We start from the raw sequence: 141,307 nt of genomic DNA, 5'->3' as shown, positions 1-141,307 counted from the left end.
TGTAGTCTTTTGCTTGTTATGCAATATGTTTGCCTTCTGATCTTCCATTGAAGTTAGTCTCCAGCCCATCTTCTTGCATCTGCCGGAATGGATCATACAATCTGCATATGGAATGTATGGAGCAGAGATCAGAAGAAAGCACGGATATTGAACTATCACAATGCAGCAGTTAAAGATGTGAAGTGGTCGAAACAGGGACTGTCTATACTTTCTTGTGGATATGACAGCACATCCAGGTTAATTGATGTTGAAAGGGGTTCAGAGACTCAGGTTTTCAAGGAAGACCAAGTTGTCGGAGTTGTAAAGTTCCATCCAAATAACTCCAACCTCTTCCTTTCTGGGGGGTCCAAGGGCTTCCTTAGGTTATGGGATATTAGAGTTGGGAAGGTGGTAAAGGAGTATTTTCGAGGTCCAAGTCCAATCCTTGACGTTGAATTCACCATTGATGCCAACCAATTCATCTCTTCAAGCGATATATCCATAGGCAACGTCAGTGAAAATTCGATAATAATTTGGGATATCTCTCGCCAAGTTCCACTGTCAAATCAGGTAAGTGACTTTTCATGAAAACTCATTTCTTCTGATGATTTCTTGGCGTCATTAATTACAGGAATTGTTGCATAGTTCTGTAACGTTTGCTAATATTTGGGAGCAAACCTTTGCAATTCCCAGTTATATATACTATTTAGTTGAGTCAACTGCTAGTTGTTGGTGCTTAAATGCTTAAATTAGGGCTTCTATTTTAAGGCGCAAGCATAGGTTAGACGTTACTGCTACATCGAAGTAGTCTGAAAATAAATCCATACAACAGCATCTCCCCAAGTTCCCAACTTCAGTAGTGAAACTAATTGGCATTTTGATTCGAGTCTAAGCTGCATATTTCGGACACTATGGTTATAGTTCAATGCCATTTAAAGATCTGAATGTTCTCTTTCGAACCAGATGGAAGGATAGAAGCTGTAAGTTTCTCTGTAAGTGTGACTTTACATGGAAAGATGTCATATGCGGGGTATGAGACCCTGAAATTTGGTGCAAAGGGGAAAATTATATGTCTTTTCCCTTCGTGTTTTATTGGGTTTCTGTGATTAGAGATTTTGGGGAATGGGGGGAATGCACTGTGAAGCTTTGTGATGAATTTATTGTGGAAGTGCTTTCGTAGCCATGAGGAAACCATGCTTGTGGAGGTCCTAAGGGGCTAAGCCTGGAATTTATATGGCTGGGCGAACCTATTTCATCTAAGCAATTTTTCTGTCCAATTCACTTACCCAGTTGAATTCTATATATGAGTATTCTAGTCATTCATGTTTTGGAAATTTTGATGATTGTCGTTGACTAACCACTTCTTTTACCTCTTTCAGGTTTATGTCGAAGCCTATACTTGTCCTTGTATTAGGCACCACCCGTTTGATTCTTATTTTGTCGCACAGTCAAACGCGAATTATATCGCTATATTCTCTTCCAGACCCCCTTTCAAGCTCGACAAGTACAAGAGGTACGAAAGCCATGGTGTTTCTGGTTTCCCTATCAAGTGTAATTTCAGCTCGGATGGAGAGAAGCTTGTATCGGGCTCCTCGGATGGATGTATTTACTTTTACGACTCTCGATCCACCAACCTCATCAAGAAAGTCAAGGCGTATGAACACGCCTGCACAGATGCTGCTTTCCATCCAACAATGCCTAATGTAGTAGCTTCGTGCAGCTGGAGTGGAAATGTTTCAGTTTTTGAATGACATGACTCTGTTTCTGCAGATAGTTGAAGTGTAGTCTATATGCGCTGCTCCCCTGAAATGCTATGTAAAACCCGAAGGAAATCCTGAAGAAATCAATTTCTTGATTAGTAGGAACTCGTTTCTGGGTTGAATGTTTTTCCTTACGATGGGGGGTGTCACGTCCCATTAGTTTTTCTGGGAATGGTGCTTTCGGTTCAACTCGGTTTACAGTTTTGACTTGTATTGACCCATTTGCTATTCTCGAGTATCGTCTACCTGAGGCACGATGTCGGGTTTTACTCTGGAATCATTTGGTATTTGGGAGCTCTAAGTTTATCCACCAATATTACACCCGGTATAATCTCCGGTTTTGCCGTAAATTTGTTTCCATTTCCTCTTCTCCACAGTAAACAAATGTGATGTATTGTGAAAGAATGACCTATTTTGTAAAGTGAAAAATAAGTATTTAAAAAATAAGAACCTTAGTAGAATGAGGTCTTAGTCTTCATGACTGTCATATCAAATTACAAGGGGGGCAGTTCGTACCATTTCCAGTAGACCCGATACTCTTAACCAAAACCAACCATTGCCACAGGCTATGATTCACTTATGAAGAGGCTTGTGGGGGCACACCTTATCCACCTTCCTTCGATGAGAAAAGACAAAGAAAAGGAGGGGGCAAAAAGGATGGATGAAAGAGACCCAATAATGCAATATTCTTGCCATTCTTCATTTGGGTATCAATGTTGATTAGACATGACACACCTAGCTATCCCACTTTTTCCTGAGTAGGGCCAAGCCAACCTTCCCCTCTTGCCCCTACAATGTCTCTCAAACACTCCCTCCCACAACCAAACACAACTTTTGAGAAAAACATTCCACCAAACATTTCTGAAAAAGAAACCTGACGCGTAAAGAATTTTGTCGAACCTCTTCAGAATGATCGTCGATGGGCAGCTTCCCGACCGAAGAGGTTTTTGTGGTAAAAAGGAACCGATCGCCAAGATGACCTACGCACATGCAGCACTTCAACCGCACCATGATCTCTTATGATCATGCCGGGGTTGCGTTCATTTCTCGATGGAGCCCATCCACCGCGAGCCAAGATAATTTTCTCGCCCCCGGTGCACTATATTCTGGACGCTTTTTCTGTAAAATCTGCGCGGATAGTACAATTCTTGTATCTATCAAATCAGAAGCACTATCTAGACAAGATTGCCAAGTCCTTCAAATGTCAACTCTAAGTTCTTCAATTTCAACGATGTCCCACAATCCCTTCTTCACACTGTTGGTATTGGAGAATGCCGTAATGCTATGTTATCCCTTTTAAAGCAAGGAGGATCACAGCTATTTGCCTCTGTTTCTTGTTTCTTTTCTTCTTCTTTTTTCCAATTTCTGCATTAATGTGTTCCCCACATTACCTGGTCTCTGCTTCATAAGCTCTTATCTCTTTATTTTAAAAACCACTGCTCCATATAAAAATGGAAAGTATTGGGAAAAAAAAGTCAACCGAAAACACTTAGAAGAAGTAAGGCACAAGTGTGCCCCCCTCCCACTCTCTCCATATGACTTCAATCATTTTGTAAAAGAGATGCCACTTTTGGAGTACTCTGGGGAGAAGGGGGGTGTTTGCTTGTTAGGGTCCCATCGGTTATCCTTTCAGGTGACATGAAACGATGGGCTAAAAGCCTAAGCAAGATTCAACCCCAGCCGTTAGTTCGGTTTGTTCGTGGGTTTGATCCTCATATTATTGATTAGGGTTGGATTCTTGGGTCAGGCCGAGCAAGTAATTTTTTGTGAATTCCATCGTCTCGGCATGAATAGTCTGTCTTTTATCGGATTGGAGAAAGAATTAATTGAGTTAGTCGTAAGCTGACTCAGACAATCTTGTGAGCCAAAAAAAAGGGGGGGGTGGGGGGATGGGGTTTGCCTTTAAACTCTTGGTCTAAAGCTGATTAGACTTGTGCTTGATTATGGGATCTAAGACATATCCACGGAATCTATTCTTGGGTCAGGCCGATCAAGTAATTTCTTGTGAATTCCATCGTCTCGGCATGAATAGTCTGTCTTTTATCGGGTTGAAGAAAGAATTAATGGAGTTAGTCGTAAGCTGACTCACACAATCTTGTGAGCCAAAAAAAAGGAGGGGGGGGAGGGGATGGGGTTTGCCTTTAAACTCTTGGTCTAAAGCTGATTAGACTTGTGCTTGATTATGGGATCTAAGACATATCCACGGAATCTAACCTTGTGCTTAACGATGAACAGTCGTTACTTTGGTCAAGTTTGATTTCCAAATTATTAAACATGACCTTTACCAAAGAACCTTGACCCTAGCACGGTTTTCGTACTTCAATTGTTACTCTCATCTATCTATCTGACTATCTCTCCACTTATTATCTCAAAAATCTCTCTCAAAACCTTTACCAAACAACCTCAACCTTTCTTCTGATCAGATCGGAAATCGATCTAAGACAATCTATTGGCAATACCATGTGCTTTCCTTCGGGCTCATTTGGTTGGCCTCACTTTTTTTGCACCCAATTGCCTAAAAAATATTTGTATGAATTTGGCAAAAGAACCAACTATGATTCTGTTTAACTGCCTTTATTTCTTTCCAAATCAAGAAATACCTCTTTAGGGCTTCTGTGTAGGCCATGAAAGCAAATCATCTTAGTGCAGGCATAATTACACTTTATAAATTGGACATTTTATTTATGATTTGTGTAGTGTGAATCACCGACCAGACAAACGTGATTATAATATAAGCCTAACTCTAAGGAGGATTTTCAAGTGGTAATGATAGTGTTAAAAGCTACTAGCACCGTTGTTGGTTGATGCCAACTGCCTAGGTTTCAGGGGAAGTTCCATGAGAAAATTCCTTGCCTCCCTGTCTTTTTGGGTCGTCGGTGACTGACGCTTGTTATTTGTGCTTCTGGTCCATTTAATCTTTGTTATCATCTCTCAAAGATTAATAAATTTTCTCTTGCCGAGAATAACTATTTGCATATTAATTTGTCTTCCTTTCTTTACCAAATTACCATACTGTGTGTGCGTATACATCAAAAGAAAAGTTATGTATCTAACAAGTAACAAAGCTCAGTGAATTTGGGTTGACGAAATTTTGCTTCTGCTAGGTTTTGATAAGCCAATGGGCTGACTCATTGGCTTATCAAACATCGTCGTCTTGTGGTGGTTGGTGCACGGCCTATCTATTGTCGTTGGGGGTGGCAGTTGCTGTCTCCACAGAGGTGGAGGTGCCCAGGATAGCAATGGTTAGGATTTGGTTTTGGATCTTGGGCTTGACTTGGCACTTTTGGGTCTTGCCATTTCTAGTTGTTTATGCTCTTTATTGTTCTAATCTTGGCATTTTGAGGCCTATAGGTATTCAGGCTTTGTCCCTAAGGTGTTTGGATCTTGGCCCATTGGGTTTTTTCCTTTTCAGCCAACCCGTGGTTGAATTTCTCTCCCCTACTCCCAACTTGATGTGCCCTCTGTCAAATTTTTTTTATAAAACTTTTATTGCCTATAAAATAAAATAATAAAAAAAGGCCTGGCTCATGCTGCAGCGACCAGCGCGAATACAGGGCTTTTTCCTCCAAACTGGGTCTCCCGTCAGCTCAAGTTTTTTCTATTTAGCTAGAGATTCACTCTTTTTGTAGCCCTGTTGGGCACGTTTGGTGAATTTTTTTTTTTTTTTTGTCATTCGTTAAACCTAATCTACTCTATCCTAAAAGACTTGTGGAGTACATGTCTCCCTTGTACTCTCATACACAAAGAGTATGAGCAGTGTCCATAATGTTTGATTCAGTTGTTCCACTAGACCAGCAACAGTAAAAAGATAAAGATAAAGACCAATACCAACACACTGATGAATTAGGCACCCATGTCTTCCAAACTGAAGATCGCTATCCATGAAAGTGAAAAAACAAAGAGCAAAACTAAACATCTAAAAGCCAAAATTCTAGGGAAACCATGATTGGAAAATACCCACTCATGGGTTGTCACAATATGGTAAGGCGAACCTGCGCTTACAACATAGCAGGGTTCGATTCTCCATGGAGACAAACCATGATTTAAGTGGGGGGCCATGGCGGTGGATTGTTGTGCTAGTCTCCTTAGAGGGTTGAATTGCGCAATCGGATCTAATAGTGGCTCGTCTGCAGGGTTGTTCCTCGGTTAAAAAATTTTTTTTAAAAAAACACTGTTATCCTTAATTGCATGACCTAATTGTCCACACAGATCATAATGACTGAACCAGCTTCCTGCCCCTTCTTGCCTACCAAAGTACTCCATTATAATCTGATTGACCTTTGAATATATTGTAACACATGGCTTTCTGATCGTTTCAGTAGCTATGAGTTAGTGGGTTTGGGTAGTTCTGTTAGGGCTTGATGAATATGAAGAGAAAAGTGGGGATTTCAGCTCAAAAGATAAAAAGAGAAAAGTGGACTTTTTGGTTTTACAGTACAGGGTGCAGTACTGTGCTATCCACGTGCTGTTCCACGCATCCAGTCCGTCCATTTCAATTTTTGGATGGCTCGGATTTGGAGCTAGAAAGAGGAGAGAGAGTGTTGGGGTGACAGGAGGGAGAGTGTTTCAATCTGGACTGTCTAATACACTTTGGGACCGTCTGAATGTGTTGCTTAGGCACGTCGACGGGGTGACGTGGTACCGACACCCAAAAATTTCTCATGTAGCATATATATATGGAGTGGTATAGATCAATGAATCATGTCACTCATAAAGCTATCTAAAGTGGTTTAATTTCAACGGTAATGCAGGAACCCTTGAAAGCTTTCGAAATATGGAATATTACTTGTACACTCACAATGTGAAAGAAATAAAAGGTATGAGCTTACGCGCATGTCAATCCTTGAAAATGTTCTTCGCTAGCTTCCGCACTCAACCATCACTCTACGTTGGCGCAGCGGAATTCACGTGTATTAATCCAAACAAGATAAACACTCGAATTCACGAGTACACCTTGCGCACAAAAAAAAAGAAGAGATAATTCTGAATTTTATTAAATAATTGAATTATTTACAAGGAGGGTTGCCCCCTTTAGTTATATTTATACTAGTGGGAGTCTAAATAATAAGGTAACTATTTAGAGTGCAGACCAAGCAAAACAATACTTGGAAACCAACACTGACAGAAAGGAATTAGGATCTCCAAGAAAATAAGAAATCCTACCAAAATTAGAAATTTGAAAATGTGCAAAACAAGCAGCGCAAATAATATTCCCTAATAATATAATTGCAAATAAAATTCTAATTCTTTTAAACCAAGAATCCTAAAGAAATACGGAAATAGAATTAACTCAAATAAAGAAACATGATATTTCTAAAGCTAAAAATAAAATTCCTACTCAAACAGAGAATCCAGTGGCATCATCTCGTTGCATCAACCAAGGCTCCGTTCAGTTGCCAGAAAAGTACAAGAAATGATGGGAAAATCAACTTTTTCATGATTTTTGTAATGTTCAGTTGGCAGGAAAGTAATGGGAAACATGTTTTTAAGTTTTCCTGCAGGAATTACTTTCCTGCAAAAGTGATCCTGCAAAAAACACAGGATTTTGCGTCGCGGGAAAAGGAAAATGAGTGAACACTCACAAAATTTTCCCGAAAGTTTCTTTTTCCTGACAAATGAACAACTAAACCTTAATTATTCTTGCAAAATTCTTTTGTCAAATGAACACTCACAGGAAAATAATTTTCTTTTTTCTTTACTTCACTTTACTTGACTTTTCCTGAGAATAACTTTCCCGTACAATATTCCTGGCAACTGAACGGAGCCCAAGAGAGTAAGGGGCAAAAGTAACTTTGTTACTTTCTTTTTTTTTCCTTAACGGCAAAGAAATCTTATTAGTACGTACAATAGAAATAAGAGACATACAAAGGAAAGGGGCTAGAGAAAAAGGCTTCACAACGCAAAAGTAACACCCTAACAATGTTAGCACCTTATCTTGCGACATTCATCTGCCATTCAGCCCAGGGATGGAGGAAAGGGGGCACGTGCCCCCGCTCGAAACTAAAATAATTTAGTTATATTTTTGTATATTTTACATAATTATGAAATTAAATGTGCTACTACACATAAACAAGTGCATATATCTTGAAAATATACATATAAAACTAGTTTTTATGTTTCAATTTCGTCATATGGTGCATTTATACTTGTTGATTTTCGAATTATTTATCTACTTGGATTGATTCTTTCTTAATTGTACATATTTTTAACCGTCAAAGAGCAATATTTTAAAATAATATCATTAATAAAACTATATTGATCATTCTAAAACTTGTGAATGCTCATGTAAAACATACTCTCAAATTTTGTCTGAGATTTTGTGCTTATTTTTACATAATTTAAGTGAAAGTATGTGTTATATATTTTTGTAATTTGTATTGCATGCCTTAATTATGAAACGATCTTATTGTGGTTAACTAAAAAAATAAATTTTCGCCACTATAATTAACAAGGTGACTCCACTAAACGATATTTCTGAATCCGTCCCTGATTCAGCCCACAAGTTGATATCCTAATAGCTAGGTTTAGTCTCTTTTGCATGAGCTGAAATGACAAAGCATGGCCTATGATTACATGCAGGAGCTATGTTTTTTTCCCCCTTATTTTGGTACTCTTTCGGATGATCAAATGAACTATGGGTCTGAGTCTTCTTTTCTGTGTTTAGAATTATAATATTTTCATGAAGCCAATTAGCCACACCCCATGCAAAACTACTACCCATGATGGTCCTCATTCTCTTGTATCATGAAAAGATGAGCCCTTTGAATTGAAAAAACAAAAAGTTGACCATGTGGTTGAATAAATGGTTTACACTTTCCAGTACTGAGCTGAATCAAATTAACAAATTAATTACGCTTAGGGCTCCTTTGTTCAAGGGATTAATGTTAATCTCATAAGATATATATAATTCATTCGAGTTAACTATGTTCACTTGGTATTGTACATGCCACACTTTTTGGGATATTATAAATATATACACACACTTTATATCCAATGAGGGATCCCGCACGGGCTTACCGTGCGGGACTCCCCTTTCCCGATCGAATTGCGACGATCCGAGCCGCTCAATGTGTTCAAAACGTGATTTTAAGGGTACCCGGGAGAAATAATCAAAAAAAATGATCGGGAAGGGCTTGATCCGAGCAGTTTTTTACTGAACCGTTCAATAAAAAACTGTTCGGATCAAGCCCTTCCCGATCATTTTTTTTTGCTGATTTCTCACGAGTACCCTTAAAATCACGTTCTGATCACTTTGAGCGGCTCGGATCGTCACAATTTGATCGGGAAAGGGGAGTCCCGCACGGTAAGTCCGTGCGGGATCCCTTAGGGGAACCGGACTCATATATATATATATATATATATATATATATATATATATTCCAATTTTTTTTATTTTTTTATTTTTTGATCCGCTATCGTCGAATTCAATGCTCCTATTTAAACAGGCTGACCATTCGAGTCAAATCCAATTAGCGTACCGGACTAATTAATGTCAGAACTGATTAAGTAAAGCACGATCCTCGCAACAACGGCGGTGCTTCGGTTTCCAATTTTTCGGTGGAATGGCGGTTTGGGCAAGGGTTTGTTCAAGTGTGGTGACAGATCGGAAGACGGGCGACATTTCGGGTTAGGGGTGTTTTAGGGTTTTGTTGGTCTTTGACCTGCGCTCAAGTTTCGGGTACCTATGAGGATTAAGTAATTTTAATTTTTTTGTGCCATTGTCCTTTTAATCTCTATAATTTTCGAATTCGGTGATTAATAAAAAAAATTGCTGATTAAAAAAAAAAAAGTAAAGCAGGATCCTGACTTAACGATTCAGCCAAGATTTGCTTTACGGGTAAGATCAAATCTATCTCTCTGTGCCGCCTATGACTGGCATTGTGTCTGCCTAAGAAGGAAACAAGGGATTAAGGACCACATTATTGGTCTCTTAATTAAGTCAGTTTTAATTTATCTACTAATAAAACAGCTGTTTAGCCATAATGTCTTGCACTCCCCATGCAATTGGGCCACAGTTTTTCCAATTTAAAAATCACCAACTAGGCAGTTCTTGTTGCGACAAGGCCTCTTCTTTGATGAATGTGTTCTACTCCGCAATGGGAAATTTAATCATCACAAAGTCTAAAATATTTAATATCTTTTACCAACTTGTAACTCACATGCATGCCCTCGATGTTGTTTTCGATATTTACGACGTTAACAACGTCATAAATAAATTATATAAGATTACACGCTCGTTTGAGATCGATCTGCATCATGTAGATTAATAATTTTATTGGGAAGACGTATAAAGTATGCATCGGTGTGCGTGTAAAATATACTCATGTAAAATCTAGATCTTGTTCGAGTTCACATGTGCAAAGTGAAAGCAAGGGGGCTTTTGGAAAAAAAAAAATTTGGCGTAATATTTTCTCATTGGTGTGTCATGTGTGGAGCAATTAAGCTAGCTCCTGCTACCTTAACTAGTAGCAAGCAAACACACAAACATTACACGGATAAATATGCTGATTATTCAACGGTTTAATTACATTCTTAACTAGTAACTAGGAGTAATTAATTACTAATTATTTTTATATCATGTAGTACTAGGTTTGAACTTGCATTGGTTTCAGCAATATTGTTCCGCCGATTTAATTAAAATGAGTGAATAAATGAAATAATATCAAACAGTTTAGGCTAGCTCCGTACGTGGACCGTAAACCTTTCAGGCTTAACCACAGGGTTCAGAAATTTCATAAAACTAGACCCTCTTTAAAAAAGAAGAAGTATATATAACCTTTATATGACATCAAGAATAATCTTTGCATCGATCTACCGGGGAGAGAGGAAATTTTCAAAAATGTCATGATAACCCTACCGCTATACCATATTTTATTGCAAAGTTCACCTTCTTGTGGTCGAAAGGCAAACTAATCAACGAGAGAGAGGCCCCAAATTAATCCAAGGGCACATTTTACTTAATTCTAAGGCCCATGCATGCATGAGATCTTATAACTCGTCCTCTCTCGACAAACCAAATCAATAGTAATATCCATTGGCTCCCATTTGAACGAGCGAGGGATAAAGTGAGAGCTCCAAAACGACAAACGAACCTCTTGAAATGGCCTTCTTCTTTTCTTTTCTTTTTTTTTCCTACTATTAATTAAGCTTCTGTAACTATCACCACCAGCCGTTCATATGGTCCTTCACGGATCAATTCATGGATATCTTTTTAACACTTTCGAATAAACAACTCTCCTATGTCTCAGATGACAAGTCAACGGTCAAAGATTTGCATTGCTGTCTCTGTCTCCCACAAATCTCTCTCTCTCTCTCTCTCTCTCTCTCTCTCTCATACATACTACTGTTACATACGTAGGAATTCTAATTAAAATGGATGCCAGAAACCCTCATGCGAAACACGAAGCAGCAGAAGCACTGTGCGACCCACTTGGGCGCGGGCCTACCTGTCTTGGGGTGCACCCGCATTCCCCCCCAATTTCTTCCTCCGCTTCTCTCTCTCTCTCTCTCTCTCTCTCCCAAGCCTCTGTCGGCTTCCTGGCTGTCCGATCATCTTATCCGGTAATCAACTCGGAAAACCGGAGGTGTTTGAGGTGGTCACTTTCACGTGTTCACAAGTCAACGCATTTGGGCATGCTACACGTGACAGTTCTTGACTACGAGTGCGTGGGAGGCAAAAAGGGTGTGATGCGTGGTGACTTCATTAGAGGGCCCCTTTGTGGAGAAATGAGATGCACTTGGATAAGCTCTAAACGCAGGCATCCAAGTGTGGAGGAAAAGCTCTAATCCCTAAATGTGTTACGTCAATTTTGGATAAATGTTATCCTTTTAAATGGTAAATGTCCAAATGTTATGTTTTTAAACGGTAAATGTTATGTCTCTCAATCGATGATTGGTTTTGCGTACGATATGCACCGTTACGCCTATTTGGTTATAAGTGTTGCGCCTCTCAAGTGGTAAATGTTATGGGTGCATATCGCATGCCATGTGTGCACCGTAGTTGTTACCCCGGGTGTGTTGTGATTTGTTTGAAGTATTGCTCCCAGAGGGTGTACTGTGTTAATTTCATTTTGTGTCACCTTACCTAGGATAAACACAAAAACAAAAAAATTGAGCGGGATTATTGTCATATTTTTTTATTTTGCCATACGATAGAATATTAGGAGTTAATTGATAGTAGTTACAATAGGAGTCGAAGCACCTCTTTCACAAGGACTCAAACTCATGACCCAGTAAGAAACCAACCACAATACTAGGTGGTGTTCCTTGGATTATTGTCTGAAATAATCCTACAAGTTTAGCTTATTGGCTTCTTGGGAAGCCCATTTTTGATACTAACGAATCATAAGCCAAATCAATTTACTTGGGTAATTATTGGCTTACCTAAATAAGCCAATAAACTAATAATCCAACTTACACTTTTTAGCCAACCCATGCCTAACTAGTACGGAGTATCATACTTGGTGGGTTATATATATATTAATTAAAGAGAGAACGAAGGGATGGCTGAGAATTAATGTATGTGTTGCAGGGGATATGTAGCCCAAAATACCGTATAAATTCACATGATAAACTCATGCCCTGTTCTGTTAATATTATTATTTTTTAAGTACTTATTTGCCGCTTTACAAGACAGATTATTCTTTCACAATACATTATCTTTGATTAATAGAATAAGTACTTATTTGTACTTATTTGAATTCAAATAAGTACTTATTTTCTTAGCGGAACGGGGTTAATAATCTAGAATACCACGTAAATAATTCCCAATACTAGTTTAACATCTTCAGAGGCTTCCGAATTTTTTCGTATTTTCAAAATTGTACCAAACTATTCGGCACAGCCTTTTGTTTCGGGTTATAGCCTTATAGGCCAACAACTTTTTTCGAAAAATGAAATTCAGAAATCAATTTGTGCACGCAAATAGAGTAATTTCCATGTGGGTATTGACGCAATATTCATTTGCATCTTCAAATGTCAATTTTCATAGACAACAAATTAAAGGGATTCAACTTCATGCGATGATATGCGCATGGTGACTTGGACACGATCAGTTGCTTCACCACCTAAAATTGCCGCCAGTTACATATTCGGTTCATGCATTTGCTCTTTTAATTTTCAGCAATTGATTTCGTGAATGAAACAATTACTCCATGTACTCATCAACACGTTGGCGCAGACAGCTTTGTCAATTGCTTCACCAGATTGTATAGTATCTGGTTAACAACTATTTATCTTTTCTGATGATAACTCATTTATCCGGGCCAGCTTATACACACTGTTATTAATCCCGGGGGGGGGGGGAGGGGCAATCTTACTACTCATTGGTAGGTGTCTCAATTAAAGCCAAAGCAAAGCTATGTATGGACTGGCCCCAAAAGAGTTTTTTTTTTTGAACGGCGAAAAAAGATTTCATTAATCTTTGAATGTGAAATACAAAGACCAAAAGAAGCAAGGAGAAGGGCAACAAGTTTCCATCCGAGACCTAAACCTTTGATTGGCAAGATGCCAACCAGAGAAAACCCCTAGGCACAAAGCCCAACATCTAAAAAGCCTTAAAATCTAAATAAAACAATAAAACGCACATGAGACGCAGCCCAAACAGCTAAAAAAGGCCAAAATGCCCAAGTAAAGGGATAACCCCAGCAATAAAAACCCCACCAAAACCCTAAAGTGAAATCTGGAACCATATATCGCCGATCCCAAAAATGATCGGAACATCGCCAGCTACATAGGAAACTTCATCCGAATAATTGCCAAACCTCGCAACACCTGAAAAATACCAAAAACAACCCTAAAACTATTATCACAACCCAAACGGCTCAACAAACCAAACCTGCCGCCACCAACCACCACCAGAAAACCCAAACATGGCCAGAAAAAAGGCCGGATCCAAAAACAGAGCTGGCTCCGAAAGAGTTGATACTACAACACACGTGAGATTTCGAACCCGAGACCTTACGAGCAATCAAAACCCCTAAATCTCAGTACTGACCACTAAGGCAACCCCTTGGGTTGTTAAGAAGTGTTTATCGAATGGTACAATTGTTCTTTGTATTAGTATTTGAATACAGAGAAAAAAGCACGTGGGAAGGACGTGCATTTTTTTTTTCTGTTAACAGTCTATTTTAATATCCTTATTTGACCAAAGGTTAGGCTAAGTTCTGATTAATAATGAAATTCAACTGCATGCCATTCTTTTCTTAACTCTTATATACGTCACTAATTAAGATATACTCCATTTTGCCAACCTTAATTTGATACATACGTGAACCTTGAAAACATTTGCGCCCGGCGTACACTTGATACTTGCGAGAAAGCAATTCACGAATCACATGGAAAGAAGTACTCCTACTTAATTACGTATCATTGCTTTATCGAATACGAATATTACGCTAAATTCCACTAGAGCACGTACGAGCCAGGATTTATATATGCACAACAGAGATAACCATCTCAAACGTCACACATTTTGTGGCGTACAGCCAGCGTACGTGACATATAATTATATATATATATATATATATATATATATGAATCTATATATCATACGTCATTTGACTCCACTAAATAGTTAGGTGGCTAACATCCCAAGAGTTTTGCATTTCCTGTTCACCTAAAACCAGCAAGACTTTCTGTTTTATTAAGCACCGAAAGTCAAGCTAATTAAGATTGGCTATTTCCCTCATGGTTTTCTGTGAATTTAATTCCTCTATCTCTAGTGAGTGAAACGTCTAGTATACAACAATATTGTTGGCATATATATCCCATTTTAATAATAATGCAGGTGGTGGGTGGGAAATATAAATATCCAAAAGTAACTAATTAATTCAATGCTTAATCTGCTCAGTATTATTTTTTTTTAGTTATTTCAAGTATGAATTTAATAACTTAATTATAGTATATGGTTGTTAAGGAAGTACTTGTCCGTACTTAAAAACACCGAACAGATACGAACGCTATAATTTCATGACAGCCTATTTTAATTAATTACGTACCTAACCTGCAAAGTCCAAATTAATTAAAGTCAGCCAACCAACTCCTTTAATTTAACAATATGTGGCCAACAAATGTTAAAACTTTGGAAGGTAACTTTAACTAATAAGAACTCAAAACTGAGGAGAATTAATGATTTTTGCTCTTATTAGTTATTATGTACACTCCTTTTTTTTGTTGTTATTCATGTAAAATTATAAGATTACCCTATCGTAAGTGAGGAGCTTTTTTTTGGTAAATATCATGAGTGAGGAGCTTAGTCCGGTCACTTATTTTTTTGTTTTTTTGAAGAAATAAGTTAGAAGCAACTAAACTTGCTTGGAATTATTGAACTCTGAGTTGTTAGTTTTTATAAGCAAATAGTCCGATAGCATTATTACTAAAATAAAAATTGATCTCTTCTCAATAGTTTTACCAATATGGAATAGAATTAATTTTTTACATCGATAAATTGGACATGGATTTCGATCCTCTTCAGTCCAACATTTCGACTAGACAAGACAGTTCATATCGCGACCGTCATTTGCTTTAGTGAATGATTGAGATCTATTTAAAAACTATTCCATTGCACAGCAAATGAACAAATCTCAACCATTCACTGCAGCAGATAGATGGTCGCGATGTGGACTGTCTTAAAACCATTCACTGCAACAAATCTCAACCATTCACTTCCATGAAAGAGTCTTTGAACAACTCAAACCATTCACTGCAACAAATGGACGGTCGCGATATAGATTGTCTCGTCTAGTCTAAACCTTTGGACCGGAGATCGGAACCAAATCTATTGGACATTAGTCACATTATGAACCGATTTACTACTCCCTCCGTCCCAATTTACTTGTCCCAGTTCTATTTTACCTGGATTAAAAAAACTAGTTAATATCTTTAAACTGGTAATAAATTTTATATTCAATATGGATCTTATTTGATAGATCTTGATTTGTTCTGTAATTTAATATTTTTAAAATCACCTAAAATATTATAAATTACAAAATATAATTAATTAAAAAATGACGAACTCTTAAAAATGATAATTAAATTGGAACAATGGGAGTATCTTGTTTCTTCAATTGACGGGAAAGTAAAAAGCCTGGTTTTTGGGTTACCGTAAACCGAACCACTGTGGGGAAGCCAGCTGCCGGTTTTATTGAGGACACCCCGCGCCTACAAGCAAGCATTAATGTTGTTGTACGGAGTCACCGGAATTAATAACTCGCCGCAGGTTTACCGGCAATGCATCGCTTTCTCACGAGCAAAAAGAAATGTATTCAATGCTCCGTAGCGGATTAAAAAAAAAAAAATGCTCCGTATGTACTACTTACCCAGTTGTAGAGCTGGGCAACAGACACGATAACACGACACGAACCGAACACGAAGTTAGCGGGTTAGGGTTGAACATTTCTGACACGAAACACGAAAATGACACGACTCGAGAACACGAATTCTAAATGGGTCGGGGTCGGGTTGAACACGCGAGACACGAAATTGACACGACCAACACGGTTACGAATTTGTGTCACCCATTTTCACGAACATATATACATAATATATGGTATATCTGCAATTCTATATAGAGTTAGGCAACAGACACGATAACACGACACGAACCGGACACGAAATTAACGGGTTAGGGTTTAGCATTTCTGACACGAAACACGAAAATGACACGACTCGAGAAACACGAATTCTAAATGGGTTGGGTTAGGGTTGGGTGATTTGTGACACGAACCCGACTGACACGACACGAACCCGACCCGACACGACTTGTTACCCAGGTCTACCCAGTTGTGGCCTCGACCACTCGTAGCCGAAGGTGAGCACCGCGGGCGTACGGAAGATTAATGGCGCGTGTCTGAAGGGAAGTGCTACAATTGCCTTACCGCTAGGGATGACAATCTCATTCGAACCGCAGGTAAATACATCTACAAATATTCTACAATCACATCCAAAATCATACACCTAAATACACATCTTCTCGCAAAACATAAGGGTCCCATACACACTACACATACAAATATTCTACAATCACACCAAAATCACACACCCAAATACACACCCTCTCACAAAATACAAAGGTCCCACAATGTTTGTGGGACCTTTGTATTTTGTGAGAGGGTGTGTATTTGGGTGTGTATGTAGTGTGTGTGGTACCCTTTTGTTTTGTGAGATGGTGTATATTTGGGTGTGTAAATTTGGATGTGGTTGTAGCATCTCTTATTCTCTCATACATCTATTGGTGGTGGAATGGTTTTATTCGGTTTTTTAGTAGTGGCTCTGATTTTTAGTTTTTAATTTGAGAAAAACCGACGAGTTTGGCTTTATATCCGAATCGAAACCCGAGCCGAACCCAAAACCGAACCTTTATATACTAGCTTCTAGTGAGGGATCCTACACGTTGTTGCGTGCGGACTTCTAATCTTAGCCATCGGATCTCATCCAATTGCACCTCGGCTATCGGATGAGATAAGTCCACACGCATTTCACCTCGGTCATCGGATGAGATCCGACAGCTGAGATTAGAAGTCCGCATGCAAATCTGACGCCCGGATGCCTTGCCCCATTCCGCTAAGGTTCTTATTTTTAAGTAATTATTTTCTGTTTATAATACAAGTCATTTTCTCAAAATACATCACTTTTAATTCAAAAAATATTTGAAATATAAGTATTTATTTTAGTTAGTGGAACACATTAGGCCCCGTTCCGTTAAATTTTTTATTTTTTTCAACTACTTATTTTTCGCTTTACAAGACGATTTTCTGACAATACATTATCTTTAATTCAAAAAATAGAGTGGTATTAAAAAAATGTTGCTGATAGTAGCACCACCAAAAAGAAATTGCTTTGTCAAATGGGTTTTTCCCCATTTCCTGTAATAATCCTCAGTCAAGGAGAGAATCGAAATAGCAATTCGTCTTTAGATCATCTTAATTAATTAATTGCAGAGATCGAAAATTGCTTATATTACTCATAATAGAGTTGAAATACGTCGAACTAAAATTTTAAAAAAAATCAACAATTTATACTAATTACCAAATCAATCAAAAAGACAAAAACTTAACGATATCCACATTCATAAGTACGAGAAACTTTTGTATATTCCATGTATAGGAGGGGAATTGATATCCCCTCCGGTCCGTTTTTTATTTTTCGGCCATTTGTTGAGCACATTTTGTTGATCGGCTTGGTTCATTTTGTAGAGCTCGGCGAGAATATTAATTTTGAACAAAATAATGTTCATCGGAGTTTAGTAAATACATGATCAACACATGTGAAAATTGAAGAAAAATAAAAATTGGATCCAAAAATACACTGAATTGTAACCCAGTTTTTGTTTTCTTGCATTTTTCATGTGTGTCGATCATATATACACTAAAGTTCAATGATCATAATTTTTGACAAGATTCATGCTCTCGCCGAGGCCGAGCTCTACAAAATGAATGAAACCGATCATCAAAATGTGCTCGAAAAATGATCGAAAAATTAAAAACAAACCGGAAGGAGATATCAAGACCCCTTCTATACGGTTATACCTGGGATATATAAAAGTTCTCTCATAAGTACTTCTTCTTCTTTTTTTGATCCGCCTCTCATAAGTACTACTTAAGTAGCACATCATCTTGTGTGTCCTTTTTAAAAAGTCCTGTCATTTTTTTAAGAGGAAAAAAAAAGCACTTTCATGGTTAGTATTTTTTAAAAAAAATCGCACCAAATTTAAAGTTCTCAAATAATTCTATAATTTGGTGCGAAAATCACAGAAGTGCTTTATATTTTAACTAAAAAATGACCGAGTTTCAAAAAAAACAAACAACATAAAATGAATTATACTATTTAACTTACCAATATGTCATTTAATTTAGATCGTTATAGAGAGATCATCATTCAATTTGCGAAGTGTAGAATCATGATCCCTACAAAGCTCGTTATTAGCTCCGACAATAATGAGCTTTGTAAAGTAAGTGGTGAAAGTAATAAACACCATTGGGTTCTTGTAAACTTATTTTTCTTTTTCCTTTTTTTGTATTTTGTTAGTTTTTTTTATAATTTTTGTTAGATGTTAGGTTTGCGTTATATTTTTTGATTAATCGTCCATCTGGACAAGACGAGTCTAAAAAGTAAAAAAAAATTATGACCAAAAGCAAAAAAATATATATATCAAACCAAAAAAGTATCAAACAACTGTCTTTTATATTTAAAGTGTCGTCTTGTAAGAACTTTTTTTAACATCGGTCCATATTTTTATGCTTTTCCAATTTGACTCGTCAAGACAAACGATTAACTCAAAAAATTACAATAAAAAGTTACACAAAAAATATAAAAAAATACCAAAATAAGTTTTGGACAAATAAATTTACAAGAACACAGAGTAATGACGTAAACTTAATTTGCTCACATGTACAACACAATACTCGAACATATATATTCAATCCAAGCCAATCTTTCTCGACTATCAATCACCATCAAACCACACAATTGCGCGCGACCCACCGCAACACTCTCCCTCCCTTTTTCCCATCGTGTCCATTGCACTTCCATTATGAGGCTAGTACTTCGTATTTGCCTAGTTGGGTCAGGCTCTTATAGCGATTGTAGAATTGTTTCTAATTACATTTAATTCTCTTACTTGTAGTCTCCTACCGTTTGACGAAAATAATTGAAATTCTCTTGGTCTCCAAGTATTAGGGAAGCAAGTGTCATTTTGGGTTTCTTTCTTGTATAATACAAATTCGTTCACCCATGTGAAAAAGTTAGGTTAAGTACTGTGAACATTATATTCAATCTGAACCCATTTGTGAAACTACTAGATGCAGCTCTCATTTAATTATAACTGATGATCAAAACGTTACAGTTTTAACATTGGTACAATAGGTTTCACATGAAGTACCGTAAAATGCATAATAATTGTGAACACATCCAATTATATGGTCAAAGAAATATGATCACCATATATAACAGCAAATTAAACATTATTGGTATAGTGGATAGTGGTACGGAGAGTGATTTTGGCACTCCAATTTTTTTAAGGATTTCAACAAAAAAAAATTGTCAATGTTTTAAGGATTGACAATCCGAAATAAACAAAGTAAACCATCAGTAGTCAAATTGTCAATGTTTTAAGGATTTCAACAATCCGAATTAATTTTTCTACTCTCTCGTGAAACTACCACAAGTTTACTACATTTTTGAAACTAATGACGTACGAACAAACCCCCGTAGCCTAGTAAATGACTCTAGACGATGATCCGCGCGTATCCTAAACCCCAAATCGATAATCCAAAAAATTAATTAGTTTGGTAAATCCCGCCAAAGGAACATATCTCTACACAATTGATGCAATAGTAAATTGTGGGTGTTCTAGCTGAAAAGCAAATTAAATATTCTCAATTTTTTTTCTCTAAAAAATCCAATTAACGGCTACGGAGTATTATTCCTGAAGGGCCAAGAAGGGCTTTTCATTGAAACGACGCTGCAGCCTTTTATGGCAATGTTCAGTTTTAATTAGCTAGAGATGTACGTACAATAGTAGTAGTGCCCACAATAATAGGAAACCAGACAACCGGTCGGAGATTTGAAGCCTTTAAGCCGGATCCCCGGAGAGCACTACAGGGGTGTAATGAGCCATATATATGAGCCGTTCATATCTATAGTGAATGAACCAAATTTTAAAAATATTTTTGAACAGCTTGAATTATGCACTATCTCTATTAAAAAACAGAAGGGTGTGGGGACAAGTTGTTGAAACGGTTCAGATTCATTCGATCCAAAGGTTGTAGTGCATCCTCCTACTTCTTGGTTAAGTGCTCATGGTTTTCACCTAAATCACACAACTGTCATTCCCTTTCACCTTTCACGCTTATTTATAGGGGTTTCACATTTATTTCAAATTCCAAACCTCCATCTTCTTCGTTTTCTTCTGTTCCCATCGCCGTGCACGCTGGAACTTTGGATCGCCACCGTATCGCCACACCGGTCCATGTTTGAAACCCCACTCACTTTCTCTCTCAGCAAAAGGCAGTCCCAAGACTCAAATTTTGAAACCCCACTCATGTTTTTTGATTTGCCTAACATCTCTGATTCTCTGGTTTTGATAAGTATTATCAAATAGCAAGGTAAGTCATTTTTTTTAATGGGTACTTGGATATAAATTGATTGATGTGCTCCTTTCTCAACTATGCTCGATCGGTAATTTCTGTATTCTGCCAATATTTTTTTTTACTTTCCTGCTTTGATTTTATTTTGACATTCTGTTGTCTATCAATTGGGAAAGTAGTGTAGAACTCTAGAATGGTAAACGGTGAAGGGGGTTATTGTAAGGTTTTGACTTTGAAACGAGACATGCATATACAAGGGCCTTTGTGCAGGGCAGGGCTGGACTTTGCCTTTGCCCAATCGTTTTTTACAAAAATCTGAAACACCAGAGACATGGGTTTGCTTCTCTTCTCCTTTTTCATGAAGGGCATGAGCCTTAGTCCCTGTGGATTGCGCATGTTCTCTTTACAGGAGGACCTAACCATTTAAAAGGGGCTGTGATTCACAATTTTTGCAAGGTTTTGACTTTCAAAAAAATTTGCATCTACCTGTCCTAAAGAAATAAAAAACAAAGCAAGAATGCTACAACAAGAGGTCCAAATGTGAGCAGTGTAGCTTAGGGAGCAAAGGCCATTTTGCATTTCTTTCCCTTTAAACAACTTCTTTTTTTTTTTTCGTTTTTTGGTAACTTCTCTTTGAATAAGTTCTTGCTTCACTCCTTTATGTTTTTAGTTCGACAGTCAGGGATGTCCGGGCTAACTTTTTTATCCAAACAAAGGCAAACCATCTACGGCACCAAAACTATGGTATTCACAATGAATTACTTTCCTGTGGCTTGACTCCAAGAAATCGAACCTTGATCGATAGAAGGTCCTAAACTACCTTAGAGGTGCTAAAGAGGGACCACTAAATTTATATTTTGTTAGCATCATTATATCTGGTGGGTCCTTATCGATTTGCATTTTTTCTCTACATATGGAAAAGTAAGATGGCAGAATCTATGATCAGATTGACTGTATTAAAGAACCAATTTTAAAGAGATTGAATTTGTTACTTCACTATATAAAATGAGTAAATTTGTCAGGGTGCTGTGAAGATCTTTGATGTTGATGGTGTACATTTCTACTCTATATTGAGTGTTTTTCTACTACTAATTTGCTTTTCTATGATATGATGGTGTTTCTACTCATATTTGACGAAATCCCATCTCTCTATTGGAAATATTCTTATGTTTGTTGCTGCTTAGTTTTAACTTTTTACCTGGTATTTATTGGGATTCTATAAGCAAATTGATAATTCTTTGTAGCTAGCTTAAAGGTTTAGTTGGGGAAGTGCCATAAGCATGGGTAATTCTATTTCATGCCACTAAGAAGAGGATCACATACTACACACTAATGAATCGATTTAGTGTTTGAGCCACTAACTAGTAAATACCGTAGGCACGGGCAATTTCAATCGGGATGCGTAGTGCCGTAGGCACGGATAAACACTAGTATTCTTATAGTGTACTCATGCATTACAGGATCTCGGTTCCTAGGTTAGGCTCCGTTAAGTTTTTTTTTTTTTTATCTCTATTCAATTTTTTTTTGCGTGTCTTAGTTTTTTGCCTCACTTTTCTGGATTATTAATTTGTTTTGTCAAGACCAATCGGAAAAATAAAAAATTATGACTTTTACCCACATATATTTTGAAAATATCCAAGATAACAACCAAAAAATAAGATATTTTTGGATATTTTCAAAAATATTTAGGTAAAAGTCATAATTTTTTTATTTTTCTAGAGTGTGTTCCGCTTTCTCTCCTTAAAAAATAAGTACTTATTTGCAATTTTCAAGCTTAAAAATTATAAGCTTGCCAAAATAAAAAAATATGCAATATAGATTTTATTTTATCAAACCCTGCAAAAAATTGAAAAATTATTTTTGTAAGCCTATTATTTTTAAGCTTGAAAAAATAAGTTCTTATTTCTTAAGTACTCCCTCCGTCCCTAAATAAATGTCCATGTTACTATTCCAGACATTTTAAAAAAATCATTTATATCTTTGAAATTATATTATTTTTTATATGCAATATGGATCTTATTTGATAGATCTCAAATGGTTCTTTTAGACAAAAAAATTTAAAAATTATGAAAAACGGTATAAATTAACAGATATAACTGATTTTTAAAAATTTGGGAAAAATGAAACTGGGCATTTATTTAGGAACGGATAGAGTACTTATTTGAGAATCTGAAACAGGGCATAATTCATCTTGACGAAACGAATCAATAATCTACAAAGATTATGCACTAAACTCACAAACGCAAATTATTTTTGAATAAGAACCAATCAAGAAAAAACCCAAAAAAAAAAAAACAAGGCCGACTATTTGCAACCCCGTATTTTCTCCCTTAGCCCGTTAAAAATTTTCAATTATACTCGACAGTCAGTTACCGAAATTGAGATACATTTTCAGTATACAATTACTGAAATATAATATTTTGTTCAATAGCTATTTACCGAAAATGTATGTTCGGCAGTTGTTTACCGAAGGTTGACTACATTTTCGACATGTAGTTACCGAAATATAATCTTGTTTTCAACAGCTATTTACCGAAATGTTATTTATGATTTTCAACAATTATTTACCGAAATGTAATGGGCTTAAGAAAAAAATACGAAATTACGAATAGTCGCCCCAAAAAACCCAGTGTGCCCTAGTCAGCCATAAAAGCATGTTGCTAAATTGAAAACAAAAATACCATAAAACCCCCATTCCTAATTACAATCATACCCTTCTTTTGTCTCCTCATTTGTGATTTTTTTAAACCAACACTGCAAAAGGGTGGACCACAACCCCCCTTCCATTTCCCCTATATAAACCCCCCCACTCTCTTTTCCTCTCCCTCACACCCATTTCTGTCCTCTTCTCTAACAAACTCCCATTCTCTCTCCATACCTCCCTCCCTCTCTCTCTCTCTAGAAACCATGCCTGAGGCTCCAAACAAAAATGGCAGGGACTATAGTGTAAACAAAAAGACTCTTCAGTTCATTGAAGATGTCACGGCCAACGCAGATCAGGTCCAGAACAGAGTCCTGGCCGAAATCCTGTCCCGAAACGCCGGCGTAGAGTACTTGAACCGGCTCGGCGTTTCGGGCAAAAACATGGACCGAGAGACGTTCAAGAAACTTGTCCCCGTTATCAAATACGAGGATATTCAGCCAGAAATCAACCGTATTGCTAATGGGGACAAGTCGGCTATCCTCTGCTCCCAACCCATTTCGGAATTCTTAACAAGGTTTGTCCATTTAGTGAAGGTTTTCAAGGTTCTTGTCGAAATGTGGAGGGTCTTTTCTATTTTTAGGAATCCTTTAGAGGTGGATCTTTGAACTTACAAACGAGATTGTTTTTTTAGAGTTATTAGTAAAAAATTTGAATGTTCTAATGGGATTTGGAAATTTTTCCATTCATTTCTATCAGAGAAAGAGAAATCAAAACTTACCAAATATGGATCATTGTATTTCCAACAGTTCACTATTAATCAGTTTTTTTGTCCTTACTGATTTATTTATATGTGGTCGTTTTTCCACTTTTTCAAGATCAAACCATAGTATTTTGCGCAATGCTAAGGACTCAGATGTCTAGATACGGATGTGTTCGAACATGTTTGATGCTCATGGATCCCACAAGATGCACGTCGGATTCAATACATCGAAGGGCTTCAATCGTTCGAACATTTTTCGAAAAATTTCCCATAAAAAGTTAGACAAAAGTACAGAAATAAAGATTTCTAGGGAAAAAGCTGATTTGTTTTTTTGATAATAAAAGCTGATTTGTTAGCTAGCCCAAAAAAGGGCTATTGCAGATTGCTTGTTGATAGTTTTGCTAAATGGGTTCTTGTTTTTTTTTTCCTTTCTTGTTTTTGTTTGTATGTGCAGCTCTGGGACTTCTGGTGGAGAGAGGAAATTGATGCCAACAATTGAGGAAGAGCTAGGGAGGAGGTCATTGCTCTACAGCCTTTTAATGCCTGTGATGAACCAATTTGTTCCTGGCCTAGACAAAGGCAAAGGGATGTACTTTTTGTTCATAAAATCAGAGGCCAAAACCCCTGGAGGCCTTGTGGCTCGCCCTGTTTTAACCAGCTACTACAAAAGTACCCATTTCAAGAACAGGCCTTATGACCCATACACCAACTACACTAGCCCAAATGAGACCATTTTGTGCCCGGACTCTTACCAAAGCATGTACTCCCAGATGCTCTGTGGCCTTTTTCAAAACAAGGAAGTCCTCCGGGTCGGGGCGGTCTTCGCTTCCGGGTTCATCCGGGCGATCCGGTTCCTCGAGAAACACTGGCGGCTCCTGTGCAACGACATCCGAACCGGATCCATCGACCCGCAAATCACTGACCCCTCGGTGAGGGAGTCGGTGATGCGGATCGTCAAGCCCGACCCGGAGCTGGCAGATTTCATCGAGTCCGAATGCGGGAAGGAGTCATGGAAAGGGATCATCACCAGGCTGTGGCCAAATACCAAATATGTGGATGTGATTGTGACTGGAACCATGTCACAGTATATTCCAACCCTTGATTTCTATAGCAATGGGCTGCCTTTGGTGTGCACAATGTACGCCTCCTCTGAGTGCTACTTTGGTGTCAATCTCAACCCTCTTTGCAAGCCCAGTGATGTCTCTTACACCCTTATTCCTACCATGGCATATTTCGAGTTCTTGCCTGTTCAAAGGAACAATGATGTCAATACCAATTCCATTGCCGTGCCCAAAACTCTTGATGGGAAAGAACAGAAAGAACTGGTGGATCTTGTTGATGTCAAGCTGGGCCAAGAGTACGAGCTTGTTGTCACAACTTATGCAGGTAAATCTTTGATCTCCATAATCATGTCTATGTTCATAATACAAGCCATGTTATTCTCAAATCTTGATAAGTTAATGAATGAAAATGATATATAAGTCGAAAATTTCGAGAAAAACAAAATGTTGGCAGCACTGCTTTACAGTATTTAGTAAGTGCAGCATTTCATTGTTCATCTTCATTCTTGGAATTAGATGGAAAACAAATTAGCAGAACTACATTAGGACTTATAAGGAATTGGGTATTGCAGGGCTTTATCGGTACAGAGTTGGGGACGTGCTCCGAGTGGCCGGATTCAAGAACAAGGCCCCCCAGTTCACCTTCATTTGCAGGAAAAATGTCGCGCTGAGCATTGATTCGGACAAGACTGACGAAGTTGAGCTACAAACAGCCGTAAAAAATGCCGTGAACCATTTGATCCCATTCGACGCGACTCTAACAGAATATACCAGCTACGCCGACCTTTCAACAATCCCAGGCCACTATGTCCTTTTCTGGGAGCTTACTGTCAATGGCTCAACCCCAATCCCGCCTTCGGTCTTCGAAGACTGTTGTCTCACTATCGAAGAGTCATTCAACAGTGTCTACCGACAGGGCCGGGCCTCAGACAAGTCCATTGGGCCTCTTGAGATAAGGATTGTTGATGTTGGCACATTTGATAAGCTCATGGACTATGCTATAAGCTTAGGTGCGTCGATTAATCAGTACAAGGCGCCTCGGTGCGTGAAATACGAGCCGATTATTCAGCTGTTGAATGACAAGGTTGTGGCTAGCTACTTCAGTCCAAAGTGCCCCAAATGGGTTCCCGGACACAAGAAATGGAGCAATGCCTGATTGAGTGACTTATGGCAGTTAAATTTGAATGACTGAAGAAAGGAACTGATTTTGTGATCATGTGAGGAGGGGGGAAAAAAACTACCTCCTTTTAGGTTTAACCCATGTTTGTTCTGTTTCTTTTTTCTTTCTTTTTTTTATGTTCTGTTTCTGTCAATCTTTTTGTAGCCTTTTTTTAGCAAGAGTAGTGATTTCAAATTGCAGATGTACATCTCTCTCTCTCTCTCTCTCTCTCTCGGATGGTTTGCTTAAGGAATTCTGCCCACTGAACAACAATGGACGACATGTGCTATAACGGCAAAAGAAAGCTAAATCTCATATGGGAGTATTCTTTCCCTATAATCCTGAGGGAAAAGAAAACCAACTTTATGTCACCTTTAATTTAGTTTAGGATAAAGACTAATCTTCATAATCGCGTTAAACTAAACTTAGAGCTGTCATATTCGACGACTGCCCCATATGGGAATTCCTCGCCGCCCACTCCAGTCACCTGTCATCTATAAACTTTAATGGGCCCCTAAAACTAGACGATATTCGTCACTCGAATTAGTCGGTCTACTGAGGCATTAGTTCAATAGATGGATGCATCGATTTGACCCACATTGGCTTACTGGAGAAAAAGCACGTTTCATCGATTTCCATTTGTCCTGATTCACTCTTGATAGTGGAAGGTCTTCCTTGAGATTTTTACATACAAAACAGCAGCAGAGCCATGAGAGCTTGAAAAGGCCGGAATGAGCAAGTAAACAAGCCATACGAGTGTGGAAAACCATAATGAAAATGAACTGTTTTTCCGAAGATTAGCACTAATAATTCAGGTGAAAAGAGGAACACAACTCAGTCGAGGTTCGTTTAAACTGTTCCGGACACCCGAGTGCTGAAAGAAAGAACTAGTATGGCATAGTCCTGGGAGAAAGAGATGACGAATCCATTTTGATCTGGGATGAGGAATTAGCTAGTAGCACCATGGGATGGTTGCACTAATAAGCAATTAACTGGAAGCGTATTTCCCTTCCGAATCATGTTCCCCTCATCCGATGTAATTCTTGTTCGAAACGCTCGCAACCAGAAATTCTTGTTCGGATGCAAATCTGGGCCGCCCAGACACAGTCAACCTACAGTCACAGAAATTCTCAAGTCATTTTCATCCAGAGTCGCGGACGAACACTTGGGGACATGAGACATATTAAAAATTGTTCGGTCATTTTAGGGTTATTAGGAGAACAGAGAGGCACATCGGAAAGAGTGATCGTGATCGAAACGTTATTTCCGTTGTTCATCTTTATTTTTCGTTTGGGCAAATGATCGATTAGTGATGTTGTTTCTCTTGGCATAACAAATGATTCCATGTAAACTCATTACCCATTTTATCCATGAGACAAACTTATTCACGGTTCTGCGCAATTTCAATCGTTCATTTCGGCAATCAATGACTGAGGTACACTTTTCAATTTTAACGCGCGCGATTGAGCGCCGCAAACTCTTTTTTACGGCACATCCATAAAAAAAAGTTTTTCTCTTCTAGTAATAATTCCTGGTCCCAAACTTGAATTTGACTGGAGTAGTGAGTGAAAATTGAAAACTTACACGAAAAAAGTGAAATGGGCATATTTCCTTTTCCTTGCTCTGATGGGAACAGTCATAGCAGTGTTTTTAATTATGCCAGTAATAATAGTATGGCCACCTGCGAATCTCCTTAACTGTAGTGCAACTTTCACTCAACTGGCGTGTGACAATTGAGAGTCTTGAGTTATGGCCATGGCAGAAAATGGCCTGAAAATTGAGAGTCTTGATTGAGAGTTACGGCCATGGCAGAAAATGGCCTGGAAAATTTTTCATTTTCATATCTAGGCAGTGATGAAGACGACAAAGGACTGTACGGATAGAAGGACGGATAGGATCATAGGAGTAGCTCTGTGATTTTTCATCAGAAAATGTTCCCCCTCCTCCCTCCCAGCTCTCCCCTCTCTTTAATGTTCCTCTTTGTGTGGAAAAAAACAGAGAATCGCAGTTTTTGCAGCAGTGGTCCTGCACAATTATTTGAATACCCATCAAATTAAAGACGATCCCAGGAAAAAAAACAGAGAGACAACTGCAGAGACAGCTTCATTCAGCAGTGATTTTGGGGGGAGAGAGAGAGAGAGAGAGAGATGGATGATGTTGATAAAGGTGCATTCGTGTTTCATCGTGGAGGAGCAAGAAACTGGCACTATCAATAACTCCATCATCATCATACACATTTTAGCAGTGATTTTGTCCTCTCTTCTTCCTTGTTTTGGTGGGTTTTTCCTTGTTTCGGATCCTTTTCAGCGTGCAGCTAGCTGTGCGGCCTGGCCCCATCTCACCGTTCGTCTCGGCAATTAATAGTTCGAATTTTAAAAAAACTCTTCCACGTTTAAATTTTAGACCGTTGTTTTTTAGATTGCTGTGTTTTGCGCACAGAAGCCCACTTTGGAAATTTTTTTTGGGTTGGACTACTTTTCAGTTAACGAACTGTACAGTTTAATATAGTATTTTCTTACAATTCAGAAATATCGGTCTGTAAAAATATAGTGGGACTCATACTTATGAGACGATTTCAATAACGATTACGTGGGACTTATACCAAGAAACGATTTCAACAACTAATTAACCGGGAAGGTTATTGAAGAGGATCCTTTTTCCAAGTTTGTCTGAATCCTTAGTTATCATATGCGTAAACATTTCCTGAGAATTAGAAAACTTTTTTGTGGTATTTTGTTGAAAAATCTTGCTTCCAAAAACTCTAACCATGCAAACAACGAGCTGAAGAGATCTTTAGTGATTTGATTCACTAGTTTCAGGCTATGACACAGGATAATTAATAAGCACCCAAAGCCTTTAATGTGGGCAATAATTGATACCATTATTAATTTGGGAAAATTTCAAAAAGTAGCTCTTCGTAGTAATTTTTACTTTTGTTATAGCCATGTCAATGTCAAAAACATGTCCATGTATAGATATCGATATTAGTGATAATTCCTCCTCCTCCTCCTCCTTCCTCCGGCCATGTCCACGAGCAGATCTATTAGTTTTGACGGACTTTTATTTTGTTTTTTTGTTGTTCTTCTTCTTCTCGTTTTTTTTCTTCTCCTTGTTTGGACCTTTTGGGTCTTTTGTACTAAATGGTTATGAACATATGTTCCCGTTTCTTGGAAAAAATCATTCAAAATTTGTGTGATTAGGATTTCATTCAGAATAAATCTAATCCATTAATTACAGTTTATTGTAGAAAAAATCAAAGCCAAATTCTAAATATGCAGCATTACTATATCAAGATGCTCTAAATTCGGACCGTTGGAAGCTTTTTTGGACGATTGTGATTGTGTCCTACAGAATGCCCGGCAAGATTTCTGGCTCCGTGTACTTGAGTCTTTAAATAAGTCTGGTTCTAGCATTTTTGCACAACACGAAATCAATCCACTTGTCTTAAATTAAAAATGAGCAATCCAGTACTCTTTCCTTTGCGGCTTGCCTTTTGCCTTAGCCTGAGCTACATAGAGTGAGGGACAAACCATAACTAGTCGGATAAAAAAATAAATGCTTCTTTGCCATAATGGATTTCTAACCAAACAGGGAATAGCATTTTAGCCCCTTAAATTACCCACTTCAAAGGAATTTCCTGTGGCTAGGGTTGCCAATTTCCATAGCCAACCTAACAATCTGATCTCTTTTTGGAGGCCGCAGTTTTTGAGAGAGTACTATACGTACGGAGGAGCACAGATTTTTACCGAACAATCGCCATCAAAAATCGACAACCATGCCAGCTGGCTAGGGGATTGGGTATTGTGGGGTCCACACGGTCCCACCACACAAAGAAGAATTAGTACTCCTTCAATTGCCTTGTTATACGAGCATCTCCAATCCATACAAAATAGAGGATGGATGTAACACATTGAGGGGAGATTTTGTAATTTATTCCACTTTTTCTTCACTTTTTCTACTTTTTGGGAGAATCTTTGAGGGACCCACCGTCCTTTTTAGAGTTTGGTCCTCCAAAAGTAAATTTGGTCCTCTAAAAATGGAGGACCAAAAGTAAATTTGGAGTACAAATTTCCTCCAAACTCTAAAAAGGACGGTGGGTCCCTCAAAAATTCTCCCAAAAAAGTACAAAAAGTGAAGAAAAAGTGGAATAAATTACAAAATCTACCCTCAATGTGTTACATCCATCCTCTATTTTGTATGGATTGGAGATGCTCTACCACCACGTTGATGTTGCAAACCTCTTTTTTCGCCAGCAGTAAGTGTATGAGCTCCGTAGAAATGTGCAGTGAAAAAAAAGTTGAGGCATCACATGACGATGCCGCAAGACCACTTATAGAGCTTCGGAATAAGAAAAAATGCAAACCACGTCCGAGAGAGGAGGACAATGCGGAAAATGTGAATCGATATTTCGCATCATAAAAGTGTGTCGGCGTTCATAAAAGTATATTAGTATTCGTGATATGTATATTGGAAAACCGACTCGTTGGACATTATATTTACACTAGTGCTAACCCATGCCTCCGGCACTACGCATCCCGGTTGGAAGGGGATGACAGTTGTGTGATTTAGGTGAAAACCACGGGCACTTTACCGGAAAGTGGGAGAATGCACGACAGCCTTTGGATCAAATGAATCTAAGCCGTTCCAACAATTTGTCCACACACCCTTCTGTTTTATAATAAAGATTATACACTGCTTTAAGGAAAAAATTTCGGGTGGGGTCGCATTGAGGGTGTTATTGTGTGCGACAACGTTGGAATATTAAAACGTGTATCATTAGCTAGATGTATGGATTTACCTCTCCACTTATATGTTAGTGGGTTTATAACAAGATTCCAAGTCAACAGAAACAAGGATGGGTGACAAAGGATGATCAAGCTCGACGTGAAGGATGGGTGATAAAGAATGATCAAGCTCGATGTGACATTTCAAGTGGATGAATTAACATTTGAAATAACTTGCTGATAAAAAACAAAAAAAAAAAACATTCGAAACAACTTCAACTAGAACTATATACTACTATATTTAATTTTATGGTTTAGTTATACTAGGAAGCTAGCAAAGCAACCCAATTTTTGCAGCCAACCTGAGGAGCTCATGCCTTTGTTAGAGGAGAGAGAGAGAGAGAGAGAGAGAGAGAGAGAGAGATGGTAGCGGACATAAGACCCTAAAAAATGGGCACTTTGATCATGCATAATCTTGATCATATAAAAATGATTTTGGCACTCCATTTTTTTATGATAGCATTCTAAAATTTGTTTTTTAGTGTGTCTTGCTATGTACGTACAATTTTAACACTAAAAGACAAGTTTCAGAGTGTCATCATAAAAAAATGGAGTGCTAAAATCATTTTCCCCGTATAAAATACTACTACTCCTATTTTTAGAGACTTTGTGTTGGCATTGGATTTGGTCAAACTGAACTTGAACAAGATATATAAGGAACATTAAAGCAACCGGAGGCCGAGGTGCTCCTGACACGAGGTTTAGGGGTTTGTTTTCTTGTTAGGTCTCGGGTTCGATTGCCCTTTGCTAACAACTCTTGCCCACTTCACTCTCACACTCATGGCTCATGCTTTGGGAAAAAATTACAGCAGAGACTTTAGGGATTACACTGAGGTGCGCGCAAGCGCAAAGAACTCCGAAGTAGGAAATACATACAACCATCAGGTTATGGGCCTAATGGGCCAACAACGCCACCAACATGAGGAACCAGTTATGTCTACCTCACAGGTGTCCGTTGGCAGCGTCGACACCAGACCAGACAATACTAACAAGTATGGGCCCCCAAGGGAGAATGTTGACTTTGACTGCCATTCCCACAGTGCCACCCAATAATTTTCCCAACTCGTGAGGCTTACTGCTCTGTTTTCTTGCCGGGAGCTCAAAAAAATACCAGGCGGGGTGCTGCGTGTGGGGGTGCACGTGTAGTGCGGCATTTCAGCACGGTCTAGATTTTATCTCTATAATGAACGGTTTAGATTTACGAGAGTCAGGATGAAATCTAGACCATTAATTACCGAACAGATCGCTCGGATGCTGCACTACACATTGTAGTACTCTGCACTACACATTGTAGTACTCTGCACTACAGGATTTTCAATTAGTTCCACGTGACATGTACTCTTAAGGCTAGGACCAACCAGATTCCTCATCCCTTGGTTTTATTCAATTATGTGCACCAGTGATAAATAGTTAATGATATCCTGATGAAGCTGTGGAGGGCAGGAATTTTGGAAAAGGGAGGAAATGTAGAGATAAGGAGACCAAATTAGACAACAATTATTAAAGAAAACTTCTAATGTTACTTTATTTATCTTTAAACCAAAGCAAAATCTATGAATGAGCTAAGACCAGATTGTTTGTACAATTTTTTTTTAAGGGTAACTGAGGGTGTCCGAGCAAGCTTACGCACATCTCTACTAATTTTTGGAGACTCAATCCCGGTGTCGACTAGCGAAAAGTCTTATTAAAATTGGGACTAATCCCTATAAGAATTGATAACACATGAGAGGTTTCAAACTTGAGACAACATATCCTTAAACTCCATGTTTTGATTACCAAGCCAATACTTTGGAGTTTTCTATGCTGTACAATTGCTCACCACAGTTTTTTTTTTTTTTATAACCGAAGAACAGCCCTACAGCCGAGTCACAATTGAACTCGACTGTACAACCCAAATCTCGGGGGAACTAGCGTGGTTACACCAATCACGGCCCCCCACTTACTATCAGGGTACTCACCCGGTGAGGAATCGAACTCCTAACCAAGGGAAGTACTCTCAAAATCAGTCATTCGCCCTTACTACTGGGGCAATTCCTGGGTGTCCCTCACCACAGTTTTGTAGCATCAAGTGTCTGAAAAGAAGATAAACTTCAAAAAGAAATTAAAAAGAAAAAAAAGAGGAAAAAGCGAAATTCAAAATCACACCCCAAGAAATAAAACAATAAAATCGCAAATTCTAGTTTTTTGGGTCTGGAAACAGCCTATGTAGTAATGGGCTCATGAAATTCAGCCTGTGCAGTAGTAATGGGCAGTCTGTCTGGGCTAAGAATGTAGCCTGGAAATAGCATCCCCACTGTACATTGGCCGAAGTCCAAAATTCCCCAAACAACTGATGTTAAGGTCCAGCCCAGAATAGGAAAATTACAGTTCAGTCCATAAACAATTACTTCAAGGAAAGTGGGAAAATTGTCGAGCTTTAGAAGGAAAAAAATAAGTGTGCACCAAAATTGAAACTGAAACTAAGTCACATAATGTGTGAGCCTCACTGGGTGAGTGAAAGTGTTTTTCAAAAATTTCACAGACCTCTAAAACTTACAAGATCGAGAATCGATAGTGCAAGTGAAAGATTCTTGCGAAAGGATTACGTGATTAAGTGCTAAAAAACAATTAAGGCTGCAAATGAACCCGATCTGCTTACGAGCAGCTCGTGGCTCGGCTCAGCTCATTTAGTAAGCGAGCCAAGCTCAAGTTTTAGGTTCGTTTACTAAATGAGTTGAGCTTAACACTCAAAAGTTCGGCTCGACTTGTTTAACGAGGCTTGTTAAGGATTCGGCTCGTTTAATAAAAGAGCTGAGCTTGGACACTAGCTCGGCTCAGTTTGTTTGCAGCCCAACAACAATCAAAGAAAAATGCATTCTCAGTTGAAACACAACCACCAAAATCCACTATGGGGCCCAACCCAAAATACGGAGAAGAAACTCAGTCAGGGTCCAGCCCAAATACAGAGCAGAAAAATCATAATCTATCCTCAACGCCCCATCCTCTCCCTCTCTCTCTCTCTCTCCTCGCAATGGCTTCCACTTCCACGGTCGCTCCCACCTACCCCAAAACCCTAATCACGTCTCACCTTATCCACAACCCGAAACTTCTCACTCCGAAGCCCTCACTCGCCCCTACCCTCCACCTCGCCTCCTCATTCCGATTCAACTCACTGACTCACCGCCCCCATGCCTCCTCCAAACCCATGCCAATCCGGGCGGCCCTCAACGGTAACACGCCGTCGAAGAGGAGCAGCAGCAGCACTAGTAATGAGCCAAGGGAGACGATAATGTTACCCGGCTGTGACTTCAACCACTGGCTCATCGTCATGGAATTCCCAAAGGACCCCGCGCCTACCAGAGAGCAAATGATTAAGACTTATCTCGACACTCTCGCTACTGTCTTGGGAAGGTTCGCCCCTTTCTTTGTCGGTTTTGATAGCTGATTTGTTGTATACAATATTTGGGGAAAGAAATTTTGTTATGTGTTTGTGGGTTTTTGTTTTACTAGCAATTTGTAGCTTCTTAAGTTCAATACTTGGCAATCCTGGGGCACGAAATGGGATTCTGAGCTGCGTTGTGTAATTCTAAATTACTTTGAACTTATAGTTTAGCTCACTGGTGTATAGAGGGTTGCAAACAAGCCGGCCCCCCCGCTAGGTGAGGTGTGCACAAGCTGGCCTGGCCACCTGAGTAATGAAAAAAAAATAGGGTTGCAAACAAGCTGAGCTTTAAGAATGTTCAGGTTCGTTGGCTAAGTTTTTAGGGTACTCCAGCTGAGCAGATGAAAATTTGACAAGTGAAGCTCAAGCCGAACTGGTGTAAGCTTGAGTTGAGTTTGAGCTTGTTCACAAGCTGAGCCAATCATATTTATGCTTGCATACAAGTCTAGAAATGCAAAAAACAATTTAATTTTGTGCATAAACAAGGTCATATATGTAAATTATACATATATAAGTTTATAGTGCATATAAAAGTTTATATATGCAAGTTATAAAATTCCCATTATGTACATGTATTTATACATCTACAACTTATATAACTTTATTCATTTACAAGTTTTTTACATGAAATTTTGATTATTATATACATATACTCTTGTTTCGCTAGCCTAATCGAGCCTAAAATTATGGCTCATATTTGATTCGTTTAATAGACGAATCAAACTCGGACAAACCTTTACTAACACAAGCCTTGAACAGTTTGTAAATGACTCGGTTCATTTGCCGCCCTAATGATATTTTTTGTGGTGGGAAATGCACAGTAAACATTCTCACTTAAAGGAAGAGTTGTTAGATACCTAATATTGCAGGTTGATGGGTGCAATCACGCAAACTATTTAAGCCTACGCTCGGATGCTGGTAGTCTTAACTGGAAATGATAATCTAATAACTGGATACCAAATACCTATAATCTAATGCTTGAGGTAATCCTGTTTGAATGTTGGGATTAATTCAGGGTCCTGTCCACGAAATATTTCTTTTGGTAGATTATTAGAGTTCAACGTTCCTTTTGTCCATTGAATGAAAGATTTTCATGGTAGAGTTTGGGGATCCCTTTCCTACTCTATTATGTTCCAAGTTTGGTATTCATTGGGATCGGCAATCACATTCATTCAAGATTGCTGCCATCAAACTTGAGCCTTTGGAATTTGTTTTTATTTCACATTGGAAGAAGTGAACCTAAAGGATGACCAAATGGCAAGAGGCAAAAGAAAAAGGAAAGGTGCACAAAATAGTTTGGATTAAGATGTGCTCCGTATTTTAAAATGTAAGTGGAAATAAGGACCAATAATCTACAGCTTAGAGCATCTCCAGCCTTGACCCCCTTTTTTTTACCCAAATCTGGGTGAAAATATGGGTCAAAGCTCTATTTAGAGCATCTCCAATGCAATCCTCCAAAACCCTTTTTCCCCCTCCAAAACACCTTTTTGACATCAATTCCTCCATTTTTGAGGAAAATAGTGCTTCAACCCATCCTCCATTTGAGAGGATTGTACTTTCATCCTCTATTGTCTATATTTATAGAGGATGAAAAAGTTCATACTCCATATTTGAAGGAATTGAGACAAAAAAAGGTGGTTGGGAGGATGAGTTTTGAAGGAAATTGAAACAAAAAAGAAGAAGGTGTTTTGGAGAGGATTGGTCGGAAGTGTATGCCTTCTCCAATGCTAAACACTTATTTTTCCTCAAATGTATTGTTTTTCATGTTTTCCCTCAAATATTTAGGTCAAAATGACACATTTGTAATTAATAAGAAAGTGAAAAGAGGTGTTGAGAGAAAATGGTATGGATTTGGGTCTCCCCTCATTTGGGTAAGAAACAAGGTAAAACTCAAAAAGTGTAGGCAAATGGGTATGCCACTGGAGATGATAGTGTTTTTACTCGAATTTTGAGTTTGGGTTGCCAAAGGGCAAGGACTGAGATACTCTTACAAGCCAAAACAAAAAGTAGATATTTTCAACAGGGAAAAAACGGAGATAGCTCCATATTATGTAATAGCTTTATTTTTTTCGTGTTATGGATGCTAGCAGGCATCATTGTATCAGAACTCTGATTTTGAGGTCTTGGTTCAAATTGCATTAACTTTTTTTTCTGTAACTCCATATCTGGCCCAACGGTTCGGTTAACTCAGGGAGACCAGTCTTACTGTCCACAAGCAGGGGCTTATTTAAAGCCAAGCCCCGTTAAGATCTGGTGGAAGACCGGAGTTGAACCCCAGACCAAAGGCTTAGCAAGGCCCATTCCTATCGCATCATCTACGCATTTTTTCCCCTGAATATGCATATGCACTCTTTTATCTATGTGTTTTGAATACTGTTTACTTCAATGCGTGTGTTTATTTGTATGCCTCTTCACGGGTGAGGCAAGATTGAAGATAAAAGAAGCTGTTAGACAGACACATGGATACATATTGTTGTGTCCATTTCCTATCAACTTTTGCTTTAGGACTTTCAGTGACTTGCAAGAAAGCATGTCGAAGATAAATATAAAGATGTCAAAGATAGAACTCACGTTTGCTTCCACTGACATTGGTGTTCTATGTTGGCAGCATGGAAGAAGCGAAGAAAAATATGTATGCATTTAGTACGACTACTTACACTGGATTCCAGTGCACTGTTTCTGAGGAAACCTCTGAGAAATTCAAAGGTTTATGGATATAGCTGCTGGACCTTGTTTGTTCAATATTCATTTCAAGCTGATTCCTGAATTTAACTCGACAACATATACGACTCCTTGTAGGATTGCCTGGAGTTCTATGGGTGTTGCCCGACTCCTACATAGATGTTAAGAATAAAGATTATGGAGGTTAGTTTTCTTGACTTTAATTATCCTAAATTTGATTTTCCATTTGTACTTGATAGCTTTATTTTGCAATTTCAGGAGATAAGTACATAAACGGGGAGATAATTCCTTGCACATACCCAACTTACCAACCAAAGCAACGCTCTCAATCCAAATTTGAGAGCAGAAGATATGAAAGGCGGAAAAGTGGCCCTGCTGGAGGGGCAAAAGCCGCAAAACCAACACAAGCTGCTGAGTCAGAATCAAACTCCAAATGAGGTACACTATTCTTCATTACCTGTCATGGGTAGGTTAGTTACTATATTTTATTGTTTTTATCCTTGTGATTGTGGCTATTTTAAATCATTTTGCTTTGGCAGCTTAAATGCTCAACTGCTAAGGCCGTTGCTGGTCTGTTAACTGCAATAAGTAACTGTTATTACGTTTGAAACACACATCTTATGGTACTTAAACTTTGTTCTTTGTTTATGAAGGTGCAGTGTTGTTTTTATGTGAAACTGGTTTTGGAGTACCGAGAAGGTACTATTCCTCTAACTCTCTCACTCCCTCCTTGGTGTTTGGCATTTCTGTTTGAAACATCTTTAAAGCTGTTGCACCCAGGCGGTGCTGCATTCTTTGTGATTTTAGCAACTTTTTTTTCTTCCGGCAAAGTACAAGTTGAGAACTGGGATTTGTATTTTTAAGTCAAGAATACTTCATAGCTTTTCAGACTCAAAAATAGAAGAGTCAATAATGAAGGTTGTTGCTCTACATGTTTTTTCAACAGACCAGATCATCCCAGACATTATAAATTAGAAAAACACAGTACAATAAAAACGGACACTATCAGTCCAAAAATACTGAAAACAACAAACAAAAACAAAATACACCAATTGCTCTACATGTTTTGATTCAAAGTATCTCTGGACTATGTTTTGCTTATTTATACTCTCACACAAGCTTAAACAATTGCATTGCCCTTTTTTCTGTTTTATGGCAACAGGATGGAACAATATGTCCTCAATCGAACCAACTAGTCATATTCACTCAGAGACAGCCTATCAAATCCGAACAGAGAAGTGAAAACCTTCGCAGAGTTCTGTAACTTGTATTCATTGAAGTAGCATTTGCGACTTTGTTTGTTAGCATTTAAAATTTGTACCTTCTGCGTATGAGAACATATTTTCTTCCATATTACTGTCTTTTTTTTGGACATTACAATTGCGGCATCTAGTACTAGTCCATTCTAGCATTTCATGATCTCTCTTATTTTCCCACTCTGAAGGATGCATCTAACCTTGAAACACCAATGAATTTGAGTTTTGTAGCCGTGTCCTAATAAATTATACATACCAAATGATTCTTATCTCCCAAGGTTTAATTTGTGAACGAATTATTGAACCCTTTTTATTGGATTCCCAGGGATGGCTAGAGCTGCAACCCCTTTCCTGGCAATATATAGGTAGCTGGCTTGACTGAAATTAATCCTTCCTTGCTAGTGTTGAAACTCGAGCTATATTTGTGGTACAAGGCAAAAGTTGACTATAGCTCATCGAAACGAAAGCTCCGTTGATTAGCCGAAGCTGATAGTATTAAGTTTCGGTAGCTATCTATCGTCTCTTGTGCCCAATTTAGGACCAAATTTGATATTGCAAAATGGTCAACTGAATGACAATAATACTACTTTAGTTTTGAACCAACAATAGGCAATGGTTCCTCCATTGTTTGAACAAAGCTGCAGTGTGTAAATGGACAGCTCCCATGCCAACAGACAACAAAATAGAGACAGTGAAACAGAGGGCATCATATACGGAGTATAGAGGAGACTATGCTGCCTGCTACCTTTTTATGAAAGCTGGTACAAATTTAGTTCAGAAGAATTGAAGCAATGGCCTATAGACCCACAGTCAATAAATTTGTTGTCTTAAGTCCCATTGGATTCCCACTTTTTCATGGGGGAAGAATATGATTATCCACCTTGACTGCTGGTCTATTTGTGGTAAATATGATAGCAGCAGCAGTCCAAGGTACCCGCCAAAGAAAATACTGTAACCAGTTTTCCTGGCAGTATCAAACAGAGACGAGAGACGTGAATTCTTTAGTTTCGGTATAGATGACCTGACTTTGATCTTACCGGAAAAGGATGAGTCGAGATGAGTTAAGTTGATTTCGGATACCTTTGATCGCACTCCTCCCCCTACTGAAAGATGACAAGAATTTTTTTTTTAAATATTTTTTACTACATTTAAATGTACGGAAAGTAAGAGAGGCACTTATGTCACTCCGTACAAGAAAGCTGTATTAAAAGATCCATCTTTTGGCTGTCAAATGCCACGACGAAGAAGTAAACAATGTTGACTCTAAAAAAACCACTCCAGTCATGGATATAGAGAGGAGCGGCCGAGGGCCACAGCACTATGCTGCTTTTGAATAGAGCGAGGGGGTGCAAACCAGCTGAGCTTTATAGTGTTTGAGCTTGGCTCATTTGCTTAACAAGCTTAACGCTTGAGCTCGAGCTCGAGCCCAAGCCTGGTTCACATACTAAACGAGCCGACCCCATACAAATATAGTAAAGATAGGAGTACAGCAACCGCCCATGAATATTCTCATTCCACCCATGCATATTTTGATTACAACAAATTTTTTGCGTTTTCATTATCTTAAAACTTCGACAATTTCCTTAAACCCCTTCGAAGTTTGTTCTTAATCCCAATCTCTCTAACTTCAAACTATATTCTACGTTTAACGCATTCTTTGGTGTCCTGGTGTCTACAGCAGGGGGGGTGCAAACCAGCCAAGCTTTATAGTGTTCGAATTCAGCTCGTTTGCTAAACGAGCTTAACACTTGAGCTCGAGCCTGGTTCATATACTGAACGAGCCGACCCTATACAAATAAGCCAACCTTAATCGAACCAAGTTGAGCTTCAGGGTATTGAGCTCGACTCGAGCTCGACTCGTTTACTGAATGAACCTAAAACTCGAGCTCAACTCAATTACCAAACTATCACTTTAGAGCCGGACCTCAAACTGCTCGGTTTGTTTGCAATCCGATGGACAACTGCCCACAACACTCGACAATAATAGTACTACTAGTAAAAGTATCATAAAGTCATAAAAGTAAGAGACCCCCCCAATTTGATGATTCAATGGACTAAAGACCGGGCCACATTGGATTCTTGTGACTTTTTTTTAATGCCACAAGTATTTATTATTAAAAGCATAGAAATCTTAGTTTTTGATAGATAGATTTGATTGTAGTGCTGTATAATCGTAATGATTAACACTGATTGCGATTTGTTTTGTGGAAGTGTCCGTGTTTTCTGGAACCCTCTTTTTTCAGGCCTCCACTTTCCACTGTTCTTAATTATAGTAATTATTAGTGTTATATAAATTGAATCCAACTTTAATCAACTTTCACCAGGCACTACTATAATCATCACCCTTGCTTTCTAACATTTTCTAAAAATATACAGTAATTCTGAGTACTAGAGTCAATAATCAGTAATTTTTATGCGGGTGGAGGCAAATAAAGTCGGGATAAGATCTCTGTATGAGGTGCGTTTTTGCTAAACTAAATGGACTACAGGTTAATGGCAATAACCAAGTTGTTACCGCTAAATGGTACTAGTACTATTTTGATTGATATATGTGAGTAGAATGACCTGCTAAAAAATCCGTAAAGATGTGAGTTTCAGTCCATTTTGTTTAGCAGAAACGCACCCTCGCGCACAAGGATTAATAGCACTTGTGAGGTTTCGAATTTCAAACTCGAAACGAAGCAAATCCTTAAGGTGGGGAACTTGACGAATACGCCCGAGTGTTTTGTTTTGTTTTTCATTAGAAAATGGAAACGTAAAGGAAGAGATGAATTTTGGTGAATAGCTTCGTTTTCTTAAAGGTTTTTTTAGGGACAAAAACCATGCGCAATACATGGCACAAGTGATAATAAAGCAACTTCCATGTCTTCGAAATACTTGAACTTTTATTTGGGGTAGCATTTTGTGGAGAATTTTGTTTTAAATTCCAAATTTAATGTGTATTGCGCTTTTTTATCCCGAGAAATGGAGAAATTTTTGACATGGTCGCTTTCTAACCACAAATAATCCTGAATATATGTTATAGGACAAAATGAGAAATTACTAACAAAAGTTGGCCAGAGATAAAGGCATGACCCAAAAAATTAATCCAATTTCTTGACCTAAAATCGAATTGTAGAAAAATTCAAGATCCTAAAAATCATTCTAAAAGTGACTAGTCAAAACAAGAATGGATTTTATGATAATAAATAATTGTATCTGTTTACAATAACTACAACGGTAGTTGCATGATCATCTCTAGAGATTTATGTAGTTCGAAATTTTTAATTTGAAAATGCATGTGAGAGAGGTATGATTGAGGTGTGACGCATTGTGTCCCAACCATTTTTCTCCGTGCATGGGGATAGATAGTAATAACGAGATTAGTATTATCTCTAGGGTTATCAGACCACTGCTAAACAATGAAACTGTATATAATGTCTTCTTTACCCTCCAAATATTCTCAACTTACGGAGAAAAAATCGCCTCAACCTTTGGCTCCGTTCAAAACGGGTTTTAAGTACTTATTTTTTAAGAAGATAATTTCAAGCTAAAAAATAATGGATTTAATGAAATCTAAAAATATGAAATATGGATCTTATTTGACGAGATCTTTTATACTGTACAAAAAAAATCAAAAAATTAATTTTCATTTATATTATTTTTGAGTTTGAAAATGTGAAATAAGTACTTATTTTTTAAGAAGGTGTTCTGGAACGGGGTTATAATCCTTCAAATTGTTGTGCGCTCCCTTTCTCGAATCTTGCATTGCGTCCGCGTTCTCAATTCTTACTCTATTATATTTTAATAGTTTAAGATATATTTCAAAAATTCTTTCAAACTCGTGCTCGCTTAGCACGCTAACTTGGTTTACTTTTCTCAACACTCATGGTGTTGTGCACCATCCGAGCCCTCTTTTCAGCAATCAAATAGTTCAGATTTCATCTCAGCAATAAGCGACTTGTATTGCCGAACGGATAGTTCAAATAGTGCACAACAAAATATTGTGCACCTCCTGCACAGCACCATCCCGTTTACCGGCCCTTTTGCCTTTCGGGACCAAGCACACTGTGATCTGACTCTCTGACGACTCTGACTGTTATTACATCGTTCTTCACAGATTCTCTATTTGACTGATTTACCCCCCTTTAATGCTTATAACCTCGTTCAACGCTATCTTTGATCAAATTCTGTTGCAATTTTGTTTTGAAAATTACCATATCATAGGATTTCGAAGTGCACACTTCACAACTCCTTAATTTTGTGAAAGGGTATTACTACTACTTCCAAACATCCAAATTTATTACTGTTGTTGACCTATGTGCACCAAAAATTAGTACTGTAATTACTTTCTTGAGTAATTTTTACTATCTTTTGTACTAATTAAAAGAATTAAAAGACGAGGTATGAAGTTTTCACATGGGTCTAGTTATTAGGTAACCCAATGAAAGAGATAGATTACTCTGATGGCATATTTGTATTTTAACCCCCAAAAAAAAAAGGAAAAAAAAGAAGAAAGTTTACTGTGATGGCTAATTAAGAGTTACCGATAAAAAACGAAGTCTATCATCCAATTTTTTGCTCAGCAAAGCTACGCCCGCCGCACAATTTTACCGCTTTCTCAATTTCACTGTCTGTCTCGGCAATCAATGATCCGGATTTTAAACAAACTATTCAAGAGACTTTTTTCTGAAATAGTTTTTAAAAATTCGGACCGTCCAAAACACTATTAGATAATGAGGAGCTGTAAAAGAGATGGATTGGCATAGGCTTTTTCGTTTTTTGCTTGTGAAAATTTTGCTGGAATTGGGAACAGATAATAACAGGAGGGAGGGAGACCTGTCTCTTTTTGACATGTGTAATTAATCCCTACAATGATGGGATTTGTGGCAAATCAGATGCATCTTAAAAAGGTTTAAATGGTTTAAAATGAGAAACGTAGTTGGACAGGTTAGCCAACTAGGATACTAATCTTCAAAACATTTTGTGACATTAATTATTTTACTTAAATAAGGTTTGATGACGTGACAACCTTATGACTCTCCCTGCGAACAGTTGGTCTGGAATGCAATATAGTGTATATACACGCTGACGTGACAATCATTGTGGCAACGACGTGTTAAAAATTATTTCTCATTCCTTTACTAAATGCTAACGACAAATCAAAATTCATAACTTGATGGGTAAGAAAACAAAACTTGCGACCCGTTTAGTAACCTTAGCTTATTCACTTATCGTTTTTATTTGCTTATTTATTTTTTGCATTATTTATTTATTTTTCGTCTAGATTTAGCGACAAACATACCCTTTATTGACCCCTACATAAAGAATAAAACTAAAGAGTTATTAATACAAAGAACTATGACGTGTGAAAGGAATCCCCAAAATCCTCTCCCTTCAAATTAAATACTAAGTATTATTCTTTACCCAGTTTATGCCACATTTGACCATTAACAAAATACAGTAAAATTGGGTGACTCGACCAAGGCTATTTAAGTAAAAACCCATTTCGCGAAACCCTTTTTAAACACATACCTCTTTTAAAAAAATTAATTAAAAACCTTTTTAAACAGTCTTTCCACTTTCCAAACTCCCTCCATATTTCCCCAAAAAAACTCATCTCCTAAAACCCCCCAAACCCTTTGCCTCTCTCTCTAAAAAAATCTTTCATTCATGGCTCTCATTCAAACCCATTTCCCACTCCTCTTCGTCCTCCTCATCCTCTCTCTCCTCCCCCTCTCTCCCTCCTCCCCGGCCACCATCCACGACCTGCTCCGATCCAGCGGCCTCCCGGCCGGCCTCTTCCCGAAAGCCGTCAAATCTTTCTCTCTCTCCCAAACAGGGCTCCTCGAGGTACAGCTCGACGGGCCCTGTTTGACGAAATTCGACACCATGGCGTTTTACGAAAGCGTCATCAGGGCTAATCTGACTTACCGGAGTCTCTCTGCAGTTGAAGGGCTGTCTCAAGAAGAGCTTTTTCTTTGGCTGCCTGTTAAGGATATCTCAGTCAATGATCCGAAATCTGGGCTTATACTTTTTGATATTGGGCTTGCTCAGAAGCAGCTTTCTTTGTCGCTTTTTGAAGATCCGCCTGACTGCAAACCCGATCAAGGTAATTATTGGGGTTATCGGCGTTCAAGGTCGGATTGTTTTAGTTCCCATTGACAGAAAGTTGTAATTTTATTTTTTTTTGGAGTTTTTCAATTTTGATTCCTGTGGGTTTATTTGGGTTGGATTCAGCTTGTTTGATCTGGGTTTTCGTTTTCTTTTTGTGGGTATGATTTTGATTTTTTTTTTATTACTTTTTTTGTATTTTGAATTGCTGATTTTGTTTGGTCATACATGGTTCATGGCTCTCTCTCTCTCTCTCTCTCTCTCTCTCTCTCTCTCTCTCCACTGAGCATTTGCAGAGAAGTTGAGAAAAATTAAAAATGGATACTCTGTTTCTAAGTAGTCTCTCTCCATCCATTGATCTGATATAAAATTTCTATACTCGTTAATCTTTTTATGGAACTACATAATTTCTGTTCATGTCTAAAAAGTGAAATTTATGCTCTGTTTGGAACTCGTGGAAAGAGGCCGATGAGATTCGAGAATAATTAAGGAAGGAAATCGGTGTGAAACCTAGATTGAAAATTTTAACCCGTATATAATATTCTATTTTGCTATCTCCTCTTTTCTCCTTTCTTCTCTCCAAAACCGAATAATAAGAGAATGGAAATTTGTTAAATTTCCCCTACCTTTTTCTAAAGCATAGTTTATTAGTAAGGGAAAAGAAAGTTATAAAGAGACCGAATCATTCTTTTCTTCTGTCTAAGTAAGTTAAATGTATAGTCTAATTATTTGATAATTATGCAGGTGTATTGATGAAGAGAGGTGGGAAGGGGAAAGGTTTCGGAGCTCAAAGATAGAAGAAGAACAAGAAGAAGATGCCAATTAATCTTCATCTTTTTTTTTTTTTTTTAAAACTTTTTTGTCTTTTTACTAATAAATACTACTAGGTAATTAGGTGTTGTTTTGTTTCTTACTAGTATTAATTAAGTGTTATTAGGTGTTGGTAGAGTTGTAAAGATGTTGGAATCTAAGTCCTAATCACACATAAGAAGTGGTAATGTTCTAACCTAATCATATTTCTTGCTCTGATCAACATTGAGATTTTTTTATTTTTTTTTTCAATAATTGGCTGATGGGATCAACTTACAAGATTCTAGAAGCTAACGACATGATAAATTTTTGCCGATCTTGATATTAGATGATAACAATCTGCAACTCAAGCATTGGATCTATATTTAGCTTCCTCATCTTTCTAGTACTATCTTTTTATTGGGAGAATCCAACTTCCGGTCCGAGTTTGATGGGTAGAGAACCATTCTTGAAATTATGGCCATCAAAAGTGTTGTTAACTCATACAAGCTTTGAGTTATCAACATATTTTTACCGATGAAAATGGATATTGTTGACGAGAATCTTTCACAAATCTAAACAAATGATAAGATGCGACTGCTTCTTGCCATCTAAATTCGGAACGGCAGATAAGCCGGATTTTTTTTTTTGTAATCTCTTTGATCTTTTGGTTGGGTAAAGATAAAATCTCTTTGATTTTATTTCCTTATTCACAGGAAAGTTGCATTTTCTTTTTCTTGTTCTCTTTTCTGTAGATTCCAAATGGAAAGTGCCACACATCACGGGCGAAATTTCTGCTGCCGTATAGGCAAATGCTTTCTTGGATTTTATCACATTATTGGTCCCTGTGGAACCCTCTTCCACGTGAGTTGTACTGCAATCTACCACGTCATTCTATTCTGCGAATTAAAGGACGAAAATGGATTAAACTTTTTTTAGTATTCAAATGAACTAATTTTGTAAATGAACTCATAAAAATATATATTTAAATAAATTAAACAACTCCAATCATTTGTGTAGATCTATTTGTCAAGTGAATCTTACATAATTCGATATGTTGTACCCATGGCTTCTTCTTTTTTTTTTTTTTGTAAAATAGGTACACCACATGATATATCCATACATTTGGTGCACATCACTGTTTTTACTTTACATTTGAATTGTTAGTTTTAATAACCTTGATATTTTCTTTATCACCGCAAATAATTTAATTATAAGACATCCGTGTAATTCTAAACGAATGATAATCATAAGAGAAATGAATATCAGAACTTAAAAAATAGAGTATATACAATAACAGAAATGTTAAGAGTACCGAGAGTGGCGTAACCAGGACTATGCATCAATGGGGTCACTATAAAGAAAAAATTCCGGTGACAGCAAGGATGGACGAATGAATTGTAAGCCTTTTTTTTTTAAAACGACGAGATCGCTTATCAACTTTCGTATGTTTTCAGAAATTCACATTAAGTGCAAATTTTCCCAATTAATATTAGGTGGGCGAATTCTTGTACAATAGTTTATACAAATGCACACATTTTTTCCTTTTATAGTCATTCACCTCCTTAGTGAATGGCTAAGATTATTTTCATCTAACAACCCACACTCTCCTTTTAGAATCCTCTTAAAAAAAATATTTCATTTCTCACACCTCTAGAATATTTTAGAACTCTCCACACAAATCTAACATATAATAGAGTTTCTTACAATCTTGTATAAACATTCCATAAGAAAAATGTACAACAGTCTATTCTCATTTTTTATACGTATTTTATCGAATGATATGGGCTTGCGACAAAAAATTTTATAGTTTGATTAAGAACTAAGGAATGTCTAATTGAGATAGTATATTTTTAATAACGATTAAAAGGTTAAAATGTTAAAAAATAACTTTGACTATAGAAATGGGACCTAGTATGGATTCTATATAAAATACATAATGTTCACCATATTTTCAGTTATTGACAAAATTTCTTAATATGCACATAATTGTGTTGGCAAGTTGGCTCAATTGTATAAAAGAAATATTATTTGATTAATGTAAAACTTAAACTACCTACCAATTGAAAAAAAAAATTAAAAAAAAGTTAGTAGTGGGGGCCTGTGGCCTGGTGGACCTAGGGTGGCTCCGCCACTAAGTACTGACCAAGTGGATACATTATACATACAATGTACATATGCCGCGTGAGGTTCACTATGAGTTTCATGCAAATGATCCAATCAATAAAAAAAATTAGCTCAATTGAATATGCATAAAGTCCTGATCTAATTTTCTAATTTTTTTCATTCAAAAACTAGGGTCTTTTCATTCAGAACTTATCTCTAATTTCTGAATGAAAAGATAGAAGATTTGATCAAGTACGCATATTCGATTGAGTTAATTTTTTACAACACTTTCTTAAAAAATAAGTACTTATTTCATATTTTCAAACTAAAAAATAATGTAAATGAAAAATAATTTTTTGATTTTTTTTGTACTGTTCAAAAAATCTCAATGAAATTTAGCAAACAAAATCCATATTGCTAGAAAATTATTCGCGTAAACACATTTATTTTTGAACTCGAAATTACCTTCTTAAAAAAAAGTGCTTAAAGAAAGTTCAGGAACGAGGCCTTTTTTTTTTGTTTGACAAAGAGGAACGAGGCCTTCAGGAGTGCTATTACTTGTACTTTCTTCAACAAAATGATTATTGATGATTATTTGGATTAATTTCACGTCAAATCCAGGCCAAATGAGGGCATATGATTTGGAGTTGAAATCAACAGCAGTAGTATATCACATGGCATCCATGGGCCACTTTCATGATTGTGTCCACACGTGGCTCTTGCTGTTGGGGTGATTGATGGACATGCACTAGTGAAAATTTGTCCCTCTTCCAATGGATTTATATGTCTTCTTCTGCTGGTGCCTCTTTAACAGGAACTGGGTGGTGCATGCTTGACCCAACTCAACAGGAAGCACAAGACTTGAGTGCAATTGGAATCTACTCTTTCATCATTTGGAGAAATTGTTTCATTCTATGCTCGATAGCCAGGACATGTGATGTTCCACACGCGTTGTGATTGATAAATATGGTGGGATTCATGCCCTTTTGTATTGGTAAATATTTCGATACAGCATAATATGTGATAAGTTGTGATTGGTGCGAAGTACTATTGCTCCGATAACACTCAGTAACCTCTCATTCATTTGGTTCATCATTTGAGTTGACATTATAAGAGTAATTTTTTGTGAACTCTCAATGGACTGTTCCGTTCCAGAAAATAAATTGCTTAAAGTCACGCGATTGAATAGAATATGTATTTTAGATGAAAACTATGTATATTTATTGTGAGAGGAAGTATACCAAATTATGCGGCTACTAATGGGAACTCTATTGGAAATAGCGCTTCGATCGCTTATTCAACAAGGCCAACGTATTTCAAGAAAACTTGTAAAATTCATCTGAACTAACATTGTGATAAGATTCAAAATATGCAATCCCTTAGTATTTCATCTTCAATGGTTTCTCCCCAAGTCCTAGCGCACGACATCACCGGTGAGGGCCAAGTAAACGAAGAACGAATATGCAATCCCTTGATATTTCATCTTCGATGGTTTCTCCCCTAGTCCATGACATCGGGCAAGAGCCAAGTAAACGAAGAACGAATATCGAAACTAATGGTCACGGACCACTCGAGATAAACACACGGTGAGCCATCGAGACACGACAAAACGGCCTAGTTGACATAGCCAATTGCAAACAATCCGAAAAAGTCCCTTAGGCCTTGTTCGTTTGGTAACTTTGTGTATTTTAGTTTTGGCAGTTGGTGAAAAAAAAAATAGGGAAATTTTTATAAATGGTCCCTCTAGTTTGCATGAATTTTCATTTTCGTCCCTCTAGTATCAATTGTGTTACTTTTAGTCCTATAATTTGCATTCTGTCTCAATTTCGTCCCTCTCGCTTACGGCGTTAATGAAACAAACGGAATTGGAGGACAAAATTGTCATTTCTCCTCACAGAGGGACTAAATTGAGATTTTATGCAAACTAGAGGGACTATTTCTATAATTTTGTTTTTTACTTTTGTTTTTGTAAATAAATTTAAAATACATCATATATAATATATTTCTCATCTCACTTTATATTGAATAATAAAATATACGTTGAAATTTTGTAAAGTTTTTATTATATACATCACAAAAAATATGAGAAAATTCGAAAAACGACCCTTATGTTAATTGTCTTGGTCTTGTATTTTTTTTTTCAATTGAATTTTCACTATCGTTATTTTTTTTGTCACATGATTAAAAAGAAAAAGTTGTTCAATAGTATTTAGAAATCTTGTAATTGTGTTTAATTAAGCAATGAAACACTATTAAATATTAAGAGATCAAATACATTAAAATATGGGTATAAGTGTATTTATTTTGGGACTTACTCATAAGATCACTCATATAACAAATAAACACGGATTTTAAACATTTTTTTTATTGGGTGAAAAAATAAGAAGATTATAAGAACATGATACAAAGACATTAGCTAAGGGATTGATTTGTACATTTTCTAATATTTTTGTAATGTGTAATGAAATATAAATTTTCCAATATAGTTTGATTACCCAATAAAAAATAATTCAGTTGTCAAATACATTACTTATGGTCTTTTTTATTTTATTTGCAAAAAACGAAAGTAAAATGTAAAATTTTAAAAATAATCCCTCTGATTTGCATAAAATTTCAATTTGGTCCCTCTGTGAGAGAAAATGACAATTTTGCCCTTCAATTCCGTTTGTTTCATGGATGGCGTTAGGGAGAAGGACGAAATTGAGATGGAATGAAAACTATAGGGTTAAAATTGATACAATTAATAGTAGAGGGACGAAAATGAGAACTCATGCAAACTAGAGGGACCATTTTTATAAATTTCCCAAAAAAATAAGATAATGATTGGAGAGAGGAGTAATGAGTGGAAAAAGATAGAGAAAGATATATGGTAATGATTGAAAAACAAAATTAGAGAAATATGATAATGATTGGAGAAAGATATATGGTAATGATTGAAAAACAAAATTAAAACAAAGTAAAACATCAAAACGAACAAGACCAATTAGCTACAAACTCTCAATTGTGGATGTCAAAATCGAATATCTTTGTAGCATATAGGAAATCCTTTTTAGAGGGTGGCAATTTTAGGGCAAAATTGATGTTATTTTATTTTATTTTATTAAAGCAGGGTGTTTCGGTCTAGTTCGCGCGCACCTCGGACTAATCCCTACGGTCCCTCCCATAGCCGTTTTCATACGCTTACAAGGTGAGGTGACCCTAAAAATTGTTAGCATGGATAATCGAACTTGAAACCTTAGAATAATAAAATAAAATAAACACCTAAGTTCCAAGCCAAAACCACTCGGCCAATCCTTTGGGGCTAGCAAAATTGATGTTTGTTAGCCGACAAACGCTTAATTTATGAAAGAAATCCTCATGGCCGGTTTACTATTCTGCATCATTATTTACTCTATATATTTTTTTCATGAATTACAAGTTGTTTAGGACTGGTTTGACAATGAAGGCTTCCCATTTAAAAAGGTGTCGTTTTAAAGCTTATTTAGGCACCGTTCCAGAAAGTCAAATAAGTACTTATTTTTTAAGAAGACAATTTCAAGCTCAAAAATAATAGGCTTATTAAAATATAAAAATATGCAATATGGATCTTGTTTAAGAGATCTCAATGAGATCTTTAATACGATGCAAAAAAAAATTAAAAATTTATTTTTCGTTTACATTATTTTTGAGTTTGAAAATGTAACATAAATACTTATTTTTTAAAAAGGTATTCTGAAACGGGCTCTTAACCTGTTAATGTAATGGGTCGGCTTTTAGAAAATGAGAATGGCACTTAACTAATATGGGGTCACTGTTTGTGATTTTAACCCTCAAATTTGTGGCTTCTTTTATGGGCTGTGGCTTGTCAATTTTGTGGCTTCTTTTATGGGCTGTGGTTTGTCAATTGTCATTGTTGTAACACACCGATTTTCGAATACGTTATATTTAAAGTAAATTTTTTTTTCAAACGATTTCCAGTCATTTAAGACAATTCTCTTGTTTAAAAGATAAATTAAACACAAATAGCGGGAGCACGGTCTAATAACAACCGAATTGAAATTTCAGAGTTCTTAAAAGTTGATACGATTACATTGCAATTCTCCAAAATACAGCTTTACTCATCAGAGCATCTAAAGGTACGGGTTCCAAGCTTGAACAGGTTTCGGGTTAGCGGCATTGTCTTCATTCTGGAGTATAGTCCTTTTCTTTATCCTTTGACACATGGCGTACGTGAAAATGTCAGGGTAACAATACGTAGCACCGCGAGTGTGAAACGGATAACAGATTAAAGCATGTGTATTTCGAAATTCTAGTTTACCGATGAGTTGAAGAAAATCATCCTAACATTATCTGGCACTATAAGAGAGATTAAAAAAAAAAAACTTGTCTAGGATTTTATTTATTCAACAGGAGGATTATATCCGATGAAAAAAAGAGATGGATCATATGATTCTCTGTAAATTTGCGTCAACAATATATTGAGTCTTATAATCGAGGTGTGCGTTGTGAAGAGAACAGAACTAGTTAAAGTCAGTTAGTTGGTTGGTTATGTGGTTCATCTGTATTTGCATTTCATTTCAGTTGTATTTGGTTTTTATGTAACTAGAGATAGTGTCCAGCTCATCAAGCCATGTGGGGTTATTGTAAACCAATAGGAGGCTGAGTTGAGGTGATATAAATAGGTGTGCTTTCTCTGAGTCTTGTAACCGATTCATATAGAAATAAGAAATGGGTTTCATCTTTTTCTCTCTCTGCTATTCTTAGATTCAGAATTTCATCATGCGTATCAAAGCCGCTGACGTGAGTCCAGATCTACTTCACTTTGTTCTGCATTTTCTCCGTTCATACTTCCGTCAAGATCTCGAGAAAAGTCATGGCTACATCTCAATCTCAGTCTTCTACTTCTACGTCTTCTGCGACTTCTTCTGCAACTGTTCCCCCAGCTCTTGCTTTTCTGGTTGCTAATTTTCATTCCTTGGTCAATATTAAGCTTGAATCAGGTAATTACCTACTTTGGCGAACTCAAGTGGTGAACGCTTTACGTGCTAATGGATATATAGGTTATCTTGATGGTTCAATTTCACCACCGGCACCTACGATACTTGATTCTTCAAATGCTAGGGTTTCGAATCCAGAATTTGTTCTCTGGACTTTAGTTGATAATCAGCTTTTGTCTTGTTTAACTGCGAGTCTTTCTGCTTCAACTTTACCACATGTTTTGGGGCTTGAGCATGTCTCACAAGTTTGGCAGACTTTGGAACATCGATTCAATACTCTCTCTAAATCACATATTCATGAGTTACGCAGTCGTTTGTATAGTGTGACTAAGACTGGAACCATGGACTCTTACTTAGATGAGATTAGAAATTGTGCACAGAGGCTTGAAGCTGTTGGATATCATGTTGAGGAAAATGATCTGGTGTTTTGTGCTATTAAAGGTTTACCATCAGTTTTTAGAGGTATCAAAAGTGCCTTCAATACAAATCAAAGGAGATATATTGTTTGATGAATTAGCTGCTATTTTACGCAATGAAGAAGCACAAATTCAAAAAGATGAAGGAGAAGTAGGACTTAGTTCGTCAAAAGTGTTTTTCACCACACCAAAAACCTCTTCGCATGATCATGAGGCCAGTGGTTCTGGATCACAACTGTTACAGTCTGGACCATCTGGTTCATCAGGTTTTCCAATGTATCAAACTTCCAATGCCTCTGGACCATACTTTCCTCAACAGGTTTTTCCACAATCAAATCGACATATCTCCTTTAGTGGTGGTAATAATGGTGGCTACAATAGAGGTCGAGGTGGAAGAGGATCAGGTTTTGGTGGTTACAATACAAGAGCAGAATGTCAAATTTGTGGAAAAACAAACCACACTGCTTTCTACTGTCATCATAGGCAAAATCTGCAGTATCAACCCCCACAGTTTATGTTCTCTGGACCTAGAAGATCATTCAATCAGTCTTGGTATGGAAATGGAGTCAATCAGTGGAATGGTGGTAATAATCAGTTTTCTTCTTTTGTCCCACTGCCTCAGCATAACATGATGGTTCCTAGGGATTTTTCTGGACGCTCAACTGGTTCTTTTGGTTCATCTTCTCCATCCCAAGCTAATCTGTTGACCTTTAATAATAGTGATCATTCTGCAGTTCAAACTGGTTTTCCTTCATCACAGGGATTTGCTGGTTTTACTTCATCAACTGGTTATACAGGATATCCTTCTCAGTTTGGTCACAGTGGACATGGTGCTAGTTTTTCAACATCTCAGACAACACCTCAGACTTCATCCAATTGGTACTTTGACAGTGGAGCCTCAACACATGTCACTCATGATCTAGCCAATCTCACACAGTCACAGCCTTGTCATACTGAGAATGGAGTTCTAGTTGGCAATGGAAGTTCTCTTCCCATAGCTCACTCTGGTAAAGGTCTTCTTCCTACCCCATCAACACAATTTCATCTCAATCACATTTTTCATACACCGTCTGTTACTCATAATTTGCTTTCAGTACATCAGTTTGCAAAGGATAATCATTGTTCCATTGTTTTTGATTGTGATGGTTACCTCATTCAGGACAAGTCAACTCTCAAAATTCTTCACAAGGGGCCTTGTGTGCAGGGTTTGTACCCCATCAAGACCTCCTCTAGTGTTGGATCATCTTCTCCAGGTCATCATGCTTTTGTTTGTTCATCTTCCTCTGCTGCTCTTTGGCATCAAAAGTTAGGACACCCTAGTTTGTCTTTGTTTTAGTCTTTAATAAAGCAGCATAATCTTCCTGTATCTAGACCATATGATGTTCATTGCTTCAGTTGTAATGCTGTTAAGAGTCACAAACTCTCATTTCCTGTTTCAGACTCTGTTTCTGTTGCACCCTTTGATTTGATGCATATGGATGTGTGGGGTCCAGCCCCTGTACCTTCTGTCCAGGGTTTTCGATATTATCTGCTTATAATTGATGACTATAGTCGTTATTCTTGGCTTTTTCCTTTGCATTACAAATCTGATGTCAAGTTTACACTTACTCATTTCAAAGCTTATGTTGAAAATCAGTTCAAAACCACAGTTAAAACTGTTAGATCAGACAATGGGGGAGAATTTATCAACAATTATTTGACTCATCTTTTTCTTTTGGCTGGAATTTTTCATCAGACTTCTTATCCACATACTCCGGAACAAAATGGAGTTGTGGAGAGGAAGCATAGACACTTGATCGACACAACTCTTACTCAACTAACTCATGCTGCTATGCCTGTTCAGTTTTGGCTTGAATCTTTAACTACAGCTGTACATTTAGCCAATCGTTTACCTCATTCCTCCTTACAATTTCAGATTCCTTATACTTTCTTGTTTCACACCAAACCAGATTACTTTGTTCTCAAACCCTTTGGGTGTGCTTGTTTTCCTTGGTTGAAACCATACATCTCTCATAAGCTAGTTCCAAAGTCTTTGTGTTGTGTTTTCTTGGGCTATTGTTCTAATTCTAAGGGCTATAGGTGTTATGACCCAGTTGGTGACAAAGTGTATGTTTCTCGTCATGTGAAATTTGAAGAGAATAGTTTTCCATATAGCAGTCTTGTTTCTACTTCTTCCCAATCCTCTTCTTGTTCTTCTTCCTTTTCTATTCCTCTTACTGTGTTTGATGATATTGTTGTGCAAGTTTCTCTTCCATCTCTTTCCGCTAATTCATCATCTTCCTCAGTGCCTTCTTGTCCATCTTCTCATGATCTCAGCCTTCTAGATCTAAATACCTCTCATTCAGTTTCTGATTCTGTCCAGTCTACACATTCTTCCTCTTCACCTGTTACTCAAGTTCCTCCTTCTCATGCTATGCAGACTAGATCCAAAGCCGGGATTTTTAAACCAAAACATCCCATTTCTCTTTTTACTCCTGTTTCTCCTTCCATTTCAGAGCCTAAACATTTTCATGAAGCCATACATCACTCAGTTTGGCAAAAGGCAATGGCTGAAGAATATGAGGCTTTGGTCAAACAAGGAACATGGGTTTTGGTTCCTCCTCCCACTCATGGAAATGTTATCGGGTGTCAATGGATCTATAAAGTTAAGAGACACTCTGATGGATCCATTGCTAGATATAAAGCAAGATTAGTCGCAAATGGTAATCAGCAAACAGAGGGGGTGGATTTCTTAGAAACTTTCAGTCCTGTGGTGAAACAACCAACTGTAAGGATTATTCTTGGGTTGGCAGTTCATTATCAATGGCCTCTTAAACAGCTGGATGTGTCTAATGCTTTTTTGCATGGGACTATCACAGAAGATGTTTTCATGCGACAGCCACAGGGTTACAAAGATCCTACCCATCCCACCTATGTGTGTAAACTTACCAAAGCTCTATATGGTTTAAAACAAGCACCTAGGGCTTGGTTTTCTGTATTCTCCTCCTATCTGTTAGAACTTGGTTTTCAAGCAAGCAAGGCAGATACATCTTTGTTCACTCTTCACAAAGACAAGTCTATTACTCTTATTCTAGTGTATGTGGATGACATTATTTTGACTGGGAGTGACTCCACCTTTCTTTCTCAGTTGGTGGATATGCTCAGTGTTAAGTTTGTCATGAAGGATCTTGGTTCATTGCATTATTTTCTTGGGATAGAGGTGACCTATTCTCAGAATGGCATGTTTCTTTCTCAAGCCAAATATGCTTCAGAACTTTTGACAAAAGCTGGCATGGAAGATTGTAAACCAAGTGCTTCTCCTACCTCCACCAAGGGTCCCTATGATCCTTCTGATCCTCATTTTGACAATGTTCTTTTATTTCGGACTCTTGTTGGTTCCTTACAGTACCTAACTTTGACTAGGCCTGATATTGCTTTTGCTGTCAACACTGTGTGTTAGCACATGCATCAGCCAAAGGTGAGTCATTTTATGGCTGTTAAACGTCTTCTTAGATATATCAAGGGCACACTTCATCATGGTCTTCATATCACAGTGGGTCCTCTTTCTTTAACTGCATATGCTGATGCCGATTGGGCTGGAGACCCCATCGATAGACGTTCCACTTCCGGTTTTATTGTTTTTCTTGGTGCTACACCAGTCTCTTGGTGTGCTAAAAAGCAACCAACTGTTGCTCGATCCTCCACGGAGGCAGAATATCGGGCAATGGCCCAAACAGCAGCTGATTTAGTTTGGATACAACAATTGTTGACAGAGTTGCGTATTCCTATTTCTCCTCCTCATGTTCTTTGGTGTGACAATCGTTCAGCTATGGCATTAGCTTCAAATCCTATTTTTCATGCTCGTACCAAGCACATTGAAATTGATTATCATTTCATTCGTGAGCAGGTTTTGGCTAACAAATTAGTGCTGCATTTTATTGCTTCCCATGCTCAGGTTGCCGACATTTTTACTAAGGGCTTGCCTGTGTCTCGTTTTGCTGCTTTGAAGTCCAAACTCATGATTGGTTCTCCACCAACCCTGAGTTTGCAAGGGGGTGTGAAGAGAACAGAACTAGTTAAAGTCAGTTAGTTGGTTGGTTATGTGGTTCATCTGTATTTGCATTTCATTTCAGTTGTATTTGGTTTTCATGTAACTAGAGATAGTGTCCAGCTCATCAAGCCATGTGGGGTTATTGTAAACCAATAGGAGGCTGAGTTGAGGTGATATAAATAGGTGTGCTTTCTCTGAGTCTTGTAACCGATTCATATAGAAATAAGAAATGGGTTTCATCTTTTTCTCTCTCTGCTATTCTTAGATTCAGAATTTCATCATGCGTATGGTAACCCGGGCAACCGAGTTGTCAAAAATTTGCTTCAACAATACTCACACTGGTGGTGGGTGTGCTCTACCAGAGTGTTGATCTTTCGATCTTTGGACTACGGCCCGTTTAGTAAATAGTATTGGGTTTTCAATTTTTGGCAGGCCCACGGCCCACGTTTGGTAACTGAAACTTAAAAATCAGGTGAAAGCCCCAATATTTTTCGTTGTAAATAAATTCTTACAACCATAGGTGAGCTTGTTCGGTTTGGAATTTTGGATTTTGGATTCTTTTTCTGTGCACTATTTTCTCAATCATTGCTCTCATTTCTGTCTTTATCTCTATCTCTCTCCAGTCAAATTCCAAAATCCAAATACCAAAAGGAACAACCAACACCTATTATGGATTCTGCGGTGCGTTCATTGCAATAATTGAAATCGTTCATCCTGTAGGATTAGCGAACTAGTATACCTACGCAAAAAAATCAGATTGATCAAACATCGATAGGTATATCAAAAAGGAAATATTGATTTGTAAAATAAAAGGCCCCTTGGACAGTTGAACTTTAAAAAAAAAAAAAAAAAGACCGTCCATCTTACAAAACAAAATTCAAATTTTAATATACCTATCTACTTGAGCCGATTTTTTTGAGTGGATACATTACTCTATGTGTATTATTACAAGATAAACGGTTCAAATTATGGCATTACATTCACGGTGGGGTCCACAAATAGATGGGGCGGAAACTTGGGATTTCCCACCTATCGGGGAGAATTTAGGCCCCGTTCTAGAACGATAAAAAAATCTTTAATTTTTAAGAAGACAATTTCATACTAAAAAATTATGGGCTTATTGAAATCTAAAAATATACATTATGGATCTTGTTTGAAAGATCTCATCGAGATTTTTTATACAATGCAAAAAAAATTAAAAAAATATTTTCTATTTATATTATTTTTGAGTTTGAAAATGTGAAATAAGCTGTTTATTTTTTCTGGAACGGAGCCTTATTCTCTTTTTCGTAACCTAAATTTGATCCGAACTAAATGTTTTTTGTTTTTTTTATATCATATCTGAATTAAATGTTCAAACAGAAAAAGGTTTTATCGGACACAAAATCTATGATCTCTTGTCTGATTGGGAACATTAATGCACCGATATGATGACGTTATGATCCACTTTTTTTTTTTTTTTTTTGGAGGGGTCAATAATGCATTGGATAAACTACACCCTCAGTCCACGTAGTTTTGGAAGTATATTACTTGGATCCATGTGATTTTCAAATTCATTAATTCAAACATTGCACAATTTATTTTCTACGATTATGTCGTCCATCTGTCCTCTATAATGACAAAACATGAGTGCATCTAGCATGATGAATGGTATCCTTTTAGACATTTTACCACAAGAAGCGCCTAAAAAAAATGCCTTAGATTCATATTTTTTAACGTTACTTTAGTATATTTCTCTGCGCTAATAAGTTTCAATATTGGTTTAAGAAAGAAACAAGAAAAGAAAGTAGATTAGAGGAGAAAGCGTAACGGATTCAAGAAATTTACAGTTGTTCTATTTTTAACTTTTTCCTCTTTTCTTTAATGTTCAATTAAGGAAAATAAGGAAAAATTAATATTTTTTCTTTCTTTTCCCATGATACACAAACCCATGTGTTGTGTTTGGAACTTGAATTTAACAATGGAAGAGATTTATTTAGTTTATTTTCTTTTGTTTTCCATGCGTTCCAGAAAAACCCCTTTAATTTTCATGTGTATCTACTTCTGCTTGAAAAATGAATGGCAGTTAGTAGAGGCGAAATTGAATCATAAACGAAGATACAAGGGACTAAATTGATAAAACTGATACCATGGGCCCGAACAAGGAAAAATACCCCTACTATGGGGACCACCGAATGTGTAATTTATCCATACACAGAACCTTACCCTTTAAGTTTCGCTTCAAATTCATCCACGCGTCTCTCTCTCTCTCTCCCTCTCCCTCTCCCTCTCTCTCTAAAAAATACCACGCAACATATATATCGATCGACGCTATCTACAGATACAGATATTCCAGTCCAGGGTTTCGAAGCCCCAATCCAATCGCCAAAGAACCATGGGAGGCGGGGGAGCCATGCGAGCGGCGGCGAAGGTCGCCGGAATCCGAGTCGCGAGCGGCGCCCGTCGCGGGGCCGGAGAAGGCGCGCGGCCGGCGTCGGCGATCGTCTCGTCTTCGTCTACGTCTTCCGAGGAGGTGAAGTCGGGGGGCGGCGTCTTGACGGCGTCACTTGAGACGAACAACGCGATCGACGCGGCAGCGACGGTGCAGAGGCCGTGTTGGGAGCTCGACGACTGGGAGTTCGCCGGCGGCGCCGAGGATAACTTGAAGTCCTGCGGCGAGCCGATGCCGAGGCTCGTGTTTGGCGGCGCGCCGACGCTTCAGGAGGCCAAAGAGGCCACTGAAGAACTGAAAGACGCGCTCGAGAAGTATAATACTCTTCTTCTCGAAGTTTCTTGATTTTCTTTAAAGTTTATACTTTTACTGTACAATTTGATTGTATGCTTGTGTATGCGTTACCTTAATACCTTTTCGTGACAAGCACGTATTGCTGAAGATCTTTGCAAGCTCCCTGTCTTGTTTTGTTTGCCTCATTTTTATATAGGAGTAGTAAGGAAAGGGAATCAAATCCTTTGTACCGGAATTCTCTGTACCGGTGTATTTCCGGTCATTGGATTGCATAAAAATTTATAGAAACTTAAAAAAAAACACACAATCTCACGACCCAAAGCATCTCGGGGTACTTCAATTTTACGGTACAAAGGATCTCAGGTGTTAAAAAAAAGGTGCTTTTGAAAATAAAATTTCTAACTTTTTGCACCATTCAAAAATGTTGATTGCGGTGAAAAAATTTGAAAGATTGTTCGGGAATTAGTTTATTTTTTAAGGTCAAACTGACACGGTCTCCCATGGAAATCGGACAGAGGGAGTAGTTCGTTTGACTTAAGAATCTAGGTAGCTCCAGCATAATAGAACTAATTTTTGCTTGGCTTGTTGGACCTGAACCAAAGCAATGTCTCGGTTGGATTGCTGTGAACTGATTAAGTTGAAATGATCTACGCCAGCAGTTAGTTTTCCTGGAGTGTGTAAAAACAGTGTTTTTCCTAACTGAGGCTTTTATGTATCTGATGATGGGGCTGTCTTGTCTCTTGAAGTTTAGTGCTTTCAAACCTCATAAATTATGGCCATGGATGATAAAACGAGGGGTGGGGTTTTCAGAGTTTGAGATGGTATGTCATATATGATTATTGCTTGGTAGACTACACTGAACAGCTAAAGTTTTCTTCAACTAACGGTGGTTTGGAGTTGATAGGTTTGGCACTAGAATATAACGACTGCTTATGTTGTCTCCGGGTGGTTTTATAAATTATAGTGACTGGCTTGGAGGCTGCTTATGGCAGTTGACTCAAAATCTGACGATCAATCTGATTGTATCGGAATGTTTCTTCTAATTGTGTGAGAATGTTGGCTCAATTGTACTGACAGATATAGATTCTGGGTGGTGGATAGAGCTCCTAGGTTTTGAGTTGTATTTTGTGAGTGCTCCTAGTCTTTCATTCTGGTATCTGTAGTGAACAAAAAGTATCTGTATTTTCAGAACATGTTTCTCTGCAGTTGCTTGATTTCCAAAGGATAGATATCGTGAACATTTCCAATGAGAAAAATGAACAAAAATGATAAACCTTGTGGTTGTGGTCTGGAAAGCATGATTAATGCCTTCTTATGGATTTTATTTATTGACATTATCTCTGGTTTTTCCTAGACATTGGATGATGTTTGGTTGAATTTCTCTGTCCTCTGCTGCCTTGCTTAATTTTCAGGGCGTATCTGACCTCACCTCATTCTACTGAATGTGGGGATTTGTTAGTACCTGGTCATCAATACCCCTTCTCGCTCCTGTCAAAACCAGATTACTCGGAGACTAAGGCCTGTATTACCAGCGAAAAAACAGCAGGTTCACTGCCCAATAATGCTCTCAAAGCATTTAGGCTTCTCAATGAAAGCCCTGCAGCTCAGGTTCTCTTTTGATGCTTTTCTTGCTTCTTATGGGGACAAGTTTTGAGATTCTTACAGTAGAAGTAAGATCAGTTGGAGTTCATTACTGATGTTATGAATGTCATCTGTAACTGCTTACTGATGCATGGTATGGCATGTTTGTTATTTCCTGTGGCTTTTACTTTCCGGATAAATGTTATTGTTAACACTATCATTCCTGGAATGCCAGTTTTTCCCCTTCTTTTTCAAACAAATATATATTTTAAGAAATTTGGGAGGAACTTTGTGATCTAGATAGCTAATATAGAATTTGGGAGTACAAGTTTCAGGTTTCTAAGAAGACTCAGCTTAGTTTGTAGCTTGCATCTTGGAGTTGGCTTATCTTGGCATCATGCCAATGTGCTTAGCCTTCTTGTTTACTCCCCGTTGTATTATTTGGGATATTTCTTTTTTTTGGTCAAACGGAAAATCCTGCATTAAATAAAAACGAACATAAACGTCATTTGCCCGATAAACGGCATACAAAGATCATAGAACGACAAAAAGGCTACACAGCCGTAGACCTAAGTCCTGAGATGGCCAACACCCATGGCATCCGCCAGGGCGAATTCCCTAGCTGCAAAAGGAATGGAGCTAGTTACAATCAAATCATCTTCTTGTTGCGCACCAAGTCTAGCAAGACAATCTGCAGTTTGATTTGCTTGACGGTAGATGTGGGTTATAGTCGAGTTTGTTCCCCCAGCAAGTCTTCTCACTTCTTCAATAATGTGACGTTGCGGATGATCAGGCGGAGGCCCCGCATTGCAAAAGTTTACTGCCACACTTGAGTCGGATTCTAAGATGACACTTGATATTCCTTTCTCAAAGATGACAGTGAGTCCTCTGTAAATGGCCCATATTTCTACTTCCAAGCTGCTTGTGCCAGTTGCTTTCCCATAGAAGCCTAGAACCCACTTCCCAGAGCTGTCTCTAAGAACTCCTCCATAGCCAGCCGTGTTGGTTGTTTCATAGAAGCAGCCATCTGTGTTCAACTTTAGCTTTCCTGGAGATGGTAAAACCCAAAAAATGAGAACTCCATGCCGCGTATCATTGGTTTGTGGGGCCTTGAAAGCAGTAAAAATTTCCTTAGCGTAGATATTGACATTCCTTAGACACACGGTTGAAATTGTTTCCACATTGTCAAAGCTCATCCTGTTACGAGCTTTCCACAATTGCCAAAGTGAAACAATAAAAACCAAGTTCCAAGGTATGTTGATATCTAAGGCATAAGGAGTTTTGATTTTAGAATTTAAGATAATCCAGTCAAGGACAGGTAAGTTCAAGCTCCCACTTAACCGATGATTACTACGGATACAAATCCAAAACTCTTTAGCTTTAGGACAAGTGCGAAACAGATGATTAATATCCTCAGGATTCTCATCGCATCTTGGGCAAAAATCCATGGGAATCATGCCCCTTCGAGCTCTTAGAGCATTAGTAGGAAGACTATTGTGTAACACAGTCCATAAGAAGAACTTCAATTTCGAAGGAACTTTTAGCTTCCAGATCCAGTTCCAATTTAAAGGAGAACCAACATCGGGATTCACAATGTTATACGCAGCTGCTACCGAAAAATTACCATTGGAGGAGCCCATCCACGATGGATAATCAGAGCATGTGGCAAACAAAGGTAAGTTAATAGAAGCTATATCATTCAGAGTATTAGGATCAACAATGTGGGATATAGAAGAGAGGTTCCAGGCACCATATTAGTTTATAATAGAATTCAATTTAGTATTCGTTTATTTGGGATATTTCAAATTGCTAAAATTGAAGCTGTTTCCATAAGCATGCTATTTCAGTTTTTCGTTATGTAATGCACTGCTGACTGCTTTACCAGCTAGATTTCTGCTACTTGTCTCGTACTCTTTTGTTGAATCTTTGATTTGATTGATTAACTGCACTTTGGAGATATAATAATCAATTTTGCTTATGTACATAGAATGTTGTTGCTTCAATTGCAAGTGACCCCAATGTGTGGACTGCTGTGCTGCAAAACGAAGCACTCACCGAATTCCTCGAGTCCCAGAAGAGCAGTAAGAACTATTCTGCCTTCAGTTCCTTTCTTATTTGCCAATGTTTTCTTTGGCCTCATAATGTCGAGTTATTTTCTGTTTGCAGCTGCCTCCTTTTCCAAAATGGATCCAGCCGTGGAAGGGTCTGTTACTGATTCTGAATTTACAGATAATCAGTCTCCAAAGCCTGCTTATGAATTCAATGATTCAGGGAAATCTGGGGATTCTGAAAATGGGTTTATGGGTTTTGTGAAGGGCTTAAAGATAAAAGTAAATGACATGATGAGCAGCTTATCCGATTATTTCCAGTCGCTATTTGGTGGTCCAACCGAAGAAAAAGTTTCTGGTGACGCTGATGCCAGACCCCCATTTGGGGAGAAAGCCATGGGAGCATCCTTACTTGGATTGGCGGTCATGGTTATTATGGTTGTGGTGCTGAAGCGAGTTTAGGCTTCATTTCTCGGTAACCTACCCATAAATTTGCCGAAGCTACAAAGAACCTGTGTCATCTGTTGTAAACCTAGAATTTCTTCTCGGAATGTGCTGGTTTATGACTAGTTTGTTTCTGGACTTGTAAACGGTCTTATCGTTTTCCCGAATGTTGGATTGGATTGGATTTTTGTGCAGCTTATTAAATAAAGTGTTTGGAATTTTTTTTTGCTTGTCCGTGAAATGCCATCTGATTTGTTCTTCCCTGCTTGTGTGCAAGGAATTAGGTGGCGATGTCCTATATTCATATCTGGCTATTCCATTTGAATCATCTTTCATCGTTTCCATGCAGGACAGCCTTGTATGGAAATTTCCAGGATTGGCGGTTCGTGATTGCCTTCCATGTAGTGATTGATGCTTGTCTTAGAGATTCTCTTTTCTTTTTTTTTGCCTCTGTGATCTTTATGTACTCCATTTTGTTACTCTAGACATTATGGATTAGAATAGGGCTCATGGACGGACGAGGGACGGATGAGCCCGAACGGCCACCATACCTAAGCTACCTAAGCTTCAGAATTATAGCGGTAGTTTTTATCTAAAAAAATTCTAAGATCATATTAGTTTGCCCGCCCTACGTTTGTTCAAAAATATAGCACCCTGCCAATCCAATATTTCTTAGAAGGAAAATTATAATCCACCCCGTAAGATTTTAGGAATCTATAAAAATTCTAACACTTAGTTCTATATGATGCCTTTTACGTTTGTTCAAAAATATAGCACCCCGCCAATCCAATATTTTTTAGAAGGAAAATAATAATCCACCCCTTAAGATTTTAGGAATCTATAAAAATTCTTACACTTGGTTCTATATGATGCCTTTTAAAGTGAATATGGATGCATAAAATTGTATACCTCTATATTTATATGCGATGGTGTTTTTGTGCTAGTATGGATTGATGAAAAATATTTATGATCACTTTTTTCAGTAGCATTTTTACAATTTAGGTATGCAAAAATTGACATCGCCTTCTGTACGCTTGTTTTGATGTTCGCCCACCCAACGCTGGAAACCCGCGGAAGATATTTGAACTTTCAGCTTAAGTACTATCTCAATACAGTTTCGTTCAAGCAAAGTGAGATTTGTTTTCGCCCGTTAAACATATTATGCTACTGCAGATTTTACACGAGTGGTTCATCAAATCGAACTTTTATATGGGACAGAAAATAGGGAAGGGCTGTGTTTACCCAATACCCTCCTGATGAACTTTGTAATTGATTTCATGATTTTGTGCTTCATATGATACACAATGAATGATAAGAAGAAAATGATCCGACGACTAGTAGGTCATATCATTTTCCAATCTCAACATACTTCTGAACCACTTAACAGAAGACTTGGGGATCCTTGTGAGATTGTTCTTGTAATCCACATAATACAGTCCAAACCGGACACTGTAGCCGTAGTTCCATTCCCAGTTATCAAGCAATGACCACACAAAATAACCTTGCACGTTGCATTCGTCTTCCCTGCATCAGTTTCACTTTTTGTGTGAATGATCTGTTTTTGGAGCAGCAAAAATTGCAGGAAATGTAGCAGTTTAGCAGTACCTTATAGCGGCGGATAGGTTTGAGAGGTAGTCTCTGTGATATCTTATCCTCTTGTCATCTTGTAAAGCCTTGTCAAAAGCTGTATAGGGTTTGTTAGGATCATCCATGCCTGCAGTCATGAAGTTAACTAAGTTCACTTTTGGTAAGCTAGAAGCATAAAAGAAAGTAAAGGATCGTGGTCTTCGGTTTGGGTGAGAAAAGAAAAGATCAAGTTTTGTCTTTCAGCCGGTTTAAGTCGCGTACATCTAACCCTTTCTCAGACGTGCAGTAACAAGAGCCTCGTGCACTGGTTAGTCTTTTTATTGTCAATCTAGGTGAGTAAGAAAGCGTAACATCTGATAAAAGCATTCAATCATTTTGCTTTTCATGTAATCTCACGATTCTCAGCATATTTGGTGAAAAATGGAACTGACAAACTAAGAGAGAGCTCTTTCTCCATACTTCTCACCCTTGTCCTATGGTAAATCTCAGATATCTAAAGTTAACGTTTGAGGATGAAAGACTCACCATTTTCAGTGATCATGACTGGTGGATTTCCATATTTATCCTTCACGTATCTCGCTAACTTCCGGATTCCCCACGGGACTATATGTAACCAGGCTGAAGCAGCCTGTAAAGAGGGACTAGTCATGAGCAGATATGTTTTGAATCAATCCCCACACTAAAATATAGTTTTCAGTAAGAGACTTAGACATACTCTTTCACCAATAGCGACTCCATGCCTGGAAGCTGAAATTTAGGACAAGTACAGAAACGATCAGTTCTTGTCGTCTTCAATATACAGTAGGTATCTACACACACCCGAACACATATAGTTCAGTGCTTTGGCATCTTACATGTAGTGATTATAGCAGCATCTGTAGAAGCATCCTGCATTACAAGTTTCCGAATCCGAGTTCTATCGTTCCGGGCATACAATGTTGTGTAGTGGTTTATACCTAAGAAGTCCAGGGACCCGACGAGTAATCTGGACATCTTAGGAGTGATCTTAGGCAGCCTCTTCCCTACAAGTTTCTGCATCGAAGGAGGATATTCTCCAAAGAAAAGCGGATCAAGGAACCTGCCACCGTTACACAGTTCATGTATGGAACTCAATTCTACCTGAATTTCATTTGGAAATATAGACTTGAGGAGAAATTCTATCCAACAAATTACCATCCGAGTGTAAAATCAATTGCTCTACTTGCAGCATCTCTGTCCTCATCGCAATCAGATATCGGTTCGTACCATTTCGAATCCAGTGCTATCCCTATTCGTCCTCCTTGTCTTTCCTGGAAAACCCCTATGTCTTGAAAATGGTAATGGAAAAAGGCAAGTGGACAAAATCCGGTTACAAAAAGCACGACACAGAATCTTGTGAGACATTCTATGTTGAGTTCTCAGACCGGATTCTATACTGTAGTGGGGAGTTTCAGAAATACCTTGAAATTGAGCTGGTAAGTACGATAAGTGGCAGCATGAGCCAAGAGGATGTTGTGAGCCACGATGTAAGGTTCAGTGGATGATTTCCCTTTCTTACAAATAACATGACCAAGAATCGAGCACCTCCCGGGAGCTTGAACCCCCAAATCATAACCTTCGATGGAGAAGCCGCGAGGCTCGTTGAAGGTGATCCAGTACTTCACTCTGTCTCCAAAAGCTTCGAAGCAGGTAAAAGCATATCGCTCAAAGTCAGGCCTGTTAGAAAACACAGGCTATCTATCAAGCTTGGTCAAAAGTTCCCACTAAGGGGGCATAATCCTGCATTGTGTTACACACTTACACTATTTGATCGCTAAGCCACCCTTCATATCTATCTTCCAGCATCTGTGGAAGATCCCAATGATAAAGGGTTCCACAGGGCTGAATTCCTGGTAGAAAATGAAGCAGCTAAAGCTCAATAGTATGAAAAATGTCTCGATTGAAAATGTAACTTTTGATAAGAGTTTTTTACCAAAGAAAATAACGCAAACGCGGATGTTTATTTCAGCAGAAAAAGTGCCTAGAATGTAGTGCTGGCACTAACAAGTAACAACACAACATTCTTCCGCAAAAAATAGGGAAATGATTTTCACACTCTTCTTTTCTTTTATCCATTTGCACTCGTTTTTTGTCTTTATCCATGTGAAATTATTGAATTGTCACTCATCTGTAAAAGGTGCATGTCAAAGAAATGATACTCCTTATACTAATTTTGTGTCTATGATGACGCAAAAAAAGGAGTGCACGAGGATAAAAGGGATTGTGAAAATCATTTCCATAAAAATATCTCAATCTTTTCAAATGGATTTGACCTTTATCGATTAAGGAATCAATGAGTCTGTTGTAGTATTCTAGTCCTTCTGGATTTGGTTCTCCTGTTCCATCTGATAGAAACATATGCTGAAATGGTAAGTGGTAAACAAAAGACATAAGGAATAATGGGGGTGGAAAGATGTAATTCCAGAGAGAGAGAGAGAGAGAGAGAGAGAGTATCCTACTTGGGAAAATTCTTGGCCAGGATATTGAGAATCTGTAAGCATCCATTCCCAAGTCCTTCATCAGGTCTATATCACTCTGTAATTTTTCAAGGGTTTTTTCACCAATGTTATTGGTTAGCAAGAGACAAATTCAGTGCCTTTCTTTTTTTGTTATGCCCAAGTCATGTTTTTGTATTCCATTCCCATTGTCATCTTTGGAAGCTATTCTTATTCTTATCTTGTCAAAGTCACCGGCACATCATCATCAACCTCATTATTCGTACTCTCTATAAATTATTAAATATATATTCTGAGCCTCATGATTATTGAATCATCAGGTATTATCCACGTGATTTGGATACTTTATGCAAGTGGATTGGACGGTGGAACGAGTACTATACTAATATTCTATATGGGTATATCAAACAAGCAACGGAGCAGGGGCACAACTAGTTGGTGGAGCAGGGGCATGGCACGGGCCACACCCGGTTTCAAAATATGGGTTAAGTACTCATCGGTATGCAAATGACTTGATTTTTCACAAAGATGATGAAAAAATAGCGATTTAAAAGATGAAGCAGTCATATCATAAAAAGTTAACCTGAATTTACACATAATATTTTTTCTTTGTATCTTTACTAAAAATATACATACAACAATATCGGCATACTCCCGTTAACAGTACCACCCCAAACTTAAATCCCAGCTCAGCCCCCGCCACTACGACCAAGGGAAGACTATACATGGAAATCATCATATGTACTAACCTAAAACTTGGTGATTTCCTCGTACTTCTCTTTCAAAATTGCAAGTTCCATGTTCAGAAGTCACAGTTTTCGTCTATTTTCAAATAGAAAAAATGATAAAATATTTAACTACAATTATTAGCTATAGCTATAAGATCAATTTTATTTTCTTCGTAATTGTTCTATGCGGTGAATATAAATAACAAATAACCACCAAAATTATCGAAGCGGGGCCAGCTGTCGTAATCCCATGGACCCTGGATGGCCCAGTTCTCTAAGAACCTGAGCTCTTCTAAAATTATCTCAAAACACATGCAAAATTACATTACTCCAATATGCATCATACAACAAAGAAAGGAACTTGACAATAACTGCTTCCCAAAACCAAGAGTAATGCTACCAACACAACTTTAAAACATAACTCCGGGCACAATTGCATCTAGAGCCGTTCAATGCACGTGCGTCGAACGGCTCTAGATGAAGTGCATCTGACGGCATTGGACCCAGTTGTGTTCTAAAGGTGTGTTTGTAGACTTTTAAAAATAATCCAAATTCAGAGGACTAAATGCATCTTTAGAATTCACCTCAAATCGATGGTATTGATCAACAGCAGTGTCGGCATTGCTGAAGTCCAAAATCCTCCCTGTTGTTTAAAAACACAGAAAAAAAATTTAAAAACACTAAAGTCTAAAACCAAATCAACCCATTTGTACACGCAATTTGCCTTTGCTGTGTACTCTCTCTCAATCCCAATAAAGCAACTAAGGGCTTGTTTGGATTGTTAATCTAATTGCTTACCAGGTTGCCTTGAAAAGGTATCCCATATGCTTGGCCCCTTGTTTCCTTCATCTACAGCACCTTCAAACTATAGCATACACCCATATAGTCTGTTATTTGTTACAAATAGAGCAGAGGAAAAAGGAAGCAAATGGAAGAATCAGTACCTGGTACGCAGAAGAAGCGGTTCCAAACACAAACCCAGGTGGGAAATCTGCTCGGCTAATCGATTCCGATCTCACAAACAGAAGAGGGATTAAGGAGAGAAAGATGGGAATGATTGTCATGAAAAAGGGTATTTGTTCCTTTCTGGTGAGAACTTTCAATCAAGGAAAGCTTTTTGATGGGTTTTTCCCTCTGGAGTTTGGTAATCTGTTTGTGTCATGTGTGAAGCGGAAGGAGAGTGTTTGTTTTGTGTAGTCTTTGTTGTTAGCTGGGGCGGTAAAGGAAAGGAAACAAGGTGGGAAGAGCTTTTAAGGCAAAACAAATTCAGTCTTGGACTTGGGGGAATTTGGGTGTTTTTTTTTTTTTTTTTTAAAGGCAAATTTGGGTGTTTATAATAAGCTATCTTTTTTGCCCTTGTTTGTGTACACGTTACAGGGACAAAATAAAGAATATGTGCAAGCAAATGGACCGGATAGAGAAAAGTATTTGCTTTGGCGGTGTGGCAACTGATACCTACCCCCCATGGAAATGACAATATCACACGTATCTTGAATTCCTGGTAAGTGGGTGTAAAATTAGTATACTTATTATGAAACACATGTATGGATGCATATTAGCGTTTTTCCCGTTCGATGCACGAGATAAAAAATATTTCATTTGTTTATTTTCAATCTCGTGTATCGAACAGGCAGAAAACGCTAGTTGATTAAAAAAATAGTTTAATATTTTATTTGATCTTGTGTTAAATGGATGTTAGCATTGGTCTCATTCTATATACTGGAAAACGTGTGATGAAAAATAAATTTGAAGTATTATGTGACGGTGTCAAGTGGCATAGAATAATTTTCCTGCTCCCCCCTACTTTTTATAAACAAAAAATAAGTAAAATCCAAGAGATTAGGAATGAGGCTTTGAAGACTTGTAGGGCTCAAACACATTTCTACAGTATATTGATAGAATAGAATAGAATATTGATAGATAGATAGATAGGTAAATAGATGTGTACCCAGTTGTTTGATGTGTATGCATTCCAGTGCCTGGACATCTGTGTCAGCTCGTGTCTTTAATATTGGTCTTCGGAACACAATATTTGTAAGTGGGTTGTAAAATTTCATAAAAGATTACTATTTGACTTTTCCTGCTTTCTGTAGTATTTATTGGTTTCAGGGGAGATGGCGGTTCAACACGTAGGTTAAGCAGGATGTTATGAGTTTGGTTTGCACTAACGTCCATACTTAATATTGACTCGTTGGTGTGTTCTAAAATGGAATGATTTCGGTGTCTCCGGTTATTTTGAAAACACCGTAACTTTTGGCATAACAAAATCACTATGAGCATAACCAAAATCTATTATTAGCATAACCAAAACCATTATGAGCATAATAGAACCATAACAAGGCATAACTTGTTTGTGTTTGGTTATGCCTTGGTTGATTTTTTTGGATATTCTTTGATTATGCCTTGTTTGGGTTCTGTTATGCTTGTAATGGGTTTTAGTTATGCTCGTAATGGTGAAGTTATGTCAAAAATTACGGTGTCTCCAAAATGACCGTGGACACCATAGCATCATCTGTTGCAAAATGCTATGCCGAGATAAGTGAAGTTACATTCAAGCATCAATTGCTTATAGGAAAAAATTATGGAGCTCAGTCTGAAAAGAGTTCTACCCAAACACACTCAGAGAATAGAGGGAGGGGAGAGGTAAGTGTCCTACGAGCACAAATGTCTCTAGTTCGACTCTCACTAAGAGCACAAATTTTTGGTCCATCCTCTCGTAAGCGAAAGCTTGCGCAAAATAAATTGAAGGATAGTTTAAAATTCAACTTTTCGAATTTTTCCCGGGATATTTTTGAGATATTTCCCAAAATATCCAAGAAGTTGTTGCGGACTAGTTGTCGGTAGTATTGGAAGCTGAGCTTTCACCATCAGCGTTTTTCAATAAAATCTCCAATAAAATGACTGAAAAAATCCAGAAAGTGAACGTAATTTAAATGTAAAATTTCCCCATGTGTAATTGTCAGAATTGACTTTTTAACGGAGGAGCCGTAATTCCTTTGTTTGTAGAGCCGAGCGATCTCAGTCGTCCGTTTTAGCTTTGAACGGTCTGAATTTAAATAAAACATTTCTAAGGAAGAGTTAAACTCTTCTCGATCCGGAAAAGCTTGTTTAAATTCCAGACTGTCCACGGTCCGGATTGATCTCTGAAGCTCCCTGAATAAGTTTTTCTTGTAATTGTCAACTGGGTTTCGTTGCAGGGAACAACCTGTTTTAATTTACGCCATGGGGTATCCTAGTTTGGGAAATTAACAGTCCATTTAGGAAACCTGGACAGAACAAGAAAAATGGGAAATGACTCCCCTACTGTAATTTATATAGTGTAAAAGAATACTGACTTTTTTTACATACAAAAATTTAGAAAAATTGCCATTTCGTTCTATCTGTTCGTATTACACTGATTCATTAAAATTTCATTTCAAACAAGTATCTGAATTAATTACATTAAACCAAACAGAAAGTCTACAATCACACTAGCTTATGTGGTAGTCCCACCGTGTGGGATAAATAAGTTAACGAAGAACCCTCACTCCTTGACCTTTTATTTGAAAGTGATGACCAATTGAGCAACCCCAATTGGTTATTACTAATTACTACAATATTGTGAGTAGTGATTTTTGGGAAGAACGCCTATACGCAGGTGAGAGGATCTGAACTTGACCTCTTAGTGAGATGCAAGAGTCCTGACCAACTGAGCAAGTTCCAATTAGTTGTTGTGAGTAGTGAATGAACGGCAAACATTTTAAAACTTATAACGTTATTTTTTTTTTTTGTTTTCTCCACATTTTGTGATGTGAATATTCGTGTCAATACCTTGAAGGAAAAGGAAAGGAATATTAAAGTGTTTAAGCAGGTCAACTGCTGGGAATGGGAGATGCTGCCGATCATCTTCTTGTAGAGCGGTGCAGAGCGACTGATTTGGCTGTTCATTTCGGCAATCGACGAATCGGATCTTAACCGAGTAATGAATGGTCCAGATTTATATACAATTTGTATGCCCTCAAATTCGATTAGAGCCGTCCGTACCGAGACGAATGACCGAATCGATCGCTCTACACTCGCTCTACAAAAAGTTGCTCGGCAGCATCCCAGGATAACAAGATATGAGATTACAGGTTCTACCGTACAGAGCCCAGATCAATAAATAAGATATATTGATGAGTGTATTATCGTACCACTACAATTGCGCCTAAAGATAAAGTTTGGATGATGCGTCACACAATCACTTCTCCATCAGAATCATTCCTCAATCATATCTAAACTGATTAATCATTGGATCGGAAACGAACGGGTCTTCCGGTCCGATAACTTGTTTTGCAGGTTACGAAGGAGAGAGAGCGTAGTAGTTTTTCTTTCCTGCCAAACACGAAGCGACTGTCTATTTCATTGGCATCGTCGAAGACAGAACCGGTCTTGAGCTAAAGCTCGAGATGCGGTTATTTTAAGTCACTAAAAATTTACAAATGCTAGGGGCTTCCTACTTGGTAATAGTCTAACAAAAAAGAGCCTATATTTAATCTTTGTTTTGAGCCCTTGAAAAGTCAAGCCCGACTCTCATCGAAGATTAATCTCAATATTTTTTTTGGATAAGTAATTAATCTCAAATTCATGGTTCCTCAAAATCAGGCTTTGGAATTTCTGGAAGAGACTAGTGCCCACTAAAGCAAAGTCTTTTTTTAGTGGTATACAAGAAAGTGTTGAACGTACAGAAGTGTTAAAAATTGAATAGATTTTATGTATGTACGGCAAAGAACGGGGTGCGCAATGCAACGAGAAATTTTTGGGTGCCGAGCGGATACTACGTGGCGATATGTTGTACCCCAATGATCAAAACCAAACACATACGCACATACACAAAAACAAAAAATTGCGTGATTCCTCAAATTCGGATACATCCAGGGAAGAATCGGGGCAATATTCTGATATGGGGCTCTCAACTCCCTACACACTTTCTCTAATCTCTACATTGCTAGCCCTCATTGAGATACAAATACAAGGAGCCAGAGGATTTCTTTACAGGCCACCCAAAGCAAACCCTCCAATTCATTCTCCATGCCGGACAAAGCCATGAAGAAAGATAGTAGGGGTAATAAGTGGAGAGAGATAGAAAGAGAAATGTTGAAAGTAGGAAAAATCTAAGGGGAATTTTTTTTAAAATTCTTTTTGAATTATGAAGAGAACAAGGCACAAATGAATACTTGGAGGCCACCTGTCTTCAATTATCAACAGAGGTATGCTAGTGAACAGAAGGATGGGAGCCACAAATACCCAGGTCAAGTCAACAAGTCAATAGCAGTATCTGTCGATGATCCTAGCCGTCTAAACGTGTTTCGGACAGTCCAGATTTATTCCCTTTTTCTCTCCACCTGACCGGCCACTCTCCCTCATCTTTTTCTCTCTTTAAAATCCGGACCATCTAAAACACGTTTAGACGGCTGGGATTGTCGACAGGGAACCAGTGGGTGGTACCTGCCCAAAAACTTTTCGCAATGCAACAGAAAAACAAGGAGAGGGGATTGAGGCGGCCCAAAAGTTCCCAATATTTCTTACAAAGTCAATACTCCCTCATTCCCTAAATAAGTGTCCAACGCGCAAAATTAGGCTTTACAAAACATACATATTTTTAAAAAATTTAATTTTTTTTTCACAATCTAATAGAACTCATTGATATCTATTAATTTGTAAAAAAAAAATTGATTTTTTTAACTAAACAAATGAATCTTTATGAAGGCCTAGTTTTGCACGCCAGACACTTATTTAGGGACGGAGGGAGTATGTATTTATTCAGTATCTATGATGTCAACTAGTATGTGATCTCTTCAAAATTAAGCAATAGTAGTATTATTTTGGTCCTCTTAATACCAAATAGATTAACCCAGCGGCCCTTTATGCTATCAAGGTCTTGTACCATTTTCTATAGCACAGAGATGTACTGGCATTGATCTTCATTTGTAGAAAACAGGAGATTGTATAAACCTATTTTACCCCCAGTTTCGGTTGCCTTGGTCTCAAAACTCCTATGCACAGTCCCCAATAAATTTCCTCTATTTATCTCTCTCAACTTATTACTCTTAAAAACCTCACTCAAAACCCAAACAGAACATGGTCGGTCCTACGGTTTAGTGTCTAAATTGGTCGAGTTTTTGGTATATCATATTTAAGTAGCCCAGACCAGGCCTCTTGCAATTCGAATTGGGCATATATGATAGTGCAGCAAATTGGGCCCTTTTAGGAACAATCTTGTTGGAGATGATTACCTTAGAGCAGTGGCATGGTCCATAGACCATAGGTATGGGATATTCCTTGTCATCTTTCCGAACAAGGCCCTAAATATTTTTACAACTCTCAAATTGTTTTAGGGGTAATAAAAGGAGTGGTAGCCTAATGGTAGATACCGTATATTTCTATGCATTTGGTTGAGATTTAAATCTCAAAAACAACAACTAACGCTACTGTCTATTGACTTTCGCGGAGCGAAAAAATCGAGCCCGGCTCGTTTGCAACCATAACTACTTGCTTTCATTGAGCAAAAAACAGAAATCATTTCAAGGGCCTCAAATTGTTTTAAGGATATCATAATGACGTCTTAAGCGATAACATACATGCTTATCCCTTCTTTAGCTCGTATATTAGAAGTTTACAAACATTTTGAGCTTGTTGACAAGTGTCCTAGTCTCCCTACAAAAATGTGATGGGGTATTTCTCCTTGCAAAAAATGAGGGTCAAGTTGCATTGACTAGCCCCACGTTGCATGTCTATCCCTACACGTTCGTTCACGTGACAAACATATAACTTTTTTTTCTTCTAAAAGTTATCTTAAACAAAACATTTCGTATTGAACAAGATCCTAAGCATCGGCAATTTAGCAATATTGATGATTAGTTGACATCAGGGTCCAATTGATAACTTTATACACCATTAGGTGATTAACAGTTGAAGTTTTTATAATTCTTTGGTGCTTATAAGATATTTGGCCAAACGTTTGGGGGATTTTTGTAATTTACCCATTTAACTAAACTCTCTCAATCATAACCTCTCGCTCGCAATAGCAAACCCCACCATTTCTCTATTTCTTCTCTCTCCTCTCTCAATCTAGGTCTTTCTAAAACCCTGTCTTAAACCCCATGGCCATGGCGATGAGAACGGCGGCGGCGAGGGTGGCGGCGGCCAAGCCATGTGGGCTGAGAGGACTGTTCTCAACGCTGACTTCCACTTCTCCGTTCATTCCACCGCCTTCCAGTCAAGCAGATAACAGGCCTCCTCCGGCTGAACCCTCCGACAACCTCTTCGTCTCCGGCACGTCTCTATTCCCTAATTATCCTTACGTTATTTCTTTAATAATGAGTACGATTTCGTATTTTTCTTATTTAGTGACCTGACATGTGCTTTGATTCCATTTTGTTTTACATTTCACGGGTCGCTATCCCTTAATCTGTACATATCTTAGGGTTTGTTCCCTTTAGGTTCATGATTTTGAGATACACTTTCCTCTAAAGGCTCCTTTTTTGTTTCAATTGATTTGATCTGGGCTCACTTGTTCTTTGTTCTATTGATTCAGTTACTTTTATTGTTACCCCGAGAAAAAAAAGTTCTTTTGTTCTCTTTGGTCTTTGAATTTGTATTTGCACTTGATGTGTATTCATTTTACTTGCTTAAACTGGTGCCTCGCTGCCTGTATATGGTGTTGTGTAGGGGTGTGAACGAGCTTAGCCGAGCTTTGTAGTGCTTGAGAAACAAGCAGAGTTTGACTGATTTACTTCACGAGCCTCTTTAAACGAGCCGAGCTTTTGTGAGCCGAGCTCCGCTCATTTAGTAAACGAGCCCAAAACTTGAGCTCAGCTCAGCTCGATTACTAAATGAGCGGAGCCACAAGCTGCTCGCGCTCACGAGTAGCTCGGTTCGTTTGCAGCCTTAGTATTGTCTAGGGTCAGAATCATCAGATTCAGGATTTCTAATTTTGGGTATGTGAATCCCGCTATTTCATGGTCTGTCGCTACGTTAAGAGCTAAAGATAGATACTTAGATAGAGGAATTAGGTTAAGTATGGTATCTTAACTTGGTTTACTGCATTGTTAGTAGGCATTTTCCCTTCTAGCTGTTCCTTTCAACGCAATCTTGGCATAAACCTTCCTCATCTTGTATTTTGTGTGTAATTAGGTGTTTCTAAAATCTTTTAGGCTGAGATTGACCCCTACACCCTGTTGGATCCTTCACTGGATCATGATATTTTTAACTTTTAGTGTTCTTGTTTGAAACGGAAAAACTTAGTTTAACTGAGCCAAAGTATTGTATGGGATATTTTGGTTTAGGTTCATTTTTTTAAGAATCACTTTCCTCTAAAGGCTCCTTTTTAAATTTTAAAAAAATTGGATTGATCTGAGCTCAGCCAACCCCAATTGACCAGGACAAGGTTTGGTTTGCTTTTGGTCTGAGCTCACTTAGTGTTTGTTCTGTTGATTCACAAACTAGTAACTAGTATTATTACCAAAAAAAAAAAGGAAAGAAAAGGAAAACATATTTTGTTCTCTTTGGTCTTTGAATTTGTATTGCCACTTGATGGGTGCTCGTTTTACTTGCAAAAAGGTGATGCATTACCATCTGTAGATGGTATTGTCTCGGGACGGATTAAGGATTTTTAATTTTGGGATGTGAACTCCTGTAGTTTGGGGGATGCGATATGATTTTGTGATTATTTTACAAACTGTGTGTAGATTATTAGTGGTTTTTAATTTTTTTAGAGTGAGATTGAGAACCCCGCCCCAGCCCCACCCACACCCCCCCCCCCCCCCCCCCCCCCCCCCCCCCCGCGGATCCATCAGTGGTGCTGCCCTTGTATTTTTACGTTTCAACTTTTAGTGAACTAGCTATTGGACTAACTCCTCATTCAAGATTTGCCATGATATGTTTGACGTGTTGCTCTCTATCATAATTGGAATTGTAGGGGACGTTGCTACAGCCATCTATAAACATTGCAAGTCCAAATGAATTTACTATGTTTTGATTAAACTCAATTTTGGCCCATATTGATTTTAGAAATTGGCGATGATGAATAATAACATTGGAAGAACAGAGTGGTAGTGGTGGTCTACCTGGGTTGGGAGGGTGATAATATTTATTTTCAAAATGTTCAGTTTGATTTGTACCGAAGTTTGGTAGGAGTGCGCTGAGATCCTCGGTCGTTATGATTATCAAGGAGACAGATTTATTAACCCACTAGAATCCATGATCTTGTGGAGTTTATTTTCCTTTGTTTCAATCTGTAATGATATGTGGTTATTTCCAGACTTTTCATGCTGGTCTTGATTGGAGTGTGGCCTTATATGAAGTCAGTCTTATTTTCACTAGAAACCTTTCCCTTTGTGATTTCAGGGCTTAGCAAACGTACTACTACCGAAGGACTAAGAGAAGCCTTTGCAAAATTTGGTGAAGTTGTCGATGGTTTGTTTCTCTCTTTCAAAATCATTTGGAATTGTCATTTGTTGGAACTCCTATGGAATAAACTGATTGAACGCTGGGTATCTACACTTGTGCAGCTAGAGTAGTGACTGATCGTGTGTCTGGATATTCGAAGGGATTTGGTTTCGTGAGATATGCTACATTAGAAGATGCTGCAGAAGGTATAAAGGGAATGGATGGCAAGGTGAGGTGGCTTTACATAAAAATAGTTGCTTATTTATAAATGATATAACTCATGAGTTTGAAACTGGGAGAGGTATTTCAGCGCACAATTGATCATACCTTTTCAGGGACATAGGCAGTGTCAAAATGATATTGACTTGGATATAATATGGCGGCCTTGTGGCTATGAAAACGTTTTTACTTTTTCCCTTGGGAACTAGGAGTACTTCTCCTTCCTGAAAATTTGAAATGGTAGCCCTAGTAGTAGGAATTTTTTGGTCTGAAAATGTGTGCTTAACTGCTATAGTAAAAAGCAAGAGGTAATCAAAAATGAACCCATCTTGCAGAGCTTGAGGTTACTCGTTTGTCTACATAAACATTTATTAAATTTGGCTTTGATTCTTAACCGTTACAAAGTACTCTATTATCGTGCAAGTTATTATAGTTTTGTTGGCTGGTGGCTGACTGCCTGACTGCTCTGTCGGTTGTTTGCTTGGTCACCCATTTTATGTTATGACATAGATGTTTTTTACTTGTTTTTTCATTGGGCTTGGTATTGATGATATTTTCTGGCTTGTTGGCATTGTAGTTCTTGGATGGATGGGTTATATTTGCAGAGTATGCTAGACCAAGGCCACCTCTGCCCGGGAACAATGCAGGACCTCCATCTTATCAGCCTGGATACGGGTCTCAATATGGTCGTCGGTAAATAATCAGTGGGAGAAGCTGATCATTTCCAAGGCATCACAATTGTTTGGACAACAATATGGTTTACGCGGATCAAAAAAAAAAAAATCATTTACAGTCCTGTTCTCTATTTTGACTCTTTGAGATCTTGGTTCTTATTCTATTAAAGTTGGATCTTGGTTATATTGAGTGATTACGTGGACTTGTGTTGGTGCAATGAAAAACAGTTGTCAGTTATTGATGAGCATTCTGTGGGACTCGGTTTTTCTGTAGAATGACGATTATAAATGGTTGTGTTTTCGTGTCATCTCTGATTGCGGTTTTCTTCTAATTATGGTTCACAATGTCTTGAGAATGCATTGGCTGGAGCCTGGAAATGGGGAAGCAAGGTTTGGAGTTTAGTTAATTGCCCTACTGTGAAAATGGTTTCTGTTTTCTGCTACTCCAGCAGCTGCCGCTGGTTCACTACTAGTTACTACTACCACATAAATTCCGCGTCCCACTCACGCCACTGTTTTAGGCCGCTTCCACCAACCTGATTTTGGTCTAAAACACAAATTCTATCCTTTGGAGTTCTTCATCGAGAGAGGTCAATGTTTCTCATTGCGTATCAGATTCACGGTCCTAGTTCAATTAAACGGGACACATCTTATTCACGTTTCCAAGGACATTTTATAGAAACCTGAGCACTCTTCTTTCAAATCTCCACCATTCACCACCATCTCTTATAGCCACCGCTGCTATGTTTAACTGCGCTCTCATGCATTTTTTGGTTCAGTCTTGTGTACCCAATCGTTCTCTCAATCACGGCGGAAGATTCTTGTGGGCGCAATAATTCCTGGCCACTCCTCCTGAAGGTCTCCAACATTGTGAAAGTCATTATCACTCCAACAATGTGATAAATTTAATTCGGGGTTCAATTTTAAAGAAACCCATTCACCTACCAAGAACTTTAATTGTTTTGATAAAACATACAGTGGAACAACGCTACAGTCCGCAATGAATTTAGATGAAAAGGAATTTGGACCTCATTTAATTTTTTAACTCGGGCAATGAAGTCCCGTTCCATCGACAACTTTCGAACATATTCAGATTGTTCGGAACTTAAGTTTTGAACAAATTGCACATTGTTCGTCGGACAATAATTGAAGAATCGGTCCATTTCTTCTTAATCGGCAAGATCCAGTACAATCGACAAATTTCGATTATTTTCAGGTCTCTCGGACTTTACGATATACTAGTATAAATTTTGTCTCGCACTTAAAGTCCGACCAATCTGATTTTTCCGACACTGAAAGTCGAAACAATGTGAAATGTATGGAATTTGTCTATTGAACGAGAAACGAATCAATTTAATTAGTTATTGCCTGGCGAACAAAAAGAAAAACTTGTTCAATCGTCGGAGACCGAGCAATTCGATTTTGTAGAATATGGGGTTTTGGTTCGATTTTGGAACTTACTTTGATGTAGATTTTGGTTCTTAGGTGCTACATTATATTAATTCCATTCAGACCCGTCCACTTTAATTGGGACCCCCACAAGTGAGCGGTGGGATTGGTCCTTCAGGATTAATTGAGGTGCGCAAAAGCTGACCCGAACACCTGAGTTATAAAAAAAAGAAAAGAAAGATAGATAGGTCAATTTATGGTAGAGAAGCAGGTACTGGGAAAATAAGAGGTGTGAACAGAATTTCCCATTTGGCATGGTTTTTGGTCCAGATGTTAGAATTCCATCTTTTCACCTTGGAAGCTTACGCCACTTCCACTGGACAATACATTTGGCTTATCAATAATAAATCCATAAAAGTAATGTTAGCGATATAGATGTCTGGACAGATTCAAACGCGAATATGTCCAAACCCATCCGAATAATCCGATGAACGCGCTAATGCATTACGGAATTCTTGCTTTTCGGATCGGGTTCTGGATGCAGTCACACCGATACGTACGAAGTAGTATTAAATCTACAATAGTCTAACAGAAGAAAGACGATATGCACCAGTTGGAATGTCGATATCGCATGATGTGTTTCCAGGGCAACCTATCCACGTGTTTAGATATCTCAAATTGTTGAGGTCAACAGATTAAGTTTCAAGAAGGTTGGAAGCTTTTAAAAAATTTAAGGTTTTTTTTTTATTTTTTTATTTTTAAGGTTGAAGTGATTAAGGTATTATACCAAATATTTTTGGGGATTATGTCGCTAATATAGTTTTTAAAGTGTTTTTTTTTTTTTTTAATCATAAAGACACTTGCACATCTCTATCTCTATTATAAAACACAATGGTGTAGGGACAAGTTGTTGCAATGGTTGAGATTGAATTGATCCAATGGTTGAGGTGAAATTTCCCTTCGATTAAATTGTCCAGCCTCTTTCGTTTAATTACATAATTGCCACCGATCAAAATTACACTAACTTTCAAATTTGAAACCCTACTTCAGAAGGGTTCTCCTTCTCTCTCTTTGATCCCACACAAACACTACCTCACCCAGACCATCTCTCTTCTTCTCATGCACCATTTTCTCCTTCACCATCCTCCACCACTCACGACGACACTGACCCGCCTTTCAAGCTCTCCACAATCGAGACCCCCTCGCCCCTCACTAGCTTTTGCTCATGGTTCGAATCTAGCAGAAGGGTACAAATCAATTCCAATCAGGGTGGGTAGTGCCGTAGGCACGGACAAACACTAGTGGTTATATAGTTTAGTGATGTAAGTTGACATTTTTGTAAATATCAATTCAATTCAGGAGAAAACGAGTACAATAATATTTTTGTGCATGTGTAGACTTAGTGCAGGCATAATGTGTATATTAGAGAATATACTAGTAGGGATTTCACTTTCATTTTCTCTCATTTTTTTCACAAATTTTTTTATTGAACGATTTGAGTTTACGTTTGAGGAATAGGATCATTTCTCTAGTTTTTCAAAGGGACTCCATTCAAGACTTTTGTGGGTCTTTCCTGGGCTCTTTTTGATGATCGGAATCGTTTATTTTTTTTAGAAGTCGTTGGGTGCATCAACCAACTTGGCTGTCATGCTAATCCGACGTCGATTGATATATTTTTGAAACTCGTTTATATTTTCAAAAATAGGTTTCGATTTAGTGAATGTTTCACACTTTATTTTTTTCGCGTTTCGAAAAAATATAAATGGATACCCAATAAACACGTTCTCGATGATTTCTAGAAAAGTAACGGCTTTTTTTTTAAATCCGCTAGTAGAAGTTGAATATGGGATATATAAAAAAACAGGGACAAACACAAATGGCCTGTTTAGCAGAGGGAGATGGAAGCAGAATATGGCCATCACCCAGATCCTGGCATGGTGGGGAATATCCGGTGTATGTTTACTCTTTGCTACCCGGATATTATTTGCCCCGGTTTTCCATATCCCCTTCCAAGGCGATAAATTTTGGACGCCTCTCAACGTACATTGCCAAAAACTACCATTTTACACCATTCTAATTTATCCACCTCGATCTTATATCAACTACGTACAGAACAAACCAAGGGACCAGGGGGGTCTAGTAGCAGCGATCGCCACGACAAGAATTTTAGAAAATGCAATTATTATATGTAAAAAAAAAAAATATGCCCAACTTATTTAGTCTCGTCACTACTAGATTTTTTTAATATACATTTCGCCACTGCTAGGGTAAATTCTGGTTCCGTTAACCAACTAATTTTTAATCTCTCTTTCTAAAATAACTCCGTCTTCAATCACAACCACCTTTTTTATATACTCCTCTTATTATATTTCTCTTGTCCCCTCAAAAAATTTACTCCCTCCGTCCCAAATTAACTGTCCACGTTACTATTCCGGACATTTTAAAAAATCATTTATATCTTCCAAAGTATAATAATTTTTATATGCAATATGGATCTTTTTTGATAGATCTCGATTGATTCTATTAGACAAAATTTTGAAAATTATGAAAAATAGTATAAATTAAAAGATATAATTCATTTTAAAAAATTTGAAAAAAGTGAAAGTGGACAGTTAATTAGAGACGGAGGGAGTAACTGCTAACAAAGCTACATAAAAAGAGTATTATTGAATCATACACATTCCAATTTTATCATCAATCTATTTAAGTATACTAGTAACATATTAATTATCATCCATTACTATATCAGTATATGATCATGTGCGTCCCTAGCCTCTATCGATCTATTTAATGAAAATTTGAAACGTCGGTAGTAGGGCGGTTGTCTTAGTACATCCGCCACTTCGTCTGTCTTTGTATACAAATTATATTCCTTAACCAAGGTAAAGCAAACATATATTATTAACCAAAAAGTTTACAAACACGACTTCGTACACAATTGCATCCGGAGCCATTCGATGCATGTTTATCCAAGTGCATCAAACGGCTCCAAGCGCAATTATGTCTAGAGTTGTGTTTTATCGACCACTAGAAAGCTAAGGTAAGATTGGTCAAGACTGTTTAAAATACTGTAATAATTAGGGTTTGGTAGGATTTGGCTTCTGTGCACTCTGGTTTAAACCGCAGAAAGCAATTATCGTTGATCCTCCAAAAGTATTTTTTAAAATATTTTGAAAGTAAAATAAATACTGGGATCTACGGGAGTATATTCTTTCGGATAAGTGTTTAATAAATTTGAATTTTGAAGAACCCTATCACGGGTGTTGCGCCGGGGATAATTTCCGGCGGATTAAAAAAAAAAATCAGATAAAAAAGGGAATAATTCCTGTATATTAGAAGAAAAAATTGAATAAAAACCAGCTGCCAGCCAGCCTCCCACCACCTGGATCTATATGATCCATGATCTAGATCTCACCAATTGTCCAGACAATAATTATTTTAAAGAAACGAAATAAAATCCACTCTTTTTTTTTTTTTTTTTTGGGCTCAGTCAAAATAAAATCTGCTTATTAGGTGTGCAAAATAACATCTCTACTCGATAGTCATAACCCTAATCTCAACCCCGCCAACCATACCCACGTCAAACGCAAAAAATATACTGTCGCCGTGATACGAACGCAAAAATGTGGACCATTGAACGAAAAAAGTAATGAAAAAGAATGAAAATATTTTAATAGTTATACTTATCTCGTGACTCATACTTGATTTGCAATTTTTATCTTGTATTCAATGAGAGATCTAAACGTGTTCTTTGGACCAAATTTTGCCAATGAACACATCAATAATAATTCGTATAAAAGTACTCGTTCCATTATTACTTTTAATTAAATATTATTATAGTTGAATCGTTGTTTCAAGTCCAGCATATTTTTTTTTTTAAAATCAGGTACGTAATGTATCGTTAATTAGAAGCAATCATTTCTATTGTGAACCTAGACGTGTTTTTTTCTATTATAACCTGGACCAGCTCACACACAATTTGGCAAATTTTCAGCCGATCAATTCTCTCGTCCACAAGGGAAACGCCCAAATAAAATGCAAAAGAAATCCTGCATGAACTGACCTCACAAGAGACGATAGCACTTGTAAGATTTTGAACTTTCGGCGTAGGAAATTGTTGGGATTTGCTATAATATATTACAAAAGCTTTATTGAAAACTTCACTAGTATACAAAATCTTGTGCGTTCATGAAATTTTTTTTTTCCTTCCTATTATCATTTGGCTTTTTCTCGTTAGTCTTGAATATTTGTTCGATGGGGTAAATAAGACTGCCAAGGTGGCCCAATCAAAGAGGGGATTGTTGGGGGCATATCCCATCTAGTTGCTTTCCAACCGGTCCGGTCCGGTTTGAACCATTTTTCGAGCCCATAACAATAATTGCAATCATTTGATTTTTAGAGCTCGTCAAGAACATTGATCATGCCAAAAGTCACATTATTCGGATTTCGTTTGTTCGCATACTATTTCCTTATCCACCTACTCTTATTCATTCATCCAAATTAACTACCAAACAAACTTCTTCTTTGTTAATCACTTTTCTTACCTAGCTAATTCCATCTTATATGTTGTCCACCTCATATCCCGTCTCAATCCTTATCTACCCAAAATTTTATTCGGCCTCTAACAGACTGGTAGTTTAGAAAACCGAATCCGAAGACCCATTGGAAAAAAGAAATACAGTAATAATTTGAATCCAAAGAACCTCAAGATAATGAGAAATTTTTCCTTACAATAATTATATTGTGGCAACTATAAGTGATTTCGCACACTATTTTTTTATCCACCTACTCTTATCCAACCGAATTAACTACCATACAAACTTCTTCTTTGCTAATCACCTTTCTTACCTAGTTCCATCTTATGCCTTATCCACCTCTTATCTCGTCTCAATCCTTATCTGCCCAAAATTTTATTCGGCCTCCAAACGGACTGCTAGTTTAGAAAACCGAATCCGAAGACCCATTGGAAAAAGGAAATGATAATCTGAATCCGAAGAACCTCAACATAATGATAAATACTCCCACCGTCCAATTTTATTTGTCCATTTTTGTTATTCGTGACATTTTTCAAACGTTTATATGTCTCAATCTATAATGTTTTTCATAATTTTGAAAACTTCGTATTATAGACCTAATCGAGAACTATCGAACAAGATTCATATTACATATTTTTGAAGATTAATATTTAAAGATACAAACAAATATTGAAACTGACATGAACATTAAACAAGGACAAAACAAAATGGGACGGAAGGAGTATAATACTGCTCACCAATATTAGCACACCCTCACATTATCCCCCCTCTCTCTCTCTCTTATAACTGACCAGTTTACTCGTACTTCGTCCATTCTCTCTTTCAAGATTTTCTTTCTCTAAAGATGAAGTCCATTTTAAAATATGTGATCTGCTGTGGGGGTGACCCCGTCGGGGGCGAGGAGGAGGCGTCGGGGAGGGAAGACGAAGTCAATTTCGCGGTGCCGACACCACTGCGGGAGACTAAAAGGCAGAAATCACGACGTTACGGGACGGCCAAGTCGGTGTTCCCTGACCAGAAAAAGAAGTCGAGGTTCCACTGGCAGCCGTCGCTTTGGGCAATTTCGGAGAATAAAGTCGCGACGGAGAGAGAACTGGTGAGCCTCACCGGAGGACCCGAGAAGATAATCCTCAATACGAAGATGGAGAGGTCCAACACCACCAACAACAACAGGTCCGCCGCAACGTCGAACAAAGTTTACAATTACACCCGCAGCTACCGCGACAATTCCGGGTGCGTTCTCTTTCTGTTTGGAACTTATGGAAAAGAAAGAAAAAAAGAAGTGTAAAATGACTATTTTTTCTTTTTTCTACTTCCTGCAAAAAGAGAGAAAAATTAAGTTTCCAATAGGGAACCGCACGTACGCGACTCATTTTTTTCTTAATACAAAAGGGTTTTGATGAAAACGAATCAATCGATATACGATAAATAGAGCTTTTGATCATGTGGTTGATGGTCTCGATTAACTTTAAGAAGTATACGATTCCAATCATTAAAGGTTCGCTAGGAAGGTCTAGGACTTTTCTTTCTTTCCGAAACACATCCTTATAAATCAGTCGTTTCCTTTTCCATAGTTTCTATAAAATCAAGAAAAAAACTGGAATTGATATTAATCTGTAATCAACTTTGGGCTTTGCAAGCGAAAAAAAAAAAAAAACAGATTGAGAGGAGAACAAATTTGGGGTGACAGTTTTTTTAGCCAGTTAAAGGGGTAATTTTGAGAGGGAGAAAAAAAGTATGAGCCAGCTCAAAACGTTCACGCCAAGGAAGCTTCCGTTATTATAGTACTAATAGATAAATATCAGTTTAATAAAATTGTAATTCTATAATTTTCGAATCTGCAGAGTCTATTTATAAAATCTTGATCTTCAATGCAGGCCTGTCCCTAAGGCAAGGCGAGCAACGCTTGCGCCTTAGGCCCCGAATTTTTTTAAAAAACATTTTAGGGGTCCCCAAATTTTATAGGTTACTAGCTAGGTATGAAAAATAAGACCATTATGAATAAACCACGCAAAAAAAAAAGGGGGCCATTAAATAGGAGATCTTAGGAAAGATTGATTATACTAGCGTAATTATTAATTATTTTTGGCGCTAAAAATTCAAGAAGATTAATATTTAAGTAGTATTTTTACGTTATCTCTACATTACTAAATGCTTCTCTCTTTTTTTCTCCAGATTGATTTACTGTTTGTTTTATGGACCTGTGGTACATTAATGCAGCACCCTTTGCGTTATTAATTACTAATTAATTACCAGTAGTTTATTACAAAGTTGCAATCGAGGTTTTTTATTTTTCAGGCAAAAAATATTCGAAAAACTACAAACAATTATTCTATTATGTAATTCAAAGAGTGAGATAAGTTTTCGTAATGAACTAGAAGAGTGAAAGAAAATATGTATTTCCTGCAATTCAAATGGTATCATAAATAGGATGCTAAACCTAAATTTTCCGAATATAATTTTTACTGAGGACAATGAGTTTCATTAAAATTTAATTACTGACTTTTTGTGGTCATAATTTTTAAGATGAATCATTCATCACGACTGGGGAAACGTGGAAAAAATTAAAAATATATATATACGCCGAAGCTGAAAAAGGCCAGAGACGATGACCCTAAAGATATTTTAAAAAGTTTGAAACTATTTTTTTAACGTTGTCTTTGGTGATTTCCTAAAACTTTTGATCATAATATTTTGCTTATTAAATTGGGCAAATTTCATTTACACCCCCTATTGATTAGTCGATGTGTGGATAGATTACTCGAACTTCATTTCGTAGCACATAAAACCCTTATGGTTTGTGTACTATGTGCACAATTAAGTTTTCCGTTAAAGTTTACAAAACTAGAACTGGCATACCTATATAAAACTATTTTGCAAGACAAAATTGCCTTCCTAAAAGCTTTCAATTTATATGTATTGCCATTTTTCTCTCTCCTCCGCTGTTCTTACTACAATCCTTGCTATCGACAAGCAAGATCCTTCGTAAACTCTAGACTGAAATTATATAAAAAGACAAATTTCCAAATCCTCTAATTATGGGGGACACTAATTTTTTGGTCGAGGCTCTAACTGTGCCGATCTTATGAGCAACTAAACTAAAATCCTTCATTTTCTGTTAATTTCAACGAAAAACTTAACTATAAGTACAAACCACATGTGATTTATCTACAAAATAAAGTTCACGGAGTCCATCCGTACATAGACCAAACATGAGGAGGTGTCAATGAAGTTTGCCCAAATAAATTCCATTAGTCAAGACATATGATTTATCTAAAATACAAGCTACGAATTAGAAAAAAAACTCTAAAAAGGAGAACGACAAAATAGACATATGGTTTATCTAAATAGATATTAATTGGGGTGTTTTAATTTGCTTCCTTAATTTCGTGATGATTTTTTTCTAAATTTGTTTTCTTATTTTTCAGGCGAGAGGGGTCTCCATTAATGATGCCATCATTATCTCCACCAATATTCATTTTCTGATAAGGGGTCGATGGATTGTCATCTTTCTTGTAAGAGAGAGATTTATTCACGGCTCAGCAGTGAATAACTTCTTTACAGCATCAATCAATCGCGATCGTCCGAAACACTTTTGAACGGCCACGATTAGCGCCGTAAACAACTATTCACAGCAAAGCCGTGAATTTTTTTTTCTCTTCTTGTAATTACGAGTTTAAAATATTTGTATGCCGCTGGGATGCATGTGAATTAATATGCAGATTTATACTTTGTTGTTGTCTTATTTAAGTGCAAGTTTAATTGCAATCCATCCAAATCTAGTTTTAGATTAATCTCCCACTTATGGATTATTAGCAGATGATATATATTGTCCATTCAAGGGGGGGAAAAATGGTACGTGGTATTTGGTTTTAAGTTTTAGTTTTGATAACATGTGTTTTAGATGGTGGACTTCGGGAGGTGTTAGATGGTGAAAATTTATGGCATAAAACAGAGCAGATTATGTACAGGCATACAAACAAAGCAACATTCAAGGCCGTTGGATCACATTTTTGCGTAGAAGTGGTATTCGTCAAATCATTTCTTTTTCAAATGATATAACTAAATGATCATTGGCTTCACTTGTAGGAGAAATATACATCTTAGATCTATTGCTTTTAATAAAGTGAAGGTTACAAAGTTTTTGACTCTAGATTAGATTATTGTGAAGCCAATGGCGAGAGTATTTCACAATTGATATTTCTTTCAAATTTGAGTCTATACTTTATTTATCAAAAAAACAGAGACTTTTTAATTGTTCAAACTTGGAATTTTGAAACTGTTAGTAAATTAGAGTAGCCAATTGTTTTCTTTTGTGGGGGTAAATAATAACCCACGGAATAAGTACTCATCGCGTTTTCGTATTCAAATTAATTACTCTCTTCGTCCCTATTTAATTGTCCACTACGATTTTGCGTGCATTTTCAACAGCTTATATCTCTCAACATATATTACCAAAAAAATATGCAATATTGATATTGTTTGATGGATCTCAATTTTTTCTGTAAGACAATGATTTTAAAAATATAAAACATAATATATATCGAGAGATATAAGCCGTTAAAAATGCACGCAAAATCATAATAGACAATTAAATAGGGACAGAGGGAGTAATTTGTTTTGGCTCTTTATAGATACGTAATCAGGGAATGAATTTTTCATGGAATTATTGGAGAATATAATTATGACCACATGAATCAAACATGCTTGGGGATGAGTATAGAATAATGAACATGTATTTATTTATTTTTTGATAATTAATAATGAACATGTACGTATCCATCTATGTACATATACGTGTACTTTAAAATAATGAAATTATTTATTTATTTATTTTTTGATAATAATGAAATTTTTTTTCTCTTCTTGTAATTACGAGTTTAAAATATTTGTATGCCGCTGGGATGCATGTGAATTAATATGCAGATTTATACTTTGTTGTTGTCTTATTTAAGTGCAAGTTTAATTGCAATCCATCCAAATCTAGTTTTAGATTAATCTCCCACTTATGCATTATTAGCAGATGATATATATTGTCCATTCAAGGGGGGAAAAAATGGTACGTGGTATTTGGTTTTAAGTTTTAGTTTTGATAACATGTGTTTTAGATGGTGGACTTCGGGAGGCGTTAGATGGTGAAAATCTATGGCATAAAACAGAGCAGATTATGTACAGGCATACAAACAAAGCAACATTCAAGGCCGTTGGATCACATTTTTGCGTAGAAGTGGTATTCGTCAAATCATTTCTTTTTCAAATGATATAGCTAAGTAGCATATTCTCTTAAAAATCTACCCCTCTTTCTCCTCCCTCTATTATGCAATCAAAACTGCTACCGACACAGATTTTTTAAAATAGACAGTGCGTACAGATGAACTTTGGACCCGTTTTGGGTCTCGCAAAGATGATCGGAGCCGCTCATTTTGTTCAAAACATATTGTTTAAGGTCCCTTTAAAAATCAGTTCATTTGGATATCGGTAAGGGGGTTTACGAAACACCCAACTTTGCTTCAAAAAACAAGCTATTTTTTGAAGCAAAGTTGGATGTTTTGTAAACCCCCTTACTGATATCCAAATGAGTTGATTTTTTACGGTGACCTTAAACAAGATGTTTTGAACAAAATGGCGGTTCCGATCATCTTTGTGGGACCCAAAACAAAAGTTCATTTGTACGTGCTGTCTGTTTGCGAAAATCTGTGCGTATAGCACAGTTCATTATGCAATATATCCCCTTTAAATGTTGCCGTTTATGAATAGGAAAACGTCTCAAATTGGTAACTGAAGATATGTGCATATTGCATTTGGCAGGTTGAACGAATAATTTATCTAAGTTGATATTGTATTACGTTTCGATGTGCCTTTAGGCAAGAGTAACCGCTAGTTATATATATGTATTATCTGTACCTAAATGATCATTGGCTTCACTTGTAGGAGAAATATACATCTTAGATCTATTGCTTTTAATAAAGTGAAGGTTACAAAGTTTTTGACTCTAGATTAGATTATTGTGAAGCCAATGGCGAGAGTGTTTCACAATTGATATTTCTTTCAAATTTGAGTCGATACTTTATTTATCAAAAAAACAGAGACTTTTTAATTGTTCAAACTTGGAATTTTGAAACTGTTAGTAAATTAGAGTAGCCAATTGTTTTCTTTTGTGGGAGTAAATAATAACCCACGGAATAAGTACTCATCGCGTTTTCGTATTCAAATTAATTACTCTCTTCGTTCCTATTTAATTGTCCATTACGATTTTGAGTGCATTTTCAGCAGCTTATATCTCTCAACATATATTACAAAAAAAATATGCAATATTGATATTGTTTGATGGATCTCAATTTTTTCTATAAGACAATAATTTTAAAAATATAAAACATAATATACATCGAGAGATATAAACCGTTGAAAATGCACGCAAAATCATAGTAGACAATTAAATAGGGACAGAGGGAGTAATTTGTTTTGGCTCTTTATAGATACGTAATTAGGGAATGAATTTTTCATGGAATTATTGGAGAATATAATTATGACCACATGAATCAAACAAGCTTGGGGATGAGTATAGAATAATGAACATGTATTTATTTATTTTTTGATAATTAATAATGAACATGTACGTATCCATCTATGTACATATACGTGTACTTTAGACACATTTATTGTGGATGACTAGAGTATACTTTTGACAATTTCATTGACCGGAAACAGTATTAGTCGAGATACGCGTAAGCTGATGTAATATCCTTAATCCTTAATTATTTTATAATTGGTATACGTGTTGCGTTTTAGCTAAACGCGTGAGTTTTAGACTTAATTTTATTTGCTAAAAGGCTTAGGAACACATGACCCCACATCAGAGCACCACATGTGATAATTTTTCCTAAGGTCCGATAAAACGAAAGGGGATTCTACATGTTATTCTCTCCGTCGTTCTTTCCATCGTTATCTCCACCGCTAGCTTTTTGTCGACACAGACCGCTTGCCTTTTGTCGAGAGAGAGAGAAGAAGAAGAAGAAGACGGGAAAACCTAGGAGAGGTCCTGATTGAGATGAATTGAAGCCCTACTTGATAAGTATAGTAATCCTTCATCTTAGATTTCATATTCTACAAGCTTAAATCCATGATTTACTAGTTTAATTTTGGGGTCTTTCAGTCTAGGTTATGGAACTCTTGTTCATGAAATTTGGATGGAACTCTGGAATTTTTAAACTTGATACATATCTATCTTTCACAAAATTATTACAGGCACTTAGGAAGTTTGCGAATTTCTGATATTTTTACTGAACGTTTGTTTATGAGTCTACTATATTAAATAAAAGTTTCAGAAAATAATATGAAGTACAATGGGCTACAAAATTCCAGGACCTAGTTGCACTCAAATTCGTCACTGTGCAGTCAGCACTGTCACACGTTGGGAAAACAGCCGTATCTTTTAGCACGAGCGTCGAAATCGTGCATCGTTTCTTGATTTTGAAACTAGACACATAGGCTTTTCAAAATATGTAAAGATTGTGCCTTAAAGCTTCATGGGCAAAATTAGTTTTTGAGTTGAAGTTGGTAGAACTGCAGAATCTGCAACTCTGTCTTTCTGAAGCTAAAAGTCCAACTTAAATGGGTAATAGCTATGTTGTCCGAACTCCTTTTTTAACCTATGACCTGCCGTTTTGAAGCTCTTGAAGTCTAGTTTTTAATGACTATGGTCTTGCCATCGGAACTAGCGATTACATTACTTTTAAGCTATTGAATCTAACCTAACCTCATACCTTGACCCTAGAATTTTGTTAGTAAAATACGGGACAATTAATAAGGAAGTTTATCTTAGAGTTTTGAATGACTATTGATGCCTAACATATTTTTTTTGTATTACTTGCTTACTATAGGGGACTTGTGTGAAAGCTCGGATTAAGGTGAGTGATTTAATACCTAAATTACATGGTTTTGAACTTATTTTTCTTAGCTAGTTTATTTGAGCAAATTTTATAAATTGTGTACTCCATGAAATAACAATGAAAGTTAGACCTATTTGTTAAATATTTGTGAATCTATTTAATGGCATTCCCAACGTCCGGTCTTACTAGGGGACAGCTTAATGGCTAGCAAGGGTGTTTGAGGTTGGTTTGTGTTTTGGGATAATGCGTAGACGTCTGGCTTATCCACTACCGGGGACGCCTGGTAGCTTTTGAATAGCAGAATGTGCATTATATTTGGCGTATGGATTTGAGTTCTTTGTTTTGAAATACTATCAAATTATTTTGCATTGTCCATGGAGAGCATGTAAATTATATATTGGTTACTCATATGAGCGTTAGCTTATGTATTTTCTCCACCTTTCAGGAATTAAAGAGTTTGATGGCGTGGCACTTGTGCTGTGGGGTCAAATCATATGATTATTTCATGGATAGGAGTTGTATTCTGATTACTTGTTAAATTATGTAATCATTGTAAGGGGCTTGCTAAACCTTATTATTAAGCACAGCTCTGAGGTGTAGTTTGGGGATCTTAGCTCTTTTGAAGTGTAAGTTGTCGTTTGTTAGATTGCATAGGATAAGCTTCCGTGGGTTACGCACTCTTGTCCCTTCTTATTATGTGATTATGAGAAGTTTTATGTTAGATATGGCCTTGGTGATGGTTTCACCAGCGCTTTGTGATGGCTAAGACCTACAGGGGTGGGTCAGGGTCGTTACAGCTGATCCAGAAATCCCTGACTCTCCTAAAAAAAACTACATTGACCGAAAACCGAATTAGTCCAGATATACGTAAGCTGATCCAGACACCCCTGACTTTCCAAAAAAAAAAAAAAACAACTACATTGCAAATTACACTTTGCATGTGGTTGCACCCAACTTATAAATTGATTTGGGTGTTTACGCCTGCTCTTGTTGATGCCTTTTGGATTTCATTTGGGGACATGTTTTCGCAGAAAAACGTCCATTTAGCTCCTCAGTTCTTCGACGTATAGGAGGCTATTATTTCAGTAGTATTCTGAGAGCAACTACTCGTGCATATATTGTCAAAGATTAAGTCTGTCTCCAGTCCTCCTCTGTCTATACCCTCAATGGTTGAAGACTAAATTAGTCTAGTTATTGTTGTTGATCTCAGCTGGGAAAATGGAGTGGTAGTCAAATAGGAGTAGTAAGCACCACATACTCGCATGCAATTTGACAACGATTTAAACATCACTAATAACAACTAACAACGCTGACTTTCGCGGTGCGAAAACCACCCGATCTCAGCTGGACTGAACATATATCAGGTCCCATTCTCTTCCACAGACTTGCTTTTTTCTGTTACAAAGTCATTGCCCCAAGCCTTGATAACTATCAAGCGTAAGTAAAATTCATGATCTACCCTATGCCCAAAACAGGAAACATGAAAATGTATATCAAACGATAGCCAATTTCATAACTAATCTTACATATATACTTCCACAAAAGCTGAGAGAATAATTTTCCCAGTTTGGATTGCCAAAATCAGAACTCAAAAGTGGTCTTTTATCAAACTAGCAGAGGCCCAAATGCATTTTCTCCTCCCTCTATCCCACCCATTGTGTCGTACAACGGCTTGTTCAAAGTCTCCGGCAAACAAAACGCCAGCAATCCTCCCACCACCCCACACACCCCGAACACCGCGAACGGCAGCCTCCCGCCCAGAACCACCACAAACGGCGTAAATATCGCCCCCATCTGCCCCGCCTGTGACGCGCACCCAAGCGCGGCGCTTCTGACCACCGTCGGAAACAGCTCCACCGTGTAGATAAACAGCAAGTTGTAAGTCCCTGCCATGCCGAAAATCCCCAAAATTCCGAACACCATTCTCACCACCTTCCACGCTCCATCCCCTCCCACTAAGCATCCCAAGACGCAGAAGAAACCGCTGAACCATAACGTCCCGATCGCCAGAGGTTTTCTCCCGAACCTATCGAGCAGAATCGCGGTTAGTAAGAACGCCGGCATTTCTGCCACTGCGTTGAGGAAAACATTTAGGTAGAGATTTGTTCCGAGATTGACGACGTTTAGGCTCAGGCCATAGTAGACAACAGAACACAAGAAGTTGATAGCAACCGAGAGGAAAAGTCGAACACGCATTAAACGAGAACGCACTACATCTATTAAAGATCCCGTAATGGCCTGTTTCCCATCATTTTCACCCTTTTTCTGTTGACCATTTGCGGGTTCCTTAGTTTCTTCGTCTAAAGCTAACATGACGTTATCGGGGAGGGATCTTCCGTTGTACTTGGCGATTTCCCGCATGATTTTCAAAGCTTGATTGGGTTTGCCACGTATGAGGAACCAACGAGGGGATTCAGAAACAAAAGGAACGATGACGAAGAGGAAGAAGAGGGAGGGAATTGAGGTGGCGATGTAGAGAGACCGCCACGACTTGAAGAGGTAGGCTATGGCGGAGAGGAGGGCGATGCCGGTGGAGAAGAAGTAGAAGGTGGACATGCCGGCGACGCCGCGTTTGGAGGGGCCGATGGGCTCGGTGGCGAGGACGAAGGCGCAGAGGCCGACGCCGCCGGTGCTGAAGCCGGTGAGGAGGCGGAGGAGGGCGTAGGTCCAGTAGTCCGGGGCGAGTGCAGTTAGGATGCCGAAGACGGCGTTCAGGATGCAGACTACAGTTAGGGAGCCTTTGCGGCCTAGGAAGGAGTCTGAGAGATGGCCAAATATACCAGCACCTGAAAGTAAAAACGTAGCCATTGTGATGCAATAGTTCTTGAGGCAAAATAATCACAAAAATGTAAGCTTCAAATAGATATTACGGGATAGAATTGAATTTTGTTACGGGTACTACAAAATGAACGTTTTTCAATCTCTCGAGCCTCCTTGAAATCAAAATTGGGTCAGACTGAACACTAGAATCGTGGACTTAGTCGCCTTGAAAGATTTAGAGGGAAAGTTAAATGGGAAAAATACGTTGAAAAATACATGTGACCAAAAATTTACGCAAGTCAATTGGAATCACATTGTGAGAATTAAACAAAACAGAACCACTTGAGTAATCACATTTAGAGAAGGCTTGGTACAGAAAGGCTCTTAATTCTATAGGTTGCCACGAGCCTATGACTAGAACCTGACCCGATTGAGGGATGCACAAGTTTATACTATTTAATCGCAGGCACTAATGTTTTGGTGACCACGTTTTGGGCACCATGTGATTTGTTACTGCTGTATTGGTGAAATGTGTCCCATTTTTCACATAAATAAGACGCTCTACCATTGCAATGATAGACACCAACATGGTACCCAGAATGCGCATCGCATTGAAAACTATGATCTCAGGCTAAGGAAAAAAGAAGAAGATCAACATGGAATTTTCGGTCCTATTTCACAACAGCAAAGTTAGAGGTTGCCTTTTTCAAGGTTCCGTAAAAGAGATTTCCGCGCCGTCTCATCTCACTGTTCGTCTTATAATTGATGGTCTGGATTTTAAATAAACTATTCGCGTAAACACAAATAGTTTATTTAAAATTTGAACCGTTCAAAACACTTTTGAATGAGTAAAATTGTTCACCTCCGTAAAAACCTTTTTTATAGAACCTCCGTAAAAAAGTTTTTCTCGCAAAGTTAAACTTATTGGGGAACAATTTTAGAAATTAAAGCTTTTTGTCGGGCCCCTTGGAAGAAGAATAAATATCCAGTCGAGAAAAGAAGAGAGAAGAATAATTTAGATCCAAATGTAGAGCCTCAAATGATGACTTGTGGGTCTAATCATACCAACCCAATTCTAGGATGTGGGTGTGGAGCAAAATGTAAAGGGGAATGGTCACGTGCATGTAGATAAGGAAAAAGGTAAAGCGTAAAGGGGCTAGAACTCTGGAGATAAGGCCAGGCCGTCCGGGTAGTTGAAGATCGAAAGATTACTTTTTTTTTTGCAAAAATTCAATCATAAATTTTTACTTTTTTCGATTCCTTTCGTTGAGACGAATGAATAATTTATCTAAATTTGATGTAAAATTAATAAAAACAAAAAATTAAATAAAAACAAAATTAATCGACTCATTCATTTTCACAGTGAGTCACACAGATTTATTAATTTACAAGCTTACCCATGCAAGTGATTAGTCTGTACTCTCTGCGATATCATTATATGGTGTCATAATCATCTTCACAATCACATATTTATACAAGATTCATATACTTTGCCGCCAAGTGTATATAAATGTGTGGTGTGGTGTCAGGGAGCCCCCAATGAATTTTCCCTGCCATGGTCCGGTGGTCGTTGAAAAAGAGAGGATAGGATAGCAAGAGAGAAGTGGATAGTGCTGCAAATGAACTGCGTTGTCCGCAAGCAACTCGAAGGTCGACTTATTAAGGGTTCGGCTCGTTTAATAATTTAGTTGAGTTCGAGCATAAGTTTTTGGTTTGCGTAATAATCGAGTCGAGGCCAACACTCTAAGGCTTGGCTCGAACAAGGTCGGTTCTTTTCAACAAGCGGAACTCGAGGTCGAGTTTTAGGCTCGTAAATATTAATCAAGCCGAACTTAAACACTACAAAATTCGACTCAACTCGGCTCATTTGCACATCTAGACGTGGATGATGATTACTCACCTCTCCACTCCTAATTTTAATGTCGGTGAGTCAATTGCAAAAAAGGACAAAGACGGACAGAAAATGGGTTGATTTTATGGATCTGGATCCTCTATGAGGATTCTTTCCTGTGAGGATCGTGTGAGAATTTTCATGGGATATTGATTGTTCATGTCGGCAATCAATGGTCCGGATGTATTTGTATTTTTTATCAGTAAAAATAACTATTACCGGTCAGAAATACAAACACATCCGGACCATTAATTTTTGAGATAAATGGTCCGGATGAAAATCCTCGCAAGATGTTCACATGGATATTATGATCTCACCTGTCACGTTCATCACTATCCTTGTTCATCGGTCTTAGGCAACTGCCTAGTGTCAGCCCTCCACTTTGTCGTTTTATTCGTTATTTCGTGGTAACATTCACAATCCAGCTTTGTGGGATGTCTAGTTGTCTACCTAGAATATGGAATGCTAGCTTGAGATGATATATTTAGGCCATCTCTATCATGATCATTTTTTGTTCTTATAGTTTGGTAAAAAAATAATTTGTCATGATTGATTAGAGCACTTGTGTGGGCCAATTAAAGTGGGGCGATAAAATTTGTCATGTGCATAGAGATGCGTGATGGAATTTTTAACACATAGATTCCCTTTCACCAACTCTCCATAGGATTAAAATAGCAATAACAAGATTTAATTAATACTCCTATTAAGGAGTACTAAGAAAACAAAACTCTACTTTTTAATAGTAGTACTACTAAGAGACAAGTGGGGAACAAGTAATCGAGATAACGAAATTCTTTAGTCTTTTACATAGAGAGTGATAATCTGCAAATGTAAACACTCTTATATTAGTATGTTGATATTCAACATAATTAGCAAAGTATATAAAGAGAAATAAAAAGTCCATAAAGAAAATTATAAAAAAAAAAAAAAACCAATGTTTCTTACACGGAGTACGTATTTATTTTGGAGGTGGTCCCTGCACATATTGGCTAATTTTGGCTTGAATCCAAAATCACACCATTAATTTTGACCCTAATGTCGACTTCTTAAGAAGTTTGAGAGTTAAATAAGGTGTGCTGATCAAGTATAAGAGGAATCCCTCCTTCTATATTCTCCAATGACTGTTCTACCCTCGTTCATGTTCATCTAACGCATACTTTGCCAAGGGTAAAAACTGGCCGGAAATTCTTAAGTGTACGATCCACATCTTGTTATGTTGTTGGCGAAAATCAGTATTGTTAAAATGGTTAGATTAACATATTAAAAGAGGAGTTGAATTCCTAACTTTCTCTTTTTGTACATTAGTGCATACCTAATGTCGTTGGATCAAAGGCCTATTGGCTACGTTTCTCGTTTTATTGACAAGAGACACCTTAAAATGTAAATGACATTTTCTTAGAAGTATCATTGTTGACTGCCTTTGTTATAACTCGATATTGGTCGATCTAAAGTGGGTACCGATTCCAACGGTCTAGAAACTCAATTAAAACCGAGGCAAAATTCTGTATCACTAATTATATTATACTCTGTATGTTCTAAAACAAAAATTATTAGCATGCAAGTCCAAAGACGAATTTGAGACCAAAGACTCGTGACAAAATTCTGGATCACTCCTTGTAATTATTGTTATATGCATTTTTATGAAGAAAGTGAATAAATAAATAGTACCCAAATAAGGTGGGCCAATTCATAACAGTTATTGCAATTTCTGTATTGGTCAGTTTCTTTTATCTTATTGGTTTATTTTTAATTCACAAATATTATCGTCATGCTAATGGGTAATTTTTTTTTACCAGACGAAAAGACTTTATGGGTAATTTTTTTTACCAGACGAAAAGACTTTAGTATGTTAGTTAAGTGAGATTACTATGAGAGATATCGATGTAACTCGAACCTCCCAGCACCTACGAACTGGTACCGATTTTCGCTACGGTCGATGCTAATGGGTAATCATGAAGATAAATATTTACCACAAACAGATGAGAGAGAGAGAGAGAATCGAGCGACTCACCGATCATACAGCCGCCGAAGAAAAGGGACTGAACCAAGCCAACCTTATACTTGTCCCCACAAACCAACCCCCACTCCGCCACCGTCGAGCTCCCCAGCCCCCCGACCCACTCCCACGAACCAGGCTCCAGCCCACAGACGCCCCAGCCCGAACCGGCCGAACAACCCCCGCCAACGCACCGCCACCCCGGTTCGCGGTCCGCGAATATCATTACCATCGTGTGGAAGGCCTCCAGGGCCCACGCCAAGCTCGTCAAGACGAAGTGCTTCAACTGCCACCGCCCGAACTCGCCGCAGTACTTCTGCAACATGTCGTCGATGCAGAGCTTCTGAGGCCCGGCGCCTGTGTTTTTCGGCTGAGGGAGGAGCGGTGACCGGAGGTTCCCATCGGCGAGATCCATCCTCTATTTTTCTGGACTAGAGTTAGAGAGAGAGAGAGAGACAAAGAGGTTTGGCAAATTGGCAGAGAAGGTGTGGGGGAGGGAATTTTGTACTGGATATACTTTAGTCAGTTTGTTGGTTTTGATGGGCTATATTTGGGTGGAAGCGTGACTTGTGGTAGGACTACTGGGACACGTGGACGGTGATCCTTGGTTTTGTTTTGTGGGTCCAAAAAAATGGATTCCTGAAAACGAATTCGGATTTTACTACTTGATTCCAAACTTTTGGTAGTACAGTGGAGTATATGCTTATGGATATCACGCACAGTAATTTTTTCAATTTTTATGCCACCGAGGTGGTGTTCCACCCAGGACTTTTAAGTCTTTTTTTATTTTGTCTTTATTTGATTTTTTTTTTCGCGTTTGTGAATTTTGCGTCTCATTTTATTGATTTGATGAGAATAGGAAAAATTTTTAAAAATACTTTTATCCAAATATTTTGGAAAATAACCATTTTTTTTTTCTGAAAAAGTGGTTATTTTGCAAAATGTTTGGATAAAAGTAAAAAAAACTTTTACGATTCTTCTCGACAATAATCTACAAAAGTTTAACACAAAACTGACAAATCCAAAAAAAAAATTCTACTAAAGACAAAAAGTGTTAAAAATTAAGCAGAACGAGGTCTAAATTGGACATGAGGTCCTGACCTTTGAAAATGAAAAAGACATAACGCATATTCCATTTTTAAGTCGATTTTGGCGGCTGACTATAAATGTATAATGTGTAATTAACGTGATTCATTTGTTATGTAACATAATACTCACTTGCATGGTTATATTTTTGGAAGGCCGCGTTGTACAAAATTGCATTTGAAAGCCCATCACGTCGAATTCTTTTTTAGTGTTCAAAATGAATGACGAAGTTTTTAACTTTTTAAAATCACTAAAAGCTCAACTCATTTATCCTTCAAAGTTAACGCAAAATTTGAGCGGATGAGTTCTCCTAAACTTATAAGAAATTAAGTTAGTTTTGTCCTTGTTTGAATTTTTTTCGCATTTGTTAATTTTGTGCCAAACTTTTGTGAATTATTGATTTGTCTCGATAAGAGGAATCGAAAAAATAAAAAATAATAAAAAATTTACCCAAGTATCTTGGAAAACAACCACTTTTTAGCAAAATAAGTTAAGTATAACTTATTTTGCTAAAAAGTGGTTATTTCAGTGTGAACTTTTAGCACGTATTAGAATACACAAAAACAAATGAGCCGCGCCAGTTTGTCAAAGAGCTTTAAAGATATACTCAAATTATCAATCTCAAATGAGGAACCTTAACTCTTAACAGAGCCAATCTTCAATGTACTTTATCAATTCACAAGGATGATGGCAGGTCCGTATAAATCAGAACAAACCTTCTTCATACACACACAACTCAGCAAGAAGTAAGAGGGATGTCAACCAGTATATTATTGCAAACGTGACCTACATTTAGATACCATCTGATGTGACACATTATACAACACTAATTGTACAGGCCCGGAAAGAGCAAACATGGTCGGTGCCATGTACCCGCAAGAGAAAGTACCACATTTCGGTTCCCATATACGTTCAGCCTAGCCTAGCTTATCCCCTGGCATGCCAGTGCAGACTACAAAACTAGGTCATTCTCTATGACTACATTTCTCCCCCTTCATGCTCAACACCAAGCAGAAACAGAGACCAGGTTCCTGTCCTTCCACCCCAACAGCATAGCCCCATCCTTTTCCACAAGTGTATAATGTTCGCAGTAACCCTTCAACAACCCCCCAATCGCAGAGTTCACGTAAGAGCTCAGAGGAAACTGCCGGAACCCCGCCATCGTAAACCTTGACTTCCACTTTCCCAACAGCTCGTGACGCTCCACCCTCTCCCTCCCTTCGCAAGCAACAACATTCACGATATCCCTAGCCAGACAGTGCATCTCTGCGTTAATCCGCTCTTTCTTATCCCGCGGAAGGGCTACGTCTATGGACTCGAACATCGCCGAGTAGTAATCGAGTGCCTCAATGAACCTAGATACAAAGGGAGCCGTGTTGGTGTTTGATTCTTGCTCCACCAGAGTGACAACCTTGGGAGACAGCGACTTCACCATTCTGAGAAGCCCATCTCTAGGGTTTGTCACGTCGACGCTCTCATCGGGGGTGTGGTGGAGCTGAAGAGGAAAATTGACAACCACCGCCTCCCCTGGCCTTATTCTAAGCATTTCCCTCGTAACTTCTGAAGCAAAAACCGGCAGCGGATGAAACTCCACCGGGATGTTGAATTTCTCGGAAATTGCTTCCAGATGCCTTCCAACTGCTTCTAAACCACTTCCACGCGCATATTGAGAAGCTGGGTCATCAATCCCAGTGATCCGCACGCGAGGGGGACCACTGGGTCTTGCAGCGAGTGCTTGTAAGAGAGTCATCCACTGGGTTCCCTGACATATCTGGTAGTCTATGATGTGGATGCAGTCTTCATTCTTGCATGCCTCCGCAATTGCCCCATTCGCAGCCATATAACCGAATTTCAAGTAAGGGCAGATTTCGTAAAGGATGTGCATGTAGGAAAGCAAGTCCTTTCCCTCTGGCTGCTCCCTGCACTTGAGAGACCGGTATATGTAAGAGCCTGATAACTCTTTCCTTGCTACCAACCCTTCTATCATATAAGCACCAAGACGCTGGATTGGCTCTCCGCTGACCGATACAGCACTCCGAGCCTTTTCAATCAATTTTTCGAAATCTTCCAATTTGTTTTCAGATAGAGCTTCAGCGCATGCAATCAGCAACTGCTTCAGATTATCTGGTGGTTTTCCCAGCAAAGAAGTCTCTTCCATGGCTTCGTAATGCATCTCAGTTTGAAACCTCCCAGCTGACTTGTCATAAGAATGGGACGGTTGAGATATGGTCGTATTTGAAACCTGGAGTTCCTGGTTCCATGCCATAGACCTCTGACCAGCTGTTTTTGGCCGATTATTTCCCCCGAAAGAAGGATATGGTGTTGCTGACACTTCTTCCTCTTCGTCATTTTCCATCAGGGCCGTCTCTAATTCCTGCAGTGTGTACTTTATATTCTGACCAACATTTGCAGTCTGGAAAAATGAATCTCCCTCAAAACGTAACAGTGGAAGATTTTGATAGCACTCCAGGGAAGAAGGGCTTAACTGCTGGAAATAGCTGGTAGTTTCAAGTGGAGAGCTACAAGAAAGGCTCCCCACTGAGGGATTATCTGTGGAGCTGTGTTGGTCCTGAATGTTGCTCAACGGGGTAAGCGGCTCAGAAAGAGTTGAGAAAGATGAGCTATATGGATCCAATGAATCGAACTTCAAGGACTCGAATAAACTATCAGGTATAGGTAGAACTGCGGGATAAGAAGAGTAGGATAACTTTGCACCAGTCACACCGTATCCAAAAGAGTGACGTGAGTCCATGCTAAAAACTTTGCATCAGCAGTTTGATGAAATAGTAATTTTGAAAAGCAATTACCGATCCAGGAAATGAATTTTCCCAGGCGTCTCAGTACAGATAAGTATTGGCAGCAAGCTCCACTATCTTCCGCTTGGAAAACTTCTTGGTCTTTAAACAACAACGTCAACCTGCAATAATGATCGTTTGTTCCTTTGTCATGTCACTCGTTTAAAACAAACTCTTAATATTTGACTTTTTGCTAAAAGTTCAGTACCCCTCGGACCACACAGAAAAACAGCCAAGTAAAACAAACTCTTAATATTTGACTTTTTTGCTAAAAGTTCATGAGTACCCCTCGGACACACAGAAAAACAGCCAAGTCAATATTTGTGGTGAAATACACAAGAGAGTTGTGGCTATCAAAGTTTCAGTCTGTATGTCACAAAGTACACATAGGGGCGAAAGCGAAACAATCCATTGCCGCACAAATGCTTCTATCTTTTGACAAATGATGCACGGTACAATATGAAGTCAACAATAGACAGGATGAACCTTGAAAATCATTAACACTCAGGAAGTGAAACGAGCATTGAATATGAAACAAAAATACAAGATTCCGGCATCACACAATGCACAGTACAATATGAAGTCAACAATAGACAGGATGAACCTTTAAAATCATTAACACTCAGGAAGTGAAACGAGCATTGAATATGAAACAAAAATACAAGATTCAGGCATCATACAAATAATAATGTGATAAAAAACCTAATCCCTCTCATACAAAAATACGATAGAAAGCATATTCGTCTGGTCTATGGCTTGCCTTTTAAATGTTCCACCACGGCACCACCCTCTATATATGAATTTCTTTCCACATTCTTTTCATCCAAATTCTGCTTATTTCTATGCGGTAAATTAAAGGAATCATACACAATTATATGTACATGTGCTTCATCACGTGGAAGCTACGATTGACTTGGCACAAGAAGTATCTGCTCCTAAGGGAATATTTCCATGTCTTCAAAATGACAATTGCTTTATCAAATTTAGACACTTATATAAAAGCCAACCAACTTACTTGAAGCATAATATTTCCAATAGAACTAATTTGACAAACAAACTAGATGTTTCAATGAGAGCAATATGCGAAGATCTAATATTAGAAATCTAAAACATAAACCATCTCACAGTGTTTGAAACTAGCATTCTGCTCAATGATGCCGTTTGACGGTCAATAATACTATATCACACTGCTAAAAATTTATAAGGATTGTAATCTGGTCATTTCATAAGACCAAGAGAAAACTGAAATCTCTACCCAACTTCACAGGACTATTGGTTTGGTTCAACTAAGCCTCCCAAGGATCTTTTGCTCAAATAATCAAGTTTCCAATGGAAATAAAGGATATCAAATTCAAAAAAAAAAAAAAAAACTCTCTTTACCTCAGGTTTTAGTATAAAAAAGACAATAACAGAGAGCAAGCAAGCTTGAAAAACTTGTGTTGAATTAAACTACATGCAAGAATCCTTTCTTGCAGGGATTCCCCATTATGAACTCAGCGAAATGAAATAAGTAGTAGTACTCAACGAGGCATGGAAACTCTTCCAGAAAGAGAGGAAGAAAACTCCAAAAAGGTGGAAATCATGAACAAATACAGGATAATTAGTAATTGTAATTTGTAAGTAACAAACTATTTATGTCTCCCACAAGAAAATTATCGATTTTATTATCCTCTATGGTTTGCACACCTCATTTTAAATTTATGACGCTGAACACAATAGCATCTAACGCCTAAACCCACAAGGAAAGGCAACAAAAATTAACCCAACTAATTAGCTCAAATCATTCAACCAAAAACCATGAAAGTATGAAACATAAACCCAACAAGGAAAATCTGCTTGTAGAGTTATGTGACCAATAATCACCAACTCGTCACATTCTCAAAGGACAAGGTTTATGGGCTAATAACTATCATTGTTGAGCTCCACCCCAAACCGAAGAAAAAAGACCCCCCCATATTCATAAGAGAAAAAGAAAGGATTGGAGTTTGTTACCAAATCTCACCAAGTGAGAAACGAAAATGAACCACCAAAAAATAATCTTTTTTCTTCGTTTCTCATCCTTTCTCAGCTATTTATTCGCACGCCATTTTGTTACCCAAACAAAACGCAATTCTCTTTTCTTTTCTTTCCCGAGGACCCAAAGAGTCTGTCAATCCGGTGGAATCTGGATAATAGTCTTTGAATTTTTCAACAGAAGCAAAACGAAACGAAAAACACGGACCCAATTCTTCTCACCGACCAAACAAGACGAATCAAAAGAAAACTCTTCCAACCAAACCCTAAAACTCACGCTAACAATCAGAAACTGAAATCAGTTTCAAAAAAAAAAAAAATCAAAAACTGAAACGCAACGAGGAGTAAGTAAACTTAAACAACGCAAATACGAAACTCGAGACAGGAACGAAGAGAAGTTATCGATCCGTACCTGAAGCTGTAGAGAGAGGAAATCAGTAGTTGGGTACAGACGGCTCTGGTGGGGTGAGAACTGAGGAGGGTGAAACAAAAATCAGCTTACTCCGAGCAGGTAGATGCGCGTATTTATAGAGAGAGAGAGAGAGAGAGAGAGAGAGTAACGGAAAGGTAACGGCAACTGGGTTGAGAGAGAGAGAGAGAGAGAGTAACGGAAAGGTAACGGCAACTGGGTTTGACGGTTTGACCCTCGTGCGGTGGTGGTGGACTTAGACGGCAGCGATGACGTTGAATTTTAACTGGCTGGTTCTCCCGCCCACCAAATCGAGCTACAGCGTGAGAAAATTCTTCGCTGTTTCTTTCGAGCTTTATTTAGAGAGAGAGAGAGAGAGAGAGAGAGAGAGAGAGTAGTAGTAGTACTTTTATGCGCTGGTTCACGCGCTGAAACGTGATAGGAATTTTTTTACTTATCTCGTGAGTTTTGACTTTTGACTAGTTTGACCAGACTTGGTACGCGGTCTCTCTGACCGACTTCCATGACCAATTTGCCCCCGTAACAAACGGTGAGAGAGGACCCGACCCCTACCCGGATCGGAGGATGGTGCTGTGTGCGTCCGAATAATCCGTCTCAGTGATCAATGGTTCGGATTGCTTGGTGTTGTGTGTAATCTCAACCGTCCAACCGTCTCAACAATTCGACCATCGATTGCCGAGACAGGCGGTTCGGATGTGCACAGTACCATCCCTCAATCCGAGTCGGGTTCGGGTCCACCGAACTTCTACCGACAAAAATGAAGTATCACGGACCGGACCAAATGAATATCTCCCACCGTCCAAAAATGTTATTCTAGTACATTTTTTGCATAGCGTGTCATTTTCAATTGCATACACTCCTCTTTTTATTTGAATGTCAAAATCTTATTTGATAGAATTTAATTAATTTTATTAGACAATATTTTCAGAATTACATAAAACTTTATAAATTGAAAACTATAAGCAATCTAAAATGACACGTGGTCTATTTTACATTGCCTGTCATTTTAAAATAACACGCAGGTTCGCTCTTACTATTACTTTGAGTTGGAGTTGTTCTCGGATTATCGTAGAGTGGGATGCACTTCAAATTGTTCAAGCTCTCAACGGTTCTCAATCCTTCGTTGATTGTTGTAAAGATCCGATTTTTTTTTAAAACAAAAATATAAGTTTTGTTTTGTTAATATTATTTTGCTTGAAAAATTATTGATGTCGTCACACAAAATTTTATTCCATAATCGATTGTGTGCGCGTATGCGTCTGGTGTGTATATTCCTTATTGTGTGCAAGTATTTACACTGGATGGTTTTACCCTCCTACGATTCATACTTTCGGCTGAATAGGAAATAAATAAATAAATAAATTCCTCCGATCAAAATTCGACAGCACATAATCTCTTACCCATTCGTTACTCCACTTCTTCAATTCACCTCCAGGTAAACTTCCTTCGTATTTCCTTATTTTTCTTCTTTTGTTCCCAGCACACACACACTCGGTAGAGAGAGAGAGAGAGAGGGGCCGGAGCACCCATTACCGCCACCGCCGTCGAGCTCTCTGCCATATAACCACCGAACCTCCACCTCCAGCCACCACTACCTCCTACCATAACCACCGAGCACCCCCACCACCGGTTATCACCATGACTGCCGGCCACCGGAGAACCACCTCCTTCCTCCATTACAACCATCATCATCTCCTCCTCCCTTCATCACCAACCGGAGCCACCACCCGAAGCTCACCTCACCGCCGTAGCTCCATTCCCCAAACCTCCTGCATTACTGCCGGACACCATCACCTCCTGCCGTGCTCACCATCACCATCCGACCGAGCTCCACCGCCACTCCGACCCGCCACCGAATCACTCCGAAACCCATTTTTGCGGGGCGAGTTAGTCCGAACTCACCTCCCTAAATATATGTTATGTTCCGTATTGATTGTTTCGTGTTTCAATATGATAAGATTCGAATCCGACGTCATCGAAATCCGGCTGAAACCCGACCAAGCGGCCGCTGTTTTGCCGAAGGGAAAATGAACGTGTAAGCTACTGTTTTTTTTGAAAAATCTTTGGATAGATCACGGTTTAGCCCCTCATGATTTAAGAGCTTTTAAATCTAACCCTTGAGTAGTAAAAGTTACTAATATAAGGCGTCAAGGTTAATTAGTTTCGGTTCGGTTCTAATCCCGTTAACACCCGAGGTGATTAAGAGTAAGGCTCTGTTTGGAACTTAGGGAAAAGAAAGGAAAATTTAAAAAAAATTCCTCCTATTGTTTGGTTGGAAGGGAAAAAGTGAAGAAAATAAAGATTTCAAGTTTAGTGAATAGTAAATTTTTCCTACTATTTTCCTCTCATTTTCCTTCTCTTTTATTTTCTTTTCCTTTCTCTAAGTTCCAAACAGAGCCTAAATGTAGCATTTTAGTTTCGAGAAAGGAAAAGAGAAAATAAAAATAATTATTTAATTTGTTTTAATCACATAATTAGTTTTAATGCATACTTAATTTTATCGCATGCTTATGTGTTGTTAGCATGTTAGTTTATTTTTTTAGTTGAAATGTTAAATCGTGTGATATTTTATTGTGATGGTAGAATGGACAAATAGGTTCTTGAGGTTAGTTGCGATGTGCGGATTTAACTTAGTGGACATGAAATTAGGAATAATAGAAAAGATAAAAAAATTGAGAGGCTGAGATTTGGATTCCAGGCTTGGAACCCGCGGTGATGTTTTGATCAGAGATTGATTGGTGGTGAATTTTGTGAATTGTTGATTTTCGAAACCCTGGGTACGGCATGGTGGTGATCGGCTCTCGGATATTGGGACGGGTCATTAGGGAGGTATTGTGCTTGTGTCACAATCCCGGGCTCGAATGTGCTCGCGTGTACATCCGGTGAAGTTTTATCCAAACTTATGGTCGCGGATGGGATACCCAAGTACATAACTTAGGTATCTTTCATCCGGATCTGGAAAAGGGGAATCGAATCACACCAGTGTCTTGTGCCAGAGGTTAAGGGTAGAAACGGATCTGTGAATAAAATCTGAGATTTCACTTAGGTTAAAGAATAGTAATAAAATAGTTAATTGTTCTTTCTTTATGTCAATTTCAATGCATTTCGATTATATATATTCTGTTGCTTGTAAGTTATGAGTTCGGGTGGGTTTTAGCTACAGAGCGTCATCGCTCACGGTACTATGTTGCCCCTGGTAACTCGAACGCCAAGTATTGAAGACGGAACAGAAGTGTCGTACGACTCGATCGAATTCAACCTTGTGGAGGAAGAAGCAGATAACTTAGGTTTCCGTGCACATAGTCGCTCTGACTTATTTAAGTCAACTTTATTTTGGAAGCTTCAAAGTTTATTTGAAAATTGTAATAGTTTGATTTATTCGAAACGGTTGTAATATAATGACATATGCTTTTGAAATGGTGATGTAGTAAATTAATGAATTTCTTTTGTGAAAATAATCTTTTAGATATTTTTTTAATGTCTCCGAATTTTTGGGGCATTACAATTGTGATACCATAATATTAGATTGTATCCAAATTGCTATACAATTTTCCTCATGTGAAGTGTGGTAGGGGTAACATACTTTGTGGCTAGAAAATCTCTATTGGATAATTGATCGATGAGTTGGAGGGGTGATTTTCCCCAATGGCTCTTATTAGCCCTAGCCCTAGCCCTTGATGGTGTTAGAGGCTCTGGCTCATCTTCTATGTAGTACTAATACAATGTCCTCTCTTTTTGAAAAATAAAAAATGACACGTAGTCGCAAAAAGGTCAAATATTTTGATCATGTGTGTTTTGGGTCCTTACACCAAAATTTTTATCTCCGCACACGAGCTCTAAGAAATTTTATCTCTAATTAATACTCTCATTTATCTATCTATCTATCTCTCTTAAATTATTACTTCAAAAAACTTCCTCAAAACCCAAACGAGCATGGACTAATTTGGGACTTAAGGGAGTAATTTCTCTCTCATATTAAAGAATGATAATCTTGTGTAGATAAATGAGAAATAAGATATTGTGGTTCTCTTGTTTTGTAAACGAAAGATTCTTGTGACTCTGCCTTTCATGACCAATTTGCCCCTGCAACTAACAAAGAAAAGGACCCGAACCGGACTCCTACGAACAAATGAAGAACTAGTGTACCACGGACTGTACCAAATGATCAATAAGTTCTCTCTGATCATTAGAAGAAAGAAGGAATAATTTCTCCATTTGTAGGTAATTAAGGCTTATAAACGAGAACCAATATTTGTCTGATTCTCTTGTTTGTAAGGAAAGAAAAGATTCTTGTGATTAACAACTTAATGTGACGTTATATTATACTAAGAGGTTTGTTTGGCAAAATAAGCCAAATGCCTTTTTCTTTTTCTTTTTTTGTTCTTTTTCAAAAAAAATTTGCATTTGTTGTAAGAACAAGAGAGAGAAAACGCAAGAGAAGAGAGAGAAGAGTAAAACTTTATGAACAGACCCTACAGCCTTTACAGTTATTGATTAACAGCTAATTACATTCACTAAACCACCACTAAACACAACAAACTCCAACTAACTTTCCACTAACAAGCTGACGTGGAAGGCAAAACTTGAGTGGGAACCACTGCACCTGAGCTGATACACACACAAGTAATGTAATGAAGCTGAGCCTTGGCTCAGGAGCTGAGGTGGAGTCTGTGTTGGAGTCAACTGAGGTTGAAGTAGGCTCAGGAGCTGAGGTGGAGTCTTTGTTCGAGCTGAGGTGGAGTATGTGTTGGAGTCAACTGAGGTTGAAGTAGGCTCAGGAGCTGAGGTGGAGTCTGTGTTGGAGTCAACTGAGGTTGAAGTAGCAACAACTGACAAAAAAAATAAGCACATGACAGTTGAATTAGGCTAAAAGATTATTTAAATGAACAATATAATAAATTGAAAAGCAAAAACCTTATGATAATAATAAGTATATGTTCCAATAAAAAAATATTATTCTTTAAGCCGGCCCCCCAAAGTTAAAATCCTGACTCCGCCACTGGTTGAGCTGAATTCAGAACCCTTTACCAAAACATTACAAAACCATCAAAATTTTAATATTTGATGTTTTGAGTGGTTCGCTAGAGAATTTGAAGATTGAGCTAGCAAAATTAGGAACAACTACTAGTATTTAATTAATGCCTAGGCCTGTGCCGGGTCACCAGGAGCATATGTTTTGAACTTTCCCTAGCTAGCTATTTTTACTACGCTTGCACTTAATTCCTCTACTACTTGCTCTAAACATCGTAATTTTGACATCCACAACACCGCATTAAATTAAAGATCGACACTCTTCGCGCATGTACTCGGAACAAAAATCACCTTTTTCTTTTTTTTTTAGATCTTTGTATCTAAAATTTTCGAGTCCCGAAAGATTATGGGATTCGCGATCAAAAGATCGAATAACATACTTATCACGGACTCTTTGAGGAAATTATAAACTCGATCTCTCCGAAAGCTGCTCATTTTTTGACCCAAAAACTGATACTAGTCTTAGTCCAAGCTGATAGTAGTATTTTATATAAACTAGTCTTAGAGGGATATTTTAAGTTACAATGTGGTAAGAATTATACATATTTATCACATGTGCATGTATATTTATGAAAGGCAAGTCTAAGAAGTCACTAGTATCTTCTAATTTTTTAAATGATGTATTCTGCACACGTTGGAAATTACAAATGAAGCGAGTTAATTAATTATTATTAAGTTCGTTGTCATTGATTAAAAATAATCAATCATTAACTTCACATAGCACACCAGAAGCCATGATATCTATCTATCTCTCTATCAATATCATATGCAAATGTATGTGAGCCTCCAATCCTTAATTCTGAAATTTTTGATTTTTTTGTTTATAAAAAGTAGAGAGAGAGGAGTGGGAAAGAGAGAGATAGAAACGCGAGGGGGGGAGTGAGACGTGGGGAGGGTGTGAATATGGAGGAAAAATTATTATATGTCTCTGGGACACCCACATGGTGCTCCAAATTCATTTTTCACCACACATCTTTCAGTGCATAGGATGAGACCAATGCTAGCATTAGGGGTGTGGACGGGTCGGATGGGTCGGGTTCGGTCCCGAACCCGACTGGTCGGTTATCGAATTTTTGGGCCCCGAACTCGAATCGAAGGAGGGGGAATAACCGTCCGCGTAACCGATTTTTTTTGGTCGGACCGGGTCGGGTTAAAAAAACATCACCCCGAGCCCCGAACCGAAAACTGATTTTTTTCAAAAAATGCACCCGTACCCGACCGAACCACATGTTCGGCCCCGCCCAAAACCCTTCGGGCCGGGTCCGTCAGGGCCCGGGTTTTTTGCACACCCCTAGCTAGCATGCATTGAATACAGGACCATGAGTGTAAAAAAATTAAACTATATTTTTATCAAATAGCGTGGTGCCTATTAAATACATGGGTCCGAAACAAACATCAATGTTATTTTTTTGTCCCGTGCATCGAACGGGCACAAGCACTATTATAGATAGAAAGGAATTGGATCCTCTCTAGTCAATTTCTACTCATCCTTAATTTGGACTGGAATTGATAGTTTGAATCTGAATTGTTCATTGCTACAACTAATGGTTTGGTTTTGCTACGATACTCTTATTGGTAAGAGTATTTTAACAAATTCGAACCGTCAATTATAATAATGTAATGTATGGTATAGATTTGAACTGTAATCCAAAACTTGGACCGGAAAGAATCCGAACCCAAATAATAATAATAAAACACTAATAGGACAAAGCTGGGCCCAACCTCTACCTTGACCAGTATCATTGTAGCCAACAGCCCATGATACGGCCTGTAAAGTAAGCCCCATACGTTGGGTCAGGCCCATATTGTCGTTGCAACTTAAAAATTCTCCAAAAACGCTATAATAGGGATCTTTGGTCTTTCAACTCTAGAGCCGTGCTAGGAATAATTTTTTCGAGAATTTTTATGATAGGGACACAAGACTGAACGTACATTCAATAGATCTCGCTGCACCGAACAAACCTGTAAAAAAGCAAGTTGAGCGGGCATCGATAACCCAACAATCAAAGTACTTGAGTTATCGATAATGTCCAATAAAATTAATTTTTTTTAGCCATTTCGGATGCTCTGTGATTTTCTTTTCACGTTCCTTTGAAAACAAAACAAAGAAAAGCAAAATAAACTTTTCCTCACATTTCTCTCTTAATAGGAGTATTTTATTTCCCTTTCTCTTCCTTTCCTTGCGTTCCAAACTCACTTTTATATCGAAAATTATTCAATACTCCCGTAATATATAAATAGTATACTCCCTCTTCTCACATAACATGTGGGGCTCACACAGATGACACATGTAGGACCACCTAAAACTTTTATCCCATAGAACTAGGAATATAATCTTCAATTTCTCGGGTCAATCTCCCACATATTATTATCCTTTTCGTTTAACAAAAGCGTCAACACGAAAAATGGCTTTTGAGACAATTAGGCACGTGCATCATCGATGTCTTTCTACTTTCGAAAGTGGTTTATGGAAGGGTTTTATTACTAAGAGAAAAACAAAATGATATCGAGATTACAAAAATGAGACAGGGGTGCACTACACGGTCCCCTTGTCCTAAAAGTGTAAATCTTCTTATGATTTGTGACCCAAGCAAAATTTTGCGTTTGTTTTAGTTTCCGGCAGGGCTGCAAGTGAACCGAGTGGCTCGGCTCGTTTATATAAGTCGAGCTCTAGTGTTCGGCTCGTTTAGTGAACTAGCCTCGTTCGATAAAAGCTCGGCTCGTTAAGAGAGACTCGACTCGATTAAAGATGCTCGCTTAATAAGTGACTGAGCTCAGCTCAATTAATAAGGCTCGAGCTGAGGTCGAGCTCAAGTCTTTGGCTCGTTCAGTAAGCGAGCCGAGCTCAAACTCAACAAAACTCGGCTCGTTTGCAGCCCTAGAACTTTCTGGTCTCCGTGCACAAACAAAAAAGTGTGTGTGGGCTAGGACCTAGGTGAAGATTGTGAAAGAGGAGACATGCTGCAAACTTCTCAACCATTGATGGAAACATGCATCCATGTTTTCAAATCTCATTAATTCTTCATCTTTTTTGCATTGAGTTGCATTAATTGTGACTAACTCGGACTTAGAATTTTCAGTTTTGAAGCAAAAGAAATACTACTAGATACATAATTTTTCTTCCAGCAATTAAAAGAGGAGTTCTGGGTGGCCAACGGTTGCGATCTGGCCTGAGTGTGACTAGAATATTTTTAAACTCGCAAAATTTTTAAATTGCCTCAATTCGCTTCTAACATCATATACCATGAAAATGCTCAAGCATGCGTTTTCTTCCCCTAGTGTATTAGTAGCATTACAAACGAGGCTATCAATCATTGTTTTAAATCTACGATGTGTCATTGGAAGTCTGGCTACCAATCATTCTGTGATCATTCTTCATGCATTGAACTTAATCGAAATCTATGAAACAAACGAGGCTATACCAATCATTGTTTTAAATCTATGATAGCTCACATTTTTTACCGTACTAATCAGAAATTCTAGCTCCGCCCCTGATTAGAATGACACACTAAGCGCTAAACTATCACCTGCTGGTGTCATGCATCTATCGGTTAGGTTTGGACTTCAAAAAAAAAAAAAAAGAAGTAGAAGAATACTCAAATGCATTTTTTTTTTCTTATCACTTTCTTGTTCTTAATTAATTTTCTCTTTCCTTTCTTCAAGTGATGAAGCTTTTAAAAAATTCCCTAATGGTAGTAATCTCCTTTTTTTATAAGACCCTTAATTTTCCTTCTCTTTTTACTTCCCCAAAAATCCAATTCATACTAATACTCCAAATTTTATTGGGATTGTAGGGTAGAGACAAGAAAAGACACCAACGTTTATATGGCCCAAAAAAAGTGAAGCTTTGTTTGAGCTTTATTTTGCCGTTCTTGCAATAGTTTTCTAACAAACCCCACCACCTTATTATTATTTTTCCCCATTAATTGTTCTAACCTGCTTTTAAAAAGTGAACCGCGAGTCAATTTTGAAAGGGCAAACGGTATTCCATTTTCCGAAATGCGCCCCCAATATCAACTTTTTTTTGGAAGCATTCTGCCCGTTCAATGCACGAAGAATGATCACAGAATTTTTCATAGTGGATGATACTACGTGAAATTTGTTTATGTGATGTATTGTGAAACCTCAATGTCATAATCTAGGTGGTACGTGTATTATTTTTACCGGCCAAGTGCTCGGGTCATCTTACGCAAACATTTACTAATTATGGGAGACCATAACCCCAACGTCATCTAGCAGTGATGATAAAGTGATCAGTGTTGTCTAAGTATTTGGAGTTTACCTTTTCGTTTTTGAACAGCAAAAAAAATTCATTAATCTTGAAGTTATGAAGTTATTACAAGACTAATAGGAGCAAAAAAAATAACATCATGCTAAAATAACAATATTCTGCCCAATCCGAGACCCAAACCTAATGGAATCATATTTCATGTGGATTTCACCACAGCGAGATACTTATCTTTTTATTGAATTTTAACTTTTATGATTTGTATTTAATGTGATCTAATCCTGACAATAATTTTAAAGTTCAACCATCAAGGATCGTTCATTTTTTTTTTGGGTAAATAGAATCGTTCATTTTATAAACCACAATTCAATTTTCGACATGGCTAGCGATATCCGATTAAGCTTATTTTTTTAATAAACATACAATCCTGCAAGTTCTACGAGGTAAATGATTTAGATTACTATAATAAACGCACGATGAAGTCTACAATGATCGGGGATAGAAGAAGAAGATACAGTACTCCTACTATACTATATAGAGATTTACGCGCTTATGTGGAAATTAAAGTCTTCGTTGGCTATCTACATCAAAGACATTCATGCTCTGTTGAATTGTCATACATAGTGGAGTATAATCAAACATGAATTTACCGGACTGCCCTCATGTGCGTTGACACTAAAATCTAGTTACATCTCAGCTAAACCCCTCGTCCTCTGTCATGTGAGTTGTAAAGTATCAGAAATGATATGAGTACAGCAAAAGCTGTACAAACAACTTGCACAGATCTATTTTGGATCCGTTTCGGGTCCCTCAAAGATGATCGGAGTCGCTCATTTTGTTCAAAATTTATTTTTTAGGGTCCTTGTAAAAAATCATCTCAATTCGATATCCGGTAAGAGCGTTTATGAATCATCCAACTTTGCTTTAGAATTTAGGCCAAATTCTGAAGAAAGTTGAACAATTCGTAAACGGTCTTACCGATATTGGATTGAGATGATTTTTGCAGGAACCCTAAAAAATAAAATTTAAACAAAATGAGCAGTTCCGATCATCTTTGTGGGACCCGAAACGAGTCCAAAATGGATCTGTGCAAGTTGTTTGTACCACTTTTGCTATACCTCTAGCACCTCTGTAGTAGATACAAAAGAGAATGCCGTTCAAAAAAAAAAGTAGATAAGAGAATGTGGACAGATTTTCTTTCCTTTTTTTATAATCGAAAGTCGGAGTCTGTTTGCGCGCGCCTCAACTAATTTCAGGGGCCTGCAGTTAATGACCGAAAAAACTCTCTAGTGTCCCAAGATTTGGAATGTCAGGCCTACGTAGGATTTGAATAACGAATATACGACTTATGGAGGGCTAGAACTTATTGTTTTTTTCATTTTTACTTGCCAAACCCGTTGAGATCAATTAGTTGTGTTTGATTCGTGGATCTAGTTCATGATATGCAACTCGCGAAACTATGATTGATTATCTCTATTTTAGTGATTTTATTCTCTCTCTCTCTCTCTCTCTCTCTCTCTCTCTCTCTCTCTCTCTCTCTCTCTCTCTCTATATATATATATATATATATATATATATATATATATATCACCATGGATCAAGTGAGGGATCCCTCACTTTGTTAAAATGCGGAATTTTCATTTTCCGATCAAATTTTGAAAATCCGAACCGTTCAATGTGTGCAGAACGTGATTTTAAAGGTTTCCGTGAAAATCAGCAAAAAAAATGACCGGGAAGGGCTTCATCCGAGCAGTTTTTTTTGAACCGTTCAATGAAAACTGCTCAGATGAAGCCCTTCCCGGTCATTTTTTTTGCTGATTTCTCGCGGGGACCTTTAAAATCACGTTCTGATCACTTTGAGCGGCTCGGATCATCAAAATTCAATCGGGAAGGGGAGTCCTGCATTTTAATAAAATGCGGGATCCCTCACCGGAACCTGACTGATATATATATATATATATATATATATATATATATATATATATATGTATGTATATATATAATGAGTTTTATATTGGGTTAATTGTTGTAGCGTTTGTGAGTTCAAGTTTTTCTATGAAATATGCATGTGATGCACTTTTTAATTTCAAATTCTTTGAAAAATTTATTTTCAAGTTTAATGCACTTTTATACCTATAACTACTTTCTTCTCGATCGGTTAATGTTTTTATATGAAACATGTGACGCACTTTTTAAAAATTTATTTTCAAGTTTAATGCACTTTTATACTTATACCTACTTTCTTCTCGATTGGTCCACAAAACCAAAACTGTGGTAGGGAAGGTCTTAGGCCATCCACAGTGGTATAATCAAAAGCCAATTGTTTTTAAAGTTAACAATATTGATGCAAAAGATGGCTCACAATGGTATAATCAAACTTAGCAACATCCTTAGAAATAATCAAATTTTAGGTTTTGGATAATCAAAACTAGCAATCTTTTTCAATAATCAAAATTTGTGGACTTCACACCACATAAGTTAACTAGTTCCAAAATTTGTATACATGCGTATTTCAATTGGTATTTTTTTCTTCTCTTCTTCGCCTACTCTATATCTTCTTCTCTTCACCTACAAACTATTTCTTTTTTTCCCTCAAAAAGTGAAGCTCATATCTCTCGATCATCTACAATTCAACCAATCATTGCCGGATTAAGGTATTTCACTCTTCTTTCCCGTTTCTATTTTTTTTCCCCAAAAAAATTTCATAATAGGAGGGAAAAAATTCACTAATTTATCCCCAAAATTAAGAAAGGGAATCGATATGTTTTTGCCAAAAAAAAATATAAATGGAGGAAAGTGAATGGTAAGAAACAGAGTGGAAGAGAGAGTGAAATCGTAGTGGACCCTTATTTTTGTTATGGACTAGAGGTAACCATTGTGAAGCTCAATATTGTTAAGCTTAGCAACCTTTTAAGTGAATAATCAAAAGCTGATGTGTCAACTTTTGGTTATTCTTTTTTGATTATACCACTGTGGATGGCCTTATTTGTTTGTTTTTTTGTTTTTTTTGGCATTTTGAATTTATATTCTTATGAGTTTTTCATTATCGATCAATTTTGTTTTTATCTTTTCACGAGTTTCTTAGTGTGGTTCTTATTTTTGTATGTGTTTAATTCAAAAAAAAGGAGAAACTAGAAGCTAGTGAGAAGGATAAGAAACTCAAGAGAGAAAATGCCAGCCGAGTTGTTCAGTCTGGTACTAATAATCACAAAAATTATCAAGTTGAGGAACCAAAACAATTAATAGTATAAAGTTTTGAGCTAGTAACCATTTTACACATTTTGAAGTACATTATGAAAGGAAATTTGACCTCCAGCTCACCTAGCTAATAAGGACCTTCACAAGTGAAAAAAGCACGTATGAAAGTTAATCCACATGAATAAAGACAATAAACGGAACCGGAAAAGAGATAGATCACATGATTCGGATAAAAGAGGAATGTGAAATTTTATTTTTCCCAAAGTCAAATTATCATATTTATCAAACGTTTTCAAGTTTTTTTTTTTTTTTGCCATTTGTTAATCATACTCTTCTCTATCCTGGGGACTTGGAGTTGGCGAGGGGGATAAGTGCTTACGGAACTGTTAATTTCTAGCATTTTGTCTCGCCAGCAAACTTTTGAAATTAAAAGAACCTTTTGTACTCCTATTAGAAAGAAACTTTCTAAAAATAGCTGTGATTAGGGCGAGTCAACTAGAATTGTACATTAGTATTATTTTCTTTATCCAAACAACCCACTACCTCACACAAAACAAATACTACTAGTAGATGAACCACTTGGAAACATGCGTATGGAATTAAAAAATAAAGACTCCTCAACTAGTAGGTTTTGAATCTGGACATTTATTTATTTAAATGGAATTCATAGTCAATCCAAGAGTTCAAATATATTTCATATTGGTACAACGGATGACGTGGCAAAATATTAAGGCCTTGTTTTTTTTTGGGTCTCAAAACTCTTGGACATGGCTTCCAATAAATTTTCTATATCTATCCCTCTCTACTCATTTCTCTCAGAAACCTTTCTCAAAATCCAAACAGAAAAAGGTCTAAGACCAGGAATTGGGGTCCCTGCAGCAAAAGGGTACACTATAGGGGTGTAGAGCACAATTCAAGCTGTCCGTCTCAGCTATCAACAAGTTTAGATTTCATTTCAGTAATAGACGGCTTAAATCTGCAAGAGCCGAGATGATATCCGGATAATTCATTATCTAGACGGACAGCTCAAATTGTATACCGCACTTCCGTAGCGCACCCCCGAAGGCGCTATATATAGGAGGCGGGGGGCTGCTGCCCCAAGGGGTCAGCAGCGTGCTGCTATCCCTGGTATCCGGGCCCACTCCGGTCTTGCTCCGATGATCGAAAACGTTCACTTTGTAGAGCTCATCGAGTAGAATGACTATGCAAAAAATCAACTTAATTGGATATCATTAAGTACCTGATCGGAACCTTTTTATCTTAAAAAGAATGGATCTGAAACACTGGATCAAATCCACTGGAACCCATGTACCGAGAGTTATATGGGCTCCGATCAGGTACTTAATGATATCCAATTAAGTTGATTTTTTGCATAGATATTCTACTCGACTAGCTCTACAAAGTGAACGTTTCCGATCATCGGAACGAAACAGGAGTGGACCCGAAAACCCGAGACAGCAGCAAGGGGCAGCAGCCCCCCGCCTCCCTATATATATGGCAATAATAGCCAAAGAGTTCAAATGTCCAAATCTAGATGAATAGAAACATTTTATGCAGTCACATCAAAACAGGGTCAAGGGAGTTGGGCTTCCTTTCATTTTCATAGTACATGCCATTTGTTCTCTGTTTTCGTTGTTTTGTACATCTTCCAATGTGTTTATTGATGGGTTAGGTTGACTGTTGATTACTGCCATTGTCATTTTCCACACCTATTAACAACCACCATTTCTTCGTCTCCTAAAAAATTCATATGTAACAGGATATTTCACGTCATTTTGCAGTTCTGTTTGGCGTCGATTTTTAGGTTTCTCAATCGGTTTACGGAGTGAAATAGATTGGTGCCAAAATACAAGTAGGAATTTGACATGTTTGGATACGGCTCTCCCTGGTCGGGAGTTGCTAGAACAAAGACTTCATCATGGGGTACTCTAGAGTTGTTCATCAATTGCAAACAAGATATTGTAGTTCTTGTCACTCAGTAATACTAAAAAATAGTATCATTTAAAATCTCTGTAATATATTATTGCGTCTACGACATTGATGGTCACGACCGCTTTTAATTTGTGAATTTCTTTTCGTAGGCTACTCTTATAAAAATTTGAATTTGCCGCTGCGATTGGGGTAATTGTACCCATTCCGCTTTCTCCTCTTAAAAAATAAGTATTTATTTGTAATTTTCAAGCATAAAAATAATAGGTTTACTAAAATAAAAAAAAATACGCAAATATGAATCTTGTTTGGTAGATTTCGTGATATCTATCTAACTCTGCAAAAAAAATTGAAAAAATTGTTTTCATAAGCCTATTATTTTTAAGTTTAAAAATAAATTTTTATTTTTTAAGTACTTGTTTGAGAATTTGGAACGGAGTCGTGTTCAATTCCTTGAAAGACAAGTTAAATAATGAAATTGTGACAAAGACAATCGAAGAGAAGTAATTTGACACGTCACCAATTTCGCCCTAAAAATGAAAAAATAAAACTCCGATATTCTCTCGAATCACAATTACATGGCAAGTGGCAGTTGACGAGTTGCAGATGAAAAGGACAATGGACGATTTTTATTTTTCCGTGGTTCGACAGTAAGCAAAAATTATACTAGGCCCTTGGGGCATGGCCATATGGTGCCCCAGTGGCTCTCTGCACTACACAAATATGTGCGGGCCACATATTTGTGTGGTGCAGAGAGCCTCTGGGGCACCACATGGCCATGCCTCAGAGGCATGGAATAATCTCTCGACAGTAAGGGATGTTCGAGCTGGTTTTCGCATACATCAACTAATTTTTCTTTCGATCCGGTCAAAGTAAAGTCATTCATGCCGAGACTCGGGTATTTACAAGAAATTGCTTTCTTGTAGCCTAACCGCAAGAATCGAATTTTTGTAAATCGTGTGGAGAGCAAATCCACCAAGCAACCTACGATTGTGAACGAACCGAGCAGCTCGCGAGCTTGGCTCGACTCGGCTCGGCTCGTTTAGTAAACGAGCTGAGCTCGAACTCGAGTTTTTGACTCGTTTAGTAAACGAGCCGAGCTCGACTCGTTTGACAAAAACTCGGCTTGTTAAGGGTGGCTTGGCTCGATTAAAGAGGCTCGTTTAGTAAATGACTCAGCTCGGCTCGATAAGGGCTCGGCTCGTTAAAACTCGAGCCGAGTTAGAGCTCAAATTTTGGGCTCATTTAGTAAACGAACCGAGTTCAAACTCGACAAATCTCGGCTCGTTTACGGCCCTACGGACAAAGGATATTTTCGGAAATGTAAAAAATTCTCTCACCTAAGGCTGAGGCGGGCTTTAATTGTCCAATCGGCGACTCACGGAATTTTAAAACCAACAAATAATATGCCCACCATTTTACTACTTCTACAAGAGTACTGAAAAAGGTTTCTCATTTTCCTCTCCGTTTACTAATCGTGCTGGCAACTTTGTTTTCTCCAAGCGTTTTTCGCAGTCGGAAAAAAAAATACAAAAAAAAAAAAAAACCAGATCATAACTGAGAGCATCCTCGGATTCCTTCCTCTTCTTCTTCGCCGTCTACTTGGCGTGATTCTGTTTTCTGGAAACAGTTTTTTTTTTTTCTCGCAAAAACACTTTTTCAGTTCCTGAAAAATTCACGCAACTGCTTCCGGACATCACTCGTCAGTCCGAACATCGACAGGTAACATGAATTCCTACGCGAGTTGCATCAATGCGTCGCTGGCTCTGATTTTTGTCCTTATTTTTTACTCGCTGATGTTTTTTTTTTTTGTGGATAAATCTCGATTTGCTTTGACGTTGAGGCTTGATCTGAACATCTCCGTGGTTTCTGTGCTGAATTTGGATTTGTTGTGGTGAATGTTGTTTGTTGGCCTGGGATTGGGGATTTGCTTTCTTTCTTGGTCTGAGTATCGAAACCTCCTAGCTGCTGTCAACTCTTGCGATGCCGTCATGCCGATGCCAGTCCTTGCAGGATTTTGTCGTGTCATCAAATTGGTCCAACCCTGGTAGGCTGCAAACGAACCGAGCTGCTCGTTGCTCGGCTTCTTAAGGCTCGGTTCGTTTAGTAATTGAGCCGAGTTCGAGTTCGAGTTCGAGTTCGAGTTTTGGGCTCGATTAGTAAACAAGCCGAGCTTGACAATCAAAAGCTCGGCTCATTTGTATAGGATCGGTTCGTTTAAAGAGGCTAGTTAAGTGAATTAACCGGGCTCAGCTCATTAAAGATTCGGTTCGTTTACAACCGAGCCGAGCTCAAATTTTTGGTTTCTTTAGTAAACGAGCCGAGCTCCAAGCCTTCAGCACCACAAAGTTTGGCTCGGCTTGGCTCATTTACACCCCTAACGGCTGGTGGATGGTGGGATTTATGATCCCTAGGATTAGTCGAGGTGCACGCAAGTTGGCCTGGACACCCTGGGTTACGGAAAACCAGTTTTGCGTCACTGTTTGTATGTCCAAAAGCTGTGAAATATTGTTTCAGACAATAGAAAGAACTATGCTTGATTTGCATTTGCACTACAAGCCAAGTCTTGTTATTGCAATTTTGTGGTATATGGGCATCAAAAGCTTGTAGTTATCTTGACTAATTTATTGGAAGATTCGGAACTGTTAATGCTTGACTAGACAAATTGACTATTGGACAAAATGGTGTTGATTTTGCTATATTTCAGGGTATACTTTATGATGTTGAAAATGCGTACATATGAGTTCTGTAAGAATACTTTTCACCGTGGAATGTATAATTTTCTGTAATTTGCCCATTTGACATTTTCCGAGGCTATGACTACTGAATTTTCAACATCATTACATCAAACCTATGAAGTTCATGGAGTTACAGATGGGATCAGTCTTGCAGTAAAGTGCTATTCAATATGCTTATCTTGTCTTCTGGCATCCATAGATTGTTTTCCCTTCTCAAGTTTTGCAGATGTATCATTGTTTAGAAAGTTTGGTGTAACAAGGATCCCTTCAAGTTTGTGCATGCTTATCATCGAGTTCCAATATTTGTTGATTTTTGGTGACTAAAACTGAAGCTCATCTACCACAAGAGCTAAACAGAAGAAAAATTGGAGTGCTTAATTACATGGAAAACAAATGGTGCCGGTTGATTCAGTTTTGTTTAAAGATTGTTTGTTCATTTTACAGGTTTGTCAATGGACGGGAACCTTCAGTAACAAATAATTGAGCCACAAACACGGATATGAAAGGAGAATCATCTGGACTGATAATTGGCATCTCTATAGGAGTGGTAATTGGAGTGCTTTTGGCCATATTTGCGCTGATTTGTTTAAGATACCATAGGAAACGCTCACAGATAGAGAATAGCAGTTCTCGGAGAGCCGCAACCATCCCCATTCGTACCAATGGTGGTGATGCATGCATGATATTGTCAGATTCATCTGTTGGAACAGAATCACCCAAAACATCTGGGCTTAGTCCCTTTCCTTGGTGGATTGGAGGACCTAAAAAGGCTAATGTGGTTTCGGCATCAGGAATACTCGAGTTCTCTTACAAGTATGTTCTTTGTGGTAACTGTTAGACTAGCATACCTTAACTTCCAATATCAAAACTAAATCTCTCATGACATGGATGGGGTTTCTGTGGTGAAAATGGGAATGGTAAAAAGACTAATATGTTATCGAGAAACCTTTTTGTCACCGGTGCTCTTTAATCTGTAGATTAGAAGTGGAAATATTTCCAACTCAACAATGTTTTGAACGTTTGCCTCATTACTTAGATTCTTTCGTCTTCCCCTTTTCATTTTGTTATCCCTGTTTCTCTTGATATTGTACCAGGGATCTGCAGAAAGCAACCTGTAATTTTACCAATGTGATTGGTCAAGGGGCATTTGGTCCTGTTTATAAAGCTCAAATGCTAACTGGTGAAACGGTTGCTGTTAAAGTGCTTGCAACTGATTCCAATCAGGGAGAAAAGGAATTCCATACCGAGGTTAGTTGATACCATTGAATCAAAGTATGGATAAGTATTCTAGGCATGTGGTTTTCTATGTATTCCCCACTAAACAGCATACTCACGCAGACTTGTGTTGGTCCGTTGGAGTCACACACACTTGTTGGTTTACTGTTACGTTTTACTTGACATATTAACAAAATTTGTGCCTGTCTTCGAAAAACCTAATATCAATCTTTTGTTGACAATTCCTTGGTATGAAACCATTGGACCATATACTTGCAATTTAGAAGGATTTAGTTGGTACTTGGTAGAAAATTTTTCCCCATGGCTGCAAATTAACTATCTGGACGAACTTTTTCTGGCACCAAGGAGATTTCTGTTTCGCTCCAGTCTTCATGCTTTAGTGTATTTTGCTTCTTTTGTCAGGTTATGTTGTTGGGAAGGTTGCATCACAGGAACCTTGTGAACCTGGTTGGGTATTGTGCAGAAAAGGGCCAGCATATGCTTATCTATGTCTACATGAGTAAAGGCAGTCTGGCTTCTCATTTATACAGTAAGCTGGCGAGGAACTTTATCTATAGAGGACTAAGAACATTAAATTTCACTTGCAAGTTATTGTCACTAGACATTTTGTGTGCATTCTTTTGAAACTTATGAAGTGAAACTTGATCAATGACGTTCTAATTCACCATTAGAGCCCACAAAGACATGGTTTCTTGCATTATTGCATCTGACCTGGGTTCATAGTTACTAGTTACTGAAGATCTGATCAGCTATACACCTTTAGAATAGAAGCTTAAGCAATGTCTCTATGACATATCTTGATACTCCTACTTGTTAAAAGGCTTTAGCTACACAAAGCCAAAATATATGTTAGCTCTTGACGTACAACAAAAAGAAAATATTGCTTTTCTGGAAGGAAAGCATAAAGTATGAGCAACATTCACCAGTTTTTGGGCCTCAGGAACGGTCCAAGTTTTTTTACTTCCGGTGTTCCATTGTTATACAGAAAAGAAAAAGATGAATGGTTAAAATCAAGGTGTATGAATTGGCTGTAAGCAAGTACCCAACTTCTTACTTTACAGTCTTTACGACTGATTGGCTATTTTCTTGGTTACCAATGTACGTCTTTCCATAGAGTGGATGGGTAATCAATATAGTCTCTATGACAGGTGGTCGTAATTTTAAGTGCTAGATTTTCTGGTTGGTGCTGTGAGGTTGTCCCTTTATCGTCCTTAATTTCTAAGCTTTACAGAAGTATCATGGTTTCCCGTGAAATATCAGAAACACAAGTATTAGGTGTTTATGCTACAGTTTTCCCAATTCTCTTGATCCCTAGTTGTTCGTTAGCTTTACCAATTTATGTTTGAACTGAAATGCTTTTCGGATCTGGTTTGTGTCCAATCCAGTTCAAAAGCATTGCTTCTTAAAATGACTGGTCATTGGAAATGAATCAAACCTCAGTAGTTCTCTTAATGATTTGGGAACAAATAGCATGGTCCAGCCCTATAAGGGCCCATTGAGTGAAGTCAGAAGATAGATGTTGTGTACATTTTCAGTTTTCAGTCATCTACCATTTCCACGAATTATAGCATTCCTTTTATATTTTTTGGTATTCACTGTTAAAATAATTGTCAGGTGAAAAGCACGAACAAATGAGCTGGGGTCTGAGGGTTCAAATTGCTCTAGATGTAGCAAGGGGCTTGGAGTATCTTCATGATGGGGTAAGCCTTGATTTAACTCAGTTTTTCTTTGTGTTATATTATTTGCTCTACTGGATGAGTCTAGATGCATGCACAGGTGTATGTGGTATGTGATTGTTCTATTGCTTTCCTTGTTAACTTCAGGCGGTTCCTCCTGTGATTCATCGGGATATTAAATCTTCCAACATTCTGTTGGATCAGTCCATGAGGGCCAGGGTAAGTTTCTTGTACTGCTTCATTACTGCTCTGTCCCACGTATAAAGAAGGTAAGAAGATAAACAATTCAAACTGAAAAACTAAGTTTCTTTCTGAGATCGAATATTTTGTGTTTACCTGATATGTTCTTAGAAGGAAAAGAGAAAAAATCAAAGAAGCTATAATTACTTGTTATGTTTGATTGCTTTGGCACAATTGAATGCATATCAAACTGGTTCAAGCAGGTAGCTGATTTTGGGCTTTCTAGGGAAGAGATGGTAAACGGACACCCATCCAATTTACGGGGAACTTTTGGATATCTCGATCCAGAATATATATCAACAAGGGCCTTCACTAAGAAAAGTGATGTCTATAGCTTTGGAGTATTGCTCTTTGAACTTGTTGCAGGCAGAAATCCTCAACAGGGTCTGATGGAGTATGTTGAACTTGTAAGAATTCTCTCTCTCTCTCTCTCTCTCTCTCTCTCTCTCTCAATACTAATCACATGGAAGTACACAGAGAGGTAAGGGAATTTGCTGTTTGTGTAGTCACAGTAGAAAGTTAAATACTGGTGCATCATTTCAAAAACACAAATTTTGGCACTAGTAAGTCCTTAAGGATGTTCTTTTATTGATGCATGCACTGGTGCAGTGCAGTACCTACTTTAAGAAACTACAATTGGGCTGTGTTTGGATCTTAAATTGGTGGAGATACTTGCATAGGGAAATGAGAAGCAAAGGAAAAAGACGGGAAGTAAAGTTTCACAGAATTCTTTCCCCTCCATAAATCTGAGAATCAAAGTGTGTAACTGCAATTTTAAATTTGAATACACAATACCAGTGGAACAAATAGATGCTTAAACTTTGAATAACTAAAAGCAGTTCAGCATTTCTAATTTTATCTACTTACCTGTTATCGTGGTGGATAGGCTGCAATGGATACAGAGGAGAAAGTTGGGTGGGAGGAAATTGTGGACTCCCGACTCAGTGGGAAATTTGACGTGCAAGAACTGAACGAGGTGGCGGCTCTTGCATACAAATGCGTGAACCGCGCACCAAGAAAACGACCATCCATGAGGGACATCGTGCAAGTGCTATCGCGTATGATCAAATTGAGGCACGAAAGAAAGTATCGCAGGCATTCTTTACCTGCCACACCGGATGAGGTTTCCCTTGAAATGGACCCACCCGATCACCTAAGTCCAATGTCTCAACACCAGCGCGTGGAGTCTGTTGATAGTACAGCTGATAATACCTCCTTTGAAGTGTAAAATGATACTGTAGTTGTTTTTATGTTAACTTAGTGTTTGTTGTTTGTTGTTTGATAGCAACTAGAAAGAAATGTAGATCCCGGTTCCCGTCATCTTGATTTCTGCTCAAGAGGAGTTTAGGTTTCAATTTTCTACTCCCTGCCTTACAATTCCCTTGTAACATAATGCACTCTTCTTTGTCCTCTCGCGGCATATCATCAGTTTTGTATATCCGTAACTTCCGAAAATCGAAATAGAGTTATACACCGGAAAAAAAAAAAAAAAAAACAGTTTTCCTTGATATTTAGTATTTCGCATTTGGGCCCCCCCAATATTCCCGTTTCTTTGTAGTAATTGTCCTCTGAATCTCCTAATTGAAGTCTTCAGAGATGGCTCTTTGGTGAGGGTGTGTATGCCCAAAACATTTATAGCAGAGGAATGTGTTCTCTTTGATTCTTATCCTGTTCAGTCATGTGACAATGCGTTCTCTGAAATTCCTCTTTTTGATGGGGAATTGACAAGAATCAAGACATTTGAAAAAACAGATGTCCGGGCAAATCTCGACTAATATCGAATCTGGATTTGACAACATGACAATTGAAGACAGCTAGAGTCGAACCTACAAGTTCAAAGGATAGTTGCAAAAGAATGCACATGGAATTTCTAATCGAAACCCATATATATCAAGGATCGAGAAGTATTTTGGTCTGAATTTCTGGTCATTGTCTGGCATTTTTTTTGAGAGAAGGTCATTGACCGGCTGAGAGTTCTACTTCTTCGGACTTCGATGACTGGCTGAGAGCACTATCACTTGATGACAGACTTGAGCTCAACTCAATTAAAATTTGTTTGAAATATTAGCTCGTCTCTTAAACAATTTAAACTCAAACAGATTTTTTAAACACGTTAAGTTTTCAAATCAAACTTTGACAATCATTTGCTCGGCCCATTTCCTTTGTTTATTGCCCCTGCAGAAATGTGTGTTCAGAAGTTTCCAAATTGCCCTTTGTCCAATACTACTACAAAATAGAGTTTAAATTCTTTTCACCTCATGTGAAAACTCCACCATTCATTATCATGTGTTCATTTTGTGAGCCTCAAAATTGAATTTTCTAGCTGATTTCTATCTCGCGAGCTCTACAACTTGAACGGTTCAGATTACTGTAATGAACGCACGGTGAGACCCACAAATGACGACAGCAGAAACCTTGGGTTATTGAGTTACCACTAAAATATGTTCTGAAGCCCTTATTATTTTTACTTTACCTCTCAGCAAATAAACCATGCTCAAAACCATAACGAACTTCAACCGTTCTTCTTCAACCCCAACCCTTCTCCAAAAACCCAACTATTTCACCCTCACGAAACAGACTATAATCGACTTTTTAAAGACATGTTCAACCTTAAAGCAGCTGGAATCAGCCTACGCAGTCATGGTCAAGACCAGTGCAAACCAAGACAGCTTCTTGGCCAACCAATTCATCAGCATCGCGTGTTCCACGTTCCGTCGAATCGATTACGCAGTCTTGGCCATTACCCAGATGGAGAACCCAAATGGGTTTGTGTACAATGCCATGATCAGAGGTTTTGTTCATTGCTCTTCGTACCCGTTTCGAGGTCTATTGCTGTACTTGGAAATGCTTAGAGAGCAAATATGTCCTACGAGTTATACATTTGGGTCGATAGTCAAAGGTTGTACTTTGATTTATGATTTAAAACTCGGCGAGGCTGTTCATGGGCATGTTTGGAAATTTGGGTTTGCGTCGAATTTGTATGTTCAGACTGCTTTGATTGATTTTTACTCGAATTTGCGTAGAATGGTTGAGACGAGACGGGTGTTTGATGAAATGCCCGAAAGAGATGTTTTTGCGGGGACGACCATGCTCATGGCTTATGCTCGAGTTGGGGATTTAGGGTCTGCGAGAAGGCTGTTTGATGAAATGCCTGAAAGAAACATGGCGTCATGGAATACGATGATTGATGGGTATGCAAGTGTTGGGGATGTAGAGGCCGCGGCTGTTTTGTTCAATGAGATGCCTAGAAGAGATTTAATTTCTTGGACGACGATGATCAATTGTTATGCTCAGAACAAGCAATATACAGAAGCATTGGCAGTTTTTAATGAGATGAAAAGCCAAGGGATTAACCCTGATGAAGTGACCATGGCAACTGTTATTTCGGCTTGTGCTCATATTGGAGCACTTGACTTGGGTAAGGAAATACAGCTTTATGTAATGCAAAATGGGTTTTATCTTGACATTTATCTTGGTTCTGCACTGATTGACATGTATGCAAAGTGTGGAAGTTTGGATAGATCACTTGTGGTGTTCTTCAAATTGCAGGAAAAAAATCTTTTCTGTTGGAATTCTGTGATTGAAGGGCTTGCAGTCCATGGGTGTGCACAAGAAGCATTGGCAATGTTTAGTAGGATGGAGAAGGAGAATATAAAGCCAAACGGTGTTACTTTTATTAGCGTTCTTAGTGCTTGTACTCATGCAGGACTTGTTGAAGAGGGCCGTAAGAGGTTCCTAAACATGTCAAATGATTATTCCATCCCCCCCGAAATTCAACACTACGGGTGCATGGTTGATCTATTATGCAAGGCAGGTTTGCTTGAAGATGCACTGGAATTGATAGTGGGCATGCCAATCGAACCAAACTCTGTTATTTGGGGTGCTCTACTGAGTGGATGTAAGCTTCAAAAGAACTTAGATATTGCTCAAATTGCTGTTAACAAGCTGATGACCTTGGAGCCAAATAATAGTGGGTATTTCAGCCTTTTGATTAACATGTATGCTGAAGCAAACCTGTGGAGTGAGGTTACTAAGGTCCGATCAACCATGAAGGTACTAGGTGTGGAAAAGACTTATCCAGGATCCAGTTGGATTGAAATTGACAGTAGGGTTCATCTGTTTGCAGCTTCTGATAAGTCTCATCCATGTTTGGGCAACATTTATGTTGCGCTATGCGTGTTAGACGAGCATATGAAGCTAGTTGGTTATCAGACTAAAGGAGGGCTAATGTAATACCGGTTTGCTTGTGAAGGAAGAATTGTCATTTAAAGACATTGTCTTTCACAATTGAAATGGAGCGTCTTGAGGTGGGTGGATGCCTAGACGAGGGAGAAGAGTTTCAGGTGCAATGCCAGTGCAACAGAACTGGGACAAACAGGTGCAGCTTCAAAAGGCTATTTTTTAGTTCCATGAGACACTACACTGTTTTGCCCATAGAATATGTATCCCAATGGAGAGAGAAAAACAATGCAGCAATTGCATCCATGTCTTTGCCGGCCAGAAGGCCGGGTCAGGGTGTGCCCGAGGTTCATTCGGATACTAATCTTCACACAATTGTTCCTAGATTGTACACAGGAAATTGCGCAAACAAGAGTCTTTTGCTATACTAAAAGAAAGCTATGCCCGTTCTACTTCCGTGCCGGTTGTCAATTGTGATATCAAACTTTTGTAATAAACAAGCTGATTATGAGTTTGTTCTCCCCTTCCCTTAGCAAATATGAATTTTAACGTGCCTAACCGTAGGTTATAAAGTTAGTTAAGAAATTGAGACATTGAGTGATAAGACCTTTAGGAAAAAGTAGTTTATTTTTCTTCAATGTATGGTTTCTAACTTAGGAAGTATAATAACAAAAATTTCAAGACAGAGAATAGAAAAGATAGGTTTTTGTTATAGCTTATGTGTCCAGCTAATTTACGCACATCTCGATTAATTTTGAGGAACAAATTTATTTTCATCATTCTATAAACAGGGTACCCAATTAAATTGGCCCACCAGAAGCTAATAGCTCTCGAATCTCTTGCCGGTCAACCCAATTAGGATAGTAGAAAAAAATAGATTAATCTCTCTCTGTTTTTTTTTAAAAAAAAAAAAACCACCAGAGAAGTTTTTCTTTTCACTTTCCTTTCTTTTATTTTCCTTACTACTTATATAAACGAAGGAAAATGTCAACACATTGATTACAAGCTCTCCTCCTTTCTTTTTTCTTTTCACATTATCCAAACATAGACTTACTAATGGGTCGGGTTCAACCCGACCTATAGTTGGATAAACCTTTGACACCCACAACAATTCATCAACCCAAATCCGTAGGTTTATCATTTTCCTTTCTACTTCCCCAGCAGCGCCAGTCCTGAATAGCTTACTCCCAATTTATTTACAGAAGAAGAAGTACCAAATCCTTTGAGAGTCGCAGGAACAATGGCCTCAATGGCTACTACCCTTCAGAGCTCCTTCACTTCTCTTTCTCTCTCATCCAATTCCTCACTGGGCTACCGCTTCTCACCCACCTTCTGCCCACCGCTGGTGCGCTATGTTCTTCTCTCAAATTTCGTTTCTACTCTCTCTCTTTTAATCAAGAAAATTCATGTCACTTGAAGTTGCCTGTAGATACCCTTTATAGCTTCTTCTTTTTTTCAATTTTCTTTGTTAGTATTACGATCTTGTGGTGATAATACCAGATGGGCCTCGCCCAATTTGGATTGGTTCTTCTTTTCTTGGTCATGTAAATATTTTTGCATTGGGTGATTCGTCTTTTTGGTGCCTCATTTGGACTGTTTGATTGTAATTCTTGAACCGGGATTGCATACATATACGTTACTATGATTTTGATGCCCTCACTTTCTCAGCTATTTTTGGATTTTTTTGTTAATGATTCCCTAATAGGTGTGACATTGCTGTTAAAATATTTAGAGTTGTACGGTTGTGTCAACGTAGAACCCAAATTGGAGTTATATTTTACCACGTGTTTTAGCCCTTTTTCGGAATACATGACTGCACTTGGGTAAGAAAATTACCCATTTTATTGCTGCATTTTGTATTCCACACGTAGTATACGTGTGCACTGTGTGACAGTGATAGACGAGGTACTTGGCTTAAGCACAAAGTTACTAATTTGGGGTTTGTGTGACGTTTTAGATTCAGAAAGAACTTCCGTCGTAACTAAGCAGCATCCTTTAAGTGAGTTGGGGGTTTGCCAAACTGCTGACGAATAATAGGAGCCCCACCCCAGGCAGAGTTAGTTAGCCGTGTAATAGGCGACTATTTCACGGTTCAGGGGCACTCTAGTCAGCCATTGGCACCCAAAGCATCTTGACCCCTATCCAATTTTCGGGCCAATTCCCTCTTGTTGTTGGTCTTGTGGTTAATTGCTTCTATAACGAGGTGGTAGGGAAGCTACTTGTTTCATGCCATAACATAGGACATTCTTGTCTTTGCTTCAATTGTATCGGTGTTTCCATGAGAAGGGAACAGGAATGCAGAAGTTTCACGTGGGTGGTCCTGTTCCAAGTCACAAAAGATTTAGGATATTCTATATGCTTTTGTTGATAGAACCCAACTTTGTTGAAGTCGATCAACAAGGCCAGTATCACCTCCTTCACTTCAAACTTCACAAATAGCATACTCCATACGTCATTAGTCATCACCTTCCTACAGAAACAATAGAACACAAATTGTTGATGTGTTTGTAAAGAATGACATTGTGAAGCCTTGTTGCAAATTTGGAATCTAAATGGAACCAACATGATGAATCTCTAGAGGGAGGAATAATGTGTGCTTTGATTTATTAACCTATGGTTTTAGCTTTATACTTTTAGTTGTATAGGGTATTAACACAATAACTACATCAAAGAGTTAACTTCCCGAAAATCCATTACGAGTCCATTTCCTGTTTCTGCAGCCGTCCTGTATGCAGGGTGTCCTTTAATGAGTACTCGGGATTTTGCCATCTCGAATTGATTCTAGTGGACTCACATGGCCTTTACATTACGAGTTACGCAGGATCCGCTGGCGTGTTGTCGTAGTTTCACTTTGCCCAACTTTAGATCTAAAATGGACAGATGATTCCCTTGCTGGCTTTCTAACTCTATTGGGTGTTATTTACGTGCAGGTCAAACCAATGCAGAAGGCATTTGTTATTGAAATGAAGGTTAGTATTCTGGTTGTCTTTTTGTTATGTCACCTTGCATGTAGCATTCATGTTACTTGTTTAATTCTTTTAAACAGTGTTTGAGGTATGTTTGGAGAGGGATTTTAGGAACAACGAAAAACCGACCTGCAACCATTATTTAAAGCAAGGTGCAGTGATTTAATCCCAAACCGAATTCTGTCACAAGTGTTTATGCTTCATCTTGTTTTTTTGCAGCACAGATACAAATGCAAAGAAAATAGGTAAAGTTTTAAGGACATTTTTTTGCATGCCTCCCTTTTCTTTTATCCTCATTGGGAGAGCTTATCTTTTGAAACTTCAGTACAGGAAGCGGATGTTCCCTTTCGGCCATGAGGTCTATTGACACAGGGAGTCTACTCCCACGATCTATGGATGGGTGGACTGCTGACCTAGTGTAGTGTATTCATATGAATATATGCTGCTTTGAAAGATGGGATCTAGGTTTTGGCTTTCTACTTGGAAGGTACTTCACGGTATTGCCAATCGGCTTAACACATTCTTCGATTTTGCAGCTGAAGCATTGGGAGCGGAAGAAATGCAAGCCAAACAGCCTCCCATTGCTACACAAAATGCACGTTAAGATTGGAGATACTGTGAAAGTTATAGCGGGACGTGACAAGGGGAAAATTGGGGAGATCACGGAAATCTTTAAGCATAACAGCACCGTGATAGTGAATGAAATTAACTTGAAGACGAAACATGTTAAGAGCAGGGGAGAGGATGAGCCGGGGCAGATAATCACGGTAGCTTCCTTCACCTCTTAATTTAGCTATTGACTTTATTTTCAGTTTTCCTTTCACTGTGGAGCATAGCTATATGCTAGTGCGCAGGAACAAAGTGTTCTCATATTATTCGAGTTACAATGAAATCGGGTACAGTAAAGTGCATGTTTACTCATGTGACGGTGGGCTCTACGATAGTGTTAAGCCAAGTTAAAAGAACAATAGGATAGAATTGAAGAATGCACTCTCTTGCCTAGAGTGTTCTATTCCTTGGGTATTTATACACAAGTACAATTACAAGTGATAAGCTTTACAAAAGATAAACATACAAGTGATAAGGTTTACAAAAGATATTGCAAATGATAAAATAAGATAACCACTGAAATGGTTAGCATTATTGGGACTTCTTTTCTTGATCAAGTGATTTGCACTGATTGGTTGACATCCCTCCGCAAGCTGATGGTCGAGGCATGGCCTTCAGATTGAAACGCAGTGTCCGAAAGCGGGAAGATGCAAGTCCTTTTGTAAAAATATCGGCAATTTGATCCTTGGTGCTAATATATTGGACAGTTAAATCACCCCGAGCAACTTTGTCATGCACAAAATGATAATCAATTTCAACATGCTTTGTGCGGGCATGGCGGGCATGGAAGACGGGATTGGCTGTAAGATATGTGGCACCAATATTATCACACCACAGTAATGGAGGGGAAGGGATATAAAGACCAAGTTCGAAGAGGAGTGACTGAACCCAAGTTAATTCGGCAGCCACATCTGCAATAGCCTTGTACTCGGATTCAGTTGAAGAGCGGGCAACAGTGCGTTGCTTGCGAGAGGACCATGAGACCAAGTTATCCCCCAAGAAAACAGCAAAACCGTCAGTGGATTTGCGGTCATCAACGCATCCAGCCAAGTCCGAATCGGAGAAGGCTTGAAGTTTGGTGAGAGAATTAGACTTGGAAATAAGGAGGCCAAGATTGGTGGTTTGATGAAGATAACGTAAGATTCTTTTAACAAGAACCCAATGGTCTTTTGAGGGATTGTGCATAAATTGGCAAACCTTATTCACAGCATATGAGATATCCGGCCGCGTGAGCGTCAAGTATTGGAGAGACCCAACAACTTGACGATATAATGTAGGATCCGAGATGGATGTACCACCAAATTTTGATGGCTTGGCTGATGCAGCAAAAGGGGTTTGAACTCCCTTGCAAGTATTCATGCCAGCTTTAGTGAGGAGTTCATTTGTATACCGCTGTTGAGATTATAAAATACCACCAAGTTAAAAGAACAATACGATAGAACTGAAGAATGCACTCTCTTGCCTAGAGTGTTCTATTCCTTGGGTATTTATATACAAATACAGTTACAAGTGATAAGCTTTACAAAAGATAAACATACAAGTGACAAGGTTTACAAAAGATATTGCAAATGATAAAATAAGATAACCACTGAAATGGTTAGCATTATTGGGACTTCTTTTCTTGATCAACTGATTTGCACTGATTGGTTGACAAGCCACGTATCATATGCATACTTTCTGTCTTTGATTTCTGGGTATCTCTTATTTTAGAGTTATATTGGCTATGCTGAATTATGTTGTCAAATTTATGTTTGAAGTGAATGTTCTACGGATGGCATTTTCAGGTCGAAGCACCTGTTCATAGCTCAAATGTGATGCTCTACTCCAAAGAACAGAATGTCGCAAGCCGGGTAGGTCACAAGATTCTGGAGAATGGGAAACGCGCTCGTTACCTCATAAAAACTGGGGAAATAATAGACACTGCAGAGAACTGGAAGAATGTGATTAAGGAGAGAGAGAAAACAAAAGTAGCTGCTGCATCTTAGGAGCTCAGCTAATGATCCCATCTGATTGTAGTTACTGAAATTCATCGTTTTACTCTTCTCATCCTTCTGTACAATGGCAAGTTTTCGCTTCAATTATCTACTGTTAGTCCGCATTTCAGCAGGAAAAATGGGAAAGAAAACACTTCGTCCATTTTGTGGTTGTATGGCAACAAATTCTGCTGTTCTACTTGAAGCATTGCTTCTTGTTCTCCTTCGAGCTGCATCGTTGATATTCCAAATACTTAACAGTTCCTTAAATTGTTGTGATGAAATTTAAAAATTATGAGCAAAAAGTTTTTGGGTTTTTATTTGAAAAATAACATGACTTTTTGTGATGAATTAAAATTGGGGCAAACTACATTAAAACCCCGGTCCCCTGTTAACTATAACCTATTTTCACTTAACCTCCTTAAAGTTTAAAACTCGTGAGTCTTAGAGCATCCCCAATAGGGATGTATTTTAGAAGGGAATGGATAGTTATTTTAGATGTAAAAAGTGGTTAAAAGTTAGTTGGATGTAAAATACTTAGAACTTTTCCCTATCCAATGGTGAGATGTAAACAAAGGATGGATAATTAACTAATTTTCTGTTCTCCTTAATTTTCCTCAACTTTCTTATCCCTAATTCAAGTACTACTTTCGTTGGAAAATAATTTTGATATCCACTTAATCGAGGACCTTATAAAAAAATTATTCTGAAAAAAAAAATTACTTCCATCCCATTTTTTTTTTTTTTTTACTTCTCATCCACTTCAATTACACCATTTACTTCATTCATTTACTCCCATCCATTTATTCCGAAATTTTTTTTTGTGTAAAATCCTATTTAAAACACACATTTATAGGCATGAACAAAAAAATTACTGTTGCAAATTTTTTTCATCAAAACAACGGTCGGATTCTAATAACAAAAAAAAAACCAACGGTCGGATGAAAGGGCTGGGATAAACCCAACGCAACTTTACCTTTCATCTATTCTCATTTCTCTTCTCTCTCTTCCTCTACGAACACAACCAGACCCACCCCCGCCCCTCCTGAACCAGACGACCTACCTCTCTCTCTCTGAAGCAGACGCCCTCTCTCTCTCTCTCTCTCTCTCTCTCTCTCTCTCCGAAGATTGGTTCTCTCTCTCTCCAAAGATTGGGGTAATCTTGGCTGGAGAAATCGACGAGGGTTTCCGAAGGAGCACAGCCGGCGGAGATGGTGATCTCCGGACCTGCATCGTCCATGGATCGTCAAGAATTGGGGTCATCGGGGTCGGAGACGGTGATCTCCAAACCTGGAATCAGTTTTCGAGCTTCCGGCGTGTTCTTGCAAATTCCGACTGACTTTCTGACGAGATTAGGTAACTTCGGCTCTCTAAAAATCTGGTACAATCAGTTGGTGATGACATGTCCATTTATAGCTGTAGCCAAAAGGGGATGCAAATATACATCTCCCTTTCCATTTGTGCTATTTTACATCTCCGAAATTTCTATTTTACATTCCCATTGGAGCAATTTTTTTTTACATCTGGGTGCTATTATAACTATGGCACCTGGTTTTAAATGGGGATGCTCTTATATAACCAACGATGGCTTCAATGAAAAATCACAATTTATTCTCTTGCCCATCAATCATCAACCCAACCCAAAAGAGTCAACTTTATCATGGTTGGAACTTGGGTAATGAAACTTTTTAAGGGTTCAAGTCAAATTTGAGTAAGTATCAAACATATTCTTATCACTTCAACCTTCATGTCATTTACCAATAACTTCCCTAAAGCCATCACATAAAGGCTAGGGGTTATGTAATCAAGGGAGAGAGAGTGTGTAATGATGGGTCATAAAAAGTTTTTCATGCAGTTGACGTCACATTAATTTTTTAAAATGGTCTACACTTGAGCACTCAATTTTCGCTCTGTGTTTACATTTTCAATCATCGCACTTACGAATTCTAATTGTTTTGGAGGTCTTTAAGAGAAGCTTTTAGCTTGCGCTCGTGCTCCTACAAGCGCTTTATGTTACTTACGTTGACCGTTGACATTAAAAAGGAAGAATGAGGGGCAATTGTGTCTTTTCAACCTTAAGATTCCATTGTGATATAGGAGTAGGGTATTTTTATTTTTTTTTGTTCTTTCCAACTGAACAGAGATTTCCCCTATAAAAAATTGGGGCCAGCGGTGACATAACTCCCACCGCTAGATCCTTCCCGATCCAACGGCAAAAAATATCGATCCGCGTAACTCTTCGTAATTGGTCCATCTTCAAAATCCCCACCACTATATATAATCACGCAAACCGAAATTCAAAATTAACTGTCACACCTCTGCCTTCTCTCTCTCTCTCTCTCTCTCTCCAAACGCATTCGAATCAGCAATGGCAGGAAGAGGCAAGACCCTCGGATCTGGAGCGGCCAAGAAAGCCACGTCCAGGAGCAGCAAGGCCGGCCTTCAGTTCCCCGTGGGCCGTATCGCCCGTTTCCTCAAGGCCGGCAAGTATGCCGAACGCGTCGGCGCCGGCGCTCCCGTCTACCTCGCCGCCGTCCTCGAATACCTCGCTGCCGAGGCACGTCCCCTCCCTCTCCTCTATTTCTAGACTCCACTCAATTTCAATTTTCTCAATTACGCACCAACACTTGCGCTTTAAATCCTAGGGTTTCGTTAAATTCGTGATTTAGGAGTAGGTTTTCCGTAATTATAATTTTGGTAATTTCCTTTATACGTCCTCTGTTTCAGAAAGATTGGTTGGTCCGCAAGACAGGTGGCCTAATTATTGTGTGTTTGAACAGGTGCTGGAATTGGCTGGAAATGCGGCCAGGGACAACAAGAAGACCCGTATTGTGCCGCGACACATTCAGCTCGCGGTGAGGAACGATGAAGAATTGAGCAAGCTCCTTGGAGATGTAACGATTGCAAATGGCGGTGTGATGCCGAATATTCACAACCTCTTGCTTCCAAAGAAGGCCGGTGGCTCATCGAAGCCCTCTGCTGATGAGGATTAGTTTACTAGGGTTCAGCACTATTGAATTAGGGTATTTTTTTACTGTTTAGGTTTCAGGGTTTGTTTTCTTGTTGGGATTGTTGTTTTAGTTGGATTACTGGTGGGTTTAGTAATGTGAATATCAAGCAATTTTTCTGGACGCTTTGCGGATGCAAATCATGCAATTATTACATTGACGAATGTTTGAATGAATAGAACTGTGTAATGATTGGGGTATTGGATTGGTGCAAATGTGGTGTTCATGTAGCATGACTGCAGCCCAATTCTTCGTCTTACGGTTTGCATGTCATGGTTGTGTAAAGACAGGGATTTGCTTGTGACTGGTGGCGAAAGTGATGAATGTGTTCTAATAGCTAGTGGTAGCTCAATTGAGTATTGTGGGATGTACTGAATTGTCGGTTTAATTTGTTTAGTTTAATAAATGTGTTGTGAGCTGCATCAGAACTCATAGGACTTGTTTATGCTTCTTTAGTTTAATAAATTTTAAAGCTTCTTGGGTCCCTAGACAATGTAAGTAAGGCGACACATTGGTAGTCTCTTTTTATTTGAAGGGTTCCTCCCCTTTTGATTGGGTCTGCAATCCCCATCCCTAGTATTCCCGTATTTGTAAGGATGATGCCTCTTGGGAAGTTAGCTAATACTATGTAGAATGTTTTGGGCCTTTCAAAAAAAGAAAAACGAAGAGGTGGGATAGGGATGTAAGGAATTGGTCGTGATTTTTTCTACTTCATAAACTTTCTAGTCGTTATGCTGGAAATGGACTGTTTTGCTACGTTTTTGGATAGATGTTGGGTTTAGTTTTCTGATTTGATGGATTGTACTTGTTGTGCTGCAGTTGATTGTTTCGTAAGGGATTATCCTCCATGCAAGAAACTGGCCTTAACCACACTAAGGATACTATAGGGATCGGGGTCACGCACACAAAGACACAGTATTTACATGGTTCTCCATCACTGGGTACATCCACGGAGAGCAGGGACGGATCCAAGTGGGGGCATGTGGGGGTACATCCACGGAAAGCAAGGACGAATCCAAGTGGGGGCATGTGCCCCCACTAGATCGCATGCCCCCATTGAAAATAATTATGAAGTGTGCCAATATATAAACATACACATTTCCATATATCTCAAAAATACACATATAGAATTAGTTTTATGCCTGAATTTCATTACATGGTGCATTTATACTTGTTATTTTACGAGTTATTTGGAGCTATTCTTTCTTGATTCTCTTTAAATTTAACCATCTAAGAGAAATATTTTAAAATAAAGACATTAAAAAAATTAGCTCGATTATTCTAAAATTTGTCGATGTTCATTTAAAACATACTTTAAAAATTTTTGTCTGGGATTTTTTGCTCATTTTTACCTAATTTAGCTTAAAGTATGAATTATAAATTTTTGTAGTTAGTAATGCATGTCTTAATTTTGTACAATTTTATTGTGGTTGATTAAAAAAATAAACTTTCGCCATTATGATTAATAGGTGCCCCCACTTGTCCATATTTCTGGATCCGTCTCCTTGACGGAGAGAGCATACCTTCAGTAGTTTGCCGGAAAATATGGAGTCGCACTTTGGTTGTCTCTGCCTCACTCTGTTTCTCTACTCCACCATAGATGGAACATGGGGAAACTCCAAGAGTCATTCAATGGACTTGCTATGACTCACGGCAAGGTCTTCTGTGATTCAAAACGCTGATGCTTTGTGGAAGAAATAACACAGCCAAATTCCTCCTGGGCCTTGTTTAGAGTGAAAATGGAATTGTCTGGTCTTCCAAATGATGTGTTGTCAAAAGCATTCAAAGGCAAATCATCAAACAAGATACTCAATTTCACGAGCTACAGCAAAAACAAGACAATTTGATGATTGCAAATTTGGTTCTAAAATCCTTTGCTGGATTGAATTTTGATTTGGAACTCCACAGACTCTTATTCTTATCCCCACAACTATGAATTGTTAGGGGGTAGAAATGCATCATTCTGCTTCTGCTGTTGATACCAACCAAGATACCAAATTGGTGGCCAAAGCGCCTACAACACTGCTAATGATTATCCCCAAAACCTGAAGTGGGCAAAAATATCGACCTGTCTCATGGAAAATTGGGGTAAGAGTTTTGAATTAGATCGTGCTCCCCGCAATTGCTGCTATGCACTTCGGTAGGGGCTAATCACAGTCAGCGTCCAAGAGGAATGCCTCCTAAAGAGATGATAAAGGGAACGAATCCATCAATGGGAGGAGATTAATCTGATAGACACTAACTAGGGCCTTGGTTTCTGTGTGACTTAATTTTCCACCGTCGTATTTTTTTAGAAAGGGTAAAACTTGACCTGCTAATTGATAAGTCAATCAACGGCTTGAGCGCCAACATCTGGACCTTACGATTTTGGTGGGCTTGATGTGGGTAGTGGCATCAAAGAGGGCATGGCAACGGTTGAATCAAAAGAGCTACTGTAAGTGTCAGATGAGTATTCCTCAGTAGTTCAAGTCAAGAACAAACCAATTGGTCAGTTGTCAGTAAATTTGGGAGAACAATATTCAGTCCCAGGACTAGAAATTTCAACTCTCTTATTTTTTGCTCTCAGCAAAATTTCTACACTATTATCACACAGAAATAACCATATCTGCCGTGGTCAGGACAA

At 38.0% G+C, this 141,307-nt stretch overlaps 14 protein-coding genes and 1 long non-coding RNA gene across 19 annotated transcripts in view; 12 read left to right on the top strand and 3 right to left on the bottom strand.

Moving 5' to 3' along the window:
* The window catches only part of LOC131323168 (uncharacterized), a 4,869-nt gene extending 3,028 nt beyond the window's left edge, over positions 1-1,841 (top strand). The window contains exons 3-4 of the mRNA XM_058354849.1: positions 65-549; positions 1,359-1,841. Of these exons, the coding sequence (XP_058210832.1) occupies positions 65-549; positions 1,359-1,730 (857 nt within the window). The 3' untranslated portion in view covers positions 1,731-1,841. The remainder of the gene's footprint in view (positions 1-64; positions 550-1,358) is intronic.
* Positions 1,842-23,655: 21,814 nt separating this feature from the next.
* On the top strand, positions 23,656-26,648 carry LOC131323241 (indole-3-acetic acid-amido synthetase GH3.6-like). Its single transcript, XM_058354930.1, has 3 exons — positions 23,656-24,042; positions 24,683-25,614; positions 25,862-26,648. Exons 1-3 carry the CDS (start codon positions 23,732-23,734, stop codon positions 26,443-26,445), a joined length of 1,827 nt encoding a protein of 608 aa, XP_058210913.1. The 5' UTR covers positions 23,656-23,731; the 3' UTR covers positions 26,446-26,648.
* Positions 26,649-34,173: 7,525 nt separating this feature from the next.
* On the top strand, positions 34,174-38,746 carry LOC131321598 (DAG protein, chloroplastic-like). 4 transcript variants are annotated; one of them, XM_058352482.1, is made up of 6 exons: positions 34,174-34,622; positions 37,262-37,359; positions 37,453-37,518; positions 37,594-37,773; positions 37,989-38,034; positions 38,498-38,746. In XM_058352482.1, exons 1-4 carry the CDS (start codon positions 34,243-34,245, stop codon positions 37,770-37,772), a joined length of 723 nt encoding a protein of 240 aa, XP_058208465.1. In that variant the 5' UTR covers positions 34,174-34,242; the 3' UTR covers position 37,773; positions 37,989-38,034; positions 38,498-38,746. The 4 variants fall into 4 exon arrangements, with proteins under 4 accessions (XP_058208465.1, XP_058208463.1, XP_058208466.1 ...); XM_058352480.1 differs by having other exon boundaries at positions 34,188-34,622; positions 37,995-38,034; XM_058352483.1 differs by lacking the exon at positions 37,989-38,034 and having other exon boundaries at positions 34,188-34,622.
* Positions 38,747-44,126: 5,380 nt separating this feature from the next.
* On the top strand, positions 44,127-45,695 carry LOC131321600 (uncharacterized). The gene is made up of 2 exons (XM_058352486.1): positions 44,127-44,682; positions 45,429-45,695. The coding sequence occupies exons 1-2, from the start codon at positions 44,244-44,246 to the stop codon at positions 45,479-45,481; spliced, it is 492 nt and encodes a 163-aa protein (XP_058208469.1). The 5' UTR covers positions 44,127-44,243; the 3' UTR covers positions 45,482-45,695.
* A 13,567-nt stretch (positions 45,696-59,262) lies between these two features.
* On the top strand, positions 59,263-64,026 carry LOC131321597 (uncharacterized). Its single transcript, XM_058352479.1, has 4 exons — positions 59,263-59,746; positions 61,139-61,334; positions 63,295-63,388; positions 63,474-64,026. The coding sequence occupies exons 1-4, from the start codon at positions 59,376-59,378 to the stop codon at positions 63,815-63,817; spliced, it is 1,005 nt and encodes a 334-aa protein (XP_058208462.1). The 5' UTR covers positions 59,263-59,375; the 3' UTR covers positions 63,818-64,026.
* A 989-nt stretch (positions 64,027-65,015) lies between these two features.
* LOC131321595 (putative beta-glucosidase 41) lies at positions 65,016-69,852 on the bottom strand. Of its 2 annotated transcripts, XM_058352476.1 has the most exons (13): positions 69,533-69,852; positions 69,387-69,453; positions 69,173-69,231; positions 67,864-67,939; positions 67,678-67,749; positions 67,167-67,254; positions 66,826-67,081; positions 66,560-66,675; positions 66,241-66,464; positions 66,102-66,133; positions 65,912-66,014; positions 65,405-65,513; positions 65,016-65,323 (listed from the first exon to the last, which is right to left on the bottom strand). In XM_058352476.1, exons 1-13 carry the CDS (start codon positions 69,650-69,652, stop codon positions 65,134-65,136), a joined length of 1,512 nt encoding a protein of 503 aa, XP_058208459.1. In that variant the 5' UTR covers positions 69,653-69,852; the 3' UTR covers positions 65,016-65,133. The 2 variants fall into 2 exon arrangements, with proteins under 2 accessions (XP_058208459.1, XP_058208460.1); XM_058352477.1 differs by lacking the exon at positions 69,533-69,852 and having other exon boundaries at positions 67,678-67,765.
* A 5,776-nt stretch (positions 69,853-75,628) lies between these two features.
* On the top strand, positions 75,629-79,197 carry LOC131321601 (organelle RRM domain-containing protein 2, mitochondrial). Its single transcript, XM_058352487.1, has 4 exons — positions 75,629-75,881; positions 77,955-78,023; positions 78,119-78,225; positions 78,793-79,197. The coding sequence occupies exons 1-4, from the start codon at positions 75,710-75,712 to the stop codon at positions 78,910-78,912; spliced, it is 468 nt and encodes a 155-aa protein (XP_058208470.1). The 5' UTR covers positions 75,629-75,709; the 3' UTR covers positions 78,913-79,197.
* A 6,371-nt stretch (positions 79,198-85,568) lies between these two features.
* LOC131321603 (uncharacterized) lies at positions 85,569-88,556 on the top strand. Its single transcript, XM_058352488.1, has 2 exons — positions 85,569-86,046; positions 88,242-88,556. The coding sequence occupies exons 1-2, from the start codon at positions 85,658-85,660 to the stop codon at positions 88,297-88,299; spliced, it is 447 nt and encodes a 148-aa protein (XP_058208471.1). The 5' UTR covers positions 85,569-85,657; the 3' UTR covers positions 88,300-88,556.
* A 4,170-nt stretch (positions 88,557-92,726) lies between these two features.
* Positions 92,727-93,423, top strand: LOC131321604 (uncharacterized). Its single transcript, XR_009198587.1, has 2 exons — positions 92,727-92,985; positions 93,148-93,423. It is a non-coding gene; the product is annotated as an uncharacterized LOC131321604 (long non-coding RNA).
* A 748-nt stretch (positions 93,424-94,171) lies between these two features.
* Positions 94,172-99,864, bottom strand: LOC131321594 (organic cation/carnitine transporter 4). Its single transcript, XM_058352475.1, has 2 exons — positions 99,365-99,864; positions 94,172-95,488 (listed from the first exon to the last, which is right to left on the bottom strand). Exons 1-2 carry the CDS (start codon positions 99,762-99,764, stop codon positions 94,308-94,310), a joined length of 1,581 nt encoding a protein of 526 aa, XP_058208458.1. The 5' UTR covers positions 99,765-99,864; the 3' UTR covers positions 94,172-94,307.
* Positions 99,865-101,182: 1,318 nt separating this feature from the next.
* On the bottom strand, positions 101,183-105,982 carry LOC131321592 (scarecrow-like protein 21). Its single transcript, XM_058352472.1, has 2 exons — positions 105,656-105,982; positions 101,183-103,352 (listed from the first exon to the last, which is right to left on the bottom strand). The coding sequence occupies exon 2, from the start codon at positions 103,185-103,187 to the stop codon at positions 101,436-101,438; it is 1,752 nt and encodes a 583-aa protein (XP_058208455.1). The 5' UTR covers positions 103,188-103,352; positions 105,656-105,982; the 3' UTR covers positions 101,183-101,435.
* Positions 105,983-121,516: 15,534 nt separating this feature from the next.
* Positions 121,517-127,452, top strand: LOC131321596 (calcium/calmodulin-regulated receptor-like kinase 1). Its single transcript, XM_058352478.1, has 8 exons — positions 121,517-121,781; positions 123,242-123,610; positions 123,892-124,045; positions 124,436-124,562; positions 125,648-125,733; positions 125,857-125,928; positions 126,153-126,356; positions 126,836-127,452. Exons 2-8 carry the CDS (start codon positions 123,297-123,299, stop codon positions 127,175-127,177), a joined length of 1,299 nt encoding a protein of 432 aa, XP_058208461.1. The 5' UTR covers positions 121,517-121,781; positions 123,242-123,296; the 3' UTR covers positions 127,178-127,452.
* Positions 127,453-128,269: 817 nt separating this feature from the next.
* Positions 128,270-130,649, top strand: LOC131321593 (pentatricopeptide repeat-containing protein At1g06143). Its single transcript, XM_058352474.1, has one exon. The coding sequence runs from the start codon at positions 128,440-128,442 to the stop codon at positions 130,180-130,182; it is 1,743 nt and encodes a 580-aa protein (XP_058208457.1). The 5' UTR covers positions 128,270-128,439; the 3' UTR covers positions 130,183-130,649.
* A 599-nt stretch (positions 130,650-131,248) lies between these two features.
* LOC131321599 (large ribosomal subunit protein uL24c) lies at positions 131,249-135,881 on the top strand. The gene is made up of 4 exons (XM_058352485.1): positions 131,249-131,473; positions 133,059-133,097; positions 133,631-133,861; positions 135,488-135,881. Exons 1-4 carry the CDS (start codon positions 131,369-131,371, stop codon positions 135,686-135,688), a joined length of 576 nt encoding a protein of 191 aa, XP_058208468.1. The 5' UTR covers positions 131,249-131,368; the 3' UTR covers positions 135,689-135,881.
* A 2,092-nt stretch (positions 135,882-137,973) lies between these two features.
* LOC131321591 (histone H2A.6-like) lies at positions 137,974-138,807 on the top strand. The gene is made up of 2 exons (XM_058352471.1): positions 137,974-138,233; positions 138,457-138,807. Exons 1-2 carry the CDS (start codon positions 138,045-138,047, stop codon positions 138,667-138,669), a joined length of 402 nt encoding a protein of 133 aa, XP_058208454.1. The 5' UTR covers positions 137,974-138,044; the 3' UTR covers positions 138,670-138,807.
* The last annotated feature ends 2,500 nt before the right edge of the window (positions 138,808-141,307 follow it).

The sequence above is a fragment of the Rhododendron vialii genome, chromosome 4a (genome assembly GCF_030253575.1).
Source record: "Rhododendron vialii isolate Sample 1 chromosome 4a, ASM3025357v1".
Classification (NCBI taxonomy): domain Eukaryota; kingdom Viridiplantae; phylum Streptophyta; class Magnoliopsida; order Ericales; family Ericaceae; genus Rhododendron; species Rhododendron vialii.
This window is presented reverse-complemented; position numbering and strand designations above follow the sequence as displayed.

Excerpts from the sequence above, each read along its gene's own strand:
- LOC131321592 (XM_058352472.1), bottom strand. The coding sequence starts at position 103,187 with ATGGACTCACGTCACTCTTTTGGATACGGTGTGACTGGTGCAAAGTTA.
- LOC131321599 (XM_058352485.1), top strand. The coding sequence starts at position 131,369 with ATGGCCTCAATGGCTACTACCCTTCAGAGCTCCTTCACTTCTCTTTCT. Across the intron at positions 131,474-133,058 it reads CCACCTTCTGCCCACCGCTG|GTCAAACCAATGCAGAAGGC; the intron begins GTGCGCTATGTT and ends ATTTACGTGCAG. Across the intron at positions 133,098-133,630 it reads CATTTGTTATTGAAATGAAG|CTGAAGCATTGGGAGCGGAA; the intron begins GTTAGTATTCTG and ends TCGATTTTGCAG.
- LOC131321596 (XM_058352478.1), top strand. The coding sequence starts at position 123,297 with ATGAAAGGAGAATCATCTGGACTGATAATTGGCATCTCTATAGGAGTG. Across the intron at positions 125,929-126,152 it reads ATCAGTCCATGAGGGCCAGG|GTAGCTGATTTTGGGCTTTC; the intron begins GTAAGTTTCTTG and ends TGGTTCAAGCAG. Across the intron at positions 126,357-126,835 it reads TGATGGAGTATGTTGAACTT|GCTGCAATGGATACAGAGGA; the intron begins GTAAGAATTCTC and ends CGTGGTGGATAG.
- LOC131321601 (XM_058352487.1), top strand. The coding sequence starts at position 75,710 with ATGGCCATGGCGATGAGAACGGCGGCGGCGAGGGTGGCGGCGGCCAAG. Across the intron at positions 78,024-78,118 it reads ATTTGGTGAAGTTGTCGATG|CTAGAGTAGTGACTGATCGT; the intron begins GTTTGTTTCTCT and ends ACACTTGTGCAG. Across the intron at positions 78,226-78,792 it reads TAAAGGGAATGGATGGCAAG|TTCTTGGATGGATGGGTTAT; the intron begins GTGAGGTGGCTT and ends TTGGCATTGTAG.
- LOC131321598 (XM_058352482.1), top strand. The coding sequence starts at position 34,243 with ATGGCTTCCACTTCCACGGTCGCTCCCACCTACCCCAAAACCCTAATC. Across the intron at positions 34,623-37,261 it reads CTCGCTACTGTCTTGGGAAG|CATGGAAGAAGCGAAGAAAA; the intron begins GTTCGCCCCTTT and ends CTATGTTGGCAG. Across the intron at positions 37,519-37,593 it reads TAAGAATAAAGATTATGGAG|GAGATAAGTACATAAACGGG; the intron begins GTTAGTTTTCTT and ends TTGCAATTTCAG.
- LOC131321600 (XM_058352486.1), top strand. The coding sequence starts at position 44,244 with ATGGCTCTCATTCAAACCCATTTCCCACTCCTCTTCGTCCTCCTCATC. Across the intron at positions 44,683-45,428 it reads TGACTGCAAACCCGATCAAG|GTGTATTGATGAAGAGAGGT; the intron begins GTAATTATTGGG and ends ATAATTATGCAG.
- LOC131321603 (XM_058352488.1), top strand. The coding sequence starts at position 85,658 with ATGAAGTCCATTTTAAAATATGTGATCTGCTGTGGGGGTGACCCCGTC. Across the intron at positions 86,047-88,241 it reads AGCTACCGCGACAATTCCGG|GCGAGAGGGGTCTCCATTAA; the intron begins GTGCGTTCTCTT and ends CTTATTTTTCAG.
- LOC131321597 (XM_058352479.1), top strand. The coding sequence starts at position 59,376 with ATGGGAGGCGGGGGAGCCATGCGAGCGGCGGCGAAGGTCGCCGGAATC. Across the intron at positions 61,335-63,294 it reads ATGAAAGCCCTGCAGCTCAG|AATGTTGTTGCTTCAATTGC; the intron begins GTTCTCTTTTGA and ends TTATGTACATAG. Across the intron at positions 63,389-63,473 it reads CCTCGAGTCCCAGAAGAGCA|CTGCCTCCTTTTCCAAAATG; the intron begins GTAAGAACTATT and ends TTCTGTTTGCAG.
- LOC131323241 (XM_058354930.1), top strand. The coding sequence starts at position 23,732 with ATGCCTGAGGCTCCAAACAAAAATGGCAGGGACTATAGTGTAAACAAA. Across the intron at positions 24,043-24,682 it reads ATTTCGGAATTCTTAACAAG|CTCTGGGACTTCTGGTGGAG; the intron begins GTTTGTCCATTT and ends TTGTATGTGCAG. Across the intron at positions 25,615-25,861 it reads TGTTGTCACAACTTATGCAG|GGCTTTATCGGTACAGAGTT; the intron begins GTAAATCTTTGA and ends TGGGTATTGCAG.
- LOC131321594 (XM_058352475.1), bottom strand. The coding sequence starts at position 99,764 with ATGGATCTCGCCGATGGGAACCTCCGGTCACCGCTCCTCCCTCAGCCG. Across the intron at positions 95,489-99,364 it reads CTTCGGCGGCTGTATGATCG|GTGCTGGTATATTTGGCCAT; the intron begins GTGAGTCGCTCG and ends TTTTACTTTCAG.
- LOC131321593 (XM_058352474.1), top strand. The coding sequence starts at position 128,440 with ATGCTCAAAACCATAACGAACTTCAACCGTTCTTCTTCAACCCCAACC.
- LOC131321591 (XM_058352471.1), top strand. The coding sequence starts at position 138,045 with ATGGCAGGAAGAGGCAAGACCCTCGGATCTGGAGCGGCCAAGAAAGCC. Across the intron at positions 138,234-138,456 it reads TCGAATACCTCGCTGCCGAG|GTGCTGGAATTGGCTGGAAA; the intron begins GCACGTCCCCTC and ends GTGTTTGAACAG.
- LOC131321595 (XM_058352476.1), bottom strand. The coding sequence starts at position 69,652 with ATGACAATCATTCCCATCTTTCTCTCCTTAATCCCTCTTCTGTTTGTG. Across the intron at positions 69,454-69,532 it reads CCGCTTCTTCTGCGTACCAG|TTTGAAGGTGCTGTAGATGA; the intron begins GTACTGATTCTT and ends TGTATGCTATAG. Across the intron at positions 65,324-65,404 it reads AACCTATCCGCCGCTATAAG|GGAAGACGAATGCAACGTGC; the intron begins GTACTGCTAAAC and ends AAACTGATGCAG.